General features: G+C 43.4%; 2 protein-coding genes and 1 non-coding gene across 14 annotated transcripts; 2 read left to right on the forward strand and 1 right to left on the reverse strand.

Moving 5' to 3' along the window:
• Nucleotides 1-40,256: 40,256 nt before the first annotated feature.
• Nucleotides 40,257-92,538, reverse strand: SFXN1 (sideroflexin 1). 11 transcript variants are annotated; one of them, XM_033180130.1, is made up of 12 exons: nt 92,402-92,509; nt 86,644-86,829; nt 79,130-79,302; nt 60,789-60,959; nt 59,711-59,809; nt 58,398-58,473; nt 57,740-57,825; nt 56,370-56,497; nt 53,250-53,299; nt 47,994-48,043; nt 47,543-47,590; nt 42,324-43,051 (listed from the first exon to the last, which is right to left on the reverse strand). In XM_033180130.1, exons 2-12 carry the CDS (start codon nt 86,689-86,691, stop codon nt 42,955-42,957), a joined length of 1,026 nt encoding a protein of 341 aa, XP_033036021.1. In that variant the 5' UTR covers nt 86,692-86,829; nt 92,402-92,509; the 3' UTR covers nt 42,324-42,954. The 11 variants fall into 11 exon arrangements, with proteins under 11 accessions (XP_033036022.1, XP_033036029.1, XP_033036023.1 ...); XM_033180137.1 differs by lacking the exon at nt 86,644-86,829 and adding an exon at nt 85,488-85,587 and having other exon boundaries at nt 92,402-92,508; XM_033180131.1 differs by lacking the exon at nt 92,402-92,509 and having other exon boundaries at nt 40,257-43,051.
• Nucleotides 92,539-120,759: 28,221 nt separating this feature from the next.
• Nucleotides 120,760-120,862, forward strand: LOC117066283. The gene has a single exon (XR_004430261.1). It is a non-coding gene; the product is annotated as a small nucleolar RNA U13 (small nucleolar RNA).
• A 6,372-nt stretch (nt 120,863-127,234) lies between these two features.
• Nucleotides 127,235-131,954, forward strand: DRD1 (dopamine receptor D1). Of its 2 annotated transcripts, none has more exons than XM_033180144.1 (2): nt 127,235-127,368; nt 128,429-131,954. In XM_033180144.1, exon 2 carries the CDS (start codon nt 128,901-128,903, stop codon nt 130,239-130,241), a length of 1,341 nt encoding a protein of 446 aa, XP_033036035.1. In that variant the 5' UTR covers nt 127,235-127,368; nt 128,429-128,900; the 3' UTR covers nt 130,242-131,954. The 2 variants fall into 2 exon arrangements, with proteins under 2 accessions (XP_033036035.1, XP_033036033.1); XM_033180142.1 differs by lacking the exon at nt 127,235-127,368 and adding an exon at nt 127,392-128,312.
• Nucleotides 131,955-144,179: the final 12,225 nt, after the last annotated feature.

Below are 144,179 nucleotides of genomic sequence, written 5' to 3' on the forward strand. Positions count from 1 at the left end.
ACACCTAGCAGGCTGTAGACATCTTGGAGAATCAGCAGGAGAACAGGCTGGCCTGGAGATGGGAACTTGGGAGTCAACAGCAGAGCAATGGTAACACAAGTCACAGGACTCTGTCCCTGGATGAGAAGAAACGGGGGCCAAGCCCAGAACAGTGGGGACCCTGTCTATCCTGTGTGGACTAGGGGGAAGAAGAGGAGTGAGGAATGAAGACCGAGGCAGAGCACTGGGGGGAGGAGGAGGAGGAGGAGGAGCGCCAAGGAGGCCTAGTGGTCAGTGGCAGGGGACATGGAAACACTGAGGAAGAGGAGGCCTGAGCAATGGCTCTGCTTTGAGGCACAACTAGAAAATGTGCCCTGGAGGATGGGCGCAGTGGCTCACGTCTATAATCCCAGCACATTAGGAGGCCAAGGCGGGTGGATCACCTGAGGTTGGGAGTTCAAGACCAGCCTGACCAACATGGAGAAACCCCCATCTCTACTAAAAATACAAAATTAGCCAGGCATAGTGGCACATGCCTGCAATCCCAGCCACTCAGGAGGCTGAGGCAGGAGAATCGCTTGAACCCAGGAGGCGGAGGTTGTGGTGAGCAGAGATCGCACCACTACACTCCCGCCTGGGCAACAAGAGTGAAACTACGTATCCAAAAAAACAAACAAACAAACAAAAACAATGGACTGGATATAGCTTTCTAAAATCAATCATTGTTTCAGGAATCCTTGGGAAAATAAACTAGCATTTAAAAAATAACCACAGGGTTTAAAGTAAATGCAGACAAGTTATTTCCAGAGGATGAAAGGGTATTTTTGGCTGGAGGAATGGTGTTTGGCATTTTTCCAAGGTCCTAGACTGAGGACCTCTAATTCCCACAAGGCGTTTACTAACCACCCTCTTTATTTTATGTCCGTCTTAGAATGTTTTGGTTGAGCAAATAATAAAAAACTTTTTATTGTGAAAAATATTAGACATATAAAGATGTAGAGATGAGAATACCCTCATCCAGCTGTACCACCATCCAGCTTGCCTTAACAGTTATTCATCTTCTGCCTTTCTTGCTTCCTCAATCCCCATCCCAAGCATTTTTGGAAGATATTAAAATATTTTAAGTCAAATTCAAGACATTATATGATTCCACCCATAAATGCAACAGAATGAATTTCTGAGAGAAAAAGACTTTTAAAAATCAAAACCTTAATGCCATCATCACACTCAACAAAATTGTTGTTGTGTTCAGCAATTCCTTGATATAACATTTAAACCACATTCAATACAACCCACACATTCGTTTGGTTGATGTGTCTTCTAAATTTCTTCTAATCTATTACAGTTTCTTCTCCTTTTCCTCCTACTTCTTCTTCTTCTTTTTAAATGCTTTTTATTTGTTGAGTAAACTGGGTCATTTATCCTGTAGAACTTTGTGTATTCTGGGTTTAACTGATTGTTTTCTTTTGCTGTTTTTAACTTGCTAGTTTATCCTTGCATTTCTTCTAAATTGATTAGAGCTGCAAACTTGATTAGTTTCAAGTTCATTGTTTTTTGTTTTGCAAATCTGCCTACTAGGTGGTGCTGTTTACTTCCTATTGCCTTTTATCTAGAAGGTCATAGGGTCTGTTCCACAATTTTAAGAAGGATGGGTGAGTTCAGATGGTGTCAGTAGATCTCAACATGCCAATGTTCACCATCAAATCACTGATGAGTGTTGTCTGGAGTTTGGATTCTCAGCTGGGGCAATAATGCCTCTCAGGAGCAGAAGTCGGTTCTTGGAGGGGAGTAAAAAAGAATTATTTTCGTCTAATTGAGACACATAGATACACACAGAATGCATAAACAAATACACAGTACATCTGCGGTGTTAAAAATTCACGAGGGAGGGTGATTAGGGGAGAAAAGTTTCCCCTCCTTAGAGGAAAACAATGAGAAGAAGGTTGAGAAACACTGGCATGTTTTGGGATCTATCCTCATTGTTAAAGCTTCAGTTTTACAATTTCCCTGCTTTCTCTCTCTCTCTCTCTTTTTTTTTTTTTTTTTTTTTTGAGACAGTCTTGCTCTGTCGCCCAGGCTGGAGTGTAGTAGCATGATCTCGGCTTACTGCAAGCCCCGCCTCCTGGGTTCACGCCATTCTCCTGCCTCAGCCTCCCGCGTAGCTAGGACTACAGGTGCCTGCCACCACGCCCGGCTAACTTTTTTTGTATTTTTAGTAGAGATGGGGTTTCACCATGTTAGCCAGGATGGTCTTGATCTCCTGACCTCGTGATCCACCCGCCTTGGCCTCCCTAAGTGCTTGGATTTCAGCTTTGAGCCACCGTGCCTGGCCTCCCACTTGTTCTTACTCCATGTCCCAGTCATGGGACACTAGGCAATAGCATAGCTACCTACTAGCTGAACAGGGAGGAGTCTGTGAAGTTTCTGACACTTCTTGTTGACATGGATAAATACATCAGGTTTTGTAGAGACTCCATTGCAAAAATTAACCCACAGGTTACTTAGTTAAAATGTAACTCCGTCTTGGGGAAAAAAAAAAAAAAAAGAACAGGTGGGTCTGGAAATCTAACCCTATAAAAGATACCGCTAGTTTAATTTGAACCAACAGGTTCATTGGGAATGTTGCTAAAGTTAGCCACTGGGTGAACTAAAGGATTTCTTAGGTCAAGTAAAGATTTAGGTTTGATGTGACAGGTCCAATACTCTGCCAAGTTACCCTCAGAGGCTACTTATTGTGAAACTCTAATTATATCATTATCCTTCCAAGTGAAAGAGGTATGTACAAGCAAGGAAAAAATAAGAGTCTCATTATAATGGGGAGTCTAGTTCCAACATCTTGGGAAGAGCTGTCCACAGCAAGAAATCATCAACTTTTTATCATGGTTTGCAGTTGGAATGTTTCTGCTTATGGCACTGGGCATTTTGGTGAATGAACTTTCTGTGCAGCCCACATATCAGGCACAGGGCTAGCCTCTAAATTTACCTTGAATTGTCCCACTTCAGCTTCGAGGGCTTCAAGAACAGAGCAGTTCTTGCTGTTAGTGATTTCATGAGATTGGACTGAAGGAACTTCAAGGAAGGAAAATTGGATTGAAGGAACTTAGAAGAATTCAGGATCCAGTCCAGTTCTCCACCTGGAGAACTGGAGAATTAAATACTTGAAAACAACATATAGGGCTATAATCTAATGATAGGTATACTGTAGTTTTTCTTCCGAAACATAATTTTTCTCTCTACAGTCATCTCCATTTCCAAAGATAACCAAAGTATGATCAATTTATTTGCAAAATACGTTTAGCCTCATCAAACTTGGCCTAATTATCTGCATAGGGACAACACAAATATTTATTGGCCACGTAGGCTGTTTTTAAGTTTTCTTTGCAGAGATTTTTGATAAAGAATCTCAGATTGGACTTTCTAAAACTTCTTAAAGCTAGGAAGCCAAACTAAGGCAGACTTCAGACTTTGCCTATAGAAACTGTAGATTCATCCTATGCACACCCTCAAATATGACATCCTAGTCAAAATCTTGCTAATATAACCAATATTTCCAATTGTGTCATGCTCTAAAGGGAGCAGATTCTTATGGAACTTATCCAGATAACTACATTGACATTAAAATAAGAATACTCATAATTAGCTTCCAAATTCTGGAAGAATCAGGTGGGGAGAAAAAGTCAGTATTTCAATTCTATTCACAAAGGTATACTTTACCAATGTGGTATAAGTTATAAGTAGCTTCAGAAAAAGTTTCCTTAAATCTGCAACACGAAATATCAAAAGAAGCAGTAATGTCTCAAATAAAACAAACAAGCAAACAAAAACCCATAATTCCTCTTTATCCGTTTATTCAGTCTCATGTAATTAATTTGAGATCTAAAAAGACTTCTTAGAGGGGCAACAATGAAATGAAGGTTGAGGAACACTGGCATGTTTTGGGATCTATCTGCATGTTTAAAGTTTGGGTTTGATTGTGTGGTATTTAGCATATGACTCCATTTTAGTTTGGTCTGGTCTATTTGATCTTGGTTAGCACTTCCATAAACCCACCACTTTCTTCATTAGATTTCTGGAAATTCTTACTCAGTTTAATGATATGATCTAAAAGTTAGCAGAAACTTGTACTTATCAGAATTGAAGCCACACACTTCAGGATTATAGTTGCTTACAAAAAGCTTTCAGAAAAGAATTAGAATAAAGAAATTAACTGTGAACAACAGGACTTAAAATGACCTTTGTTGAAGATTTGATGAGCATTCATTATAATAATGACACAACTTACAAGAAAATGTTATTTCTGTGGCATGTATTTTAACATAATAACTAAAATTATGACTAATAGCAAATTGCTAGAAATTTTGTACAATTCGGGGAACATATACTAATAACATAGCCATGCAAATATAACTTACTATTTGACAATATTTTCCATATAATTAACATATTAAATAAGTCTACTAGTTTAATATATATCTTAGAAGACGTAATTTAGAATTTGATTTTGGGAAGTTTGTCAAAAATTTCAAGGATTTAAAGCACTTGAAGCTGGGCACGGTGGCTCACACCTGTAATCCCAGCACGTGGGAGACTGAGGTGGGCAGATCACCTGAGGGGAGTTTGAGACCAGCCTGACCAACATATGAAATTAAATATAAAATTAGCCGGGTGTGGTGGTGTGTGCCTGTAATCCCAGCTACTTGGGAAGCTGAGGCAGGAGAATTGATTGAACCTGGGAGGTGGAGGTTGCAGTGAGCTGAGATCGTGACATTGCACTCCAGCCTGGGCAACAAGAGCGAAACTCCATCTCAAATAAATAAATAAATAAATAAATAACAAAAATAAAAAAGGTCTGGGGACAGTGGCTCACGCCTGTAATCCCAGCACTTTGGGAGGCCACAAGGTCAGGAGATCGAGACCAGCCTGGCTAACATGGTGAAACCCTGTCTCCACTAAGAATACAAAAATTAGCTGGGCGTGGTGGTGGGCACCTGTAGTCCCAGCTGCTCTGGAGGCTGAGGCAGGAGAATTGCTTGAACCCGGGAGGCAGAGGTTGCAGTGAGCTGAGATCGTGCCACTGCACTCCAGCCTGGGTGACAGTGCAAGACTCCATCTCAAAAAAAAAAAAAAAAAACAAAAACACTTGCTCAAAATAGGATCACAGGTAGCTATGAAATATTAGTTATTTACTTACCCAGGGTGATAATTAAAAGACTCAAAGGCAAATACAGAAAGTTAAATAGTTGTAGACAAAACCTTAGCTCTTTAATAGAGAGATATGAGGATGTCTAGTGGACACATTCTTCTTCTTCTTTTTTTTTTTTGAGAGGGAGTCTTGCTCTGTTGCCCAGGCTGGAGTACAATGGCACACGATCTCGGCTCACTGCAACCTCCGCCTCCTGGGTCCAAGCAATTCTCCTGCCTCAGCCTCCCTAGTAGCTGGGATTAATGGCATCCACCACCACACCCTGGCCACATTATTCTTTGTGTAGGAACACCTATTCCATGTAAATTTCCTTCAAAACCACCCTTGTTGTGGCAGAAATCATAGGCTATGACATCTGTAGCCACTTACACATTCCTTCCGGAGCACACATGCTTTTTCTCCAAGATACCCGAGTCTGGGGGATTGTGGTATGGAGATCTACTTGTCTCACAGCTGCCCAAAACCACACTTCTGTCTGTAAGTTCCCCCCATAAATCACCCCAAACTGACAAACTGGATTTGTCTGTCTCTTTTGGTTTATTGGCTCTTTTGGCATTGGGGCTTCTTTGCATATATGACCCTTTCCTGGAATTAGATAACTCAGTTTTCTTAAGTGACCAAGATGTAATAAAGCCAACATGAAGCACAGGGAATTTTGATAAAACACAAAATCTTTGCCTCCTAGAATAATTACTTAAAAATATAAAGAAAAACTTCTTACGATTTCCTATTAAGAGCAGAAAAACTCCAGGAAAATTTTGTTGTTAGAACAGAGAGAACCAAATTGTAGTTTTGCATCAGTGTACTTTTGATACTAATGCTCAGTTTTTAGAAAAACTTATAACTAATTCCCTTCTAATTTTACCCAATTTGATCACACATAAGATTCTTTTCCCAAGATTCATCTTCCACAAACCTTCTACAATCTTCTTATATCTCTTCAGTTATTTGCCCTATACTTTTATTCTTTCTTATGTTGGGACAACCAGTCATTCTACTTTAGGACAAAACTTACTCCTTTTCCCTTAATATAAACACACCTTTCATGTAAGTTTCACTTATTACTTTCTTTGCATAAGGAATTGTTTTCCATACTATTTTTAGTTATAATTACAATATATTAGATTTTTTCACTTGTAGTGACCTTAATTTCTAGTAAAAATCTAGGAAGTAAGCAATTTTGAACAATTTGTGTCAGCATTTTGTAGATGAGCACCATCTCATAGTTTTTAGAAACATACGTTTCATCAACTTCTATGTTTATTAATAGCTCCAAATATATTTAGCTTCTCCATACCATATAAAAACAAGATACCAAAGTATGTATACTTTAAACTGATGTTCAGCAATTAACGTTTCAACATTTTAACTTCTATAGAAATGACTCAGACATTTCATAAATATCTTATCACTTAATATAACTGTAAGGTTTCAAGTTTCTGAAAAAATGTGAAACCATAAAAAGTTTATTTATAAACATTTATCCCGTTTGCATTTATCCAATTTACTTGTTCTTAACATTTCTGTTTGAATTGCTCATGGAAAACACGGCTAGCCATCATCTTATTTCTTGACATAGTATCAAAAATATCACAGAAGCAACGAAACGAAAAAGTTAAATATAGTTTTTCTCTTATTTTTACTTCCATGACTGACATGCATCAAGCAATTAATTTTCTTTCTTCCTTTTCTTTTTTTTTTTTTTGAGACATGGTCTCACTCCGTCGCTTAGAATAGAGTGCAGTGGCATGATCATGGCCCACTGCAGCCTTGACCTCCTGGGCCCCAAGGGATCCTCCCACTTAAGCTTCCTGAGTAGCTGGGACCTTATGTGTGCACCACCATGCCTGGCTGATTTATTTTTTAACATTTTGTAGAGATGAGGTTATTACTGGTGGAAGGCGTCCGAGTTACCATAGGGATCTGCAGCAACCTCAATCCTTGCCTTCTCAGAAGAAAGACTTTGACTGAGGAGCACAAGGCAGAAAAAAAGACCAAGGCAAGTTTCGGAGCAGGAGTGGAAGTTTATTTTAAAAGGCTTAGAACAGCAAAGAAAGGAAAGTATGCTTCGAAGAGTCCCAGGTGGGCATTGAGGTCAACTGTGATGTTGAACCTTGATCCTAGGACTTTACAGGCTGGTCCCTTTCCCGTGATCATTCCCTTAGGGTGGCCTGCCGCGTGCACAGCGCCCTCCTTATTCTTGGGATGTGAGGAAGTGCAGTGTGTTTAGGAGGTTGTACGCATGCCCATCTGAGGCTTTCTTCCCTTTTCTGGTGGAGTGTCCCCAGAAGGTCAAACTCTGCCATTTTGTCTCTTAATAGGCATACCCCGTCAGTTGCTTCTTCCTAGCATCTGCATTCATTAACATTTTAGTGCCACAGGTATGGACCATCAGGAAATAGTCTCTCCCTTGCATCAGCTTTCAACTGGCCACTTTTAGAAAGGCAATGTGGGCCGGGCGCGGTGGCTCAAGCCTGTAATCCCAGCACTTTGGGAGGCCGAGACGGGCGGATCACGAGGTCAGGAGATCGAGACTATCCTGGCTAATACGGTGAAACCCCATCTCTACTAAAAAATACAAAAAAAAAACTAGCCGGGCGACGAGGCGGGCGCCTGTAGTCCCAGCTACTCGGGAGGCTGAGACAGGAGAATGGCCTGAACCCAGGAGGCGGAGCTTGCAGTGAGCTGAGAGCCGGCCACTGCACTCCAGCCTGGGCGGCAGAGCAAGACTCCGTCTCAAAAAAAAAAAAAAAAAAAGAAAGGCAATGTGATGACTGCTGAACCATCACCTGACATTCCTAGTGGGTGGGGGGAGAGCCCTCTCTGGTCCTGCTCATGCCTGTCTAACTACCTGCAACAGGGTCTCCCTATAGTGCCCAGGCTGGTCTTCAACTCCTGGACTCAAGTGATCCTCCCACCTTGACCTCCCCAAGTATTTGGATTATAGGCATGAGCCACTGAGTTCAGCCAAGCAATTTATTTTTATTGTGCATTCTGCTCTTGGGTTGAAACTTTCAACATAACAACGTTAGTGTTAGAGGCTTAAACATCCAGGAGATAACATGCTTGTTTGAGAAGTAAATCTAGGTTTTAAAAAGTATGTTTGCATTATTACTAATGCTGACTATTTTTTTTCTTTCTTTTTTTTTGAGACGGAGTTTCACTCTTCTTGCGCAGACTGGAGTTCAATGGCCCGATCTCAGCTCACTGCAACCTCTGCCTCCTGGGTTTAAGCGATTCTCCCGTCTCAACCTCTTGAGTAGCTGGGATTACAGGCACCCACCACTATGCCTAATTTTTGGTATTTTCAGTAGAGATGGGGTTTCACCATGTTGTCCAGGCTGGTCTTGAACTCCTGACCTCAGGTGATCCGCCTGCCTCGGCCTCCCAAAGTGCTGGGATTACAGGCGTGAGCCACCGTGCCCGGCCTTACTAATGCTGACAATTTTAAAGATATTCCTATTTTTATTTTACCAACAATTTAAAAACTCGATTTGTTTACCAAAGATTATCTCAGATTACATGAACTAAAACTGAATTGAGTTAGTTTCTATTTTTCTGAGAGAATACTTACCTAAGTGTTTATTTTTTTCTTTATACCAATTAAATAGAGCTCTTTATAAATTTTGGCAAGATTGAAACCGCCATTGCAAAATTATAACAGAGAAAATGCTTATGGTGAAAGGGATGTGACCTGACTAACAACTCCATCTTGCTTCCAACCTTTAAGCTGCCCTTGTTCATTCCTGGGTGCAGGCCAAACTAACTTTGGGAGGAACTTTTAGTTTAACTTTGAAACAAAGACAGTAACAGCATTTCCTCAAAACAAACTCCCTTCCTGCCCCCGAAACTAGACTGCTTTATAGGACTAACAAATTAGCCACAAGATTAGAAATTGTTTAGAAGTCATGCCCCTGGAGGCTGTCAGATTCTGACCCTCCCACATTGCTCTTGGGGATAACATCACTGTTGTAAAACCTAAGACCAGTACTTGAGATATTTTGCAGTCCTTGCACTTGATGGATCAGCTGGCACCATCATGATTGATAAATTGGCTCATCTGGTCTTGTGAATCCCACCCAAACTGGCTCAGCGCAAGAGGACAACTTCAACTCCCTATGATTTCACCTCTGACCCAGTCAGTGAGCACTCGTGACTCACTGGCCCCTACCCACCAAATTATCCTTAAAAACCCCAGTCCCCAGATTCTCAGAGAGACTGATTTGAGTAATAATAAAATGCCGGTTTTCCATACAGCAGGCTCTGCCTAAATTAAACTCTTTCTCTATTGCAATTCCGTCTTGACAAATTGGCTCTGTCTAGGCAGCAGGCAAGGATAATCTGCTGGGTGGTTACAATGTCATTCAAGGTAAAAAATATTACATATACAGGCTGGGCGCGGTGGCTCGCGCCTGTAATCCCAGCACTTTGGGAGGCCAAGGCGGGTGGATCACGAGGTCAAGAGATGGAGACCATCCTGGACAACATAGTGAAACTCTACTTCTACTAAAAATACAAAAATTAGCCAGTTGTGGTGGCGGGTGCCTGTAGTCCCAGCTACTCGGGAGGCTGAGGCAGGGGAATCGCTGGAACCCGGGAGGCGGAGGTTGCTGTGAGCCGAGAATTGCACCACTGCACTCTAGCCTGGTGACAGAGTGAGACTCCATCTCAAAAAACATAAAAGAAAGAAAAAAGAAAAAAATATTGCATATACATAACACACATACATATATAGACATACATAAACATGCAGATAGAAGCAGCTCTTAGAGCGTTCATTAAGAATGTTTCATTTGCCAGTTTCCAAATTGTTTCTCTCCCCCTTTAAGACTTTTAATTAATTAATTTTTTGAGACAAGGTCTCACTATGTTGCCCAGACTGGAGTACAGTGGCACCATCTCAGCTCACTGCAACCTCCTCTTCCTGGGCTCAAGCCATCCTTTTACCTTAGCCTCCCAAGTAGCTGGAACTACAGGTGCATACCACCACACGCCAGGCTAATTTTTTGTAGAGATAGGGTCTTGCTATGTTGCCCAGCCTGGCCTCTCCTGTTCCTGGTGGTAACCTGGGATTCAGTTGGTGAGGTGGAGAGCCTGTTAGCAGGACCTCATCTCACTTTGCTGTCTTGTTTTTTCCTTTTCACCCAATAAATTCCATTCCCCCTCACCCTTCAAAATGTCTGTCATGTGACAAGAACCTATTTTTTTGCTGAGCTAAGGAAAAAGTCCTGCAACAGATGCACAGAGAAACAATTCAAGTGTTTTGTTTTCTTTCCCTTTATCTTTCTTTCTTTCTTTCTTTCTTTCTTTCTTTCTTTTCTTTCTTTCTTTCTTTCTCTCTCTCTCTCTCTCTCTCTTTTCTCTCTCTCTCTCTCTTTCTTCCTTCCTTCCTTTCTTTCTTTCTCTCTTTCTTTCTTTTCTTTCTTTCTTGACAGAGTCTTGCTCTGTCCCCCAGGCTGGAGTGCAGTGGCGCAATCTCGGCTCACTGCAACCTCTGCCTCCCAGGTTCAAGCAATTCTCCTGCCTAGCCTCCCGAGTAGCTGGGACTACACGCGTGTGCCACCATGCCTGGCTAATTTTTTGTATCTTTAGTAGAGACGGGGTTTCACCCTGTTAGCCAGGTTGGTCTCTATTCCTGACCTCGTGATCCGCCCACCTGGGCCTCCCAAAGTGCTGGGATTGCAGGCGTGAGCCACTGCACCCTGCCTCAAGTTTTTTTTTTTTTTTTTTTTTCCTGAGAAAGAACTTAGGGCATGCTGCCTATTATTAGAGGTCAGTTTGATAGAGACGGTGGACTACATTTTAGATCTGAATGACTCCAAAGCTCATCTGGGTGGGCAAAACATCCATTTCTGCTAAAACTGAATTTGATGCATTTTTCCTTTAATGTGGTCTTGATGCTGTCTCTGGAGAGTGGCTTTGATTTCTAGCCCTGCTGTGATCAGATCCAGGGGAACGGACTGGATGCTTCTGGTGTGCCTCTTACAGGATACTTCTGTGTCCTGGTGGGCAGCTTAATGCAAAAATGCCTGACCTGTGGCCAGTGTCCCTCCCACAGGAAACTTGTTTGTACTGGCCGATGCCCCTGTGGCTCTGTCTGACCTGTGTCCAGTTTATTCCTATCCAATGAGTCACTCTCTAGGGGAGCCCTGACTGGGAGGAGCTTTAGATTTCGGTGTGCCAGTCAGGCAGGAAACAAGAAGACTTAAAACGGATGCAGAGGCAATAAAAAAATCACAGAAAGTCACTACAGCCTTTTACAAGGATGTACACAGAGGAGCCTAGGAGAAAATTCAGAAGCCCGTTCAAAGTAACCAGCAGAATACCAGAAAGGCATATATTGGAGACATGTTTAGTTAGATAGGTGGCTTTTCAATTTAGCTTTGTTTCTTAACTGGATTACTGAGTTCAGGGTGGGGCCCATTAATGAATTGGGCAGATAAAGCATTTTCTATGTCTGGATTCAGCATGGATGACTGCTTGACCAGAGGGCCTAGCTTTTATAGACATTTTATCCAGCTTTCTTTTTTTTTTTTTTTTGAGGCAGAGTCTCATTCTGTCACCAGGCTGAAATGCGGTGGTGTAATCTCGGCTCACTGCAACCTCTGCCTCCTGGGTTCAAGAGATTCTCCTGCCTAAGCCTCCCGAGTAGCTGGGATGACAAGCGCCCGCCACCATGCCCAGCTAATTGTTTTGTATATTTAGTAGAGATGGGGTTTCACCATGTTGGCCAGGGTGGTCTTGATCTCTTTTTTTTTTTTTTTGAGACGGAGTCTCGCTCTGCTGCCCAGGCTGGAGTGCAGTGGCCGGATCTCAGCTCACTGCAAGCTCCACCTCCCGGGTTCACGTCATTCTCCTGCCTCAGCCTCCCAAGTAGCTGGGACTACAGGCGCCCGCCACCTCGCCCGGCTAGTTTTTTGTATTTTTTAGTAAAGACGGGGTTTCACCGTGTTAGCCAGGATGGTCTCGAGCTGCTGACCTCGTGATCTGCCCGTCTCGGCCTCCCAAAGTGCTGGGATTACAGGCTTGAGCCACTGCGCCCGGCCGGTCTTGATCTCTTGACCTCGTGATCCACCCACCTTGGCCTTCCAAAGTGGGAGGATTACAGGTGTGAGCCACCATGCCTGGCCTATCTAGCTTTCTTTTTACTTTCAGAGCAGGACAGTAATGAAGCAAAAAGAAAAATATCGAAAAGGTTAGTAGATTTAATTTTCTTATCAGTCCTTTAAGCTTTTTCTTTGTCTTTTGTAAACAGTCTCTTAAAAGAGGCAAAAATATTTTCTTTGACATTTTTTAGAAGCTTCTGTAGGCGTCCCTGGGTGAGACTAATTTTGGGAGCCCTCATTTTAAAATGCACGGCTTAAAGTGCAGTGTTGTTCATCTGGAATGTCCCGTGTAATGGCCATTGTAATTCTGAAATATCTATAGTAAGATTTTGGCCACTTGTCAATATTTGCGGTTTTGGGGCCTAATACTTATACATGTAAAGGCAAGTGTAGTCGGAAAGTGGATTACTCAGTTATTGAGAAATTAAGGATCCCATTTTTATGTTGAATCATGGGCCTCTCAGGGCCAAGAAAAATGCTTAAAAGGGAAACGCCACAGGGCTGGGTCGTGTGATGCTTTAGCTGTGCTCCTTCATTGCATCAAAGTTTTCTTGAGGCTGGTGGGTGACCTGGTGTCAACTGCCGCATCCCAAGACCAGCTTACCTCTGACGGAAGCCTTAGGTTTTGGCAGTGAGGGCTCTGATAACTCTTAAGTGCCTAATCCATGCCCACCAGTCGAGTGGCGGCTTTGGGGATGAGATCCCCCTGGCCAACTTAGCCAATGATTTCCCACTACGCAGGCATGCAAGAAAAAGAAAGGAAGAGGATAGAAGTCAAATTCCTGTGAATTCCTAAAGCTGAAGTTCGTGGCCCTGCAGTAATGACCATGTACTGCACTGGTGTCAGTGACATTTAAAACCGCAGCTCTGCCAGCGACTTTCAGCCACTGTAAACCCCAAGAGATTTTACACGGGTTCACAGCATAAGCTAAACCCTGGATTTGAAAGCCAAAAAGATCAGGTGGTCCAGTGCAAAAAGAGTAGTGTCTGACCCGAAAGGCACTGACTTACTATGCTCAGGGCTCTGTGAGGAACAGAGAGAACCTCGAGAGGGTCAGCAGGACCTCTCCTGAACTCCTCAAGGGGTCCTGGGAGCCATCAGCTGGGTCCTTTGGGTCCCTTTGTGGTTGCCAATGATACAGACAAGTAAAAAGGGCTCCCTTAGAGCCTCTGACCGGCCGGTGCACTGGGAGGAGTGCGGTTTGGTGTGGATCTTCAGAAAATTTGTGACGTTTGCAGGGGACAGGAGCTTAGCTGCTTCTGTTCCGGGGGGCAAACTGGGATTCAATCTGTTAACAGGAACCTCTCTGGCTTTGCTGAGTTTTTTTCCTTTTCACCCAATACATTCCACTTTCCTCACTCTTCTATGTGTTCATGAGCCTAATCTTTCCTGGTCGTGTGACAAGGAACCCGTTTTTAGCTGAACTAAGGAAAAAGTCCTACAATGCCAGAATCATCAAAAGACAAAATTACAACAAATTTAGTTATAGATCTGATTGGCTTTTATTTGCAATTCATGAATCAGGGTAGCCTCCACTCAGTAAACTAGGCTGAGAGCTCTCACTGGGTAGTAACAGAACAGTGGGTTTTATGAGGTGGGAACAAGGAACAGAACAATAGGAAAAAAAAAAGGTTGGCCAACATCCGGTAACTTCAGCTTACTTTTTTTTAAGGGTTAAAGCAGAAGGGACTTCCTTATGATGATGACTCAGACTGGAATCTTCTGATTTCAGGAAGAACTGGTCTCTTTTGAGATCTGTTGCCTTAATGTTTTGCTTTGACTCTGTGGCACTTAGCATGAGTGTCTCTGTTTTGATCTGATCTGTTGGAGCCTAGTGTATTGAAGCTTAATCCAAAATAGTGGCCCCTCATAATTTCTGTATAATACTATTTATTCTCTTGTGTTGCATTCCAACCCCCATCTTTGGGAACTGTTATACACATGTTGGGTATTCTAATCTATTAAGAATACGTTCTGTATCTATCATTTCTCTCAAATCTTTTCTTTTTACTTCTTCATTTGTATTCTATTTCATTTTTTTCTCCTTTCACTCTGTGCTTCTCTAACAGTAATTTTGTATGGCATCTATTCACTTTTGTGTTTATTTTAAGTTAGTCTTCATTTCTTTTTATATCTCTGTTTTTTTGTTTTTGTTTTGTGCTTTTTGTTTTTTGAGACAGGTCTTGCACTGTCTGGAGTACAATGACACAAACACATCTGACTGCAGCCTCGACCTCCGGAGCTCAATAGATCCTCCCAAAGTGCTGAGATTGGTGTGAGCCACTGCACCTGGCCAGTCTTCATTTCTTTTTTTTTTTTTTTTGGAGACGGAATCTTGCTCTGTTGCCCAGGCTGGAGTGCAATGGCATGATCTTGGTTCACTGCAACCTCTGCCTCCAAGATTCAAGCAATTCTCCTGCCTCAGCCTCCTGAGTAGCTGGGGTTTCAGGCATGTGCCACCATGCCTGGCTAATTTTTTTTTTTTTTTATTTTTAGTAGAGACGGGGTTTCAACATATTGGCCAGGCTTGTCTCGAACTCCTGACCTTGTGATCCACCTGCCTTTGCCTCCCAAAGTGCTGGGATTACAGGCATGAGCCACCGTGCCCAGCCTCAGTCTCCATTTCTAAATTTAAAAATGTTATTTGTCATTTGTTCCTGAGAACTTTCAGTGCTTTTGTCCTACGTCCTCCTACGTTTAGCCATCTCATTTCTGGGCTTTTGTAATTCTGTTGCAGATTGTTGTTTCATATCATTTTTTAAAATTCCCTAGCTCATTTTGAAATATTAGGTTATGATTCTTTTCTTCTTGGAGTCATATGTTTCTGATGTGTTTTTATTTTCATAGATATATTACCATGATTATTATCCTATTCTCTCTTATTCTTTGACCACCATCTTCTCCTGTTTTCTTATAGTTAAGTGGGATGGGTTTCCCTGTAATTTTAAGAGGATGTTCTGTTGTTAAAAGATAATTTTCATAAAAAATAAAATCAGGACTCTCATACAGATACAAAAATAAACGAATGTTCAACGTTACTTGTTAATCAATGAGAGAACCAGGCAGGCAGATGTTATAAGTGGTTCAAAGAAAATGTCAGAAAAGCACAAATTTATGTGGAGTTAAGGAATGTGGAAATGAATTGCAAATGAAGACAAACCTGTGTGTGTGTGTGTGTGTGTGTGTGTGTGTGTGTGTGTGTGTGTAGGGGTGAAGGAAATCAATGAAATCTCTATGAAATAGGGCAGAATCTGCATATCTACCATTTACATACTACTTTCAGAGTTATAAAATAGCTCCCATAGAATTAGAATCTAATAAAGCATAAGGGGTGCACCTAGATAATGCATAGTTTTCTTTTCTCTTTTTTTCTGAGACGGAGTCTCACTGTTTTGCCCAGGCTGGAGTGCAGTGGCGTGATCTTGGCTCACTGAAACCTCTCCCTCCTGGGTTTAAGCGATTCTCCTGCCTCAGCCTCTTGAGTAGCTGGGATTATAGGCATGCACCACCACGCCCAGCTAATTTTTGTATTTTTAGTAAAGACAGGGTTTCACCATGTTGGCCAGGCTGGTCTCGAATTCCTGACCTCAAGTGATCCACCTGCCTCGGCCTCCCAAAGTGCTGGGATTACAGGCATGAGCCACAGCACCTGGCTGATAATGCATAGTTTTCTACTGAAGAATATGATTTTTTTTCTACACTGTGCATGAGGTAGGAGTGGACCAGCATTCCTAGCCGCTGTGAACTGTGCACCTTCATGCAGCGGAAAGGACTTGCCCAAACATTGTGCTAAGGAACTTGACCAAACTTTAGCCTGGCTTCCACCTGCACTAGACCATGACCCTAAAGGTAACCCCATCCCCTATGCTGAGGCTTTGGTCAAGAAAACTCAATGCAGCCAAACTGCAAAGTGTTCACAGTTCCAACTCACATTGCCAAACCATTTTCAGTAATTCTTCACTTACATCCCTCTGTAATATTCCCTTTCACCATAACTCCTTCTTATTTCCTCTTTGTTTTCCCTTTAAAAACCTCAGTCACCTTTGTTTTAGTTGGAGTCGGGCTCTGTTTATGCTGGAGTCTCTCTTCCCTGTTGCAATAGTCAGGGTAAAATCTGTCTTGCCACCATTGATAAGGGTCCAGTGCTACTCCTCTTTGATATCTCACAGTCTATGGCTCTTCTGTTGCTTTCACAAAACATTAAAAAATAGGACCTTTCGGCTGGGTGCAGTGGCTCACACCTGTAATCCCAGCACTTTGGGGGGCCGAGGCGGGCCGATCACCTGAGGTCGGGAGTTCAAGATCAGCCTGACCAACATGGAGAAACCCCATCTCTACTAAAAACACAAAAAATTAGCCAGGCATAGTGGTACATGCCTGTAATTCCAGCTATTCAGGAGGCTGAGGCAGGAGAATCACTTGAACTTGGGAGGCCGAGGTTGTGGTGAGCTGAGATCATGCCATTGTCCTCCAGCCTGGGCAACAAGAGCGAAACTCTGTTTCCAAGAAAGAAAAAAAAAAATTGGACCTTTCAGTTCAGAAAGCTCCCCAGTACTTGGAGAGATCTCTCTCCTCCACTCACCACCCCACCCCCTTTCAAGTATCCTACAGATTTACAACAAAATCGAGTTTAAAGATCTTTATTGACTTTTATTTGTGATTGTAGAATTGGATAACACCTCATTCTGTAAAACAGAATAAGTGTTCCAATGAGCTGAGCAGATTTTGTAAGCAGAAAAAGGCTGAGAAAAGTAGAACTAAAAACACAAAAACACAAAAATGACCTTCAAAAAAGGTCATTTTGAAGTTACTTTTCTTATAAAGGTGAAAGCAGAGGGAATTTCTGTATCGTGCTGGCTAAGACTGGCTGTTTGGAGATTTGGCTATTATCTTTCTCTCTCTTTCTTCTGATTTCTTGGAAGGTTAGATCAACAATTTTGTTTCAACTTGGTAGTGTGGAACGTTAGCATGAGTGACTCCCTCTGGTTTGTTCTCTTGGGCCTAATTGAGGAGCTCCGTTCGAACCAATTGCTTTACTTAGCAATTCCCACCTTTGGCCAGGCGTGATTCACCCAGATGACGGTGTGACCAAAACTTAAGGCATCAACTCTACTCTCAGTCAACATCATCTTTGTTTTTTGGTGTCAAAATGTCATTTATAGGTTACACTGTCCTTGTTATCATTAATTTCTTGACATTTTCCTCATTCCAACCAGAGACCAGTCAATATTCAGCAAATGGCTGCATGGAGGCATTTAAGGCTTTTTGAGAGGATACCACACACCAAGGAGACTACTATTATGACTCCCAGGAGTATAATATCAAGAGTTTGGTGAATGCTCCTTAGCCAGGGGCATAGTCCATGACCCAAACCAATGAAAATGAAATCGATCAAAGAATGAGCAATGAAATGCAAAATCAAATAGATCAAAGAATGAGCCAGATGAGAAGTCTTTCCATTTTAACCAAGTAGCCCATTTGTTAATTTTTTCATTGAGCCTCTACAATACCCAATTTATTCATCCATATGTAACAAGAAGCATCAGCAACTGCATAGACTCCTCCCTGTTCAGCTAGCAGGAAAGTCTATTAACCAGTATCCCATGACCGGGTTAAATTAAAGCAGAGAGTGAGAACAGGTGGGGCTAGAAGTTTGACTCCATAAAAGCACAGTTTGAACAACAGTTGCATTAGGGAAGCTGCTGAAGTTATTCATTGGGTGGACTAACAGATCCTTTAGGTCATGTAAAGGTTTGGGTTAGGCATGACAGATGCAATATTTTGTCAAGTGAACCACAGAAATTCCAACTATAGCATTATCCTGCCAAATGAAAAAGGTAGGCATAAAAGCAAAGAAAAATTAAGAGGGGTAAGAGTCTCGTTATGACAGAGAGTTTTGTTCTATCCATAGCGTGAAGCTATCAGCTTCTCACCTCAGTTTGCAATTTGAATGTCATTGGTTATGGCTTTGGGCATTTTGGTGAACTCTCTGTGTGGCCCGCACATAAGGCATCAGGCATGAGACTTCTCCCTTAAAGTTTATATCCGGTTTCTGTTCACAGGACTTCAAGAGAGCAGTTTTTGTTCTTAGTTTGAATTGTAGCCAGTCCAAAACCATGGCTTCCTATAAATTTTATTTAACAAACCTTTTCCCACCTTTACCTGCAAATGTCCTACCCTGGTCATCTTGTATTCTGTTCTTATCAGTGTCCCCTGTGTGGCTCTTTTTTCTTTGCATTTTGGAGACCCCGGAAAGGCCACAGAGCTGCACTCCAGGTGACCCTTACCACCGTCGGTGCCCCATTCCAGCTTCCGGTATTCTAGGATACTCAGTCACCTCACTGTGTTCAATATGGTGCCTGAGGCTTTTTTCTTTTGCTATCCTAGTTATTCTGTTTGTGATTGTGAGAGGACTTGGGGAGATAAACTACATTGCCACTGTCTTCATTGTCTTTAACTTGACCTTTTAGAAGGGACACATACTATTTACAGGGTCCCTACCAGGCAACTTCATCTTTTTTTTTTTTTTTTTTGAGACAGAGTCTGGCTCTATCGCCCAGGCTGGAACGCAGTGGCATGATCTTGGCTCACTGCAACCTCCACCTCTTGGGCTCAGGTGATCCCCTTGTCTCAGCCACCTGAGAAGCTGGGACTGCAGGCATACAACACGCCCGGCTAATTTTTGTACTTTTATTAGAGACAGGGTTTCACCATGTTGCCCGGGCTGGTCTTGAACACCTGACCTCAAGCGATTTCCCCCTCAACTCCCCCTACCTCTGCTTCGACCTCCCAAAGTGCTGGGATTTCAGGCATGAGCCACCACGCCCGGCTGGGCTTCACTTTATTACTCATGCACCCACAGGAGGTTTATTTCTGTGACTGCAGGACCAGCCCAAACTGAGCCTACTGTTAAGAAAGCGTCCTGTTAACTTTGTAGGTAGAAGATAGACAAAACTTCAAGTCGCTTAGTGTGGGCATACGCAGTAGGATAAAGCTCTCACTTAACATCACCTAGAACCAATGATCCCTCCCCACAGGACCAGGAAGCCTGGGACTTGGTCAGAACCTGACCGTTGGAACCTCACCACTGGCACTCCACCCCCGGAACTCCACCACTGGAACTCTTTCCGAAGCAAGGGGTCCATTGGTTCAAAAGGTACAGGACTAACATCCACTTCAGTATACCTTACCATAAATGGTCAAATTTGAAACCTTCCAACCAGACTCTGACAAGCCAACATTCCTAAATCCATTCCCTTGCCCTCTGATCCCTAAAACTTGCTGCAGACGCCAAACTTGAGACCCTGCTTTCCTTGCTGGCTGGCTTTGGAATAAAGCCTTTTTTTCTCTCAAGCGCTGGTGCCATGGTATTGGCTTCCATGCACATCCGGCAGCAAGCCCATTTGCTGGATAACATTTCCACACAGCCTTTATTTTTCGGTATCTATTTCTGATACTCAGCTCTGGCTCAGTGTGTGTCTCAGAATCTATCTGCTTGTATTTTTCACTTTATAATACCAAATAAGATGCCCCTTCCTTCCTTCCTTCCTTCTTTCCTTTTCTTTTTCTCTCTCCTTCCTTCCTTTTCTTCTTTTGTCTTTTTCTAAATTTATTTCTAGTAAAAAGAATGGAATTCAATGCCTCCTTCATTCGATTTCTAGGACTTTCTTGAACTGTCTGAACCTCAATTTCCTCATCTGCAAAATAGAAATAATATGAACACACTAACTTTGAGGAGATGAAGTGTAACCCTCAGTCAGTGCCTTTCTGCCCCTCTAATTGGTCATAAGATTGAAACTTAAGTAGATTTTCAAGTGTTTTGTTTGCATTTAATGAATAACTTTAGTTTGTTTTGCTTTGTTTTTAAAAACAGACATGTACAGATGTTTAAAAATTACTCTTTGAAGAAATACCACCCTCCCCTGCCCCCCAGTGCATTGGGTGGAGAAAAAAGAAAGAAAAGGAAACCAGGAATTCAGTTGCTTTTTTCTTCAGTGGCTGCCAGTCACAGCTCCCTCTCTCTGGGTCTGAGTCCCTCACAGGAAAAGGGAAAAAAGAAGAAAAAAGTCTTTCTGCCCACAATTCGAATTAACCCCTTTATGACCATATTTCTTTTCCCTCTTGTATTGATATCTTCCTGTGCCACATTTTAGCCTTTTACAAAAACTGCCAGGAATGATTAGAAGGGAGAACAAAAGGACTGGGGACTCTGAAAGGTAAAGACTCCACACATTTGAATTCAATTACCTCTTTTATGATGCAAATATGCCCCCTTTGATTCTGCCTTCCTTGTATGATTAAACGGGAACTCTCCTCTTAGGATAAATGGAGCATAGATGCAGAAATCAAGGCTCAACATTTCCCAAGTCCCTTTACCTCACCCCACACCCCCAATTGTTTTCTTTAAAACATGGCCCGTGTTCCCTGGGGGAGAAAAAATATTTTCAATTATTGTTCCTGGCTAAGAGCTAAAAACAAAAAGCAAAATCCCAATCCTCTGGTTTCCTAAAGCTCACTCCATCCCCTGGGTTAGATCTGGGTGGTGTTTCCCGCCTGATGAATGAAATAGTGGCTTGCATTTTGCTGAGTGCTTTGTGTGTACAGGGCGTGGTGCCAGGCTGTCCCCATGCTTTATCTCATTTCTCCTCCCAGCAGCTCACGAGGTGGGCACTTGTTCTGATTATCTTATTTTGCAGATGTAGAATCTGAGATTTGCCCAGGTAGGGTCACTTAGCTAGGGCCAAAACCAGGATTTAAACCTAGAGAAAGGTTCAAAGAGCTGTGACCACACTGTAGTATGTGAAGAATCCCAAGGGCTTTGAGACAAGGACTCAAGCCTGCTTTTTCTTCTTTTAATTTTAAAATATTACATTGAGACATGAAGACTGAATATATTCAAGATGTACAAAGTGGTAATTTTGTTACAATAGGTAGTCAGGCAGACATAAACAGGAGAGGAGAGGGGCCCCCTTCCCTCCCACCAGGAATGGGAGGTGACCATCAGGTGATGATTAGGCAGTTGTGATCTCTAAAATAATAACTGTGTCTCTAAAATAATAATTGGGTGCAGCCGGCTCTAGGGAAAGGCCGTCTCCCAATAGATATAAACACCTGAGGCCTGGCGCAGTGGCTCACACCTGTAATCCCAGCACTTTGGGAGGCTGAGGCGGGCGGATCACGAGGTCAGGAGATTGCGGCCATCCTGGCTAACACGGTGAAACTCCGTCTCTACTAAAAATACAAAAAATTAGCCGGGCATGGTGGCGGGCACCTGTAGTCCCAGCTACTCGGGAGGCTGAGGCAGGAGAACGGTGGGAACCTGGGAGGCGGAGCTTGCAGTGAGCCGAGATGGGGCCACAGCATTCTAGCCTGGGCGACAGAGCAAGACTCCGCGTCTAAAAAAACAAACAAACCTGCAATTGGTGATCAGCAGCTTCCCAAAAAGACAGCAGAAGTTGGGCGAATGGGTTCAAGCATGCGCACTAAGAGGCAACATGGCAGGGTTTAAACACTTGGCTGGTAATGGAAGAACGCCTCAAACGAACATGCGTACAACTCCAGTAAACACACTGAGCTTGCAGCCCCTCCCAAGTGCTAGCAGGCCACTGTGCATGCAGACAGCCCACCCCAAGGAGGAATCAGGGAAGTAATACAACCCTGGAAGCGTGCCAACTTGTAAAACCCGAAGTCAAAGGTCAAACAGCACAGTTGAATCTCTTGTCACCTGCTTGGCCCTCTTTCAGTCTACTTCTTTTCATTCCTGCTTTAAACTTTTTTTTTTTTGAGACAGAGTTTCTCTTTGTCGCCCACGCTGGAGTGCAGTGGCACGATCTTAGCTCACTGCAACCTTCACCTTCTGGGTTCAAGCGATTCTCCTGCCTCAGCCTCCTGAGTAGCTGGGATTACAGGCATGCGCCACCATGCCTGGCTAATTTTTTGTATTTTTAGTGGAGACGGGTTTCACCATATTGGTTAGGTTGGTCTCCAACTCCTGACCTCGTGATCCGCCCACCTCAGTCTCCCAAAGTGCTGGGATTACAGGTGTGAGCCACTGCACCCAGCTGCTCTAAACTTTTCAATAAATTTTCGCTCCTGCTCTAAAACTTGCCTCTGTCTCTGACTCTGCTTTCTGTCCCTTACTCTGCTTTCTCTCCCTCAGTTGAATTCTTTCTTCTGAGCAGGCAAGAATTGAGATTGCTGCAGGCCCATACAAATTCAGCATTGTTAACAATTTCATATACATAGATGTTATGTTTTAGGGGAGGAATCATGACTCCCCTCCATCCTTCTAGGTTCATTGGCTAGGCTATGCATCAAATCGACATAGGACAGACTAACAGGAGAAAAGCTAATTACATATGTATGCACAGGAGTTCCACAGAACATGACACTGAAGAAATGATCAGATGATTGAAGCTTAGATAACATCCTGAGCTACAGAAACGGATAGGGACTTGGGGTTTCCGGAGGGTGGTAGAGATAATTGTTAAGGGAGGGTGAGGGAGGAAATGCATGGGGATAAACACTGTCCTGTTTACAGAAAAAAGTCTCTCAGGTAATGAAAGTTCTCTGGAGCAGTTCTTATAAGAACAGGTGATAATCTGTGTGGGCTGGTGTCAACCTCCGGTTGCCTCTCCTGTGCTCCCAATTTATCCTTCCTGGTTGATAAAATCTCCAGGGAGATGCATAACAATTGAGTTTCTTTCTCTTCTTTTTCTTTTTTTGAGACAGGGTCTCCTTTGTCACCCAGGCTGGAGTGCAGTGGTGTGAAGATGGCTCACTGCTCTCAAGCCTCGTTTTTGCTTCATTCTGTACCCTGAGCTTCTGGAAGCAGAGAGAAACATAAAAACTGGCACAGTGCGCTCTAAAGAAAAATAAAGAATGAATGAGTGAAAGATGAATAAATAAAGGACCGAATCAATGTAAGAACAATGCATGAAGATCAAGCAGAAAGACCCTGGGCTTTGGAATCAGAAGAGATGTCTGGGTTCCAGTCTCGGCCAGGGCCTCGCAGGGCAGCCCCTCTGGGTCTTGATTTGCTCCTCCATCAAATGGTGTCATAAACAGCTCCCTCTTGAGGTTGTGGGGAGAATAAAATAAAATAACCTGTGCGGAAGCTCTTTGTTAATTTAATAGCATTTTGCATAGGGAGACATGCAACGTCTTGTCCAAACCAGGACCGTTGAGAATGAAAGGGAGCACTACTAACAACGAATGAAGTCCATCTGAAGGCCAAACATTCTCATTCTACATATGCAAATTGTCCCTTTGGCTTCTGTCATGAGCAGTGCCAGGTTAGAAATAGCCCGGTCCACACATGCTTGTGTCTTTCCACAATGTCAGGCTTGTATTGATTGTGATCCAATCGCAAAAGCTACGAGGTCTGTGGAGTTCCCAAGGAGGGAGTTCTCCTGAATACTTTCCATTTACTCCGTAGTCAGAGCTGCGGGCACTCCGTAAGTTAGTCAATACCGCAAACCATGCATGATGCTGTACTTGAAGTGTTACAGATTAAACATTCCACAACAATGGAGCATTTAACATGAAGGGGAAAAAGAGATAGGAGAAAGGGTTAATAAACCAGTCCAGGGGGGGCAAAGAAGACACAAGGTACCCTGTTCTGGGCTGGGCAGTCTCTTGGTCTTGCAAGGAAGAGTCTTTGAGGTGGCAGAGCCTTTGGCAGCAGATGCCAAGTTCTTATCATGAGTGACAGCCAGATGTCAGTTAAGATGACCATTTGAGCTGCCGAGGGCCTAATCTTTTATGGTCACAGAGTCCTCTGGTGAGAACTGATAGTGGAAGAAGGGCTTGTTTGTGTCCTTGTCTGGTTGGATGCAGTCTTTACTTTTTACATTTGTTTATTAAACAAAACATCTTATCCTTGTTGGCAGAGTGCCCTGTGAATTATCAAGTGGAGACTTTTCCTAAGATGGAGTTAGTTATGTCAAGGGTACTCCATACAGCTTCCCTAATAACAGAAGAGACATCATTCTGGTCTAGAGGAATGCCCTTGGGAGGTGTCTAATAAAGTTACAAACTCAGCCTTCCTTTTTTTTTTTGAGACAGAGTCTCACTCTGTTGCCCAGGCTGGAGTGCAATGGTGAAATCTCAGTTCACTGCAACCTCCGCCTCCCGGGTTCAAGCTGTTCTCATGTCTCAGCCCCCCAAGTAGCTGGGATTACAGGTGCCTGCCACCACGCCTGGCTAATTTTTGTGTTTTTAGTAGAGATGGGGTTTCGCCATGCTGGTCAGGTTGGTCTCAAACTCCTGACCTCAGGGGATCCATCCACCTCTCTCTCCCAAAGTGCTGAGATTACAGGTGTGAGCCACTGTGGCTGGCCTTTGAACTCAGTCTTCTTGGTGCCTGACTTTAAGTGCTGGCCTGCCCCACCCACTCAGCAGGCTTCCAAACCACTTCATAGAATCATGCCATTTTCAGTTCAATTCCACAAAGGTTTAGATGATTGACAGTGGAGTCTTATTTTGTGTATTTGCATTCCATTTCTGCCTCTTACAGGATGTAGGATTTTGTGCGAGATATATAACCTCTCTTTGCCTCAGTTTTGTTCTCTTCAAAATGGGGATATTCATATCCAAGTTCATGAGTTGTGTGAGGATTACATGCTTAGCAGCCCCTGGCCACGAAACTCCTTAATAAAATAACTGGTCATTCCCCTTCTTTCCTTTGCAGTGAACCATGAAGCCCATGAGGGTATTTATTGAAATTTGAGCATCACAGAAGACAATGAAGATTGGACTGAGTTGTCGTGGTCTACATATTTATGTGAGTAACACAAGATAATATACCCTGTTACCCATGTTTGTCATTACAGTAACAATAATGGGAACTGGAGCAGAAGGAATGCCCCCGACACCCTCCTGGCCCTCCTGAGTTGGCCTGCAAGCTGACCGCGCTCCTGCTCGAACCCTGGGCTCTCTTCACTGGGCTGAGGGTTTCCCTCTTCACACAGGTGCATCCAGATGTGCTGTGGGGCTTGTTACGGCCTCCCAGGGCATCCCTTACATATGAGGCTTGGGAGTCCGGGGACAGGCGCTCCAGCTTCCTGGCAGTTCTCATGCCTATTCCACACTGTTTCTTAGAGGGCCTGAGCCCTAGGTGCCCACAGTAGGAAGCCACTGGGGATGACAACTTTTAGTGGCTTTTCTCCTTTCACTCTTCCAACTGTGCTTCCTGAGATTACCTCATAAGTCAACCTTGAAGTAGGTTCAAGAAGTCCTACTCTTCAAGGGACCCAAAATGAGATGGTAACTAAAATCTATTAAGAGCTGGCTTTGTGGCAGGTGCTGAGCTGAGCCTACTGCCTGCGATCCTCGTGAAATCCTCATTAGGCAGGTACTATTATTATCCCCATTTGCGGATGAGAAAACAGGCTCAAAGAGGTACGTGGTTGTCCCAAATTCACACAGTGACTTATTTTCCAGGACATAGTGCCTGGGCTGGAAGCCAGGTTTGTGCTGGTTGATTCCATTTTGATTTCATTTCAAAATCAAATTCCTGCTCTGGTCTATTTCATTCATTGGATCTGCTGAATCTCCTACACAGAGAAGACTTTGGAGACCAGCTCCTCGGCGGGGACAGTGGGTAGAGAATATCTAGACCATGGAGGTCTACAGTTGAAAGTCTGTGGCTGTGAGGTATAGACGAAATTGAGATTCTGACAGAAGAGCTAAGCAGAGCCTCTGGGGCAAGAGGGGTGACTAACCCTGTGTGACTCGGAGAGGCAGGCACCCTGCTGGGAACTTCCCCATGCTGTTCTCAGAAGCACATTTCTGATGTGAAAGGCAGAGATGCCCCACTCTTCCTCTAATGGGCAACACCTTCCAAACCCAGGTCTTTGCCTTTCAGGGCCTGCTGATCCTGAGCTATCTGCACAGTAAGTGCTTTCCTTTACTTGGTCAGTCAAGTCCCCAAGGCAGGACTTTGAGGGACACCCTACTGAGGGGAAACCCTTAATTTTAGCTCTTGCTGATGAATTTGTGACTAGACCAGGGAACTTCATTCCAAAATTGGACAAATTCCAAGAAGGAAAGTTCATTTTTCTAAGCTAGAGGAAATTAGAGCCTGGAAAACATCCAGGGGAAAGGACAGAGCAGTGAGAAGCGTGTCTTCCCCTGTGGAGGGTGCAGATCCCATCCCCAAACCCAATCTTGATTCCACCTCTTCCTGGCTGTGCTTCCCCTCTCCCCACACACAAGGTGAGCCACATCATCCTTCTGTTCCTGTTTCCTCACCAATAACGTGGGGTGCTATTGGTTCCTATCTGATAGGATTGCTGTAGAGACTAAATGGCAAGGCACATAGATCCCTTAGCACAGTGCCTGATGCATAATACATATTCAGTAAATGTTAGCCAAGCAAAAGGCGTATTGGGCACAGCAGCTATGAAGGGTAAAAGAGGGAGGAATTAGGGAAAACCTTCAGACTATGATGCCGATCTGACATTCCGTCAATGCAGCACAAAGTCCTGGAGCAAAGATGGGTCTTGGAAGAATCCCACATTTGACAGAAATGGCCAAGTCTGAGAACCCCCACCATGCTCAGTCACTGGCTGAGGGGGCTTCCTGGGAAGAGTATGGCCTTGGCTAGAACTTGCATGCAGAGATGGACCCTAAAAGCTGTAGCAGCAGGAGCAGCCAGTTGCATGTCTCGTAGCTGAAACGCACGCTCTTCCTGAAGGGAGATTGGAGCATGCACCTTTGTGGCTGCCACCGGGAGTCCCCTCTGAAGCACACCCAGTTCTTGGCCTTGTTCGGGCCTGCAACCTCCTTAGAGAGATCATTTTTCTTCTGGTTTTCGTGCAGCTTTTGGAAAATTCTCTCCCTACTGGCAGGACTGGTCTTTCCCTAGCATTTCCTTCCATTCCTCCAGCAACACATGTCCTCAGTTCCTCCTCTGTGTAAGGTAAAGCCTCAGATAGCAGGGTCCTGTGGGACAGCGAGGGGAGGCCTGTGGCTCCAGCTCTTCCAGCGCAATCTCAGGTGGTTGTCCTCCAAATCCACTCTTTTTTTTTTTTTAAACCAAACCAAACCAAACCAAACCAAAACAAAAAAAACGAAGTTTCGCTCTGTAACCCAGGCTTTAGTGCAATGGTGCAATCTTGGCTCACTGCAACCTCAGCCTCCTGGATTCAAGCGATTCTCATGTCTCAGCCTTTCCAGTAGCTGGGATTACAAGCATGTGCCAATGCACCTGGCTAATTTTTGTATTTTTAGTGGAGATGGGGTTACGCCATGCTGTCCAGGCAGTTCTCGATCTCCTGGCCTCAAGCAATCCACCCACCTGGCCTCCCAAAGTGCTGGGATTATAGGCGTGGACACCATGCCCAGCCCAAATCCACTCTTTGACATCTCCCCACCTCTGTGCCATGGATACATCATTCTGTCTTCTCAGTTGTGCAGCCACTAGGTGAGGATCAGGTTCTGCTTCCTTCCGTCTCTGACTCTCATACATGTTGTGGTGAATTGAAATTGGCCACACATTCCTTATTACTGCTCCCATTAAGAGGTGAGCTCCAAGCCTCCTGCCTGACTGGCTGACTCTGGGTTTTTCCATGTGGCTTGACCAGTGGGACATCAGCAAACATGACCCAAGCAGAGCCTTGTGTATTAGTGTCTCTTAGGATGCTGTCCTGAGGCCACTGTGCAAGAAAGCCAGTTTGGCTTTTTGCAGGAGGAGAGGCCATGTGGAGGAGCACCGAGGTATCCCAGCCAACAGCCAGCACCTACTACCAAGCCTGTGGCTGAGGCCATCTCGCAACTGCCAGCAACTGAATGCAGCTACATGAGTGAGCCCAGGTGAGACCAGTCAGAGAATGGCCCAACCAACCCACAGAATCAGAATAAATACTAAAGGCCTTGTTGTTTTAAGGCACTATGTTTGGAGGGGTTTATTACTCAGTAATAGTTAATACACATGTACCCATAAAACACTTTCCAAGGAGAAAAGATAATTCTCTGAAACCTTACAATGAAGTCCACCAGGGGGAAAAGACACATTTCCTGGTTGCTGTGTATTTGCAAGGCTGCCCTCCCACAGAGAGGTCAAAGGAGTCAGAATTTCACATCATGCAGCAGAGCAGAGTCTGTCTCCTCCACCCCTCTGCTCTCATACAGTACCTGCAGCGTTTGGGAATGAGACACAGGCCCTCACACAGCCCGAAGTGTAACATATGCTCTCACAGCTACCAAAGGCTAACAGGATCCTGGAATTACCACATGGAAGCAATTGCTTCAGGGTCCTGCCCATCCCTAGTCCCTGTGGACGAGGAGATGAGGGAGAAATCTTCTTTTGGATGCACGAGGAGCTTAAGCTTTAGAAGTTAGCCAAATTGTGTGTGTGCTTGACTTCTTTGTTAATTAATGCATTCAGCAACCCCTTATTGAGGGTCAGCTATACGCCAGGCATCCTGGATATTTTCTCAGAGGAAAAGGATGCCTACTTGGACTCTAATACAAACCAGGAGGCAAGCAAATATTCCTCTCAGAGAGTAGTTTAGCATTCTCTAGGTCAGGGACATGGGGCACCTGGCCAGTGGGACAAGCTGTGACTCCAGCTCTTCCAGCAGTCTCAGGTGCTTGTCCTCCAAATCCACTCTTTTTTTTTTTTTTAAACAAAGTTTCTCTCTGTCACCCAGGCTTTAGTGCAATGGTGCAATCTTGGCTCACTGTAACCTTTGCCTCCCAGATTCAAGCGATTCTCATGTCTCAGCCTTCCCAGTAGCTGGGATTACAAGTGTGTCCAAGTATGCTTTATGACTACTTCATAAAGCACAGACTAAGAAATTTCAAAGGAAAAGTTGCTAAAAAATTAAAGGTATTTTATTTTTTCTCATTATGAAAGTAACAGCTACTCATTGTAAAACATTTAAAAAGCACAAAAAGTATAACACAGAATAACTATCACTTGCAAGTTCGCTATCACTGAGTTTGGTGTTCTCCTTGGTTTCATCCTGGCTTCAAGAGAGGCCATTTAAACTGGGCTTTGAAAGATGGGTAAGAGTTTGCCAGGAAAATCAAAGATGGAAAGGCCTTCCAGAAAGAAGAAATGGCGTGTGCACAGGCTCTGAGATGTGAACGTGCAGGGTCATGGTTTGGAAAAGCTGACAGGAAAAGGACAGAAGGGCCAGAGAAAGGATAGTGACTTTGACAGGCTGGCAGGGATGTGGTCATGGAGGACCTCAAATAGTAGACCAAGGAGCCAGCAGTTTATCCTGGTGGCAATGAGAGACCAAAGGGCTTTAGGAGAGACTGTGGGTGTTCTGATAGTGTGGAGGATGGACCAGAAGGGGGAAGTCTGGGAGCAGGAGCTGCTCCCATGGAGGTTCTGGTCCAACAGGGAGAGAAAATGGTCTGAAACAGGGTGGTGATCATGGAAGCCACAGATGTTCACCTCAAGGGGTGAGAAAGCAAACCAAAAAAGAGGGACCTTTAGATTTTTGTTCTCACAAAGACAATGATATCCTGTTGGGGAAATGGCCCAGTGGCTAGAGTGAAAATTGGTACTGCCTTTTTGACAGACAGTCCACTTATTAGCTGTGTTATTTGAAGCAAGAACCCAACTTCTCTAGGCCTTAATGCTATTGCATGAAAATGAAGGTAATAATAATATCTATCTTACAGGGGTGTTGGAAGGACTAAATAAGATAATGAATATAATGTTCTTATAACGCCTGGCACACTGAAGTAAGTGCTAAATACAGTTAGCAAGATGATTATCATCATTATTATCGTTACAAATGTACATGCTCAGGCCGGGCGTGGTGGCTCACACCTGAAATCCCAGCACTCTGGGAGGCTGAGGAGGGTAGATCACCTGAGGTCAGGAATTCGAAGTCAACCTGACCAACAAGGTGAAACCCCGTCTCTACTAAAAATACAAAAAATTAGCCAGGCGTGGTGGCGGGCGCCTGTAGTCCCAGCACTCTGGAGGCTGAGACGGGAGAATTGCATGAACCTGGGAGGTGGAGGTTGCAGTGAGCTGAGATCATGTCACTGCACTCCAGCCTGGGTGATGAAGGGAGACTCCATCTCAAAAAAAAAAAAAAAAAGAAATGTATATGCTCACATGCTATGAACTAGCAGCTAATCTCACTTCTAGGAACCTCTTTTACAGAAACAATAGCATAAGAATATAAAGCTACGCACAAGGGGACTCACGACAGCATTTTGTGTGTGTGTGTATAGTGGCAAAATTGTGGAAATAAATATTTATCAATAGGGGAATGATACATAAATTATAGGAATTAGTATATCAGATTTCTATGAAGCTCTTAAAAATGAGAAAGATTAATATATTTTGTCTTGAAAAAGGTTCATTGCATATTTTTAAGGATAAAAAATAAGGTTGTAGTATAATTTGAATAACAGGATTTAATTTTTACAGACAATTCAAAAGCAAAAACATTTACAGATGAGCATAATGTTTATGCGAGCCTATGCTGGGTCTGGGGTAACACACAGGAAATTGTACCCAGCATGAGACGGTGGCATGCAGGGTTGAGATATACTTCTGTGCTATCTTATTCTTCTGAGAAAGTATTATTTTAATTTTAATTTAATTTTTATTGTTTGGAGACAGGGTCTGTCTCTGTCACCCAGGCTGGAGTGCAGTGGCACAATCATAGCTCACTATAGCCTCAAACTCCTTGGCTTAAGTGATCCTCCTGCCCCAGTCTCCCAAGTAGCTGGGACCATAGGCGCATGCCACCACACCTGGCTAATTTTTAATTTTTTTGTAGAGACAGGGTCTTGCTATGCCCCATCTCGAACTCCTATGCTCAAACTATCCTCTGCCTCAGCCTCCCAAAGTGCTAGGATGTGAACCACTGCGTGTGGCCTATTATTTTTATAGTAAAAATAAAGAGAGTTTTTTTTAGGTCAGAGAGGTTGTGGCGTGAAGGAGGGCAGGGGGAGGAAGAGGAATTTGAGGTGGAACCAGGATGGGAGCGGGGATGGGAATGAATGGAGGAGGCAGGTGCATGCCAGAATAGAGCATGCCGCAGGGCTCCAGACATATCATCTTTCAAATTGCAAACTCCATTCACACTGGAGTCTTTGCCGAGCCATGTTCCCAGTAGCAAATGAATTGCTGTGTGGGGACATCTGCTGCTTGCATTCAGCCTCATTTAGGTTCCTCCTCCCACGCCAGTCTGAATGGAGTTTTGGTTGTGGTTACCTTGGGATCAGAGGCTGGCCTGCCCCTCCCTCTGATGAAAGGCAAGCGAAGGGCGAACCTGGGCAGATGTTGGTGTATTGCCCAGGGGGCCCTAGAGCCAGATGCACAGGCTCAGTTCTGCCTCTGCCGTTTATTAACTGGCTGATCTTGGGCAAGTTACCTAAATGCTCTATGCCATAATTTCATCTGTGTAGTGAGGGATAAAAACTAGTTATTTCACAGGGTGTTGTGAGATTAAATGAGGTGTTGTCTAAGGCAAAATAACTGTTCAATGAATGTTAGCCACCACTATCTGTAAACAGGGGCTCACTGGATTTAAATGAGATAACAAATGCCAATATTCTTAGCTCAGGGCTGGACATTCGCATCAGTATAATGCATTTAAAAACACCATCCATCAACCCCCAAAGTGACTAAAGTACATCAAAGTACAATTCTATCTCTAGAACAGCAATTCTCAATCCTGACTGCACCTCAGACCGGCCTGGGGAGCTCAAAATTCCAATTCCCAGGCTTCCCCTGGGTATGGAGATATAATAGGTTCGGATGGGGCCTGAGCAACAGATACTTTGAAAGGCTTGGCAGGTGATTTTGGAATGAAGCCAGGGATGAGAAGCCTTGCTCCACACCGAAATGGGCATGTCCTGTCCATGCTCAGCCAACTTTTAAGAATGGCATCTTCCATCGCTGCCTTTCTCTGCACCCTCTCTCTCCGAAACTATCTCTTGCCCACTCACCACTCTCAGTGGCTGTGGACCCTCTCCATCTGCCCCCTCTTCTTACTCTCTCTGCTTTTTATTGTGAGGCTCAACTTAGCTGCTTAGGATCTTTTTTTTTTTTTTTTTTTTTTTTTGAGGCGGAGTCTCGCTCTGTCTCCCGGACTGGAGTGCAGTGGCCGGATCTCAGCTCACTGCAAGCTCCGCCTCCCGGGTTTACGCCATTCTCCTGCCTCAGCCTCCCGAGTAGCTGGGACTACAGGCGCCCGCCACCTCGCCCAGCTAGTTTTTGTATTTTTAGTAGAGACGGGGTTTCACCGTGTTAGCCAGGATGGTCTCGATCTCCTGACCTCGTGATCCGCCCGTCTCGGCCTCCCAAAGTGCTGGGATTACAGGCTTGAGCCACCGCGCCCGGCTGCTTAGGATTCTTTTGTTAATTCCCCATGACCCAGATTTTGTCTTGCAAAGCAGTGCAGGTAGCTGAGCTACCCAGGAAAGCTGAATACAGCTTTCTCTATCAGTTATGGTATCTTCTTCCTCCTCATCGGATCTTGATCTGTCACTGGACTTCCTGTTCTGACTCACCCCTCAGTGAGGGAACCAGATCAGAGGAAAATGTTCTTGGTTCCTGTCCGCCTCGCACGTGTCTGCACCCTCATGTCCTACCCAGCGCCCAGCCCTTCTCTCACTTACCTGATGCTGCTCCACTCCAGAAGTGGGTCCCAGAATCCCCCCTCCTACATTCTGGATGAAAATGATTATTTAGAGTTTGTATCATGAGGTCGGGTCTTTTGCATTCAATGGAGTTGGCATTTTCTTCTCTATTTTTAATTTTTTAAATTGTTCTCTCAGCTACCATCTTTCCTGGAGATAGTATTTTTATAATCAGAATAAGATGCATTTTTAAAGATACATTTTTATTATTAACGGGAATAAGAGGGCAGAACTTGTTCTTGATTGCAATCAAACATGATGAAAATGATCTCCTGGCCCCTGGAAACCAGCTGAGATGACTCCCCTGGACTTCTAATTTTTGCCAGGCTGGCACTGTGGCCGTGCTGGAGACGGCCCGCTTATCTGTCTTTTTCATCTGAATGTTATTGCAGAGAAATAAAAGGACAAATAAAAAAGGATGAGTTCATGTCCTTTGCAGGGACATGGATGAAGCTGGAAACCATCATTCTCAGCAAACTATCGCAAGAACAGAAAACCAAGCACTGCATGTTCTCACTCATAGGTGGGAATTGAACAATGAGAACACTTGGACACAGGAAGGGGAACATCATACACCCGGGCCTGTTGGCGGGTGGGGGCTGGGGAAGGGATAGCATTAGGCGAAATACCTAATGTAAATGATAAGTTGATGGGAGCAGCAAACCAACATGGCACATGTATACCTGTGTATCAAACCTGCACGTTGTGCACATGTACCCTGGAACTTAAAGTATAAAATAAAAAAAGAAATAAAAGGACAAGGGGAGGTAAGTCACACATATTGGGCATTGACTCGGCATTCTCTGTTTACCCCTTTTAATCTTCACAAGAAGACTGCAAGGTGGCTTTTATTGTACTCATTTTACAGAGGAGGCAACTGAGGGCCAGAGAAGGCAAGTGGCTTGCCTCATATCACAGAAACAGCGGCAGAGCTAAGATTTAACTACTGCTCCTTCCCTGCACAAAACTGTTCCGAAGGAGCCCCAACTTTTGTTTTTTTTTTTTTTTTTTTGAGGCGGAGTCTCGCTCTGTCGCCCGGGCTGGAGTGCAGTGGCCGGATCTCAGCTCACTGCAAGCTCCGCCTCCCGGATTTACGCCATTCTCCTGCCTCAGCCTCCTGAGTAGCTGGGACTACAGGCGCCCGCCACGTCGCCCGGCTAGTATTTTTGTATTTTTAGTAGAGACGAGGTTTCACCGTGTTAGCCAGGATGGTCTCGATCTCCTGACCTCGTGATCCACCCGTCTCGGCCTCCCAAAGTGCTGGGATTACAGGCTTGAGCCACCGCGCCCGGCCTAAAAGCCCCAACTTTTAGGATGAAATTCATGCTGCCTCTGTGGGCACTGCAGGGCCCTCATGACTTAGCATCCTGGTGAGATCTTCCTGCACACTACACTCAGCCACACTTTCCCTGGTCTCTAGGTCTTTGTATGCACTGTCTCCCTTACCTAGTAGCCCTGGTTTTTTTTCTGCCATTTTCTGCTCCCAGTGAGGAAGTCCTGCACATCCTTCTGGTGTGGCTGAGGTTTCATCCCCTAAGGCCCTCCCCTTTCCCTGCGCCCTTCCCACCGCCAAGGTTCAGGGCTCAGCCTCCGTGCTCCTGCAGCACCTGGTGTTATTGACCTGTGTCACAGTGCTGACGATGCTGAGGGCAAGGACGGCGGCTGGTCCACCCTGGTTTTGTGTCCTCCCCTCTCACCCCCAACCAGGTGCCAGGTACAATGTACCCCAAATAAATGCATCCGGAATCGATTAATCCATTCCTATCTGTGGGACGCCAAGCCAGGGCATCTGTCCAGCTTGCCGCAGCTGGAGAGACCATGTCTTTCTTGTAGCTTCCTCTACCTCTTTCCTGACTTCGCTTGGGAGATGCACGTCCGCGGGCGGCAATGAGTTGCCCTGGGCCACCTGCAGGCAGCTGCGGGGAGCGCCCGGCTCCGTCCGCGCGATCTTGCAGGCAATGCTGCACCCTGGCGTCGCTTCGCAGCGCTGCGCCGCTCTCTTGGCTCGGAAATCAGAACCCGATTCAGGCCTGACAAGGCTCCTGAGGTCCACGCTGTTTCCATCTTTTCCAGTAGGGAGCTGGAATCTAGGGAAGGGTCCACGATTGGCTCAGTATCCCCTGGGCTTTCGAGCTGGGAGAGCCGAGAGTTGGCCCCAGGGCTGCCAGCGTGGGTGCCTGGTCTGGGATCACTGCTCACCCTGTGAGAAGGCCTGGAGACTCGGGTGTTGCTTCAAGCTATTACATTACTCAAAGGCCTGAACTGGATGGTTTTCCGTTTATAATATGAATACAGTTGCATTTCAGAAAATTTGGGAATCAGAAAAGTGTAAATAAGATAAAGATTACCTGCAAACTCAGAGACACCAACTGTTAACCATTTTGGTGTATATTATTTTTATATGTCTTTTTGTTTGTTTGTTTGTTTTTTGAGACGGAGTCTCGCTCTGTCGCCCAGGCTGGAGTGCAGTGGCGCGATCTCGGCTCACTGCAAGCTCCACCTCCCGGGTTCACGCCATTCTCCTGCCTCAGCCTCCCGAGTAGCTCGGACTACAGGAGCCTGTCCACTCGCCCGGCTAGTTTTTTGTATTCTTTTGAGTAGAGACGGGGTTTCACCATGTTAGCCAGGATGGTCTCGATCTCCTGACCTCGTGATCCGCCCGTCTCGGCCTCCCAAAGTGCTGGGATTACAGGTTTGAGCCACCGCGCCCGGCCTATATGTCTTTTATGTGTATCAATGTATTTATTACAAAATTGAGATTAGAATGTACATAGAATTTTAAAAATAGCATTTCATATGTCCTGAGTTCAGAAGCAGAAAAAAATCTGGGAAAATAGAAAAGCATAAAGAAGAAAATTTAAAAATGACTTTTAGTTTCATTGCATAAAGATAGCTTTCCTTCCCAATTTAGTTTATATTTGTGACAATCATTATATATATATATATATGTATATAGATATAATCTACTTAGCAAGAATTCAAATCAGAAATTTAAAAAAATTCCCAAGATAAAAATTTATTTATTTATTTTTTTGAGACAGAGTCTTGCTCTGTTGCCCAGGCAGGAGTGCAGTGGTGCAATCTTGGCTCACTGCAACCTCTGCCTCCCAGGTTCCAGCGATTCTCCTGCGTCAGCCTCCCAAGTAGCTGAGACTATAGGCACATGCCACCACGCCCGGCTAATTTTTTGTATTTTTAGTAGAGATGGGGTTTCACCGTGTTAGTCAGGATGGTCTTGATTTCCTGACCTCGTGATCCACCCACCTTGGCCTCCCAAAGTGCTGGGATGACAGGCGTGAGCCACCGCACCCGGAGAAAAATTTATTTTTATTCGTTTTTCTGCCTGAAAATTTCTCACCATCTTTGGAAAACATCCTCCAACTTCCCCTTCCTCCAAATCCACCCAGTAGGCTCCATTCATATGGCTTCCATAGGAGTGGCCATGGTCTTCTGTGAACATGAGTGTATACATCTGTGGGATTAGGTTTCAGGAGTGAAACTGCTTAAAAGAGAGTTATGCTTTTATACCTTTTGATATATACTGCCAAACTCTTGTAGAGATATTTTTTTTTTTTTTTGAGACGGAGTCTCGCTCTGTCACCCAGGCTGGAGTGCAGTGGCGCGATCTCGGCTCACTGCAAGCTCCGTCTCCTGGGTTTACGCCACTCTCCTGCCTCAGCCTCCCGAGTAGCTGGGACTACAGGCGCTCGCCACTTCGCCCGGCTAGTTTTTTGTATTTTTTAGTAGAGACGGCGTTTCACCGTGTTAGCCAGGATGGTCTCGATCTCCTGACCTCGTGATCCGCCCGCCTCGGCCTCCCAAAGTGCTGGGATTACAGGCTTGAGCCACCGCGCCCGGCCTCTTGTAGAGATATTGTAGCAGTTTGCACTCTTATCGGCAGTCATGACAGTACCTGTTTCCCAATAGGGCCACCAGCAAAATGTCAGCCTTTTGTCCCAGGGATCACATATCCATCTTAAGTTTAACTAAAATGTATTGGATGTGCATGCACTGTGCCAGGTGCCAGGTTAAGGGCTGCCTATTTGCTAATCCTCACTGCATCCTCACAATAACTCAGTGAGGGAAGTATTACTATCTTCATTTTACAGATGAGAAAACTGAGGTTTGGAGAGGTTAGCCTACCTCAATTTGAAGAACTGAGCCGAATCCAAGCCTGAGAGGTCCACCTCCAAGCATTCATCCTCCTAACCAGTGGTTCTCAAGTTTGAATGTCCATCAGAATCATTGAGAAGGCTTGTTAAAAGTTGGCTGGGCCCCAGCTTAAGTTTCTGATTTGGTGTGAGATAGGCCTGAGAATGGGAATTTCTAAGGTCCCAGTGATGCTAATGCTCTGGTCCAGGGATCACACTTTCAGAACCATTGCTTCTATGACTCTAATATGAGGCCCCATCTGGAAATTACCTTTGACCTTGGCTGGGTGCTCACTGGAACTCTACATGTTCTACATACCTTGTATGTGTGTGTATGTGAATGTGAATAGAATCCTTCATGGTCTTTTGAATGTCTTGGGTAAGGTTTGTGGCAAACGATTTCACTTCTTCAAGACTTTCCCCACCTTTTGAATGGAGATGATGCTCAGAGGAACCCTTGTGGGAATTACAAGGAAGAATGTATGTAAAGAACACTTTGGAGATTGTGAAATGTTGTTCTAAAGCTGGGTATAATTATTCCTGTTGATGGGGAAGCTATGAGAATTTGTAAGGTATAAATTAAGATGGTGGTTCTGGGCCAGGCGTGGTGGCTCATGCCTGTAATCCCAGCACTTTGGGAGGCCGAGGTGGGTAGATCACGAGGTCAAGAGATCAAGACCATCCTGGCTAACATGGTGAAACCCCATCTCTACTAAAAATATAAAAAATTAGCTGGGCGTAGTGGCATGCGCCTGTAGTCCCAGCTACTCGGGAGGCTGAGGCAGGAGAATCGCTTGAACTTGGGAGGCGGAGGTTGCAGTGAGCCGAGATTGGGCCACTGCACTATAGCCTGGGCAACAGAGTGAGGCTCCATCTCAAAAAAAAAAAAAAAAAAAAGATCGTGGTTCCACCATGGTGTGACACTGGGCAAGTCGGTCCACTTCCCTGAGCATCAAACCTCTTTTCTTTGAAAGTGGGGATATGATGGATTCCATGAGGATTAAACAAGCCCCTACGTGCATCAGTCCTGGTTTCCTTCTGTTGCAGAAACTCAGAGGCACTCTGTCATCTGTGAGGAAAGGGTTCATTCCACAACCCACTTACAACGTGGTTGCTCAGTCATTTCCCCTCTAGCTCTCTTCTCAGAAAGTCTCATATTCCCTGTTCTTTCCACATGCTGGTGATGCCCTCTTTGAAACACAAAATGGATTATTTTCCACATTTGGGTAGGTGAGGACACGTTGCAGATTCCTAGAAATAGCCCAGGTTGAACCCAATGACCACATGGCCCCTGGCTAGTGTCAACTGTTCTAGGTGCTGGGGATATGGCAATGGACAAAAGAAAAACAAATCCTTGTCCTCATAAGCTTGTTGTTACTGTGCCCCCAAGTAGGTCAACGAGGACCCCTTCCCATGGTTTCTTGGAATCTGATGAGGGGTAAATACTAAAAATTCATAGAAAACCACAAGTTGTCCTCAAATTGACCCAATGAAGCTCACTGGCCCCTGGGAACACCAGAAATGTGGCTGCAGCCAGAACTTCTCAAGCTGCGATGTGTTCAGGGATCACCTGGGGCTCTTGGCATCTGTCAGATCCTGGCTCTGCAGGCCGGGGGTCTGGTCTAAGAATCTGCATTTCTAACAAGTTTGGATGTCTCTGGTCTACGGACCACACTTTGACTATCTAGGGTTTAAGTGATGCCTTATCTCATCCCACCAAATGTAATCTTATTTTCCTGCAGCTTTTACACAGATTCTCTGAATACACAGAAGAAAAATTAATTTTATTAGCATATTCCAGTTGTCTACATTTTTGGACAAGGCTGTAGGTATGGATGTCAGATCTGGTTTTCAAGTGACCAGGAGTAGCCTGAAGCATGCATTTCACTAATGCAAGCCCGTTTGCTCAAAAAGTGAGTGGAGACTCTTCCAGCTTCTGTCTCATTTATGCAAAACCTTAATTGTTGGACATTTTTAAGGGATAGATTTAAAGTCTCCACTTGGCCATTTTAATCTGATATTTTTAGTTAAGTTGTGTGCCATCTCTGGCAAAGTTGCCAGGGTTCTGAAATCTTACCTTTAGCAATGACATACTGGCATTTTGAATGCACACCCACTGTCTCTAGAGCAAATATACAAGAGGCAACCATTCGTTTAATGTTTACTAAGTGCCAGGCAATATGGTGTCTGCTGTGCAGGGATTAGCTCATTTAATCTTTATAACAACTCTATGATTCAATGATTTTTCCAAACAGTCAAAACAAAAACCACAAAACTGAAGGTCACAGAGAATGTCATTGGCCTAAATGCGTATCTTTTATAAAAGGGTGCAATGAAGATTGGACCTGGCTCTGATTTCTAGACCCACGCTCTTGAATATATTTAAATAATTTCAGTGGCAACAGAGTTACTGTAGCAAAACAAATGCAGAAACATGGCCAAGGAAGTTAAAATGCTCAGCTCTGTATCAAGTCTTTTATTTTATTTTATTTTTTTGAGATGGAGTCTTGCTCTGTCGCCCAGGCTGGAGTGTAGTGGTGCGATCTTAGCTCACTGCAAGCTCCGCCTCCCGGGTTCACACCATTCTCCTGCCTGGGCCTCCCAAGTAGCTGGGACTACAGGCGCCTGCCACAGCACCGGGCTAATTTTTTGCATTTTCAGTAGAGACGGGATTTCACCATGGTCTCGATCTCCTGACCTTGTGATCTGCCTGCCTCAGCCTCCCAAAGTGCTGGGATTACAGGCCTGAGCCACTGCGCCCGGCCCGTCTCAAGTCTTTTATTAAGGCACTCCCCACTCTTAGGTTAATTTAGACTTTGTCAGTAAATGCAGTTCCAGGTTAGAATCAGATCAACAATATAAAAGCGCATTTACATCACCGTCATGTGCAGTGGTGTTGGCCATCAGAGTTTAAAGCCAAAATCCATCCCCCATGCCCATCATTAATATTCCTGGAATCACACTGTCAGTGGGGTTTGGGGTGGTGGGTGTGCCTCTATGTATATGAGGTTCAAAAAGGTGGAAGACTGGTAGCTCAAAATAGAAATATGTTCCTTGTCAAAGGCAAAATACAAAGATATCTTTTCATTAGGAGTTGCTGATGGTACTGCAGATATTAAGTTTGAATGGAAAGCACCATCAATCGTAACATACAAACTGCTTTATCCTTTATGTACAAATAAAAGAGAGAATTTATTTTCATTCTGAGTTTATTTAACATTTCATCCAGTTGAACTGAAATAATACATGGCCTCCAACACTGGCAAGACACTGTGCTAATACTGAAATAGAAACTGCCAGTCAGTAAACACTTACAATCATAATCCTTTATATCATGTTAATAGAAATACTAATTTTAACTTTACAAGCTTATTGCACTTCATGTGGATTTTTTTCTCCAGAAAGGGTATTTCTAAAAGATCGGCAAGGATTGCCAATCTTGGTTTATTTGTTCCTTGTTATAAACTGTGATTAACATACACAGTTGATAGCTTTATATAAAAGCATTAAGAGTCTGAAGCATCAAAAAACAACGTTTAAAAAGACGCAGCTCCATGTTCATCATCCCTTTTATAATCTTTTTTTTTTTGAGATGGAGTTTTGCTCTGTCGCCCAGGTTGGAGTGCAATGGTGCGATCTCGGTTCACCGCAACCTCTGCCTCCCGGGTTCAAGCGATTCTCCTACCTCAGCCTCCCGAGTCGCTGGGATTACAGGTGTGCGCCACCACGCCTGGCTAATTTTTTGCATTTTTAGAGACAGGGTTCCTCCATGTTGGCCAGGCTGGTCTCAAACTCCTGGCTTCAGGTGATCCATCCGCCTTGGCCTCCCAAAGTGCTGGGATTACAGGGGTGAGCCACTGCGCCTGGCCATTCCTTTTATAACTTTTAACACACATAACTGGAGTGTGTAAAATTTTGGTTAGTTTGTCAGTCTTCTAACCAGTCATGAGCTCTTTACTGGAGGTTAACACTCTGACACGGAGCTACAGATTACCTGGTGCCGGGAGGACTCTTGAGAGGAGCAGGACACCTGGGGCAGGTAGCAGTGCCTTAGCTTCTTACGAAAAGAGTCCCTTCAGCACCTTATGGAGATCTGCCCTGAATTTCAGGCTTTTACCACTTTTTAAAGAGACGTGTCGAGGACAACAGAACCTGTCCAAGACCAGAGTGTCAAGGGAAAGCCGTTTTGCTTCCAATGGTTTAAGACAAAAAATCTAAATGAGAAGATTCTGGCAGCATCAAGGAAGGCTCCAAGTGGCCCAAAGCTTCAGATCTATTAATCCTTTCAGAGAAAAGAGAAACACAGACACAAGGCACACCATGTTTTCTTTATGAGGAAATTCAGTCTGGTCACATTGTCAGAAAAAAAATCTGCCAAAACTAAATCGTTTCTATATATTTTTTCACTTACAATCTCTGAATACAATGATCTGCACTTCATGAAACATCGCCCCTCAGTATCCGTGGGTAGTTGGTTCCAGGACCGCCCTCTGATACCAATATCCGCGGATGCTCAAGTTCCTGATACAAAATGGTGCAGTATTTGCATATAACCTAGGCACATCCTCCTGTATACTTGATAAATCATCTCTAGATTGCTTATAACACCTAATACAATGTAAGCACTATATAAATAGTTGTTATACTGTATTGGTTTTTAAATTTGTATTATTTTTCATTGTTATGTATATTTTGTACCTTTTTAAAAAATATTTCCCATCCAAACTTGATTGAATTCACAGATGTAGAGCTCATGGATACAGAGGGCCGACTGTCTATGACGCTGGACATCTACAGACTTGAAACATAATCTGTTATATTAAATATATTATCTGTGAAATCACTACAGATGATGTAAACAGTGGTACATTTCATTATCTTCAAATGAAGTGGAATGCAACATACAATATTCAAGTAAAATTCACCGTGACTGATTCATACACATTATCACTGTATCTTTCTGAAAGCCAAAGAGATCTATAAGGATGACAAGAAAAGACATGTAGGTAGCTGGAACTGTAGTCTCACTTCTTACCAAAAAAAAAACCAATGAACTAGATTCAGCCCACTCACACAGCATTGGTATTGAATATACTTCCAAAATTTGACATTTGTACATTTCAGTAATTTCATTATTTGATGTAAATAACTGAATATGAAGTCAATAACTGCAAGGTAAGATTAACATCTTTATAAGAACATAAAACAATAAATTAAAAGTCAACCAAGGCAATCCACCCACAATCTGAATGTACAGAATGGTCCAGCAGGGAAGGCATGTTGCAGTGGTCCGTGACTGACTTTTGGAAGGGGTGTGAAGGAGCTTCCACCCTCCAAAGCCAAAAACTTGGTCACCTTCATTGGGCCAGCACAGTCCCCACACTAGAAGCAAACTGCCCTTAATATTTCGGGGTAAGTTTTCATAGATTAGCCCAGAGCTTTTGTATTTTCCCAGTTCACTGCTGAGATCTCCTTGATTTGGAATGGGAGTGAGATGAAAATTCAGTATTTTAAATAGATTTTCTTTTCATTGACTGATAATCAATAGAACATTTACTGACTATACACTGAGCACCTATTCTATGTCTATTAGTACTTTTTTAAAACCCTGGGTGAGGGCTGGTATACTGTCTTTGAAAAACAATGACTATAAAAGCTAAAGGAAGAGTATTTCTATAAATCATAACATGATTCAATGTAAGGGAGTATCAGGCACTTGGCCCATGCCAGATGCTCTGTTAAAGTAGCAGCTTTATTCTAAAAGGCGAATGTGGATCTTTAAAAGGTTTCTGTAACTGGGAGAACCCAGGTTGAACAGGATTTTTCTCACCAGCATGGCTACACCAGCTTTGCAGTGGCAGAATGAGCTGCAGAGGTTTCCTCCTTGCTTTACAATCCCTTATTAAAGTACACGCGTCGCAATTCAGGATGGCTCTCTTGGATCTTAGCTTGCAACTCGGCCTCCAAGCTTGTCACGGACATGGAACTGGGATAAGGGAGAAATGACAGGGTTATTACACAGGCAGAGGTGAGAATCAGGACCTAGAAAGAGCGTGGAGAAGGCACAGGTGTGGAGATCCCAGGACTGGTACAGTGGGTCTTGTTGGAGAAATGCTTCATGCGGCTAGCAAACGAGATCATGTTCCTTTCAGAAAATTGTCACTCATAATGGAAGAAATGCATCTTAAGAACCCAACACCCAACTTTTCCCTCTCATATTATTAAAAGGTGAAATCTCTTATTGCTGGCAAGAGTGTATGGTGATGACACTCTCAGACCCTGCTGGTGCTGGAAAAACCATTTGTAGCAATGCCACTTCCTAAGAAAAACAGTATCAATCATTTGCAATGTTCACCATTGATAAAAAAAGATATATGCAGTCAGTGAAATGTATAACATTAATAATTTGCCTACATTAATGTGCTTTTGTTTACTGTATATAATACACGCTTATTGAAAAAATTTCAGAAAATACTAAAATGTACAAAAAAACCCCAAAACATTTATAATACCACTGAGAGATAACTACTGTTAGTCTTTAAGTGCTTAAGAATGTATTTGGGCCGGGCGCGGTGGCTCAAGCCTGTAATCCCAGCACTTTGGGAGGCCGAGACGGGCGGATCACGAGGTCAGGAGATCGAGACCATCCTGGCTAACACAGTGAAACCCCATCTCTACTAAAAATACAAAAAACTAGCCGGGCGAGGTGGCGGGCGCCTGTAGTCCCAGCTACTCGGGAGGCTGAGGCAGGAGAATGGCGTAAACCCGGGAGGCGGAGCTTGTAGTGAGCTGAGATCCGGCCACTGCACTCCAGTCCGGGCGACAGAGCGAGACTCCGCCTCAAAAAAAAAAAAAAAAAAAAAAAAAGAATGTATTTGAAGGTATTATGGGTATATATATTAAAGCTTATTCTTTGAGAGAAACGCATACTCGTTAAAGTATAAAGAAAATTGTCCAGAATATCTACCAGAAAAACTGCTAATATTTTGATATGTAATTAGTTTAAAAAAAAATTTGAGGCTGGGCGCAGTGGCTCACACCTGTAATCTCAGAGCTCTGGGAGGCTGAAGCAGGAGGATGTCTTGAGGCCAGGAGTTTGAGACCAGCCTGGGGAACCTAGTGAGACCCAAATTTTTGTATCTATAAAAATAAAAAATAAGACAGGTGTGTTGGTGTATGCCTGTGGCCCCAGCTACTCAGGATGCTGAGATAGGAGGATTGCTTGAGCCCAGAAGTTCAAGGCTGTAGTAAGCTACAGACTGTGCCACTGTACACCAACCTGGGCAAGAGAATGAGACCCTATCTCTAAAAAACAATAAAAAAAATTGGCATTTAATATAGTTGACATGTGATAGACTGTAAGGTTAAAAAAAAAAGTCAGGATACAAGTTTATATTTCAAATATGCAAAACAAATTTTAAAAATTACAAATATAGAAAAAAGGTAGGAAAAAAAATCCCACGATGGCTATTGCTTATGTAGTGGGTCTTTGAGTAATTTTACTCAGTGATGACGTTGATGATGGTAATGATAATGGCTATGACTTATTGCTCATTTGCTGGGCCAGACATTATGCATTTTAATCCTTATGAAAACTCTAGAAGTCCAGTATTATCATAATTGCACAGGTAAGGAAACCTGAGGTGCAACTGAGATGTTGACGGCAGATCTTTCTTGATCCCAAAGCCCTGCTATGCCGCCTCTTGGTCCTTCTGTTTTGCCATTGATCTCTAAGTATCTGTAATTACTACGAATGTATGTTAAAGGCCCAAGTCTGATCTTGGAATTAAAGTTATTCAAACCTTGGTGGATGATGGGGAGTATTCTCTTTTTTATCTTCCAGGAGAGTTTGTTTAAAATTGGAATAATCTGTTTCTTGACAGCTGGAAAAACTTACCTGTAAAACTACCTGTTTCTTGTGTTTTCTTTGTAGGAGGAAGATTAAATGCTGCTTCAGCTTCCTTAATGATTATCTTGCTTATTCTGACTTTCTAATTTTTCAGCTTTGCTAATAAGTTTTCCAGAAATTTGTCTATTTTGCCTGTTTTCAAATCTATTGGTATAATGTTGATATTATTTTTAATCACTGCTGAATCTACAGTTATGCCTCTTTTTCATTTATATTATTTGTGCTTTTCTCTTTCTTTTTGTTTTGATCTCACCAGACAATTGTCTATTTTGTTTCTATTTTCAAAGAACCAAGTTTTCACTTTGTTGATCCTCTACTCTTTCTGTTATTTATTTCTGATCTTAATCTCCTTCCTTCCTTCTTTTCTGATGTTTATTCTTTTGTGCTTTTTTTTAAGTTGGACATTTAGTGCATTGATTTTTATCTATTATTCAAAATATAAACATTTAAAGCTATAAATATCTCTCAAAGCAACACGTTTGCTGCTTCTCAAAAATGTTAATAAAGAATGTTTTCATTATCACTTGTTCACATGGGAGATGGGCAACTGTGGTGCATTCATACAATGCACTATGATACAACAATAGCAACGAATGGACTACAGGTACACACAATAATGTAGATGAATCTTAGTTCTGATACTGAATAAAAAGAACAAGTACTAGAAGACTACATATCTTATGATAGTGTGACACCCTTGTCTAACAAGTTCCTAAGAAGACAAACTAAAGATACACACACAAATATAAAATGCAAGAGCATGAAATTCAGCATAGTGGTTAAATCTGCAGGGGAGGCAGGGACACAGGTTGGGAGGAGTCTATAAGATGTAACTTATTGGAGATATATATACATATATATATATATATATTTGAGATGGAATCTCGCACTGTTGCCCAGGCTGGAATGCAGTTGCATGATCTTGGCTCACCACAGCCTCCACCTCCTGGGTTCAAGTGATTCTCCTGCCTCATTGGGCCCTGAATTTGTGGATGTTCATTATATTACTAGTATAAATAAAATAAAAATAAGGAAAACAGGGTCATGCTTGGATCAATGAGGATACTGTGTTACGAGCCAAGGAATATTATTAATCCTACTCTATGAAACTGAGGAGCCAGAGACCTAAAGAAGCCAAACATACAAACAATGTATAAACAACAAAACAGAGTAAGAAGTTATTTTAAAACACAGTAAAACAAAAGACCATTGGTTTCACAAATGTAAAACCACACACTTTCTGAGGGCCTTGACCTGAGGACACCAGTAGTTACAGAAAGCTTTTCATTTCTACACCTAGAGTTTAAATGAATCTTAAAAAATAAATGTTAGACTATATATATATTTTTTTCTCGCAGCACTCAAAAAAAATCAAGGCCAAACTCTATGGGTTTTCAAATCTAAAATCTTTTCAACCTGAAAATAATTACAGCTACATTTCTTAGGCGTTTCCTTGGTATCAGGCACACCCCTTGGCATTTTACGTGCTCGAAGTCTAAATTGCTAAATCAAGGTCAGCTGCTGAACACCAGTGTTCATAAGCCCACATACTACAGACATGGACATTCTCAGGTTGAGCCCCAAGACTCTGGGGTTTGTGCAGTTAAACAGGTATCATTATCCCACTGTAGAGATGAGGAAATTCATCTGAATCAGGCTCCCAGAGCAAGTTTTGAAGGTCCTGCCCTCTTCACGGGGGGCTCCTCAGCAGGCCCAAGGTGATGAAGGGCTCCTGTCCGGGAGGTTTAAATGTCTATTCAAAAACAGCGGGGTCGGAGACAGAGTGGGGGAGCAGATACAAGGTGGAGTTCTCCATCACGTAGAGGGATGTGACCGCATTAGTTCTAGAACAGGCACTTCATCCAAAACCGACTCCACAAGGCTAGGGGATTAAAGACCGTATGTTCGGGACCTACTGGCCCACGAAGGAAAGGGTATTACCATGGCAAGGAGTCTGATAACACTTACAGAAAACAACAGACAACAAAATGCCGCCGCTTTGCGTGCTGGTGTCAGGTCAAGTGCAGGCTGGAGACCTGATGCCGAAAATGCTGATTTAATGCCAGTTAGTCCTGTTCTCACATCGAAGGCAGGATTCAAGGGCAGCTTGTGATGAAAGGCATGCACAAGAAAGCTTTTAAGGCAAAAAACTAAGTGGGAAGAAGGGAAGCAAATATACCAACCACCTAAGCTAAGTGCATATAATTGCTGTCCCTGGGGGCGGAACTTACATCCTATCATATCTGTATTACAGATGCATTTGCCAATGGATTGGACCATATTTAAAATTTTCATAAAAGCAAATTTGCACCAGAGTTAATCTGATTCTTATAAAAGAATAAAGCGTTTTCAAATTTAATGGAAGGGGTAGAAAAGAACTGGGTACATCTGAAATCAGACAGATGTGGGTTTGATTTCTGCCTCCATCCCTTCCTTTTAGAGACCCTGGCTTCAGTGGCTTTTGAGTCTCAACTTCCCTGCCAATGAAATGGAATAATGGCACCTGCGTCTTCCATTGGTTTTTAGGATTAAAACTCATGATTATTCTGAAGAATAACAAATACATACCTTTTCTGAGGAAACAGGGCACAACACAGGGGTGTAGCAAACACCAAACTTAAAAAAAAACACAAAAAAAGGTCAGACCATTTTAAATGGTTAACTTTTCAGATTATTTTTCTATTTTACAACAATCCCTTCTTTCTTCAGAGCATTATGCTCTGTGTTGTCTAACAAAAATCAGTCCTGTTTGTGTAAGTTTTATTACCGAGGATTGCCAAAATAATGGAAAGTCACAGAGATAAAATGATTTAAAAAAGATTCACACGAATAGCCCCCATGTTGTAGGTGTCTCTAAAGACAGTTTACTTCTATTTAATTATCTGGGGCCATGCATTCCAGACGTTCTGAGATGGCCTCATTTTCAAAATTTGTATCCCATATTACCCAGTCACCTTTCATACGCTGTGTATTTATATTTTAAAAAGAAATTAATTATGTAAAAGTAATTTCTACTCACCAGAAGCCAACTAACCCAACCTGAATGGGTGCGTTCATCCACGGGAACCTCTGCGTTGAGAAATAAATGACTTTGAATACTTTTCATACAGGGTCTTAGAGACAATTTCTTGTGATTAACTGGAAGGAACCTCACCACATTTCAAGATCCAGATAGAACGTGGTTAGTGAAATTTGGGGGAAACTCTGCAACAAGGGTGTTAGCCTAACTTCCTGTAGCCTTCTTTGATCTGTAAATCAGCACACACGCAAAGATCAAGTGGCTTCTGTTTTTTCCCACATCCCCCCATTTAATCTGAGCACTGCTTGGGTATATAGCGGAGGTGGGGAAATAGCTGTCATTTAATTGTAATGTATCCCCTGGCTGAGGAGGTAGGATAGCCTGGTGCCAAGGTCTCAAGTCTCCGCCCTTCCGGTTGGTTCCCGACTAGGGAAACACAGGCAGAGTCTAGCCTCTCCAAGCTTCCGTTTCCTTGTTATGGTGCAAAATGAACATCATTAACAGCTTCCTAAAAGTGTGTGGAGGAAAATGCCAGATCACATTCATGAAGCACCTAGTATGGTGGCTGGAATATACCAGAAACCCAACAAATGCTCACCATCCCTCACCCCACTTTGCACCTCATCTTTTTGGTTTTAGTTGCTGTCAGTATGGTTAAAACTATTTCTAGCATAAAACATTTTTGCTAGTCACACTTTTTTTTTTTTAATGGAAATGAACAAGTTGGTTGGTCTTTTGGAGAATAAATGCTGTTAGATTTTTAGTTTTAAAAAGGAGTGGTACTTCAAAACACAATATAAAGAGTGATGAGATATATGGTTATATAAATAAGGCCACAGAAATCACTGCAACCAAGGTGTGAGATGGTTGTAATGAAATCAGCCAGCTTAGTTAGGAGTCAACACAAGCTGTTAGAAGACAATGTGCATGGGAGGCGTACCCTGGTCCCCGAAGAGACTCCTCTGGAGAAAAGGTTCATCAGGGTTGGCGTAAGGGGGGAAAGGGATGGATTAAAGAGGAAGGGAGAAACATCGGCAAGGAAACTGATCCCCACAGGTTACAAAGAGGGGTCTCTCTCCTCAAAAGACAGAATGAAAAGGAAAACACTGTATCTTTGGCAACTGTCTCTGTTTGATGGTGAAGGATTGTCATAAGGAGATGCTAAATACTCCCCTAGCACTTCCTATCCAGGTGACATCTGGACTGGGACAGGCTTGGTGATGGGAGGGTAGGCATAGTACTGAGCGAGAGCCTGTTCATGGATGAACGTGAACCTGTGAGAGCAGCCACCTCATTTTAAGTAAACTCTGGTCTGCAGCAAACTGGGCTAACCTGTTAGCCAAAAGAGAGCAGCTGTGTGCCACCTTGGAGGTGGGCATGTGCAAGCTACATGCTGACTGTGGCTCATGCAGAGGGTTTTGATGGAAAGGCTCCTCGCACAGACAAGGCTCCTAGACTATTATAGTATCCTGCCAAAACCCAACCTGATACCATGTCTTCTTCCAGCTCCTACCCCAGCATCCCATCCTGCCTTATTCATCCCTTCCTCTCAATTAGAAAGTCAGATACAACATTCGTCAGCTGGGATGTTGGTGTTTCACTAGATATTCACAAAATGTCTCAAGGTAGAAACATCGTACCTAACAGAACTGTGCAAACAGAGGATGTTTACATGAAAAGTCCAAATGAGTTAAAGAGAGGAATTATATGTTATATATATATATATATTTTTTTTTTTCAATGAAGTAAAAAGCTCAAAGTTAGGCTGGGCACGTAATCCCTGTAATCCCAGCTCTTTGGGAGGCCGAGGCGGGCAGATCATGAGGTCCAGAGATCGAGACCATCCTGGCTAACGTGGTGAAACCCCGTCTCTACTAAAAATGCAAAAAATTAGCCAGGTGCAGTGGTGGGTGCCTGTAATCCCAGCTACTTGGGAGGCTGAGGCAGGAGAATCTCTTGAACCCGGGAGGCGGAGGTTGCAGTGAGCCGAGATCGTGCCACCGCACTCCAGCCCGGTGACAAAGCAAGACTCGGTCACACACACACACACACACAAGGCAAAAAAAGAAAAACGCTCAAAAGTTAACGACTCTAAATTCTCTCTCCCCCCACGATCTTTTTCTAATAGCTTTATTGACATACAACTGCACATATTTGAAGTGTGTAAGTTCTGACATCTATATGTAGCTGTGAAGCCATAAGCACAATCAAAATAATGAAAATATTCACCACCCCGAATGTTTTTCTTGCTTCTGTACCCTTTGCAGTTCCTCCCTCTTCCATAAACCCTGCACCCCATTATATGGCAACCTCTCATCTTTCTGTCACTAGATTTAGTTTACATTTTCTAGGACTCGATATACAGTATCTATTCTTTTGTGTAATTACTTTGAGACTCCTTCATATTGTGTGTAGCACTAGTTTGTTACTTTTTATTGCTGAGTTAAGTGTTCCCTTGTATTCACAAGGTGGTTATCTATTTTCCTTTTGTTGAGCAATTTCTAGTTTTTGGCTATCACAAATAAAGTTGCTATGAACATTTGTCTTTCATGGACATGTGCTTCTATTTTTCCTAGGTAAAGAACTAGGAAGGAAATGGCTGGATCACAGGTCAGCATCTGTTTAACTTTGTAAGAAACTGCCTCAGTATTTTCTCACATGACTGTACTGCATTAATTCTCACCAGCAGTGGGGGGGGGGGGGGGGTTCAGTTCTTCCATTTCCTCACCAACACTTGTTATGATTAATCTTTTAGTTTTTGACATTCTAATAAGCGTTAGTGGCAGCTCATGTGGTTTTAATTTAGATTTCCCAATGACTAAAGATACTAAGCATTTTTTAGCTGCTTGAGAACTATATGTATTTGGTAGGGCGTCTGTTCAAACCTTCTGCCCAGCTTAAGTGCTGAGGGCCCTTTATGTATTCTGGACACAAGTCCTTTATCACATACATGCCTTGTAAACATTTTTTCCCATGCCGTTTCTTCTCTTTTCATTTTCTGTGTAGTTTTAAGAACAGAATTTAACAAATCTGATGAAGTCTAATTTATCAATTTTTCTTTCATGGGCTGTGCTTTTTGTGTTGAGTCTAATAAGTCTTTGCCTAGCCCTAGTGTTCTATTGTATTTTCTTCTAGAAGTTTTATAGTTGTAGACTTTTACATTTAGATTCTATGAACCACTGAGAGTTAATTTTTATATATGATATAGTCAATTCCTTACACACTGCCTACATCCCAGCCAACCTCACCATCCACAAATCTCCAACAATTCCTGCTCTGTGTACTCGCTGAGCTTCTGTGGAGCATGTGGCCCTCACCCCATCCTCTTCAAAGAAGTCTCTGCTCACCTACACCAGTTGGGTAAGATACCTCCTATGTGCTCCCTCTGTGCCCCAAACTTTAAACACTGCATATTTTCACAATTTGTCTTACGCCTCTTCCCTATACCATGCTACATGCTCCCTGAGAGCAGGAGTCACATCCTCTTTCTGGGACTCTAGGGTCTACCACATTGCTTGGCATAAACAAGCATTCAGCAAAGGGCTGCCGAAAAGAAAGCATGAATGAACAAATAAATGTTACATTCCCATTCAATTAGCAGTCCTGAAAGCCTACTGAGTAGACACCGCACTCCACGTTTATAAATGGGAATATAAAAGAATTAGAACTTAAGGAATAAGAACTAGCATAGGACCCAAACCATATCAGTTTCGCCCCCAATGAACGTGCCATTAAGAATGACCCAAGTTTAAAGAGATAACAGAAGCACTGTTCACAGAAGCACCAGATTTTAGGCAGCGAACTTTTTGGTTTACTGCAAAAATTTCCGTGAGTCACCTGCCTACAGCTGATGCCTTTTTTCCCAGCGCTCCACTTGGGGAGAGATAAGGCGTGGGGGGATGGATGAGTCATACTGAATGCTCCCCAAGCATCATCGTTTAAAAAAGCCCAGAATGTTCAATTAGTTTCTTGTTTGCGGAGGAGTCTGGTCATTTCTAAGGTAAAAGCCCAGATAAGTACATCCTTGCAGAGGAGGCACACCTGGCCCTGGGGCAGTGGGAACAAGCGGAAGGCCAACCAAGGTGAACACCACCGCATGGGTATCATGAGCTGCCAAGGAAGTGATCTCTTCAGCCTTTGCGGACAGGGCATGGTGAAGCTTGCCTTCACAATAGAATCTGAAAGTGTTTTGAACATGGAAAAGTTGGGCTTTTAATATAAGCTGCCTCTGTGTCATAAGCAATGACTGTACTATCATTTCTGTCCTATGGTCCTCCCTGCATGGGTGAAATGCAACACTGACGTATACCAGCAACCGTGAACTTGGGGAGTGGTATGTATGCATGGGTACCTTAACAGTATTTAGTCATTAGTTTTTCATTAGTCATTGAGGTCTGAAGGAATAGAGCTACAACCAGGCCCCCTTGTAGCCACTGAGGTGCCAGGACTGAGCCACGAGCTGTCCTGATCATCTCTCTGGACCTTCACGCTGGGGTTCTGAAACCAATGGGCCCTTCCATGTGGGGAGTGGGGCAGGTAGGGGGCTTCGGTGGGAAGAGTAGGCGAGGCGACAGACTTCCAAATGATGATCAAAGGGTACAACATCAAGCAAAGCTAAAAAAACCACAATTTAAGATGAAAGTGGGGAGAACACAATAGTTTTTCATCTTATCATTGTGTAACAGCCTGGAACAATGCAGCAATGGTGGGCTAAGATGGGGCTAACTGCTTTTATCATTTGCCAGCTCCTTCGCATGAGAAAATGCCAGGAAAATATCTACAGAAATTTCCATCTGTCACAGCAAGAAACTTATGCAACATGCCCAACTGTCTTCTGTTCAGTGTTTGTCACTGAGATGAGAGGAACTGTGGTAACTGTTCCCAAACTGAGACCCCATGAAGCTGCTACTCTGAATGATTTTTTCATTCCTGATGGGATGACTACTGACTTGTACACATATCATTCCAAATTCACATCATCCCTTCATTTTTACCCAGCCAGGCATCCAATAGATGACTGTGTGTGTAACTGAGTTAAAACCTCTCAAAAGTAGCAATCTTTATTTACAAAAAGCTTTTTCAAATATCTGAGATTAGAAATCAAATCTTCCTGGGAACATCTTTTTATTTACATAAGTGCCCAGGAGAAAGTGGCCTTCAAATTCTATACTGTTTAGGTAGGAAATACTCTGTACAGTTTGAAATCTAAAAAGAAATAAAAAGGGTTGAGAAAATGGCAAAAGAACTACAGCTTACCTTCAAAAAGGCTTTCTTTTCCAACGTGTTCATAATGAATGGAGGGATGGCTGCAAATAAAGACAGATCCACTTAAATCTTTATTTAATGTCAATTTTCAGCTTACATTTTTTTTTCAACCATTTAACAGAAAACTTCTGTCACTTTTAGGCTGTTTCCACTGTCACAGTAAAAACAGTTTGTAGTAATTCTTTAAATTATTACATTTGAATTCATTAAATTAAAAACTGTTCCTGTTTTCTAAATTTTTGAAAAGTAATATCACATCCTCTGCAAGCCAGATCATTTTATAATCTTGAAAATAACTTTACTTTTAAGTTTAAATAGGCAAAAATGAAAATATCAAGAACTTTTTCTTCCTGTATTAATGAAACAAAGTGCACAAGGCAGGGAGGATGGTGTAAAGAATCCTGCCTTGGAGTCAGGCGGAAACTGCTTCCGTACAGACTAGACCAGGGGTCCCCAGTCCCTGGGCCATGGACTGGTTTGGATCTGTGGCCTGTTAGGAACTGGGCCGCACAGCAGGAGGAGGGCAGCGGGCAACTGAATGAAGCTTTAGCTATATTTATAGCCGCTCGCCATTGCTTGCATTATGCTTGCGCTCTGCCTCCTGTCAGATCAGCGACCGCATTCCATTCTCACAGGAGAACAGGAGTTCTCCACTGAGAACTGCACATCCAAGGGATCTAGGTTGCCCGCTCCTTATGAGAATCCAGTGCCTGATGACCTGTCACTGTCTCCCACCACCCCCAGATGGGACTGTCTAGCTGCAGGAAAACAGGCTCAGGGCTCCCACTGATTCGACATGATGGGCAGTTGTGTCACTATTTCATTGTATATTACAATGTAATAATAATGGAATTAAAGTGCACAATCAATTTCATGTGCTTGAATCATCCTGAAACCATCCCCCTGACCCCTGGTCCATGAAAAAATTGTCTTCCCATGAAATGGGTCCCTGGTGCTAAAAAGGTTTGGGACCGCTGGGCTAGACCACTTGCTAGCTGGGTGACCCTGGAGAAGTTACCTAACTTCTCTGAACTTCAGTTTTCTGTTTTCTTTTTCTATGAAATGGGGAAATTGGATACAATAATGCACGTAAAGCACTGGGTATGTGGTGGACAGCATTCGTTCGTTTGCTGACAACTTGTATCAGACTAAACTGTCATATCCACTACTTCAGTACATCAATTATTCTTATAAACTGCATTGGGACAGAAAGATTGTATTTCTTCTCTGGGGACTAAATAGTGTTTAAAATAGTCAAATCACTAGAAATGGATTTGATGGGCTGGGCTGGCTGAAGTCTAAGAGGAGTGAGGCGATTCAAAACAGAAAAGACCACAATCAAAAGCAAACCCAGGGCCGGACACAGTGGTTCACAGCTGTAAACCCAGAATTTTGGGAGGCCAGGGTGGGTGGATCATTTGAGCCCAGGAGTTCTAGACCAGTTGGGCAATATGACAAAACCCTGTTTCTACAAAATGTATAAAAATGAAGGTGGGTGTGGTGGCACATGCCTGTAGTCCCAGCTACTTGGGAGGCTGAGGTAGGAGGATCACCTGAGCCCAGGGAAGTTGAGGCTGCAGTGAGCCATGATCACAGCACTGCACTCCAGCCTGAGGGACACGGCAATGCCCTGTCTCAACAACAACAACAACAACAACAACAACAACAACAACAACAAAACAAAACAAACCCAGGGCAGAAGCTGGAGCTGCAACCTCGATTTCAGCAAATCTGTAAATCAGGGCTCAGCAGGCACACTGGTGGGGGGGGGTTCCATAGCCTCCTCTTAGGTTAGTGACAAGCGTGCTGGTCCCTGGACTCAGGGGATGCTTTGCCCATGTGTCAGGACTGTGGCTATGCAGCCACCCCTACAGAACACACTAGCTTCAGACAGGGCACCAAGGCACTCCTGTGTGAAATTAGCTAATAGCAGTTTTCCCCCAATTTGCTGGAATGTGAATATAATGTTCCTCAAAGTTTTCCTTCGTGCACTTTTCTTCAACTTTTGTTGCTTGCTCTTCCTGCCTGCTAACGAGCAGTCACAGTGACAAAAGGAATTTAAAAACCTCCAGAAAGTATTAATGGATGACCTGACAGCAGCTGATGAAGTATACTTCATTGGCGAACTTCATTTTAATTGCCAAGTGTTGTTTGCATTCAGTTTAGATGATGAAAATTAAACATACTAATTTCTGTTTGTTTTCTGTGAAGAGCACTCTAACTCCCAGGCCTTCTGATTTCTCAGTCTGAGAACTTTCTTTAGGCCCCCAGTCTGAAGGTAGCTCTAAGCAGCCTTAGGGTGGACTAGAGATTCTCAGCAGAACTAAATACAATATAGAGTTTCTGTTTCTGGTCATGCTGATCCCAGCCCCTATAGGGAAAACTGACTAGTTGCTTGGCACACAATTTATCAATAGCTGCTCTAACCATTCCAATTTGCTCCATCAATTCTTTCTGGTCAAATTCCCACTGTATGGCCCTGGTCCAGCCCATCACTGCCTCTTGCTTGGATTACCGAGGCAGCCTCCTGGACAGCCTTCACTGAACATTGTCGTTCCCCTTCAGCCTATTCTCAATCCACCACCCAGAGTCACACAAATAAAACCTAAGTCAGACTGTGCTGCTCCCGTATTCAAAACCCTGCCTGGCTTCTTAACTCTCAGACTAAAACCCAAGTGTGAAATGCCAGGGCCGCCATCCGTGCTCTGTCGTCTGTGGCCTCCTGACTCCCTTCCTACTGCTCCCCACCCCTCCCACTGTGCCCTAGCTGCACCTGCACCCGTAATGCCTGCAACACACCAGGCAAACTCCTGCCTGTGGTTCCCTCTGCCAGAATATTCATCCCTGATACCCACTTGGCTCACTCCCACACCTCCACCTCGTGCTCTTCCCGGCTGCCCTACCTCCACCCCCACATGCCCTAGCCCCCTACCCCCTTAGCCCTCATCACCACTGCACACACTATAACTTTATTTACTTGTTTATTTTCTGCCACCCCCACGGGAAGGCAATTTCCGCTAAGAGGCACGATATTTGTGTTTGTTTTCTGGTTCACAGATCTGTGAACGCTTGTTCAACCTGTATTGGAATAAATGACAAAGTCCTGCTAACCCATGCCAGGGGCTGCCATGAGAATCCTGGACACGACGACTTGTGTGATGGCTTGTTTCGCAGCGTTCGCTGACTCCCCCAAGCGGTTCCCATTTTCATCTGTGACAGGAATGCCAACTTTGAGCTCCCTGTAGAGCAAAACACATACAGAGAGCTCCACCAATGCCTTCAAGAAATGTCCCGAAACAGTACTATGTTGGGAAAGATCAAGCCTCTACTTAATTAAAATACCCACTCAAGTGTCATTTTTTGGTACTGACACATCTTTTTTTTTTTTTTTGAGACAGAGTCTCACACTGTTGCCCAGGCTGGAGTGTAGTGGTGCTATCTCTGCTCACTGCAACCTCCGCCTCCCAGGTTCAAAGCGATTCTCCTGCCTCCTCCCGAGTAGCTAGAATTATAGGTGTGTGCCAGTGTGCTGGCTAATTTTTGTATTTTTAGTAGAGATGGGGTTTTGCCACGTTGGCCGGGCTGGTCTTGAATTCCTGACCTCAGGTGATCCACTTGCCTCGGCCTCCCAAAATGCTGAGATTACAGGCGTGAGCCACTGCGCCCAGCAGACACATTTATTTTTAAATACCATGGACAAGTTTAATCCTCCTTTGATAGAAATAAAAGTAAAACAACCTAGTAAACTTTTAAAACCTTTTTCAGTAACAATACGATTCGAAGGGTGGATACGCTAACTTCAGTCTATGCTCACGTGCAAATTTGAGCAACTTTCCAAATGCGAAACAGATATAACACACATTATTAAGTCAACAAACTTAGTATGCTGACATGGAAACAGTCACTCGCACATGGCCCTATTGTGTATTTATTAACTACATTTACTAACACTAAGTATAACTTCTGCGGTTACCCCTGTTTTTTATTATCCATTCCAAAACACTTTTGTTGTTCTTTCTTCTCCTTTAATTTTTGTCAGTTCTAAAACAATACTTCCAAAGACACAGAATAATGTTACTTTAAGCTCCAAAAGAAAATTCTGGAGGGAAAAAAAGGAATCTATTTTAGAGAATAAACTTTCTTTGGATAGACTTTGTCTAACCCAAGCACAACTCAATGTAAGCTTGAGATATATCTTTTAAACTTTTTATTATACAGACACAGAAAGACTATTCCAGCATCAGCCCCCTCTCTGCACTCCTCAGTCTGCTTCAATAATCAGTAACTCATGGCTAAGCTTGTTTTATCAACACACCCATCCTCATCCCCAACCCCAGATTATTTTGAAGGAAATCCAAGATCTCACATAATTTCACCTATACGTATTAAAACAAATATTTGAAAGTTTCAACAAAGCTAATTATTAAAAGAGACTCTCCCGTCAAGAGAGAGTCCCTACTGAGAGTGCATATTCGTCTTACCTTTGCCTCATTAATGGAATATTGATGCAATTAGCGGCAGCTACGGCAGCAAAGGGAACAAAACGTCCTATCAGTGGTGAGACATGCTGCAGAGGAGAAAATTTCAAAAGTTTTATCTTATTTTTCCTGTACTAGTGCGTGGAAGTAACTTATTTCTTCTTGAAAACTCTGAAAAATGCAGAGTCGATTTGCAGAGAAACTCAGGCCAAGAATACTTTCAAAATTTTCCTGGCAGTATTTGTATGTTTCCCACATGGCTGTGCTGGGACCATGCAAGCTTCTAAGTCATTGTAGCTAAGTGTGGTTGCAGGAGGATGGGCTTTGGAGTGCCGAGAGAGAGAGATGCTCTTGCCTCTCTTCAGAGCTGTGGCCTGAGGCACACTGCCCACTGCAATGCCTCTGGAGGGCTGTCAGGATGGGTGAACATTTAGCACTTTGTACACAGAGCCAGGCACAGACCACAGTCCTGGTAGGTGTTATTGGTGACAACTCTTCCCAAAGTTATTGGAAAATATAACTAAAATACGCAGTTGAAGATAAGGACTATAACAAGAAAGCCATATGACTTGAACTATTTTAATAAATAATAGAGGGATTTAGAGCCAGACAGATGATAACAAATTAAGCAGCTTTATTATGGAAATAAAAATCTGAGTACCTTGGTCAATGCGTTGAGTCCTAGAGCTGTTGCTACAGCACCAGTTGTTGCAGAAACGTAAGCTGTTCCCAACTCACTGAAAAGAAAAAAGGATATCGTGTAGACAACGAGGGCATGTCAGGAAACTGGTGCAACATTATTTGAAGAAATAAAAGGGAAATATAAAAGAGAATGATTCAGAATGAAGAGTCTACAAAACAACATTATCACTCCACAAATAGGGGAATCTAGAGAAAAAGCAAGCAGATCCGTAAAAAATGGGATTCTTCACACGTATCTTGACTGTAACTCCAAAAGCAGACACGTATTCTTTGAGGTGAGTTGGTTAAAATATACAAATAAATAAACATACAGACTTTGTATTCGTGGAAAGGAGGGGAGCTGTGTGCTGCATGTAGGAAGCTATGAATACAGGGGAATGCATATTGGGCTAAATGTTTGGAGCATATTTGTTTAAAATACTTCTCAAAATATTAATATACACACTGAAAGCAAAAACGAAGTGCTGCCATTTAAAACATGAGATCTTAACTGTATAAAAATACTAAGTCTTATCGTCCAAAAACTATAAAGCCCAAGCAATTCTCTCTTAAAAGAAATTTTAATTGCGATAAACACCACTGGGTTACAGAGTTCAAGATCCTTTGTTCCATATGACAACAGTAGAAGAATATGGGTTGTCAAAAGCAATTTTAAGTGATAAAAAAGAGAAGCACTTTTCTTTCAAGTATAATACAATTATGCTAACTAACATTTGTGGTTAACTAATCTTGTTGGCCTATTTTTCTTTTCAACAGGTGACAAAAAATTAAACTCATTGCTTTCTTTTGGGCTCCAGAGATGAGCTATTTTAAAAACACATCAGATACAAAGGTCACACCGCCATGATCTCCCCTTGATTTCTGCAGAGACCACACTTTGTCTCCCCTACTTTTAACATTGGTGTCTGTCGACTCAGGTAGGGTAGATGGGGGAACAGCCTGTCACTTATCAGAGGTCAGACTGGTGCTGCCCGCTGTGTGTTCTATAGGGCCACGAGCTCCAGGGTGAGAAGGAGGTATCATCCTACCAGTACCTCCAAAACCATGAGTAACGTCTGAGAAGGCAGGCTAGAAGAAGACCGTTTTCTTGATAGAGAGAGAGAAAAAGAAACACTTTACTTTTTTAAAAAAAAGCTACAAAAAAGATGCTACATAATATTCTGAACAATATAAAAATGTGTACACATACGCTTTTTTAAATAGGAGAGTATCACCACTTAATAAAATGAAGGTTGGAGAACTGCAGAGAGCGGTGAAATCTCATAGCCTTACTTGACAGTGAGGGGTGCGTCTCCACTTCTGTTGGTGTAATTGACGACAGCATTGAAGGACTGGTTAATCCACTGCCAGAAGAGCACAGCCGGCGTAGTCCTAAAACAGAGCCATCCGTCACATACCCACCATCACCGGGACCACTGCCAGAACAGCACAGCCGGCGTAGTCCTAAAACAGAGCCATCCGTCACATACCCACCATCACCGGGACCCAGCCGCGGCACAGAACAGAAAATGTGGACACCAGTAACCACAGAGGAGACGTACTGGGGGAGGGAGAAAGCCACAAGGCCACAGGCTTAGGACCTGTGTGCTGGGCAAGTTTTTATCCTCTGGGATCATCCATGTCCTTGTTCCATAGATATAGACAACACCAAGCTCAGAGGGTTACCATGAGGATGAAGTAAGATAAAAGTTGTAGAGAGCCTGGTACAGAATAGACATTCAATAAATGCCAGATCCCTTCTTTTGGGGATAAAAGACAAAATTTGTAGGCTAAGCAGTCCTGGGCCCTCCTAACAGCATGAGGAGTGCTATATGTCTATGTCTACACATACACCTTTAGTGTGCCTCTATCTACACTCATATCTATACTTATATCTATATGAATGGAGTCAAAGGAGAATCTGCTTGCAGACTCTTTATTTTCTTTCTCCATTTCATTTTGTTTTGGGGCTAAGATTTAGAAAAAAAATTCGACCTCCTTTTGAACAACTAAGAAGATGCTATTTAGCAGAGGGGAAAGGTTAAAAAAAAAAAAAGAGTCCCAGAGTAACAACATTCAAACACAATGGAACTAAAAGCCAAATGACTTTATTCTTTTTACATCAATAATGCTCCGTTTTTTGTTTTTTATTGTCTTCAATTTTATTTTTTATTGTATAAACTAAAGGAGTTCAACATGATGTTTTGATTCATAAGTACATGACGGAACGAGTCAAGCAAGCTAATTACCTTGTTTGCCACTTCATATACTTATGAAATAACACTAATTTCAACAAAATTATTTACATACAAAAATAGATTTTGGGCTTCTGTAATGGTAAACAAACTGTTGCTACATATTCATAACGTACCTGTAAAACGTCATCATGCAACCTGTGATGGTCATGTTCATGGGAACCTGGGCTGACATTCTTCCTATCAAAATCATCTTCTCCCCAGTGTCAGGATGAAAAGCCGAATCATAGATGTACTTTGCTCTCCATAATTCATTTTCTGTAAGACCAGGAGGAACAATTCCTTGCCTAAGAAAATAACAAATAATATGGCAATTGCTCATTTCAAATATCTCCCCAGTACCCTAGAGACAAGTGGCTACAAGATTTTAAAAGTTTATGCTCTGGCCAGGCATGGAGGCTCACGCCTGTAATCCCAGCACTCTGGGAGGCTGAGGCAGGCAGATCACGAGGTCAAGAGATTGAGACCATCCTGGCCAACATGGTGAAACCCTGTCTCTACTATAAATACAAAAATTAGTGGGGTGTGGTGGTACCTGCCTGTAATCCCAGCTACTCGGGAGGCTGAGGCAGGAGAACTGCTTGAATCTGGGAGGCAGATGTTGCAGTAAGCTGAGATCGCACCATTGCACTCCAGACTGGTGACAGAGTGAGACTCTGACTCAAAAAAAAAAAAAAAAAAAAAGTTTATGCTCACCTAAAACACTTGTGCCTAGATGGAGTGATAAATTTGTTACATATAGTCAGCAAAAATTTCAAAACATGCAGGACAATAAGCACTTAAAATGAACATTTCAGGCTGGGCATGGTGGCTTATGCCTGTAATCTCAGCACTTTGGGAGGCTGAGGGAGGAGGATTGCTTGAGCCCAGGAATTCAAAACCAGCCTGAGCAACATGGTGAGACTCTGTCTCTACAAAAAAATAAAAATCATACCACTGTATTCCAGCCTAGGCAGAGTAAGATCCTCTCAAAAAAAAAAAATTCAAACCTGTTCATCTCAAATTACCTGTAGTTTGGAAAAGCCAGAAAAGAAATTATATATAGGGAACAGGGGAGCATTCAACTTTGAAATACTCTTTAAGTGACATATTTTATAATGTATTTTGAATTTGTAAACTCTAAAATATTTTAACCAATTAGACAAAAGTTATGGTAATCAAGGATATTCATTTTTATACCTATAGAATGAAAAGCTAGTTCACGAAGAATTTTTTTTTTTTTTTCTAAGACGGAGTCTCGCTCTGTCGCCCAGGCTGGAGTGCAGTGGCCGGATCTCAGCTCACTGCAAGCTCTGCCTCCTGATTTTACGCCATTCTCCTGCCTCAGCCTCCCGAGTAGCTGGGACTACAAGCGCCTGCCACCTCGCCTGGCTAGGTTTTTGTATTTTTTAGTAGAGACGGGGTTTCACCGTGTTAGCCAGGATGGTCTCGATCTCCTGACCTCGTGATCCACCAGTCTCAGCCTCCCAAAGTGCTGGGATTATAGGCGTGAGCCACCGCACCCGGTCTTTTTTTTTTTTTTTTTTTTTTTTAAAGACAGGGTCTCACTCTGTTACCCAGGCTGAAGTGCAATGGCATGATCTCGGCTCACCATAGCCTTGAACTCCTGGGCTCAAATGATCCTCCCACCTCAGTTTCCTGAGTAGCTGGGACCATAGGCATGCACCACCATGCCTGCCTAATTTTTTTGCATTTTTCATAGACACAGGATTTCACCATGTTGCCCAGGCTGATTTTGAACTCTTGGGTTTAAGCGATCTGCCTGCCATGGCCTCCAAAGTGCTGGATTACAGGCGTAAGCCACCATGTCCAGCCTCAGAAGACTCTTGACGAAAAAAAAAAACGAACTGTTAGGTACATCATTCTTTATTTCCTTCCCTTTATCAAAAAAACACATATTCATTGCCAAAAATTTAGAAAATACAGGAATCTATTAGAGCACTTAAAATCACTGAAGTCTTTACCTACTCATCTCCAGTGGTAATGTTTTGATGCGTATATTTTCAGTCTCTCTTCTGGAATCTAAATGTGATGTGTTTACTTAAAGGCCTCACAGCGGATCTGCTGCTTTATAACCGCCTTCTTTAATCAGTAATACATTGTAAACATGTCTCTGTGTCTTCAGATATTCTTCTATATAATCTATACTGGGTTGAACCGTGTCTCCCCCAAATTCATGTTCACCTGCAACCTCAGAATGTGACCGGATTTGGAAATGGGGTCTCTGCAGATGCCGTTAGTTCAGATGAAGGCATACTGGATTAGAGTGGTCCCTAAATCCAATGAATGGTGTCCTTATAGGAAGGCCACGTGCAATCAGACGTAGAAGAAGGCCAAGTGATGAAGGAGGCAGAAATGACAGCGATGTACCCATATACCAAGGCATATCAAAACATTCCTAGAGCTTCTAGAACCTTGGAAACCCCAAGGAAGGATTCTCAGAGGGAGCACGGCACTGTTGACACCCTGATATCAGACCTCGAGCCTCCATAACTGTGAGGCTCAAGTTGGTGGCAATTTGTTATGGCAGCCTTAATAAATTAATAGGCCAGGCGTGGTGGCTCACACCTGTAATCCCAGCACTTCAGAGGCCAAGGTGGGTGGATCACGAGGTCAGGAGTTCAAGACCAGCCTGGCCAACATGGTGAAAACCCGTCTCTACTAAAAATACAAAAATTAGCCAGGTGTAGTGGCAGGCGCCTGTAATCCCAGCTGCCCAGGAGGCTGAGGCAGGAAAATCACTTGAACCTGTGGGGCAGTGGTTGCAGTGAGCCAAGATTGTACTACTGCACTCCAGCCTGGGCAACAGAGTGAGACTTTGTCTCAAAAAAAAAAAAAAGAATACACCATCTTTTTAAGTGCTTCACAGTATTCTATTATACACGATTATAAGATACTGTAATATATACCAGTCTCCTAGTGTTGGGCATATAAATTGCTTCTAATTTTACTCCATTTGTAAAGGATAAGGAAGTAAATAAACTCTCATACATAAATCTATCCCCACATCCAAGATTATTCTGAAAGAAATGAGTAAATTTGCTGGAACAAAAGCTATGTACAACATTAAAACTTTTAGCTTTTTTCTCTACTTGACTATGTCTTTTAGCTTTTTCTCTACTTGACTATGTCTTTTTTAAAAAAATCACCAACCACAGCAGCATCATTGTTATTTATATAATTTGTATGCATACTTTGTACACTATAGTTAACCCCAATTTTAATTTTTTTGGTTGTGTTATCTGCTGTCCTGAAAATTATTATTTTTATGTAATTAGGTAGGAACAAATAAAATTTTTATCTAGAAAGATTATACAAATGTTCACCCATATTTCTAGCATTCTCAGAACAGTTGTTTTCTTCTTGTCATTTGAGGTTTTAATGTATTTGGAATTTATCTTAATATGAAAATGTGGACTAAGCATGGTGGTTCATGCCTGTAATCCCAGCACTTTGGGAGGCCAAGGCAGGCAGATCACCTGAGGTCAGGAGTTTGACACCAGCCTGGTCAACATGGCGAAACCCCCCTATAAAACTTAGCTGGGCATGGCGGCAGGTGCCTGTAATCCCAGCTACTTGGAAGGCTGAGGCAGAATTGCTTGAACCTGGGAGGCAGAGAGTGCATTGAGCCAAGACAGTGCCGCTGCACTCCAGACTGGGCAACAAGAATGAAACTAAGTCTCAAAAGAAAAAAAAAGAAAATGTGAAATTTTCTTAAGTTTCTCTTTTGGCTGGCCTGCATCAATGGAGAGTTCGTGAGTACTAGCCTTGATTTCTAGACTTTCTATTGTGTTTCCACTTATCTACACATTCTGACGCCAACACCCACCATTTTAACTTGACAGTCAATTTTTATATTGGGTAGAGCAATCATCCCACAATCTATTTTTCTTTTTCTTGTTCTAAAATGCCTTATACTAACTTATTGTCCCAGATAAACCTTAGAATTATTATTATTATTTTTGAGACGGAGTTTTGCTCTTGTTGCCCAGATTGGAGTGCAATGGCACGATCTCGGCTCACTGTAACCTCCTCCTCTTGGGTTCAAGCGATTCTCCTGCCCCAGCCTGCTCCTGTAACTGGGATGACAGGCACCCGCCACCACATCCAGCTAATGTTTTTTGTATTTTTAGTAGAGATGGGGTTTCACTATGTTGGCCAGGCTGGTCTTGAACTCTTGACCTCAGGTGATGCCCCTGCCTCGGCCTCCCAAAGTGCTGGCATAACAGGCGTGAGCCACTGCACCAGGCAAGAATTATTTTATCAGTTTTACAGGTGATCACAATTGTAATTTGACTGAAACTGTATTAATCTGGAGAAAACTGACACCTCTACAGTCTCCAGCCTTTCTACCCAGGCCTACTGCACATCTCTCCATTTACTCAAACTTAATATGATTCCAAATGTTTTCGTCATTGACGCAAATTTCTGGGTACGTTTCTTCCCACGTAATTTACATTTTAAAAAAATTGTTCTGGCTGGGTGCAGTGGCTCTCATCTGTAATCCCAGCACTTTGGGAGGCCGAGGCAGGCGGATCATGAGGTCAGGAGATTGAGACCATCCTGGCTAACATGGTGAAACCCTGTCTCTATCAAAAATACAAAAAATTAGCTGGGCGTGGTGGCACACGCCTATAGTCCCAGTTACTCGGGAGTCTGAGGCAGGAGAATGGCATGAACCAGGGAGGCGGGGCTTGCAGTGAGCCGAGATTGTGCCACTGCACTCCAGCCCGGGCGACAGAGCAAGACTCCGTCTCAAAAAAAAAAAAAAAGATAATTGTTCTTATGAAGTGAAGTAAAAACACTGTGTAATTGCTTGTGGCTGGTACATAGGAAACTACTATTGTTTTGTGTTTATTATAAGTAGCCCCCTCATTGTATTTTTATTTGTTCTATGGTTTTTCAGTTGTTATGGTCTCTTCTTTTTTTTTTTTGAGATAGAGTTTTGCTCTGTCGTCCCAGCGAGTGCAGTCGTGTAATATTGGCTCACCGCAACCTCTGCCTCCCAGGTTCATGTGATTCTCCTGCCTCAGCCTCTGGAGTACCTGGGATTACAGGTGTGCGCCACCACGCCCGGCTAGTTTTTGTATTTGTAGTACAGACGGGGTTTCACTATGTTGGCCAGGCTGGTGTTGAACTCCTGACCTCAGGTGATTTGCCCACCTTGGCCTCCCAAAGTGCTGGGATTACAGGCATGAGTCACCTTGCCTGGCTGAGTATTCTCATACATATTACATACATTATGGAAAAAAAAGAAAGGGCTCATGTCCAAGTTTGGGAAAAATGATTAAGCAGCTTTATTTTTACTCCCGGACTTTTTGGAAACTTTGAACAGTTAATGGAATGTGACATTCTCAAAAGTGGAATGTAAACTTTCTCAAATTTGACTACCAAAACCCTTTCCCTTTCTCTCTCTCTGCCTCCCTTGATTCCTCTCTCCTTTCCCCTGCCCCGCTCTTTTCTTTCTCTAAGTATTTCATAGGATTTCTTTATTTTTTTTCTTTTATTTGTTTTGAGATGGAGTGTCATTCTTGTTGCCCAAGCTGGAGTGCAATGGCATAATCTTGGCCCACTGCAACCTCTACCTCCCGGGTTCAAGCAATTCTCCTGCCTCAGCCTCCCGAGTAGGTGAGATTACAGGTATGTGCCACTATGCCTGGATAATTTTTTGTATTTTTAGTAGAAACGGGGTTTCACCATGTTAACCAGGCTGGTCTTGAACTCCTGACCTCAGGTGATCCACCCGCCTCTGTCTCCGAAAGTGCTGGGATTACAGGCGTGAGCCGACGCGCCCGGCCAGGGTTCCTTTTCTTTAGAGGTCTTTTTGGGAAGTTCAGCTCTAGTGTTCCATTATTTTGTGCACTGGTCACTACTGATGTGGGATATGCATTCTTTTTTTTTTTTTTTTTTTTTTTTGAGACAGAGTCTCGCTCTGCCGCCCAGGCTGGAGTGCAGTGGCCAGATCTTGGCTCACTGCAAGCTCCGCCTCCCGGGTTCACGCCATTCTCCTGCCTCAGCCTCCTGAGTAGCTGGGACTACCGGCGCCCGCCACCTCGCCCGGCTAGTTTTTTGTATTTCTTAGTAGAGACGGGGTTTCACCGTGTTAGCCAGGATGGTTTCGATCTCCTGACCTCGTGATCCGCCCGCCTCGGCCTCCCAAAGTGCTGGGATTACAGGCTTGAGCCACCGCGCCTGGCCCGATATGCATTCTTAATAATTAAAGAAGTACTATGCATTATTCCTGATTAATTATTTTATGGGAAATATATAATTTTACCTTCTTTTGGGCATCTATCAAGATGTGGCTTTTTTGCTCTGACATACTGATGTGATAAATTACATTAATAAATGTCCTAAATATAAATCACCTTTTCATTCTTGGAATAAATTCTACCAGTTCATGTTTTAACACAAGGGTGGATGTTATGGGTTGGTGTTTTATTTTGGATTTTTGCATTATCAATTTGTAAGACAGGCCATTGTTTCTTTTTGTATTTTTTTTTTAAATCATTTATTGTATCAGGGTTGCAATGAATTGGGAAGCATTTCCTTTTTTTCCTATGATGTCGTAACATTTTAAAATTAAATCAGCTTTATTGAGATATAATTTAAATACCATAAAAGTCACCCACTTTAAGTGTCCAATTTGATAAGTTTTGAAAAAATGTATTCAGTGGTGTAACCACCCCAGAATTGTGGTACAGCATATTTCCATGTCTTCAACAGTTCCCTTGGGCCCCTCTGGAGTTATTTCCTCACTTCCTGTCAACCAATGGATCTATTTTCTAACACTATATTGCCTTTTCAAGAATTTCATACAAATGGAATCATAGAGTGAGTAGATATATGTTTTGTGTATTTTGTATTTGACCTCTTTCACTTTGCATAATGCTTTTGAGATGCACCTTGTTGTTTATATGAGTTGGTTAATCCATTCGATGGATGGATGTACCAGTTATTTATTTATTTATTATTATTTTGAGATGGTGTTTCACTCTTGTTGCCCAGGCTGGAGTGCAATGGCATGATCTTGGCTCATCGCAACCTCTGCCTCCTGGGTTCAAGCGATTCTCCTGCCTCAGCCTCCCAAGTAGCTGGGATTACAGGCATGTACCACCATGCCTGGCAAATTTTTTATATTTTTAGTACAGACAGGGTTTCTCCATGTTGTCCAGGCTGGTCTTGAACTCCTGAGCTCAGGCAATCCTCCCGCCTCTGCCTCCCAAAGTGCTGGGATTACTTTGGGAGGCATGAGCCACTGCACCCGGCCAGTACCAGCTGTTTATCAATTCTCTTTTTAGTTATTCTGAAACTGCTTTTGCAAAATTATAACTAAGGAAATTATGACAGTGAAAGAAATCAGAACTAACCGACTCTATCTTGCTTGTAATCCTTAAGCGGTCCTTGTTCATTCCTGGGCATAGGATGAACTAACCTTGGGAAGGAATTCAGTTCATGGTTTGACTCTGAAACAAAATGACTCCCTTCTTGCCTGGGGTCCAGTCTGTCTTTGCAGGACTACCAAATTAGCTACAAGATTAGAAATTGCAGTTTAAGGGTCATGCAGTCTCTGGCTCCAAGAACCTGAACCTCTCCAAATTGCTCCTGGGGCTAACGTCACTGTATTGTAAAACCTAAGATCAGAGCTTGAGATATTTTGCACTTTGGATCAGCTGACACCATCCAGACCAGTAATCTGGCCCAACCAGTTCTGCCATCACACCCAGGAAGATAAGACATTAAAAAACCTCACTTCGACCCTCTATGATTCCATATCCAACCTGACCAATCAACACTCCCCACTTCCCAAGCCTCTACCCACCAAATTATCTTTAAAAACTCTCATCACCCACGGGGAGACTGATTTGAATAATAACAAAACTCCAGTCTCCCTCACAGCCAGCTCTGTGTGAATTACTCTTTCTCCATTGTGATTCCTGTCTTGATAAATCGGTTCTGTCTGGGCAGCAGGCAAGGTGAATCCAACGGGTGGTTACAAAGTCTAGTAGGTGAAGTAGGTGGCAAGTAGTATCTTCTTGTGGATTTGCATTTCCCTAGTAACTAAAAATGCCGAGCATAGTTCCATATGCTTACTTGCTATTCCTGTATTTTCAATGGTGAAGTGTCCTCAGTCTACTCAAATCTTTTGTCCACTTAAAAAAATTGGGTTGGGTAATTACTGGTTGGATATAGTTCAAGTGATATAGTTCAGTATTGATAGAGTTCTCTATATCTTCTGGATACAAATCCTTTATGAGATATAAGTTTTGCAAATATTTTCCTTCAGTCTGTGAATTGCATTTTTATTTTCTAAACAGTGTCTTCTGTCATGAAAAGACTTTACTTTTGATGAAGTCCAATTTATCAGTGTTTTTCTCTTTCCATTTCAATTGATAATTGTTCACTCTTATGTCTTATCTAAGAACTTTTTGCCCATATTGCCAGGCACGGTGGCTCACGCCTGTAATCCCAGCACTTTGTGGGGCCGAGGCGGGTGGAGCACGAGGTCAAGAGATCGAGACCATCCTGACTAACAGGGTGAAACTCCATCTCTATTAAAAATACAAAAAATTAGCTGGGTGTGGTGGCACAGGTCTGTAGTCCCAGCTACTCGGGAGGCTGAGTCAGGAAATGGTGTGAACCTGGGAGGTGGAGGTTACGGTGAGCCGAGATTGTGCCACTGCACTCCAGCCTAGGCGACAGAGTGAGACTCTGTCTAAAAAAAAAAAAAAAAAAAACTTTGTCCATATCAAAGTCATAAAGATTTTCTTCTGTTTTCTCTAGAAGTTGAATAGTGTTAGCTAGTATATTTAGGTCTATTATCCATTTCAAGTTAAATTTTGTTTACAGGATGAGTTAAGGATCAAGATCCATTTTTTTATTTCCAGAACTATTCATCGAACAGAGTATCCTTTCCTCACTGAATTATCTTGGCTCCTTTATGTAAAATCAGTTAACTATATATATTTGTGCCTATTTCAGGATTCTCTTCTGTTACATGGATCTAAATGTGTCTCCTTACAACAATGCTAAACTGTCGTTACTGTGAGAGCTTTATAGTCAGTTTTAAGACCAGGTAGTGTAAGTTTCTCAGCTTCATTCTTTTTAAAAATTGTTTCCAATATTCTAGGCTCCCTGTACTTCGATATAAACATTAGAAGTAGCTCGTCAGTGTCTAAAAAGAGCCTGCTGGGGTTTTGATGATTACAATGAATCTTACATAAATTTGGGAAGACATGACATCTTAACAATATTGAGTCTTCCAATACAGGAACACTGCATATCTCCCCATTTTTAAAAAAAACTGAAGCTCTGTTTTTTTTCTCTGTAATGTGTGTGTGTGTGTGTGTGTATTGGTGTACAGGCATTTTATGTATTTTGTTAAAGTGGTCTCCAAGTACTTAATATTTTTGTTGCTACTGAAAATGGTATTATTTTTAAAATTTCAAAATTACAGTTGTTAATTGCTACTAGATAGAAATGAAATCGATTTTTGTATATTGATCTTGTATCTTGTAACTTTACTAAATCCATTTATCCTAGTTGGTTTTTTTGTAAATTCTTTTTTTTTTTGAGACGGAGTTTTGTTCTTGTCACCCAGGCTGCAGTACAAAGGTGCAATCTCAGCTCACTGCAACCTTCACCTCCCAGGTTCAAGTGATTCTCTTGCCTCAGCATCCCAAGTAGCTGGGATTACAGGCATGCGTCACTAGGCCTGGCTAATTTTGTATTTTTAGTAGACACAAGGTTTCACCATGTTGGCCAGGCTGGTCTTGAACTCCTGACCTCAGGTGATCCACCCGCCTTGGCCTCCCAGAGTGCTGGGATTACAGGCATGATCCACTGCGCCTGGCCTGGTAAATTCTTTCTATATAGATGATCACAATTTCTGTGAAAAGGAAAGTTTTACTTTTTCATGTCCTATCTTTGCCTTTTTTGAAAAAAAAAGTTGAAATTTTCTCTTAATGCCCTAGTTAGAACCTCAAGCACAATGCTGAAGAAAAGTAATGAGAGCAGAAATGCTTGCCTTGCTCCCCAGTCTCAGAAGGAACGTGTTCATACTGTCACCATTAGGTCTGATGTTAGTGGTAGGGCTTTTGTAGTTGTACCTTCCCCTTCTATTCCTAGTTTGCTGACAGCTGTATCAGGAATGGATGTTGGATTTTGTCTGCTTTTTCTGCATCTATTGATATGGTAATACGGTTTTCTGTTTTAGTCTACTGATACAGTGATTTTTTTTTTTTTTATACGGAGCCTTGCTCTGTCGCCCAGGCTGGAGGGCAGTGGCACAATCTCGGCTCACTACAAGCTCCGCCTCCTGGGTTCACGCCATTCTCCTGCCTCAGCCTCCCGAGTAGCTGGGACGACAGGCGCCCGCCACCACGCCCGGCTAATTTTTTTTGTATTTTTAGTAGAGATGGGGGTTTCACCGTGTTAGCCAGGTTGGTCTCGATCTCCTGACCTTGTGATCCTCCTGCCTCGGCCTCCCAAAGTGCTGGGATTACAGGCGTGAGCCACTGTGCCCAACCTGATACAGTGATTTTTAAATGTTAAACCAATCTTGCATTCTTGTCATAACTCCACTTGAGTTCTGCTTATTTTGGTATTGCCCTTTCTGGGTAGATTTGTTAAATTCCGTTAAGAATTTCTGTGTCTATGTTTACCAGGGGTATTAGTCATTTTTCCTCTTATCCCCTTTTCTGGTTTTGCATCAGGGTATTTGTAGCTTCAGGAAATGCATGATGAAGTGTTTCTTGACTCTTCTGCTTTCTGCTGGAGTTTGTGGTTTGGTATCTTTTTTTTTTTTTTTTTTTTTTTTGAGACAGAGTCTCATTCTGTTGCCCAGGCTGGAGTGCAGCAGTGCCATCTCGGCTCACTGCAACCTCTGCCTCCTGGGTACAAGCAATTCTCCTGCCTCAGCCTCCGGAGTAGCTGGGATAACAGGCACGAGTCACCACACTTGGCTAATTTTTCTATTTTTAGTAGAGACAGAGTTTCACCATGTTGGCCAGGATGGTCTCGAACTCCTGGCCTCAGGTGATTCACCTGCCTCAACCTTCCAAAGTGCTGGGAAGGTTGGGATTACAGGAGTGAGCCACTGTGCCTGGCTGGTTTGATATTCTTCCTGTGAAAAAATTCTTTCTTTACCTGTGTAAAGCCATCTGGCCTTTGAGATTTTTGTGGGAAAGATTTTTGTTTTATTATCATCTTGCTGTTTGTTTTCTGTTTGTCTCTTCTCCTCCTCATTCCCTTTTTCCCCCTTTCCCTGCCTTCTTTTGGATTGAGTCAGTTTTGGTAATCTATATACTGTATTCATAGAATGTTATATATTTCACTAAGATTTTTAAAATCTTTAGCAAAAAAGCTATATAGTAGGCTTTATTTTTATATTCTATTTCTCTTTCAGGTGGCTTTCTTACTCCTTTTGTTATGTATTTTGAGTTTTTTTTGTTTCCTTTAGATTGGTTAGACTTACCAGAGGCTTATCCTTTTCTGGATTTCTCAAAGGACAATTTCTTACATTTATTTTTTAATCCTATTAATTAATTTCTGATTTTTAAAATTAACTCCTCTCTGTTTTGAAAAGCAGTGTATGTAGGCCAGGTGCAGTGGCTCATGCCTGTAATCCCAGCACTTTGGGAAGCTGAGGCGGGCAGATCACAAGGTCAGGAGATCGAGACCATCCTGGCTAACATGGTGAAACCCCATATCTACCAAAAAAATATATATATATACAAAAAATTAGCCAGGCGTAGTGGTGGGCACCTGTAGTCCCATCTACTCAGGAGGCTGAGGCAGGAGAATGGCGTGAACTCGGGAGGCGGAGCTTGCAGTGAGCGAAGATCACGCCACTGCACTCTAGCCTGGGCGACTGAGTGAGACTCCGTCTCAAAAAAAAAAAAGAAAAGCAGTGTATGTGGTAGTTAACAGTTAACAGCATGAACTCTGTGGTCAGATTGTCTGGGTTTCAGTCCTGGCTCTACCGCCTACTGCAGCAGGATTCTGTGAATGCCTCCGTTTCTCAATCTGAAAAATGGAAATAACATTACCTGCCTTCCAAGGTTGTGAGGGTTAAATTAGTAAATGTGAAATGATTAAAGCAGTATCCAGCACTCAGGAAGTACCCTGCAGGGTTTGCTGTTTTCTTATTATTCTGTTCTCTAATTTCTTAGGCTGGATTCTCAGTTCATTCATTGTCGGCTTTTATTGTTTAATCACCGAGATATGTAAAGCTACAATCTTTCCCCTGAGTACAATTTCTTAAGGTTTCTTATTAATTTTCTCAATGTTTTTACTTTGTAATTTTATTTCTTTTTGTTTTGATCAAAGAATTAAAAGAGCATAAAAATTCTAATGTGATTAGATGATCTATCAAAGATGATAAAAGGTATGTTAGAATTTCCTACTACAATTGTGGGTTGTTTTTTTTTTTTTTGAGACAGAGTTTTGCTCTTGTTACCCGGGCTGGAGTGCAGTGGCGCGATCTCAGCTCACTACAACGTCTGCCTCCTGGGTTCAAGCAATTCTCCTGCCTCAGCCTCCCAAGTCGCTGGGATTCCAGGTGCCCGCCACCGCACCCGGCTAACATTTTGTGTTAGTACAGACAGGGTTTCACCATGTTGGCCAGGCTGGTCTCAAACTCCTAACCTGAGGTGATCTACCTGCCTCGGCCTCCCAAAGTGCTGGGATTACAGGCATGAGCCACTGCGCCCAGCCCTACGATTGTGTTTTAATCAAGTTCTATTTGTATTGCTAACCACCCTTTCTTTGTATATTTTGATGGAACACCACCGGCTCATGAATACTGTCTGTTCGGCATTCACTGTATCTTTATCAATATCAAGATATTTGGATCTATTTGCCCAGAGTTGCGATTTCTTGCTTTTCATTTGTAATTACCTTTGTCCTGCTTTTTAATGTTAGCCATTTTTATTACTTCCTTTTCGGTTCATTTTAAAATAGCATTGTTGGTATCCCACCAGAACTGTATATTGGCAGTCATACTTAAAACATGCTATCTCTTTAACCCTAACTAGCCCTTGAGCTAATCTTCCCAGAAGGCTCATGGCTGATTTATCTCTTGAGGGGAGGTAAGAAACTCGATGAGTTATTTCTTAAATACTGATTCAACAACTGGCTTACCAATTAATAAATATAAAAGTATATAGGTGAGGCTTGGTGGCTCATGTCTGTAATTCCAGCACTTAGGGAGGCCGAGGTGGGCAGATCACTTGAGTCCAGGAGTTCAAAACCAGCCTGGCCAACATGCTGAAACCCCATCTCTACTAAAAACATAAAAATTAGCCAGGCATGGTGGCAGGCGCGTGTATTTCCAGCTACTTGGGAGGCTGAGGCAGGAAGAATTGCTTGAAACCGGGAGGCAGAGGTTGCAGTGAGCTGGAGCACCACTGCACTCCATCCTGGGCGACAGAACAAGACTCTATCTCAAAAAAAAAAGAAGAGTATATATCAGCACAGAACCTAACAAATACCCCAAAGCTCATTTGGACCAGGCCTAGTCAATTTATCACCCAAACTTTAAGGGTCTATATGCTTTAAAAAGGTGAAGAGAAAAAAGAAAAGGGGAGACATTTAGGGATTCTTGGAAAAATGTATTGTAATTTCGTAAGTACAATTACATCACGCAAGCTTCAGGTATTCTAAGTGGGGTGTCATGTCATCACTGAGCTTTTTAAGTGTTTCCACCCAATTTTAAAGTCTTTGATTTGATTTAAAAATGTTTTAATTTGTTGGTATGTTAGTAAATTATTAAGGCTTACAATTTTCTGTTCATGCATATTCTACAAACTTTAAAATAAAACATGTTAATGCATTTCTTGAATACAGTAAGGAGCAAAATCATGTATATTTTTGAGTTTTGTTCCTATTTGAGACAAGGTGTTTTAATTCTTCCATTTCCTTTTTGTTTTTTGACACTACAGTCTAGGGCTTTAGATTCAGATACCTATTACTTTTTTTTTTTTTTTTTTTTGAGATGGAGTCTTGCTCTGTTGCCCAGGCTGGAGTGCAGCAGAGCGATCTCGGCTCACTGCAACCCCCGCCTCCCAGGTTCAAGTGATTCTCCTGCCGCAGCCTCCCAAGCTGGGATTACAGGTGCGCACCACCATGCCCAGTTATCTATTACAATTTTTTATAAAACACTTTTAAGGCCAGGCGTGGTAGCTCACGCCTGTAGCCCCACCACTTTGGGAGGCTGAGGTGGGCGGATCACTTGAGGTTGGGAGTTTGAGACCAGCCTGACCAACATGGAGAAAGCCCGTCTCTACTAAAAATACAAAATTAGCCAGGTGTGGTGGCACATGCCTGTAATCCCAGCTACTCGGGAGGTTGAGGCAGAAGAATTGCTTGAACCCGGGAGGCAGAGGTTGCGGTGAGCTGAGATCGCGCCATTGCTCTCCGGCGTAGGCAACAAGAGAAAAACTCCGTCTCAAAAAAAACCAAACCAAAACAAAACAAAAAAAACAACCACTTTTAATTTCTTTTATTCTATATACACTCTTTCATACTAGAGGTACAACTGTTTCTATTTTAATGTGTTTCAACATTCATCACTTGTCTATTTATATGATGACTTTCTTATATTTCTCTTTTTTTATTGTAGTAAAAGATTCATAACATAAAATTTACCATTTTAACCCCCCTCCCCCTTTTTTTTCTTTTGAGATGAAGTCTCGCTCTGTTGCCCAGGCTGGATGGAGTGCAGTGGTGCGATCTCAACTCACTGCAACCTCCGCCTCATGGGTTCCAGCGATTCTCCTGCCTCAGCCTCCCGAATAGCTGGGATTATAGGTGTGCATCACCATGCTCAGCTAATTTTTGTATTTTTAGTAGAGACGGGGTTTCACCATGTTGGTCAGGCTGGTCTCGAACACCTGACCTCAAGTGATCCTCCTGCCTTGGCCTCCCAAAGTGCTGGGATTACAGGTATGAGCCACCACTCCCAGCCATTTTAATCATTTTTAAGTATACAATTCTGTGGCATTAAGTACATTCACATTATTGTGTGGTCATCACCACTATCAAACCACCACATCTAGAACATTTTCATCTTCCCCAACTAAAACTATGTGCCCATTAAACACTAACTCCCCATTCCCTCTTCCCCCAGCTCCTGGCAACTTCCCCTTTACTTTCTGTCTCTGTGAATTTGACTACTCTAGGTATCTCATATAAGTGAAATCAGCAATATTTGTTCTTTTGTGACTAGCTTATTTGACTCATCATAATGTCTTCATGGATCAACCATGTAGTAGCATGCATCAGAATCTCCCTCCTTTTGAAGGCTGAATAATATTTCATGGTATGGGATTCCATTGTATGGCGGGACTACATTTGCTCATCCACTCTTCTGCTGATGCACACTTGGGTTGCTTCCAGCTTTTGGCTACCGTGAATACTGCTGCTATGTACATGGGTGTACAAGCATCTGTTCGAGTTCCTGCTTTCATTTCTTTCAGGTATATACCCAAAAGTGGGATTGCTGGGTCACATGGTGATTCATGTTTCACTGTTTGAGGAATCTCCTTATATTATGGCTTATTTTTTTAACTCTATTTTGTGTTATCTTTTGACCACCCAAGAAGGTTTTATGAAGAGTTTATGTTTGATGCACTTGCATATTTTACATATTTTCTTTTTCTTTTCTTTTTTTTTTTTTTTGAGATGGAGTTTCGTGCTTGTTGCCCAGGCTGGAGTGCAGTGGCATGATCTCGGCTCACTGCAACCTCTGCCTCCTGGGTTCAAGTGATTCTCTTGCCTCTGCCACTCAAGTAGCTGGGATTACAGACATGTACCACGATGCCCAGCTAATTTTTTTTACTTTTCTTAGTAGAGACGGGATTTTACCACGTTGGCCAGGCTGGTCTCGAATTCCTGACCTCAGGCGATCCACCCACCTTGGCCTCCCAAAGTGCTGGGATTACAGGCATGAGTCACTGTGCCTGGCCGCACTTGCATATTTTCTGTTGCTGTTGGAAATAGACGATCTGCTCTAAAATTCCCAAGTGACAATGCCTTCTCTTGAGAACTTTGCACACACTGTTTACTATCTTCTGGCATTCAGTATAAAGATGAAAAGATTGAGCCCTTTCTGACATGTTCTTTTTTAATAGCTTTTTTTGTTTTGTTTCCCTGTTCATGGATTCTTTTGGAAGTTTTAAAAGTTTATAGAAAAAACAAAAGGGAAAAAATTGCCATGTGTGGGTGTCTCTGCTTGAAATAGGGCATATCTCTTTAATTAGAGAAATGGTTTTCCTCACCTGAGGAAAATTCCATTTTACTTTCTGTTGCTATGAACTACATTTAATATTGCTTATTTGCAATTTTTCTAGTTTCTCTTTTAGGAGCACCAATTAATTTCATCTTCAGTCTCTATTCTCTTTTCCTCTTATAAAGTCTTTTTCATACCTTTCTTTTCCATCTATATCAGGGACTGGCAAACACCAGTCCATGGCCTGGCCTGTTTGTCTCTGTCTGTGAACTCAGAATAGCTTTTACATTTTTAGCGGGTTGTAAAAACAAATAAGAATATGTGACAAAGAATGCGTGGCCTGTAAAGCCTAAAATACTTTTCGCCCGGCCCTTTACGGAAAGTTTGCCGACCTCTGGTCTTCACCCAGGAAGCTTCTCAGGTTCATTCTCTCCATCAGTAATTCTACTTTTTCTTTTCTTTTTTTTTTTGAGACAGAGTCTCGCTCTGTCGCCCAGGCTGGAGTGCAGTGGCGCGATCTTGGCTCACTGCAAGCTCCGCCTCCTGGATTCACGCCATTCTCCTGCCTCTGCCTCCTGAGTAGCTGGGACTACAGGTGCCCACCACTACACCCGGCTAATTTTTTTGTATTTTTAGTAGAGCCAGATGGTCTCAATCTCCTGACCTTGTGATCTGCCCGCCTAGGCCTCCCAAAGTGCTGGGATTACAGCGTGAGGCACCATGCCAGGCCGGTAATTCTTTTTCTTACTGTGTGATTTCTGATGTTGGTTCTTTACCACTGCCTCCAGTAAACCTTTCAATTTCAATCACATTTTTAGGTTCTTGGCAATGTTCCTTATGCCATCTTCTTTTCAACCACATAGTTGTCTTTTCATCTCAACCTCTCTGCTTTCTATGGCTTTTGCCTATCTTCACTATTTTCTCATAAGGCTCCAGGATGTTCTGCTGTTTGTGTATCTGCTGTTTGTGTATTCCCTCTTTTTTTTTTTTTTTTTTTTTTTTTGAGACGGAGTCTTGCTCTGCCGCCCAGGCTGGAGTGCAGTGGCCGGCTCTCAGCTCACTGCAAGCTCCGCCTCCCGGGTTCACGCCATTCTCCTGTCTCAGCCTCCCGAGTAGCTGGGACTACAGGCGCCCGCCTCGTCGCCCGGCTAGTTTTTTGTATTTTTTAGTAGAAACGGGGTTTCACCGTATTAGCCAGGATGGTCTCGATCTCCTGACCTCGTGATCCGCCCGTCTCGGCCTCCCAAAGTGCTGGGATTACAGGCTTGAGCCACCGCGCCCGGCCCCGTGTATTCCCTCTTTACGCACATTGGCACATGGCAGTACTTGGCCAGACTCAGTGTTTATTGACTGTCGTTGGTTCTCTCTCTACCTAGATGATGGTTAAGGACCTGCTTCTGATGTATCACTTCTGGGCACGTTTAGGCACAAAGCTTCTCACAATCCAATCCCCAGCTTTGGACTGACTTTTCCCTAGCGCAGGAGTCAGCAAACTACCGGTCGTGGCCTGTGTGCCCTGCTAGGTAAGATTGGTTTTTACATTTTTTTTTAAAGGATTGTCAAAACAAATAAAAATTTAAGAGTAATATGTGACAGTGACCCACAAAGCTTGAAATAGTTCCTATGTGATCTTTTACAGAAAAAGTGGCCCACTGCTGCCTTGGAATATCTCTACACTGGTAGCATCTTCTCTTCCCTCCGGTTTGCTTCTCTCAGCTGATGGCGTGCATCCCACATCTGCAATCCCTGTAGGCATTGCCAGAAGCACCCTTGCCATCTGAGCTCCTACCTACGGGATTTTACTTACTGGGCCTATAATTCAGAAGGAACCAAACTACCCCTGATTCTTGGCAATTTGTTTTTGCATAATGCTGTTTCTGTCCAGAGAGAGAAAAATGCATGGAGGGGTTGTGGATGTCACAGTGGAGGTGGTGGTGCTATTGGAGAACAGAAGGCAAGCTGCCAGGAAAAAGGGATTTGTATCCACAACAAAGAGGAGTGACTCTCATTGTCAGGTTAATATGAACCCTAGATATTTGTGTTAAGGGCGAGCAATGAGGGAAACAACAAGTCTTTTTACTCTTCCTTTTTTTTTTTTTTTGGTCAAAAGAATTCCATTGCAAAAAAAAAAAAAAGTTGTAAAATCACTAAGTGAAGGTTTAAAGATAACAGCCTAACATGATGATCTATTTATACATTAAACCAAAAAACAATAATTAATGTTACCTGTAATCATGTACTATTTTTCTTGCACTCTCTAGTTGTTCGTTTGTTAACAGAATGTTCCTGGGGTCAGTTACAGTGAAGAAATGATTGGCTCGTCCAATGAAAGTGCTTTGATCCCATCGAGGTTCCTTGATGTTAATGTTTGGTGGCAGTTCTCCAGACATGGTGCCGGACTGCAAAGAGTCAAAAAGGCAAGTTCATGTAAGGCTTACAATGTCACTACATATTTAGAAACTTTATAGTCACTTTTAATTTTCAGGTAAAGGTTTACGTACTCTTCCTATTTATAAAGATAATTTTGCTATAAATGGCAAAAAGGCCATCTAAATTCAAAGCTAACTTTGTCTATAAATCTCAATTGATTTTAACTAAATTTCAATAGTTTCCTACATATTTCTCTTTATAAGTACATAGTATTTTAATATTTACTTATTGAATACCTAGAATTACTCTGCAGAAAATAAAGGTATGAAAAGTTTTAGGATAGGTGCGGCGGTTCACACCTATGTTCCCAGCACTTTGGGAGGTCGAGCAGGGAAGATCCCTTGAGCCCAGGAGTTTGAGACCAGCCTGGACAATAAAGCAAGACCCCACCTCTACAAAAAATTTTAAAAAACTATCCAGGCATGGTGGTGCATGCCTATAGTTCCAGCTATTCAGGAGGCTGAGGTGGCAGTGGGGTGTGAGGATTGCTCAAGCCCAAGAGTTGGAGGCTGTAGTGAGCTGTCATCATGCCACTGCACCCCAGCCTGGGTGACAAAGCAAGACCATGTCTCTAAAAAAAAAAAAAAAGTTTAAAAATAATAACAGTAACAAGGCCTGAAGTTTGAACCCATTTTTCTGAGTGAAACAACCAACGTCAAACTACTAAAGTTGTTTAAAGCCTACTAAAGTTGTTATTCCTACTAGGAGAGATGACTAATGATTTTAAAAAGGTTTAAATGCTAAAAATTACACAACTAAAAAAGATGCAGATTCATTCAGTCTTGTTTAGCACATAAACCACCAATCAAAAATTAAAAATTATGTTCTTCAAGCTACCAGGAACATAGTGGGAAAAACACATTTGCACAGCCCCATGAATAGGAATAACTCTGTAGCATATAATTATCCTCATAAAATTTTTATTTTCTGGCTAAAGAGCATTACTTTTTTTCCAAAAGTAATTAATTTCTTTCTCTGAGTAATACATGTTTATTTTAGAACTGCCTTGTATTGTTGTAATAGATGCTTACTGTGGTATTCCGAAAAACACAAGCTTATTATAGAAAATAAAGAATAAAGAAACAAAATCTCCCATAGTCCAGGCACTCTGAAATCATCGTTAATGTTTTGGTACCTTTCCTTATAGATATTTTCTATACATGTTATTATACAATTAAAAAAATAGTTGATATCACACTGTGTATTTTAAGATCCCGATTTTTTTGCACTTATTTCATGAGCACCATTGTGGCTGCTGTTCATTTTGGATATATAACTACACCTTTAATGTTTAAGTGGTTTTTGGTTTTTCACCATGACATATAATTGCTTATCCCTGTCTATGCATCTTTGTCCTTACAGCTAGTGATTTCCTCAGACTAGCTCTCTCTGCGTGATATTAGTAGTCCAAAGGATTTTAACGACTATGAAGGTTTCAAACCGTGGCTTACTTATACCTGCTTCCCTTCCCTACATTTCTAATACCAGTTTTAATTTTAATTCACTTTTCAGGTCACTTTTCCTTAAGTTACTTTCTTAGTGCTTTACAGGTTCGGAGGTATATTAAGATGTCAGATGCAAATGCTGGGCATTCCTGTAAGTCATATTTTCTCAAAATCTCCAATTAACACATATCATGGACTACAGGATCAAAACTGAGCATGTGAGGTCCGCGGATGTGAGGAGTCTAGTGTATGGAAAACAGTAGGGCGGTGAGAGTGAGAAGGTAAGAATCAGCCCTGCTATTCCTAGAGCAGGCTGGGGTAACAAACACAGAGAAGGCCAGCTACAAAGCTAATGGGAAGCCTATTTTCCCCAAGGTCAGAATGCAGCTATGTGGTGTCATAATAGTTCTCTTTCTTTTGTGACCACTGCTTTCTTATCTCAAGGAGAAATCTTGTTATCTATCATCACAGAGGGTCAGAAACTTTGCTACTTGAAATCCTAACGCACAGAATGAAACATCCCACTCTTGACACAGAAAGCCGGCCGGATTTACAGCCAAGGTGCAGACTTTCAGATTAGGAAACTTTTGGACACAAGGCTGCAAGTCCATCTTAACTTTGTAGCTTCTAAGGAAACAGGGATGTGGCAGTGATAGTGAGACTTACAGTTAAAAGGGAAGAGAGAATACTTTGTATTCAATTTTCTGAGAAAAATCTGTATCAGATCTCCACCGGGAACATCACAGTCCACCTGGGCCTGAGTGCAGGCACAGGAGGGTAGAGAAGGGTGCGGGGAAGGAAATGGCTCATGGCCTCATGTACAGCCATAGCCTGGTGCCCATCAGCATGAGGTCCACACCCAGAGTGCAGGCTGAATCCCATGCCCAGCCTTGTGCTGGACCTCCTGGATCAGAATCTCTAGGAGGATAACATTTGTCTGTTTAAAAAGCTCTCCAGATGATTTTGATGTGTTCCACTGGTTCAGAACCATGGATCTGCGCCAGCAGCTTTGCAGGAATAAACAGTTCCCCAGGGAGGGGAGTTGAATGTGTTGTGCAGTGTCTTCCTTCTTGCTACCACCATCATGGGGATACAAGAAATGTATGTCATTGTATGCAGACACGACTACATTTTGAATTAGAATATATCAAGTGTATTACAAAAAGCAGAGTCCAGTTCATATTCTGAAAAGCAGCACTTTTCAGACTTGTCTACAGAGGCTTGGGCTCTGCTGAGGCATCTTAGCAACCTGTAGGGCGTGCAGGGGAATTCAAGCAGGTGGGTTCACATGCTGGCCCCTGTCCATGAGCCACATTTTGAAGCTACAATTACGTGTATTACACAGCACTTGTTTCTAGCCTTAGAGGTCATCAAATAAATGCCATACGCAATCATACAACTGAATAAGACAGAAAATCTGGCCTAATTTCTTTCCCTTTCTGAATGAGCCAATAAAAGACATAATTCCTACTCTCAAGTAGACCATAGTTTAAATGCATAACAGAATAAATACTTAGGAGAAAAAAAATCTGCTAGCTTTGTTTTTTCTATAAGGCCTTAAAAAATGCTGCTATCTTTAATATCTATTTATTGAGCACCTACTACATGACAGACTCTTGGGCTGTATCAGGGAACAAAGAAGACAAAAATTCCTGCCCTATTGGAGCTGACGCTGGGATGGCAGAGGTGAAAGGAAAACAGGCAATAAACAAAAACCACAAAAGATAAATAAACTGTTCATTATATTAGAAGACAGTAAATGGTTTGGGGAAAACAAACAAACAAACCAACCCCAGAATAGGATAAGAAGGATCATGAGCAGCGCTTGCATTTTTAAATAAGGTAGTCAGGGCATGTCTCATTGAGAAAGTAATACTGCAGCAAGACCAGAGGACAGTGAAGAATGGAATCGTGTGGATATCTAGACGAAGAGCATTCCAGGCAGAGGGAAAAGGTATTGCCAAGGCCTTAAGGCAAAAATGCATCTGGTGACTTCAGAGAACAGCAAGAAGGCATGAGCTGGAGTGGAGTGAGGAAGCAGGAGATGGGAGATGAGCAGGTAAGAGATGTAATGGCTTATGTTGGAGTCAGATGATGTAGGTCGTGTAGCCTCTGTAAGGCCTTTGCATTTCACTCTGCAAAAAATGGGAGTCATCGGAGGGTTCTGATCAGAGGACTGAAATGAACAGACTCACAATTTGAAAGGATCTCTCTGGCTGCTGTGTGGAGAACAGACAATGGGGAGATAAGAGTGGACACAGGAGGAGCAGCTGCAAGGTTCCTGCAGAGATCCAGACAGAGCCGGGGGCAGCACAGGTGGCAAGAGGTACTTGAATCCTTGGTATTTCTTCAATTGAAATGAAAACTTCAATGAAATTGGTGCCAGCAGGATTTCTTGACACCTTAGACGTGGGATGTGAGAGAAAGAAAAAGCAAGGTTCCTAAGGTATTTGGTTGGAAAAACTGGAGGAGGAGAGGGCCAATGGAGAAGACAGGAAGTTCAGATTTGTCCGGAGTAAGTCTGAGGCACCTAGGAGGCATCAAGTGGCGATGTCCAGTGGGCAACAGAATGAGCAGGTCTAGGTTCAGGGGAGAAGTCTAATCTGGAGATTATCCGTGGGAGTTGTCAGACAGAGATTATATTTAAAGTCATGAGATGTGATGAGATCACCAGTGAAGTGAAGGTAAATAGAGAAGAGATCCAAGGACTCTGGTGTGAAGAGGTCAGAAAGCACCGAAGGCATGCAAAGTGGGCTGGGAAGTGACTGGTGGGTGGCAAACCAGGAGAGAGTGGCATCCTGGAAGATGAGAGGTAAATCTATTGGTAGCCTGACTGGCCAAAAGGAAGACACCTTGGTAGCCCGTCACTTCTATTTTTGGATAGTGAAGGGGGAGGAGGTGGATTTAACAGCAATGATGGTGGTAGCAAGACGGAACAACACATTAAACCTCCCCTCCTCAGGAAACTGTTTATTCCTGCAAAGTTGCTGGTGCAGATTGATGGTTCTGAACCAATGGAACATATCAAAATCACCTAGAGAGCTTCTTATAAACACAAATACTATCCTCCTTCTAGAGGTTCTGATCCAGCAGGTTCAACATAAGGCTGGGTGTGGGATTCAGCATGTGCTCTGGGTGTGGACCTCATGCTGGATGGACCCCAGGCTGTGGCTGTACATGAGGCTGGGAGCCATTTCCTTCCCTGCACCGTTCTCTACCCTCCGGTGCCTGCCCTCAGGCCTAGGTCATCTGTGATGTTTCCTAGTGGAGATCTGATAGGGGTTGTTCTCAGAAAACTGAATACCAAGTAATCTCTTCTTCCTTTTAACTATAATTCTCACTGTCAGTATTTTTCCTTTACGCTTAACATAAATAATGAAAACAAAAATTAATATGTAGCCTTTATATAATTCTAGTTCCTAATAACTATCTCTAATTTGTTAAATATAAGGACAACCTTTAGGGCAAGTTGCTGCCATCATGGTCTTATTTTAGAATTGGTTACTATATTATTTATTTATTTTTCTTGAGACAGGGTCTTCTCTCTCACCCAGGCTGGAGTGCAGTGGTACAATCACAGCCCACTGCAGCCTTGATGTCCTGGGCTCAGGTGATCCTCCCCCCTCAGCCTCCCCAGTAGCTGGGACCACAGGCATCTGCCACCATGTCCAGCTAGTTTTTGTATTCTTAAAATTTGTATATCGTTTGTAGAGCCAGGGTTTCACTGTATTGCCCAGGCTGGTGTCGAACTCCTGGGCTCAAGTGATCTGCCCGCCCTGGCTTCCCAAAATGCTGGGATTACAGGTGTGAGTCACTGCACCCAGCCAAAAATATGGTTACTCTATAAAATTTAAGTATTCTCATGTATAAGAGCTGGATAGTCTTAAAAATGATTTCTCCAATGTGCTTATTATGTGGAAGCTGAGGTCCAGTGGGGAAATAACTTGCCCAGGTTGCATGGCAGATGCTGGTGGCAGAACCAAGTCTGGAGAGCTCAAAGAAGGACCAGCCTCCAGGGCACTGGCCAGCTTTCCACTCACCACTCTCTTCTGGCCATTTTTCTTGAAGTATGACACCAATTAATGTCTGCAGAGAAATGATATCTTGGAGACCCCTCCCTTTTTTCCTTTAAATAAAAACTTGACCTTCACACTATGAAGTTCTATACTACAATAACCTTAAGGTTACTCTACAGTACAAGTGATCAAGAATGCTGTGGAGGCCTCACAAAAAATGTCTTCCTTAGAAGGCAAGGAAAAAGGAGAGAGATGGAGAGGGGAACGCTAACATCTTAAGAATTTCCATTACATACAAGGAATTGGGCTAGATGCTGGCCTAAGCTTGCAACATTAGAGAATATTCTATCTAGAACTTCTCACAACAGTGTGATTCAGACATCCTACGCACATTTTGCAGACGGAAGAATCAAGATTCTGGGATATCACTCAAAGCCACCGCATCAGGCATCTTTCCAGCAAGGGAAGAAGCAGGAGTGCTTGACTCCAACTGCTTATCTGCAGACTCCAGTCAAACCCACCGAAATCCCGGCAGTGGAAGCATCTACCGCATGTACCTGTGATGGGCAGAATAATGGCCACCAAAGATGTCTCATTCTAATCCCCGGAAGCTGTGAGAAGGTCTAATAAAAAATGCTGCTATCTTTAATATCTATTTATTGAACATCTACTACTATGAATATGTTACCTTACATGGTGCAGGGACTTTGCTGATATGATTAAATGAAGGATCTTGAGAGACGCGGAGACGATCCTGGATTATTTGGTGGGCCCAATGTCATCACAAGGGTCCCTATAGGAGAAAGAAGGAGGCAGGAGAGGCAGAGGCAAAGAAACAGATGTAGAAACAAGCAGAGGTTGGAGTGATGCTGGGCTGTGAGCTGCACCCCCTAATAGCTGGAAAGGGCAGGGAAAGGGGCTCTGCCCTAGAGCTTCCAGAAGGAAGGTCCACTTGTTCTAGACTTCTGACCTCCAGAACTCTAAGATAATATATCTGTGTTGTTTTAAGCTACTTAAATATGTAGTAATTTGTTATAACAGCAATAGGAAATGAATACAACACTGTTTCCTCTACTTAAAAAGGATTTCAAGTTGTACTATAGTGGCATAAGAACTACCAACTGGATTTGATGATCTGTGTTCCTCTGCCTCCAGAATTTAAAAAAACCCAAAAAACATGCAGACTCATCAGGAATTCTCACAAAAACAGCTGATCTCAGATCAGATCACATTTTAGTATTAACCGTGATGCTGTGTTTCAATTAGACAAGACTTCTTTCACGCATGAGCTTACTTCCACCTTCAAGCACAGGAGTAGCTTGCACCCCAGATAAACGGATCCATTTTTAAAAAACAGGAGTCCCACTTAAAAAAAAACCAAAAACAAACACCAAAACTTATTTCCTATTCACATTAAAGTCAATAGCACTGAGCGTGGTGGCGCGTGCCTGTAATCCCAGTGACTTGGGAGACGGAGGTGGAAGGACTGCTTGGACCTAGGAGGTTGGAGACCAAACTGGGCAACATAGTAAAACCCCTCTCTAAAAATCAATGGGGCCCACCAAGCATGCTGACATGGAGCACTCCTTATTGCATGGGGCCTGGGCTGGGGAGGGTGCGCCTAGGCGTGCCCTGGGCTGGCTCCACTTTGTGCCTGGAGTCTATTCAGGGAGCGAGATGCTGGTATCCCTAAGGCCTTGGCCATCACGTGAGGATCCCCAGGGTGCACCCCGTTCCCCTCGCCGGGATCAGGGCTGGCCAGGCGACTTGGTTGGTCCGTAGCATTCCAGTGCACACCTGCTGGCCCCAGGCAAGGCAGAGATGCGCTGAGGGCATGTGCTTCACACACCTGGTATTGACAGGTCAGCAGGGCTGGGTGGTGGGGCGGGGCTGCCATGGGCACTGTTGTGGGGAGGGAACGAGGTCCTGGGGTTGGGGTGATGGTGCAGGAATGGCCTTCGTTTTTCCGTGGTCTGGTTTATGCAGCCATCCATCTGGCAAATTATGGCCCCTAGGCTTGCCTGAAAGGTTGAAACTGGGTAAAGATCAGACATCTTGTTACAGAGGTATCTTGAACATCACTCACAGTCTTTCATGACCTAGGATAGGGGCAGTGCTAGGACAGAGGCTTCTCGACTCTGGATTTCTGCAGACTGTGCTGGAGGAAGTCATACTGCACAGCCTTGCGTTGACACTGGGAACAGTGTGAATAATCATGAAACCACAGAGGCTTCGAAAGAAAGTTTTGGAGAATAAGATATTTGCATTCCCATTGCAGATGCCGCAAGGATTATGAAGAATGTCCCTCAGAGGGCCAGACGGCACAGGACGCCAAAGAATGTGTTCCAGAGTGTGTGGGTTCATCACCTTCATGGCACCTAAAGCAAGTGAGAGATGCCAGGGAGAGTGAGGAGACAGTCAGTGGGGGGGTGCTCTCTCTGCCCTGTCCACCTGAGGCTTTGAGAGTTATGCAGAAGCGCTGGGGTGGTGCCTTCAGGCACTCAGAGAGGCTAGGAGACAGGGGAGCAGGCCCCAGCCCACCACAGACACAGAGGGGCCCAGGGAAGCTGTAGAAGAGACGCTTACTGAGCAGTTACTCGCTGGCTTCAGGACTGCAGAAAGGCAGCAGCAAAATGTTATGGTTTACACAGCGGCACACTGGCAGGTTTCTCATGTCCAGCAAGCTCAGTTTTCATGAGCTGAAGAAATGATGCAATGGGGTGTGGAGGGAAGAGAAAGGGCCTAGGACAGATGTGCTAGAAGGAAATGATTGGTGACAGACGGTCTCTGTGTATTGCAATAGCTGTAATGTGGCTTCCTGGTGCTTGGCCAATTGAGGTGTTAATTCTAAGAATCTTTTTCATGAATGATTTTAAAGAAATATTTGCATTTTAATAGTATTAAGAAATTTTGGTGGGGTATGAGAAAAAAGTGGGACTTAAAAAATTCTGTGGTTGGCTGATGCCACTTACGCTAAGAAGAAAAATGACTTTAAGGTTTGATCACATAAAGACATTCTCACAATGATGTTGGCTATCTGGAACTGTTAACAATTATGACATGATACTGCATTTAAATGAACAGATTATTTTACAGATGATATATGTTTAAAAATTATTTCACCCTTTAAAAGGGACAGAAATAATCTCATAGAGAAATTAAAAACTGTTTAAATTCAATCTCTTAACTAAGGTTTTGAGTAAATATAGTTTCATGGAGCCTCATCCCAATAGATTTCTGAAAGTCTTTTTATTTATTCATTCACAAACAAAATTAACTTATGCCTTCTGTATCCACTGAAGGCCTCTTATGTAGTCAACACTGGCTTGGTCCTGGGTTTAGAAAGACCCAACACACAGCTGTTTTTTTCTGGCTGGTCCCTGCTGATGGAGGCCCCCTGCCCTGTGGCGTAATCTCCCTGATAACCTATGGAATGAGAACTGGACTTAAGCAAATACAATCTAGATTTCACTCTTGATTCTGTTATTTCCTTTCTAGACATGTGACTGGGTGAATTACTTTACATCTCCGAGCCTCAATTTTGTCATCTATAAAACACAGATAAGAGTTGGCTCATAGAGTTGGTAGGATTAGCAAACTGAAGAGTATAAGAGTCCTTTATTAATCTTTATTAAGGTGCCAAACAAAAGTGCAATCATTATTAATAAGCTGGCTTTCCACGAGTGGAAGCTCCTGTCCTTACTGGCCACAGTCCTGTGCATAAATGCAGCTCCTGGTGCCAGGAATGGCTGCTTGAGCTTCCTGAAGATGATCAGAAACATGTAAGAAAAAGAATTTATCTCCAAGATAAACTTAATTTCAAATTTTTAGCTGCATGCTAAGAAAATGCTTAACTACTCGAGAAAAAAGAATTTTCTAAACTATTGTAGAAAACAAGTTAGCAGGGAATGTGCTTTATCAGGAATTAGTAATAAAGACCTTTAATCTTGGCTAAAGATTAACAATGATAACTACGTTATTAAGCTGGAAGCCTGTTGGTTAAAACTACTGTATTTTGAGAGTTATGACAGGGTATGATTACCCAGTTTGTTTAGGTAGGGCCAGGCAGGTGTGAGACAGCTCATCAATCACTCCTGTCCACTGTCCAGGGGACATGACGGAGCACCCAGACACTAAGCTTTCCATGCATTGTTAGATTGCTAAATCTTTATGACAGCCCTCTAAGTTATCTTCCCCTGTTTTCTAGAGCCACTCGGAGAAATTTAGTGCCATGTCCAAGATGACACAGCCTTCACAGTTCTGTCTGACTTTGAAACTCAATTCTGAGTCTTTGGAGGCCAGAGAACATGTGTCTGACAAGGACAATCACACTAACTCAAGGAGCCTAAAAAGCAAATTCCCTGATTTCTGTTTGGGCTGGTCATCTGCATACAGTATCCCTTTCTTATGGGCGTGGTCACACAGGAGATCGAATTATAGATCAGAGAGTTGAATTCTGTGCAAAGCATTAGATTCATTCCAAGGGTATTTCCATTCAGCAATGGATTTGTGTTGCATATGCTTCCCTATTCCAGGATAGCTCTGCATGGAGATGTGGGGCCTGCCTAGACTCAGGAATACACGGAAAATCAAGGCCTCCTGCCCTTCCCACTGCCATGTCCTCCCCTCCCATGCAGATCCCACTATTCTATTAACTTTAAAACACCCATGTACTGGGCGCGGTGGTTCACGCCTATAATCCCAGCACCTTGGGAGGCTGAGGTGAGTGGATCATGAGGTCAGAAGATCGAGACCATCTTGGCTAACATGGTGAAAAAATACAAAAAAATTAGCCAGCCATAGTGGTGGGCCCCTGTAATACCAGCTACTCTGGAGGCTGAGGCAGGAGAATCACTTAAACCCAGGAGGCAGAGGTTGCAGTGAGCCGAGATCGCACCACCGCACTCCAGCCTGGGCAACAGAGCGAGGCTCCGTCTCAAAATACAAACAAACAAACAAACAACAACAAAAACACCAAAAACACTGATGTAACATTACAACCACTGCTCATATTCCGGTCCTCAAGATCAACTATGGGTGTGGATTTCTTAAGCAGTATGTTAGGATGGGTGATGCTATTACCAGTTAAAACAAATTCTATTGATTTCTATTTGAGATGGTGGTATCAGCTTGCAAAAAAATGACAAACACTACCCAACTGTAATATTTTAAACATATTTGGATGAAGTTTTACCATCCATTTTTAAGAATCAACTCAGGGATGCCATATACCAAAGTCTATAAAACTACTTTACAAATTAACAGCTGCTAAAGAAAAACTTAGTAACTTTGAACTTTGTGTAATTAAGTGCAGGTTTGATACATGGTCTAACTTAATGATTTTTTACTTTCTGGACAACAGCCCTTTGTTCCCCCCTTTTTAAAACAATGGATTCACTACTTCTGATTTCTTACCTTTAACCACAAAGGAAAAATTGGTCACACTCATGTTTCTACTCTAACCGAATGCAGCTCACCACTGCTACACAACAGGATACAGATGCCTGACTTCAATGTAAGGCTTCCAGAACAACAAAGTTCGATGATGGGTCTGCTCTTACGGCCTTTGTGCCATGGCTGTCCTCTCAGCTTTCTTTGCAGAAAGTGAGGAGCAGGAAGGGATATCCCTGCCAGTTGGTGCCTTTCTGTAGCCATCCCCATGGGATTTCATAAAACTTTTACAGAAAATTAAGAACATGCTAAACATTTCACTGATCCTGAATTATGACACCCCTTGTCACATAGGTTTCTCTCTGACAACTGTAACCACAGATATCATCCCTCTTCTTAACATCCATGTGGCCTGAAAGCCTCAATCTAACCTTTGAACACGTACTGAGCTGAGATGGGAGCTGATAGCTCCTCACTGCCAAACACTGTATTTTTTTTTTTTTTTTTTGAGACCGAGTCTTGCTCTGTCGCCCAGGCTGGAGTGCAGTGGTGCCATCTCGGCTCGCCACAAGCTCTGCCTACCGGGTTCATGCCAGTCTCCCGCCTCAGTCTCCCGAGTCCTGGGTCTACAGGCACCCGCCACCACGCCTGGATAATTTTTTGTATTTTTAGTAGAGACGGGGTTTCACCATGTTAGCCAGGATGGTCTCCATCTCCTGACCTCGTGATCCGCCAGCCTCAGCCTCCCAAAGCGCTGGGATTACAGGCGTGAGCCACCGCGCCTGGTCCAAACGCTGTATTTTTGAAAGTGAGACACCTGCTCAGTGCTGAGGAGAGAAAGAACCTGCTTGAGATTCCAGAACTTCTTGGTAGCCACCCCATTCACCCTCCCAAACAGTTCCCTCTAATCTTTTATATCAAGTCTGAAGCCGTAGGAGCTGCAAAGCCCCCTCATTTACCTGCATCCTCCTTGGGCACCTATAACAATGCCGGGAACATTGAAGCAGATCAAACGGGGGATGGACAAAGAAGGGAGAATCCAGAGGCACCCAAGTCAAAATCTAGAAGTCAAGGCAGAAGAGGGACTAGGACTGTGAGAAATGCACAAGGAAAAAGCTATGGGGACTCAGAAAAGAGTTGCCTACGGAGCAGCTAAGTGCCCAAGCTCTGGAGTCAAGCAGCGCTAGGCTTTTTCATTCAGGCAGCCAACAAATAATCACTGAGGGCCTTCCTGGTGCAGGCAATTGTTATGTGCAGGGGACAGAAAGGCTGAGCAAGACAAAATAGGCCCTGTTCACAGGAGGAGAAGGAAACAAGTAAATACCTTTAATTTCAACTAGTGACAAAAGACACTAAAGAAAAAATTCAGAGTTTGTGTTACAAACAGTGTGTGTAGGAATGGGGGTGCAATTTTCGGCAGTATAGCCAAGGAAAAGCATCTTTGAGAACGCAGCATTTACGACTGAGACTCAGATGGCCTTGGACTATGGATGGCCAGCTGTGTGACCTTGGGCACTCAAACTCTCTAAGCCCCAGTTTTCTCACCTGGAACCCAGTACCTCTCAGGGCTGGAAGAGTGTAAAACTACATGGACCTAAGTCACCTGGCACGCACTTAGTAGACTGTTTATTGTCATTCTGGGCAGGTTAGAGACCTGTGACAGATGTGAAAGTTCAGGGGAAAAGCAACTACTATTCCAAGAATCTACTTCCTTGCACATCACCTCCCTATTGGATTGCGAGTTCCAGAACAGGAACCAGGTGGTCTCCCCTCCGACCCCAGCACCAGGAGGCAAAGCTGAGAGGGCGGAGCGCGGGGTCAGGCACCGGGCCACCTGGCTGCCGCTGTCCCCGACGCAGCCATCTTGGTGTCCCCGCGGCGAGTTCGCCACGCAGGCGCCGAAGACAGCTCCGCCAGGCGCGCGGGGACGCGGCGGAGGGCTCTCTCCACCGGAGAGGAGGCCCACGGGATGCTGGGCCTCGGGATGCTGGAAGCGGGGTGCTGTCCGGCAGCAGGATGGCAGGGATCCCCAGGTGCAGGGACCCCCTGGCCCGAGGCATCCCCGGCCCGCGAAGGGGCTTCCGACCTCCCAGCGCGGGGTCTCCCGGCAGCCGGCCCGCAGGTGCACGGCCCAAGCCTGCCCGAGCCTGCGCGCCTCCGCCGGGCCCCCTGCGCGTTTCCCACCCACCTGGCTCTGCCTGTCTTCCGCGACTCACCGCTTCCCCCGGGCCGCAGCGTGCGCAGCTCGCAAGTCCCGCTCAGTGCAGCCTTTGCCGCCACCGGAAACGCTTCTCCCGCCACGGTGTCCTCGCGCGTCCCCGGGGCGCGTCCTCGTGCGGGCCTGCGAGCGCGCGTCCGCGCCCGGGAGCTACGAGGCTCAGGGACCCGCCCTCCCGGTCCAGGCCCCGCCCCGCGCGCGCGACTCCGCTTCTGGCTTAGCAACCGCGCCCCGGCTCCGGGAGAACTCCAAGCCCATCCTCACCGTGGTGTGGGGCTCTGCGCGGGCCAGGGCCACTGTTTTCCATTTGGGTTTCCTTTAAGGGACTGATTCTTTATCATTTCTTTATTCCCGGGGCCTGGCATAGCCAGCATCCATTCACGCACTCATTTACCCAATTAAAGTGTGGAGCTTGGCAAGACTGGCGCTACAAGGCGATTTTAGGACTTGAGTGCCACGACCTGATTTACGTCTTAAAAAACTCCGCCACCACCGCCACCACCCCGTCTGCTTTATGGAAAACAGACTGTGTGGGAGGGGATGTGCGGCAGAGAGGCTGTTTAGCGAGATGCTGAGGTTATCCAGGAGAGGAATCATGGTGTTTTGGGCCAGGTGGGTAACCTGGGCATATTTAAAGGGCAAATGAAATCTAATAAATGGTGAATTACATCATAAATTTCATAGGAAGATTCCATTTTTAAAGATGTAAATTCTTTCCCAAATGACCTATGACAATTCCAAAAATTTTTTTGACAACACTAGTGTGCATGGTGGTGTGTGTGTTATAACTGCACAAGCGGACCGCAAAATGTATATGAAAAAAATAAAGAGCCAGAAATAGCCAAGCAAGCTTTGAAGAAAAGAGTAAGGCCGAGTGACTTGTCCTACAGCTACAAAACTTGTTATAAAACAATGGTAAATAAGAAAGGTAGTGTGTTTGCTCCGGGGTCAACAAAGCTTCATGGAGCCAAACAGAGTTGCCAGCCATGTAGAAACCTGCACATGTAGAAACCTGCTGTGATTTGGCATCACAGGTCAGGGGAAAAAGGTTAGCTATTCCTTAAACACTACTGGGATAGCCAAATCCCTACTTGTATAATGCATGGAACTAAACTCCAGGTGGATTAATGATCCAAATGTGAAAAACAAAACTTCTAAAACTTAAGCAATATGTCACAGATATTTTGAGTGGTATTCCTCATCCTCCAAATTCCTTTTCCTTTCTTGCTTTTGTTTGTTTGTTTGTTTGTTTGTTTGCAGTTCTCTACCAAAGTTCTTTTCTCCATTGCAGCTCCTGGGGCTCAGACACTGGGTCTTTTCGTGTTTCAATTCCTGGCCTCTAGCGTAGTACTGAACCGATTATAGGTGGTCGTTGTTAAGTCAGTATTTTTACAGGCTAAATATTTAACTAGCTTTTTCTCTGTACCATACCCTGTGCCAAGTGTGGGCTCAAAAAGATACAAAAGATCACCCCTTCTTGACTGGGCACTGTGGCTCCTGCCTATAATCTTAGCACTTTGGGAGGCCGAAGTGGGTGGATCACCTAACCTCAGAAGTTTAAGCCTGGACAACATGGTAAAACCCCATCTCTACTAGAAATACAAAAAATTAGCTGAGCATGGTGGCACATGGTCCTAGCTACTCAGGAGGCTAAGGTTGGAGGATTGCTGGAGCCTGGGATGTGGAGGTTGCAGTAAGCTGCGATTGTGCCACTGCACTCCAACCTAGGTGATAGAGTGAGTGAGACCCTGTCTCTCTCAGACACAAAAGAAAACTAACAATTATTTACAAATTTACAAAAGAAAAAACCAAAACCAGTTTCTCCAAAGAGCTTATGAGCAAGGAGATAGACATGTAAATACTTGCTTAAAATAAATGGTAACAATTCAATAGGAAACTTGCAACAGTAGAATGTGGAGTATATTGTATAACTAAGTGTCCTGAGAACACAGAGAAGGGATTGATCAGTTGCCCAGAATGGGCATGTGGAAGAGGTTTAGTAGATACAAATGTATCAGTTGTCTGTTGCCACAGTAATGCTATATGACAACCACAAAACCTTGGGACTAGGCAACAGTAAACATTTAGTTTTGTTCCTGAGTGTATGGGTTGGCTGGGAGGTTCTACTGACCTGAGCTGGGCTCTACAGCGCTTGCTCATGTGTCTGTGGTCACCTTTGGGCCATCAGTGGCACTGCCAATCTTGGCAGAGCTCTCTCATATGTGTCTGGGGCCTCAGCCAGGATTACTGGGTCAGGATGGCTCTGCTCCATGTCTCATTCCTCCAGCAGGCTGGCCTGGACATGTTCACGTAGCAAAGGCAGAGAAAGGTGAGAATAGATGAACTCAAGGCCTCTTGAGGCCAAGGCTTGAAAATGGCAAACCTTCATTTCCAAGGCATCCTATTGGTCAAAGCAGGTCAACAAGGCCAGTCCCTATTCACGGTGAAATAGACTTTATCTTTTGATGAGAGAAACTGCCAAGCAACATGGTAAGCAGGTGTAGATATATAGACTGGTGGAGAATTGTGGATTTTTTTTTATTCAAAAATTCTGTCATGTGTAGTTTTTGTCTTTCCAGCATCTCAATTTCTCTTGGGGAATTCCCCTCCCACATTTCATTGGATCTTGTCCAATTATCAATCATGGTACTTGATCTTCTCCTGTGTGCCACAGTCATGGGTACATGGCCCAAGCTGGGCCAAACAGAATTCCACCCTGAATTTATATGTAGGTGCTGGGGAAGAGAAGTAACCTCTCCTCCCTGCCTCCCTTCCCCACCACACACATATATTGGGACAACTGATCTAAGAGAATGTGGATTGAGGGCTGCTGGAGCTGTGGAAGGGAAGCCAGGCTAAAAGATGTGAGAGAGAAAGAGGTCAGATGGCATCATGTCAGGCCTCAGACTCAGCCAAGCCTGAGGCTAGATCTGCCTCCTGGTCTGTCTCCTGGGCTTCCAGCTATGGGAGTCAATAAACCCTATCCCCCACGCCAACTCTTTCCTTTTCCCTTGCTTGTCTTTTTTCCTTCTTTTTAAAATCTTAAGCTTTTGTGAGTTGGATTTCCATCCCTGACTAACTGGAGTGAGGAGATGTTCATAGAGGTGGTGACATCCGAGCTAGTGCAACTAAATTTGAAAAAGCGGGAATAGCAGATGGATGAAGGAAGAAAAATGAGAGGGAATTAAAAGTGGGAAGCAGGCATTTATATGATTTCCAGTCATTGTTTCAAATACAGCCCTTTCAGAAACAGCTTCCATAAAGCTAAAATGACATTTCTGTTTAATTCAGAAAACGAATGCTTGGAAATTCTTGCTAAGCTTGCATCAACGAAAGTTGCAAAACCCTTGCATTTTAATATGGACTTTGACCATTCAGGGAACAGCAAAAACAAAACAATGCTTAAATCAGCAAAGGTGGGGGGCATTTCTGAGCATAGCAAAAGTTCAGGGAGCTGAGGAAAGATCTTGCTGAATGTATCACAAAGGGAAGTTTTCATCAGGGCAGGACAGATAATCCAATGAGAACCATATTTGTTGTTGGTTTGTTTAAATTAACTCTTTAATTAAAACTTTAAGTTCCAGATGATATTAGCCATGTTTTTTTCTCTCTCTCACTCTCTTTTTTTTTTCTCAGAGCCTCACTCCGTAGCCAGGCTGGAGTGCAGCGGCGCTATCTTGGCTCACTGCAACCTCTGACTCCTGGTTCAAGCGATTCTCCTGCCTCAGCCTCCCGAGTAGCTGGGACTACAGGCACATGCCTCCAAGCCCAGCTAATTTTTGTAGTTTCAGTAGAGACAGGTTTAGTAGAGACCATGTTAGCCAGGATGGTCTCCATCTCTTGACCTCGTGATCCGCCCGCCTCAGCCTCCCAGAGTGCTGGGATTACAGGCGTGAGCCACCTCGCCTGACCCCCATGTTATTTTTGGTGATAAAAGAAATATATTATCAAATGAATTTGAAAAGTACAGAAAAGTATAAGTGTATACTCAATGCTACTCCCCAGAAATCTCCCTGCTAGATTTTTAGTGTATTCACTTTGAATATTGTAATTCCTTTGCTGACCCATCGAACTTCGGTTCATCCCGTGCTTGAGTTTCAGCTCTCTGTATGCACAAGCCCAGGAGCACACGGCACAGTGCTTAAGCACACAGGCTCTGCAGGCGGGTCCACCTGGGTTCTGATTCCACCTCTGCCTGGATCGGGTGTGAGACCCTACACAAATTAGTTCCTTGACCTTGCTGTGCCTTGGCTTATATCTAAATGGGGTAAGACTAACACTTACCTGGGGCCATTGTGACTATTACCTGAGATGACATATGTGCAGAGATGAGCAGGGCGCCTGGTCAGTGGTGAGCCTTGTTAATTGAGAGCTGCTTTTCTTAGAGTTCCAGCTTCATGGGTCCTGCGGCACTTCATAAACTCTCTCTGCATAGTTTTACAGTCTTATCTTCTCTCTAGACCATGAACTCTTTCAAACAAGAAACTCAGTGTCATTCAACTTTCTATCCCCAGTGTCCAGCAGGACATCCAGTGAATGCTGTATTTGTTTGCTAAATATGTGGTGAGAATCCTGGTACATGTGTTTTATGTTTTGCTTTCTTCACTCAAAGTTATATATTATAAACATGTTCTCAGGTCACATCATAATCTTCATTATGCATTCTTTCATGCTTTTTATTCAGTAAATGCTTATAGAACACTGACTGATTCTACATTAGTCGTTATTCTAAGTGCTAAGGAGTCTACAGTGAATGGAACACATGTAGCTCCTTGCTCTCACACAGCTGATTGTGTAGGAAATGAAGACAGACAATAAACACAATGAATAAGTAGAATATATAAGGCCAGGCATGGTGGATCATGCCTGTAATCCCAGCACTTTGGGAGGCCAAGGTGGGCAGATCTCATGAAGTCGGGAGTTTGAGACTAGCCTTACCAAAATGGAGAAACCCGGTCTCTACTAAAAATACAGTATTAACCAGGTGTGGTGGCATGTGCCTGTAATCCCAGCTACTTGGGAGGCTGAGGCAGGAGAATCGCTTGAACCCGGGAGGCGGAGGTTGTGGTGAGCTGAGATCGCACCATTGCACTCTGGCCTGGGAAACAAGAGCAAAACTCTGTCTCAAAAAAAAAAAAAACCCAGTAGGATATATAGCATGTTAGAAGGTAGTAAGTCCTGTAAGTTAACAAAGGAGGGGGTGTGGAGGCGACAGGGAGCTGGGTCAGGGAAGACCTAGGGGAAGGTGCCCTTTCTTGCTTGAATGGCTGTAGAACATTTCATGGAGCAGCTGCGTCAGCGTCCACCCGACCTGTCAAAGAAAGTCTTTTTGTACTACCCACTCACGCACATTGGATTCAGTGTGTTTTTTTCTCAGGTGAGGGAAGACCTGGAGATTCTGGGTCCAGAAACTCAGCAGAGCCTTACAGAAGGGAGGGAGAGGAATGCCGGCAACTGAGCATCCACTGTGAGCGGGGCAGGCAACCCATACCCTAACCACTTGCACAAACATCTTCTCTAGTCTTCACTGCATCCCTGAGGGGTTAATTACTTATATCAGTCAGGCTTCTCTAGAGAAATTGACCAATAAACTATATATCTATATCCCTCTCTATATACTATATCTCCATCATCTCTCTCTCTCCATCTATTTGTCTAGAATGATTTAAGAAATTGGCTCACATGATTGTGGTGATTGGCAAGTCTGAAATCTCTAGGGCAGGTCAGCAGGCTGGAAACTCAGGCAAGAGTTGATGCTATAGTCTTGAGGCTGAACTTCACTGGGAAAATTAGGTTTTCCTCTTAGGGCCTTCAACCAATTGAATGAGGTCCACCCACATTACTGAGGGTAATCTTTTTTGTTTAAAGTCAATTCATTGTAGATGTCAACCATATCCACAAAACTCCTTCACAGCAACACCTAGATTGGTGTTTGATTAATTCACTCTATAGACTAGCCAGGTTGGCACATAAAAGCAACCATCACACTACTCTGCCCCTGATTTTACATCTCCATTTCCGCTCTTGCCTCTAACTGTTCAGTCCCTGATCTCTTGGAAAGGTAAATAAAATCATGTGCCCTCTGCTTTTAAATCATCAACAGCTTCCAGTTATACTTATGATAAAATTTGAACTCTTTACTGTGGCCTATGGATCCTCATGATCTGTCCTGTTCCAGTTCTTCAGTTTTACCATATACCACTGCTCCCTATGCTCATGGGAATGCTGGCTCAACAGGGCAACTTTACCTACCACAGGGCCTTTGCATATGCTGTTCCCGCTGCCTGGAATGCTCTCAGGTCAAATGTCACTTCCTCAGAGGTGCCTTCCCTGATCACCTGTCTGGAGTAGTCCCTCTCACTCACACTGGAGCTCATTGCTTGTTTATTTCTTTTGTCGTACTGTCACTTTTCAGAATTACCTCATTTAGGCCAGGCATGGTGGCTCATGTCTGTAATCCCAGCACTTTGGGAGGCTGAGGTGGGAGGATCACTTGAACCCAGGAGTTCAAGAGCAGCCTGGGCAACATAGTAAAACCCTTTCTCCACAAAAAATTAAAAAATTAGCTGAGCATGGTGTGGCACACTTGTAGTCCCAGCTAGTTGGGAGGCTGAGGTGGGAGGATCACTTGAGCCTGGGCGGTTGAGGCTGCAGTGTGCTGAGATCATGCTACTATACTCCACCCTGGACAATAGAGCAAGATTCTTTCTCAAAACAAAACCAAAAACAAACTAAACAAAAAATTACCTTGTTTACTTGTTTTTGATTTGTTTCTTCTCTATGTTTTCAGCTAGAATTTTCTACCATAAGGGAATCCTGTCTTCTTTATCCCCTGCTATATTCTCAGCTCCTTGAAAAGTCCCTGCAGTTGCTGTCACAGCCCAGATTATGCCACGGAAGCACTGTGGTGAGGACTCTGTGGCCTGCACCCCTGAACGCTGGATGAACGCCACTCCTCTCTTGAAACTAGTTGTTGCAGCCACTGCCAGAATGGAGTCTCCACTGTCTGGGCAGGAGCATCTGACTGGCTGAGCTGAGGTCACATGCCAGGCAACATCAGGCCTTTCCTGTAGAGGCCAATGACACCTGCCTCCCACTCAGACACAGAAGTCCCCTCCTGCCCTTTCTCAGTCAGGACACCTCCACTCCCGACATCACATCATCCTGTTTTCTGTCACCTACTTTCCATAATTTCTGACACTAATTTTCAGTTATTAGTGTCACCTTCCTCAGAGGTGCCTTCCCTAACCACTTGTCTGGAGTAGCTAAGAGTAATTGCGTTGTTTGTTATTACTTTCAGTGGCAAAAACCACAATTATGTTTGCACCAAGCTAATATTCTGGGACTCATTCATGCTCTGAAATATTTATTATTAGTGTAAATGGAATCATACGGCTACACTTGTGTGTGTATATGTCTGACTTCTTTCACGCAGCGTGTTTTTGAGATTTATCCATGGTGTTGGATTTTTCCCCATTGGGGCATAGGATTCTGTTATATATCACATTTGTTTTTGTATTCAGTTTTCAACTGATGGACATTTACAATATTTCCGGTTTTGGGCTATTATGAATAAAGCAGCCAAGAACATTCAAGCACAAACTTTTTAAAAAGATTTATTTATTTATTTAAGTTCTAGGATACATGTGCACAACGTGCAGGTTTGTTACATATGTATACATGTGCCATGTTGGTTTGCTGCACCCATTAGCTCATCATTTACATTAGGTATTTCTCCTAATATTATCCCTCTCCCATTCCCCTGGCCAGCATTTCTTGTTTGAGAGTGAAAGCCCAGTAAACCTCACATACAAAGCCTCTGAAGAACGCATCATGAATTGGCTCTTTGTTTAAAAATAAAGAATGCTAAGCATCGCTTAGAAGCCAATTATGTCTTTGAAATAGTTTCTGGAGGCTAAAGACAATGTTTATTATTCTGAGAAAACTGAGCCACTCCATTATGGGGTTTAAGGGACTGGTTCTTAGTCAAATTAATCTTATTATATATAATAGGCCAGAATTAAGGAAGAAGTAACACTTCACATTTCTTTTTGCCCTGGTTCAGCACTTGCTGTTCTATTTCCTGTACTCTTTGGAGAGGAATACCATAACACCATACTCTGCTTGCTGTTTAAATTCAATCCATGCATTCATCCAACATGTATTTGCTGAGCACCTGCTCTGTGCCAGCGCAGGAGAGGCACCAATTAGTGAGTGAGACTGAGTCTCTCCCTTTGAGAAGCTTGCAATAAACGAATACATACACATTCCGTGGGTGATAAGCAGGATGAAGAATTGTGGGATGAGAGGTGAGAGCAAGACAGAGTGGGGGCCTATTTTAGAGGAGATGCGGAGGGAAGACCTCTCTGTGGAGGTGATGTTGGAGCAGAGGCCTGAGTGAAGGAGCAGAGTGAGCAATGTGGCTGTCTGGGGAAGACCATTCCAGGCAGAGGGAAGAACAAGTGAAATTTGCCTCAGGACTGTCCTAAAAGCAGATTGTAACGGAAGCTAGAGTGAATTTCTGATAAGGATATTGACCAGATTGAGACATGGGGAGGCTGAAGGTAAACTAAGTCAGGGCTCCAGCAAGTACATACGGCACCATTGTAGGAATTTTGCAAGGTTACCCTCTCTGGAAGACAAGTTACAGCCAACCTCCTGAGGCTCCTCTCTATGATTGAAAGAGCCTCAGGCAGGCCCAGCTCGTAAACAGAGTCCCTGGTGAATTCCAGCTTCTTCCCGCTTCCCTGGGCAGGAGCATCTTTGTGCAGTGCACAGACTGCACAACTGAATGTGGCAGTCGTCACGGAGGGTCATTTGGAACAGACTTACCCAAGTCATAGGCAAATTGCAACATAAAGTAGACATTCTTTTTCTGGTTATTTTGTTATGGATTTGAAAACTCTCACCAAGAGCCCTGAAACATTTGTGGTGGGATAATATATCGAGATTTTGGCAGTTAGCTAATTAACTGATCCAACCCCCAACTCCCTTTACTATTCCCCTCCGTCCCCGTCAAATGACTGAGCTGTTCTGGGCGAATTTTCTCAATGATAAGCTGCATCAAGGCAGAAAGAAAGGCTCTAGACTCGGGACTCTAGGGTCAATAAATCTGAATCTTTAGGGGAACGGAGAAAGTCTGAATGGAGACAAGATGTTTGAAAGAAATCATTCACTTTATCCCTGCCTTCCATTTCTGTTTTCCTGTCCTCTGTAGGCAACAGCTGTAACACATTACAAAATGTCTTTGCAGAATATGTAATGTTTTGGGCATATGGTTTTAAGTTATAAAAATGGTATTCTTTTGGAGATCCCATTTGCTTTCTCACTTGTCACTCACTACTGAGTACTTGGGGTCTGTTTATGTTGTTTTATATAGATCTAGTTTGTTCTTTCTAACTCCTGATAAAATTCCCTGGTGTAGAGCCATCACATTTTACTTATCTACTACCTAGGATGCATTTTTACTTATCTACTACGTAGGATGTGTTATGATACTTCTCAGTACCATAAACCCTGCAAAAACATGTTAACATATATCCAGTTATGGTCTTGTTTAATAAGGACTCCAGAAACATATCTGAGGGTGAAATTTCTGTAGATACATGCATGTCTAATTTAGATAGCACTGCCAGAGGACTTTCCAGAATGATGGCGTTGTATAACTCATTACCAGTGTGCAAAAATGCTCCTGTTTTTTTCATGTCTCACCAAGACTTGGTGTTATACTTCTTTCTAAGTTTTGCCAATCTGATGGGAATAAAGTGCTATATTGTCATTTCAATTTGTATTTCTTTGGTTATTAAAAAATTTGAGAATCTTCTCATCTACTTACTAGCACTTCTTTATGTTTGTTGCTTTTTTCCCTTTTCTTTATCGCTTAGTAAGTGTTCCAAGTCTGCCAAAAACATTGCGAATATCTTCCCCCAACCTGTCATCCTCCTGTTAGTTTTGTCTACAGTATACTTTTGTTGAACAGATTATCTTGAACATCAGTGTAATTAAATCCATCAGTTTGTTTTTCTTTTGTTTTGGCCTTTTGATGTCTTAATAGAGAAGATCTCCCTCAACACTGGGCTTAAAAGGTTTGCTCTAATGTTTAACGCTTTAGTTGTATAGTTTACACCTCACATTCGGGTCTTTTATTCATCTAGAAGGTAAAATGTAATCTAAAATCTGTCTAGAGTTTGTATGCAGTATGAGAGGTGGGAATTCAGTTTTATTTTTCTTCAAAGAGTGAGCCGGTTTCCCTTGCACTCTCAGATAAACTGTGCATCAGGGCATTTAAGGCATGTAGGGATTTACTCTCCCACAGAATGGGAATGGTTTCATCAGGCTGAATGAAGAGGAGAGCAGAGGGAAAATGTGGAAAACTCAGACATTAATGTGTTCCAGGGAGAAGGAATCTGCATCCTGCTTCCCTGGCAGAGCATGGTGATGAGTCTTGGGAGACGGGGACTTCACTTCATGGAGATTCTTGGGCTCTCAGTGTGGGATATGGAAACAGAGGTAGCAGATCCAAAGTATCTCATGGATGGGAATGAGGGATATGCAAACATAAGTACTGACAGATGGATGTGCAACTATGTAAACAGTGAGCTCTTTGAACTGATGCAAGATCACATGGGCCCTCCCAGCATGTCCTGGAAATTGGATGTAATTCCAAGAAAATGAGGAGATAGGTAAACTTTGAATTAGCTAAGATAAACATTCAATCACCCTGGTGGAAGCAGTGCTCCAGATAGAGTTTGTTTTTTTTTTAAAGCTCAATTATGGGATATGCTCATGTTTTTGGCTAATGAGTGAAGTTCACACATACATCTTTATGGTTTCAGTTTGATTTTCTATATCAAACAAGGTCATGCCTGAACTAAACTTCATCAGTTGCAAACATAGGTTGGCTGAGAATCCAAGAGTTTGGCAAAAATCAATGAAAGCATCCTGTGAGAACCAGTTGCCTATATGAAACTTGTAATAAGGAGTATCGTATAATTTATTATCATTTGTAAATTTTGCTCTACACATCCTTTATGTCAGTATATTTGTAATAAATTTGCTTGACAGGTGCAGCAAACCACCATGGCACACATTTACCTATGTAACAAACCTGCACATCCTGCACGTATACCCCAGAACTAAAAATAAAAATTAAAAAATAGGCCGGGCGCAGTGGCTCAAGCCTGTAATCCCAGCACTTTGGGAGGCCGAGACGGGTGGATCACGAGGTCAGGAGATCGAGACCACCCTGGCTAACACGGTGAAACCCCGTCTCTACTAAAAATACAAAAAAAAAAAACTAGCCGGGCGAGGTGGCGGCGCCTGTAGTCCCAGCTACTCAGGAGGCTGAGGCAGGAGAATGGCGTGAACCCAGGAGGCAGAGCTTGCAGTGAGCTGAGATCTGGCCACTGCACTCCAGCCTGGGTGACAGAGCGAGACTCCGTCTCAAAAAAAAAAAGAAAAATTAAAAAATAAAATAAATTTCCTCTCTCTCTATACACACATATATATATTCAGCATGTATATACACATATAGTATATATGTATATGCATGACAGCAAACCTCCTGAGGCACCTATATGCATATGCACATATGTGATATATCCACACACATATCCATAGTGTGGACCCCAGCACTCCCTGTTAGTGTTCTGGGTTCTAGAACCAAGAAGCGTCTCCTTCAAGATGGAAAGAACCTTGGCCTTAACATCAATGTTGAACAGTTGAATTATAAGCAAATCTGGAGTAGCTCCTCCTGGGGAAGAAAATGTTCTCATTGCTTAAGCTAATTAAGTTGGAGTTTCTACTTCTTGCAGCAAAAATGTCCTTATTGATACCCTGATTGTGGAATAGTTTGGGGGCTAGTTGTTAAGTAATTGTCTCTCTGCTCCAAACCCAATGTTCTGCATGATGCTTTGTGATTCTATGACTCTGAAAGCCAAATTTGTGCTTTGCCAGCTGGCTCGCATGCAGACCCAGGGAGGGAGGAAAGACTAAAAGCGGATGGAGAGACATGTCCCTTCCTGTTTGCATCTTATTCTTGTTGGCATCACTCCAGTCTTACTTCTTCATCGAAGAGCTAGGTTTTTCCCACACACCCTGATTCAGCCGTATTACACCCCTTCAGAGATCCCAGCACGTCTCCTCAGGGTTCTGGGTCCTGGAACCGAAGGGCCTCTCCTCTAACCTCTGGGCCAGGAGCACCAGCCAAAGAGTGCTCTCTTTTCCCCAGGTCTCTCCCATTTCATATCCCAGCCTCTCCTCTTCATTCCCCTGGTATTAGGAATGGTAGCTGATTCCTGCAGTTGCTACATTGTGATGACTTCAGTGTTCTGTCACCTGTTTAAACAATTCTTTGGATTAAATCCTCTGTTAAAATAACTTCTGTATTTTCTGTTTCCTGATGAATTCTCAGACAGACAGAATATGTTTGATGGACATTTGTTGATTATCTTCCCATATAATTACTCTCTTTCTTCTGCTGAGAGAAGCAGTCACTTGTGCCCCATTTTGTAGCAGTCACTTTTTTGGGGGATGTTGAACCCAGATTGCAGCTCCAGGATGATTTGCTTAATCCTACTAGCATGTTATGTGCCCGTAGTTGCAGTTCTTGGCTAAGACAAAGGGCGTGTGTCCCAACTGGGGACAGAGAGAGGGCCTCCAGGATGGCATGGGAGACAAAGCGTTCTAGAGGCCCAAAGGGAGAGGTGGGTGCTGCTGGGAGGGAGTGCATTGCATGGGGCCAGAGGATTATGCTGACGTGCCCAAGTGCATGGCCGAGAGAGGGAGAGAAATCCAGTGCCTGGCCTCGATGCTGACCTTCTGGAGTCAGTACAAGCTCTGGGCTCTTCTGTCGTTAGTCTCACCTCTGGATAAATCGGGCCAGATGTTCTGTTATATGCAATCTAAAGAGCCCTAACTGATGCATGAAGACAGGAAACCAGGGTTTATTGAGCACACAGCACATGCCCAGCTCTGGGCTCGGTTCTCTTGTGTAAGCTGTGTTGTTGGACCCTCTTTGTACTGCTGTTTCCATAGTACACATGAGGGAACCGAGTCATAGACAGGTGAAGTATTATGCTCAAAGTCACACAGAAAGTAAGTGCAGAGCCTACATATTTTTCTCAGACAACGTTTTGTGATGAGGATAACTATAATTCAGGTTTAACTGGCAGCAAAACTATCTATGCTCTCAGAGAGAGCAAGGGGGCAGGTATTTAAAGAGGAACACATAGAAAAGGGGTTTTCACACGGAAAGTCTTAGTCATCCTGATAGGATTATTCTTGTTGACTTTATTGAGGCACAGTTTATTTAACACACACTGCACAATTCATGGTAAGTTGTATAGTTCACTGAGTTTTGACCAAGGTATATACATTTGTGTATCTACTATCACAATAGAAATTTAGAATATATTCAGTGTCCAAAAAAGTTTCCCTTGTGTCCCTTTGCAGTCAAGCCCCCATCCCCAAAACCATTAGTCTGCTTTCTGTAACTCTAAATTAGCCTAGCCTTTTCTAGCATGCCCAATCAATGGAATCCCTATAGCATGTTGTCTTTTGTCTCTGTCTTGTTTTCTTTATCACAATGGCTGTGAAATTCCTCCACATTGCTGCGAGCATCTGTGCATTGTTCCTTTTCATTGTCATGTAGTCTTCCATTGTATAAGGATGCTGGATTTTTTATCCATTGAACAGATAGGATTTTTGAAACCAGCTTCTTGGGAGCCACTGGAGTGGGGCTTTTGGTCAAGAGGCTTTACCAGGCATAGTGGCTCATGCCTGTAATCCCAGCACTTTGGGAAGTCAAGGTGGGAGGATCACTTGAGGTCAGGGGTTTGAGATCATTCTGGGCAACATAGCCAGACCTTGTCTCTGTGGAAAAAAAAAAAAAAAAAAGACAGAAATTCGCCAGGTATAGTGGTGAGAGCCTGTAGCCTTAGCTACTTAGGAAGCTGAAGTGGGAGGATGGCTTGAGCCCAGGAGTTCAAGGCTGCAGTGAGCCATAATCATGCCACTGCACTCCAGCCTGAGTAATAAAGCAAAACTCTGTCTCTAAAGAGAAAACAAAACAACAGAAAAAGGCGGCTCTGGGGACTGGATGACTTGGGGAGATGTGGTCCGAGGTGGTGGTGCACTGGACGGTTCTGCTTGTGGCTTCTCTAAGCAGAGGTGGCCTCTGAAATTTTGTTTACCTCAATTCAGTGCCTCTGTAGACCATGTCAGCTTCCTGCTCTGTGAGATTTTCAGTGAAATCTTGAAAATGACTGCATAGGCAGGGTTGCAGAGGAGAACAGAGAGGCTCAGGGAAGGGACCAGCTTGCACACTCAGTCAGTGTTGTTTTGCAGGGCTATGAGGAGGGTCAAGGTTTTTGTTTCCAGGTGCATGACTCTCCCCCTTACTAATCTCACTGTCGCCTTCAGTAGCCCCGCTTGCACAGGAAGAAGTCCCTAATGTAACTGAGCTCAGCCTGCAAGTCAGCTCTTGACATTCGTGGCTATACATAGGGTGGCAACTTCCTTGAGGAAAAAGGCCTTTGATTTGCTTTTGGTGGACAGGTAGGGAGGAAAAAATCAAACCTATTCTTCGAATTACATCACAGATAAAAATGGGACTTTTTAAGAGGGCCTTCTATTAAAAATCTGTGAACACCTATTCTGTGTTGTAGCTAAGACACTCGAATTTTTCAGCTAGTATTTTGCTTGGTTTAAAGATGCTGATAGTTAATTTGCATACAGCTGGAAAAAAAAGTCTGGTTTTCGCAAGGCAATTTCTTGCAGATCTGAGACCCTTCTAACCAACACACTGCCTTCCAGGTGTGTACTTGATTTTTTTAGATATGTTTGCATGCTGCTAAGACCAAAATGTGTTCAATTCATCTAGGAGAAATGCTCCAGTGAAGTACGCCAGAACTCGAAAAAAGCATTTGGATTTCAATTCAATTTCCTTGCTCATTAGTGCATTTGTGTCTGTATGGCTCAGTGTACTCTAGCCAGTATCGCGTCTCTCAAGGCTCTCTATTGCAGACAACAGAGGTCCTTCTTCCTAGTGTAAATAGAGGGGAATTTGTTAAAGGATACTGGATGGTTTGCAAGCCTCCAGAGTGTTTAAAGAACCAGGCACAACATAGTTGGGAGAATCAGTCAGTCATATCAAGGGCTGTTCTAGTAAAAACGATGCAGCTGTTACCACCTGCCACTCGGTACCTGTGGGTCTGGGGACTCAGCCACAGAGCTCTCCAGGTGAGCCTCTTATCTGCCACAGTCCTACCTTTCACTTCTGACAGTCATCAGCAAGTCTAGTGATACATCAGACAGGCCAAAACCAGGTCACACACCTGTACCCACACTGCAGAGGTATCTGAGACTTTGCTTTTTAGCTCTTCATCCCCTATCGTGCTGTGAGGCAAGCTTCGAGGGCACCGGAATGGAATGAGCGCTGAGGGGGCCAGCTTTCCGCCTCTGCCACAAATGCCATAATTTGGCAGAGACCATGACGTTAGAGGAGCAGAGCCAGAGTCTATGTTGTCCCATTCAAGGCAATGTTTCAAAGTATGATTTTTGAACCTCTGTTTCCTAATTTGAGAAATATGGTTGGAAATTATACCTTACAGAGCATGGTGAGTGGCTTGATCTTCCTTCAAATAAGAGCTTGCTGTTTCACTGTTGGGAGCAAATTTAGCTGACAGCTTCTCGCCGTCAGAGCCTTCAGGATCCACCTTCACTTTTTTTTTTTTTTTTTTTTTGAGACGGAGTCTCGCTGTGTCGTCCAGGCTGGAGTGCAGTGGTGCGATCTCGGCTCACTGCAAGCTCCGCCTCCCGGGTTCCCGCCATTCTCCCGCCTCAGCCTCCGAGTAGCTGGGACTACAGGCGCCCGCCACCGCGCCCGGCTAGTTTTTTGTATTTTTAGTAGAGACGGGGTTTCACCGTGTTAGCCAGGAGGGTCTCGATCTCCTGACCTCGTGATCCGCCCGCCTCGGCCTCCCAAAGTGCTGGGATTACAGGCTTGAGCCACCGCGCCCGGCCCACCTTCACTTTTAAGCAGAGGCCACACTGTTTCCAGTTCCTGCCAGCCAATGGCCAAGCGTGGTGGGAACACTAGGGCCTATTTCTGTCAATGCAAGATGCCGTGATGGGAAATCTTTGCTCTGAAGGTCCCTATTGGGTTGGGGTGCCTGAATCTTCTGCCACATCTGCATCGCAAAAAGATTGGTCTTTTCCCTGCCCAATCCTGCTTCCTCTCCTTTTTATCATCCACAGACATTACCCCAATAAACTTCATGCATTCCTAATTCCATCTCAGTGTCTGCATCCCAGGGGACCCAACTGACACATGGGCCTTTGGTGAAGATGAAATGAGGCAATAATCCGTGAAAGCATTGAACAGAGTGCACGATACACAATTTTGAGAATTTCCTCTTTAATTCCTCCCTTTCCATTTTAATCTATGTCTAATCCAATAGGAACTTCCATTATTTCCACCTTCGAAACTGTACCTTGAGGCCAGGTGTGGTGGCTCATGCCTGTAATCTCAGCACTTTGGGAGGCCAAGGTGGGTGGATCACCTGAGGTTAGGAGTTCAAGACCAGCCTGGCCAATATGGTGAAACCCCATCTCTACTAAAAACACAAAGAATTAGCCAGGCATGATGGCGTGCACTTGTAATCTCAGCTACTCAGGAGGCTGAGGCAGGAGAATTTCTTGAACCTGGTAGGTGGAGGTTACAGTGAGCTGAGATAGTGCCACTGCACTCCAGCTTGGGCAACAGAGCAAAACTCTGTCTCAAAAAAAAAAAAAATGTACCTTGAATTCATCTGCTTTTTGACTACCTCCAGTGCTATGACCCCAGTCCAAGGCACCATTGTTTCCAACCTTGTGTTAATTTACTAGGGCGACATAACAAAGTACCATGAACTGAGTGGATTAAGCAACAGAAATGTGTTGTCTCACAGTTCTGGAGGCTGAAACTCCAAGTTCAGAGCATCAGTAGGGGTGGTTCTTTCTCGGGGCTGTGAGAGAGGATCTGTTCCATGCCTTTGGCTCCGCTGCTGGTGGTTTGTTGATAATTGTTGATATGCTGTAGCTTGCACGAGCAACACCCCAATGTCTGCCTTCATCACATGGCATTCTCCCTGTGTGTCTGTGTGCACTCACATTTCCTCTTTTTATCAGGACACCAGTTATGTGGATTAAGGACCGACCTTCCTCCAGTGTGACCTCATCTAAACTTAATGAATTCTACATGCAACCATCCTATTTCCATAGAAGGCCACATTCTGAGCTACTGGGGGTTAGTACTTCAGCATGTGATTTACTGGGGAACACCATTCGGCCCTTAACAGGCCTGAACAAAGCCTCTTAATTGGTTTCCCTGCTTCTTCTACTACACAACATTGAGGACAATCTTACATGCTTGAATCTGACCACGTCGTTCCACCGCTTGGCTCCTTCGGTGTCCTCCTGTCACACATGGAATACCGCCCAACCTCCTCACGTGGCTGGTGAGGCCCTTGTGTTCAAGCTTGGACACATCTCTGGCTTCATCCCTCACCGCTCTTGTCAGCTCAGTAACTCGGGCTTTCTTTCATCAAGTGTGCTGAGTTCTTTCCCACCCTGGGGCGTGCACACTCGCTGTTTTGCCTTGTCTGGAAATCTCTCCCCTCCTGGTTCTTTCACAGATAGAATCCTTCTCTTTATTCAGGTCTCAGCTCAAACGTCACTTCTTCCAAGGGGTCTTCACTGACCCCCTTAAGAAGGTTCCTCCATCAGGATAGGTCAAACTATGCTGTGCTAGCAAATGATCCTCCAATCGCAGTGACTTACAACAATAACAATTCTTTTTGTTTTGTTTTGTCTTTGAGACAGAGTCTTGCTCAGTCACCGAGACTGGAGTGCAGTGGCACGATCTCAGCCACTCCCGGATTTAAGCAATTCTCATGCCCCAGCTTCCCAAGTAGCTGGAATTACAGTCGTGTGCCACCATGCCCAGCTAACTTTTATATTTTAGTAGAGATGGGATTTTGCCATGATCAAGTGATCCGCCCGCCTGGGCCTCCCAAAGTGCTGGAATTACAGGTGTGAGCCACCGTGCCTGGTTCAACAATGATAATTCTATCGAGGGCCAGCTGCAGCTCCTGTTCACAAAGACTTCACTCTGGGACACAGGCTGATGAACTGCCTTCACTGGGACATTGCTGGACTTAGGGCAGAGTGAAGAGAGATGGTGAGCCATAAGGGTAAAAACCAGGCTTCCTCCTGGCAATAATACACATCTCTCCAGCCTCATTTTATGGGCTAAATGAAGTCACATGGACACTCCCAAGTTCCCCAGGGTGGGGACCTATATAGTCCCATAGAGCATCAAGCATATGTTCCTTAGGGATGTGTAAAGTCTCATGGCTAAGCCTGAAGTCAATGAGCTGGGCAAGTAGAATATTCTCCCAAGGAAAGGCAGCAAATACTATGAACAATAATTTACCAAAAAGGCCACCCCCAGTCTGTATTTTCTCTTAATACTTCCTATTGTTTGCTTTCTTTCATAGCAATTATTACAATTATAAATTGTAAATAAATCTACGGTGATTTAGGAGCAGTGTGTGTATTGTGTGTGCATAAATACATCATCGGATAAATGAATACGTAAACTTGAAAGATCGTGGAACGAGGCCAGGCTTTGTAATCAGATAGAATCAAGTATGAATCTCAGCTTTGCCTCTTATTAGTATATGACCTCAGGCTAGTTAACAAGTATTTCAGTGCTGTAGTTTCTTCATATTCAAAACAAGGATGATAAAACTTTCATCAGAGCTGGCCCATAGAGGGCACCAACAAAACATTAGTTTCCTTCTCACTGTGTTGGTTTTGTAGTCATCATTATTTGTGTGTGTGTGTATGTTCACTGTAATATAGATGAGCAATAACATGACATTGATTATGTTGCAGCAAATACAGAAGAACATTTTCTAAAAAAAAATTTACTAAGTTCTGGGATACATATGCTGAACATGCAGGTTTGTTACATAGGTATACATGTGCCATGGTGGTTTGCTGCACCTATCAACCCGTCTTCTAGGCTTTAAGCCCCACGTACATTAGGAATTTGTTCTAATGCTCTCCCTCCGCTAACCTGACAGGTCTGTGCGTGTGATGTTCCCCTCCCTGTGTCCATGTGTTCTCATCAGAACAACATTTTTATACTGGCTTTGATGCAGAAACCCCTCCATTTGAGATTGGCTGTGTTTTGCAGTAATTTAACCCAATTAATTACATTTTAAATTTATACATTAATTAAATTTAATTTCGTGATCTCTTGCTCTGCCACTGAGTCTCATATGCTCTAATGAATGTGTTAAATTTGGCTTTAAAAAATGACATCTGTTGCTATATTGACTGCCTTGTTTCAATTTGCGAATTTGTTTTTCATGCCATAAGTAGTTTAAAAAAATCTATTTTTTAAGTAATAATAATGAGTCTTAGTCTCAAATCAATCTATATGATTTGGAGCGTTCTCTCTGGCTCCTTAGCATTTGATCCAAGAGCTAGTTCGATATATAGAACATCAGCCACGCTTTCTCCAGTGGATGGGGATTATGGTCTTTGAAGTTGGATAGGCCTGGGTGAGACACTGGTTCCATCATCTTATTCATTCTGAGACTTTGGGCAAATCCCCTCCTGTCTTGGAGCCTCCGTTTTCTCTTGGGTAAGATGGAAATGATGTCTGCATAAGCTCCTCACCCAGACAGGATGAGTACAGACTATCACATCATGCCCAGGAATCAGGACTGGTGCAATTGGTGGCTTTTACTGGCCCATGAGCTGTGGTACATGTCACCTACAGGAATGAAAATAGGAAAGAATATTAGAGAGAAACCAAAAGAAAAACATGAATGTACTGTCAAATAAATGTCCATTCTGGAGGGCTTGGACAGACAGGGTGACCCTGGGACGAGGTGGCAGCAGAGTGTGTAAGGGGTGGCAAGCAAACGGCAGGCATTCTTTGTTCCATGGAACAATTTGGGGATGGCTCTCTGGTAGGCAGATAGCTGCAGCCACTTTACGTAGAATGCTGGCATTTCAGGGGATGTTCTTTGGCAAAAAGAAGCCTATCCTGGGTGACGTCATTCGAAAGAGGACTTAATGGTGAACACAACGGGGCACTCGTGAGCTAGAAAGGGGTGCCGATCCTTCAGGCCTGCCATGGAAGGGTCAGGGAAGCACCAGGGTCTTCAACAGCACACAAGGACAGACCATCACTCTGAAGGCTGTTGCCTGATGGTTCGGCTCTGACCTCCTTCTCTTTTTATTGTGATAAAGTAATATAAAATTGACCATTTTCACTCTGTTTAAGGGTACAGATCAGTGGCATTAACTACCATCACACGGTTGTGAAACCATCACCACCATCCATCCACAGAACTCTTCATATTTTGCAAAACTGAAACTCTGTAATTGTTAAAATAAAGACTTCAGATACATTAAATTTAACAGAGTTTAAATAAACAGAAAGATTTGCGAATTGGGCAGTCTCCTAAACCAGAATAGGTTCAGAGAGACCCTGTTGCTGCAGTGTGGTCAAAGACTGCTGGACAGAAAAAGGAAAGTAATCTACAGAAAGTGGAAGTGAGGTTCAGAAACTACTGTATTGGCTACAGCTCAATGTTTGCATTATTTAAACAGGGTCTGGCCACCTTTGATTTGCAGAAATTCAGTGACTGGTGCAAGAGTAGGTTACAGTCTGTTCATACATCCAGTTAGAGGACAGTTCACCATGTATGGAGGGATCTTTAGGCTGAACTTAAAATAGGTAAGCAGGCAGCTTTAGGTTAAGCTTAATTTAACATTACAAATTACTGCTTGTACCTGGGAGGCAGAGATTGCAGTGAGCCGAGATAGCGCCGTTGCACTCCAGCCTGGGCAACAAGAGCAAAACTCCATCTCATAAAACAAACAAGCAAACAAACAAACAAACACAAAACAAAACAAAACAAAAAAAAACCACGGCAAATTAGACAATGATTCCCCTCTACCCAGCCCCTGAAACCATTATTCTGTTTCTATGAATTTGACTACGGACCCCATATGAGGAGAATCACACAGAGTTTGTTATTTTTGTGACTGGCTTGTCTTACTTAGCATAATGTCTTCAAAGTTCATCCTTATTGTAGCATGGTTCAGAATTTGCTTCCTTTTTAAAGCTGAATAATATTTTATTGTATGTATATACCACATTTTGTTTACACATTCATTGACGAGTAAACAAATTCATTGACTCATTCCATCGATGGACATTTGAGTTGATTTAACCTTTTGGCTATTATTAAAAAAAAAAATAATTTGGAGTCCATTTGGCTGAGAACCCATCACCTTGGGTTCCTACATAAGCAAACTGAAACCTCATTCAGTGTGAGTGACCATAGCCTAGGAAAATGAAACCCCAGCTGAACCATTCAGAAACTGCTAAGTAACCTCTCACTGGAGACTTTACCAATCAAAAACCTCCAACTAACCTCTAACTGGAGACTTCCTGCCTTAGCCAATCAAATATTTTCTTTGTCTTATTTTCATGGAGACCTTTTAACAATTTTCCCCTCACATCCTCTTGGTGGAGCTCAAACTACTCGCAGTTTGGTGCTACCCAATTCGTGAATCACTGTCTGCTCAAATAAACGCTTTAACATGTTAACATGCCCACGATGATCTTTTCACACTATTGTAAATGATGCTGTTACAAACGTAGGTGTACAAATAACTCTTTGAGTTCCCGCTTTCAATTCCTTTGGTTATGCACCTAGAAACAAAATTGCTGGATCATATGGTAATTCTATTTTTAAGTTTTTGAGGAACTTCTGTGCTATTTTCCATAGTAGCTTCACCATTTTGCATTTCCACCAGCAATGTGCAAGAGTTCCTTCCAATCTCTCTACATCCCCACCAACACCTGCTATTCTCTGCTTGTTTGATAGTAGTCATCCTAATGGGTGTGAGGATCCCATCATAATGGGATCTCACTGTGGTTTTGGTTTCCACTTCCCTAATGATTAGTGATGCTGATCTTCTCTTCCTGTGCTCATTGGCCATTTGTATAACTTCTTTGGAGAAATGTCTGTTGAAGTCCTTTGCCTAGTTTTTAATTGCTGTTGTTGAGTTATAGGAGTTCTTTATAGATTCTGGATATTAATTTTTTATTAGGAATTTGATTTACAAACATTTTCTCTCATTGTATAGGTTGTCTTTTTTTTTTTTTTTTTTTCTGTTTTTTGAGACGGAGTCTCGCTCTATCACCCAGGTTGGAGTGTAGTGGTGTGATCTCAGCTCACTGAAAGCTCTGCCTCCCGGGTTCTCGCCATTCTCCTGCCTCAGCCTCCTGAGTAGCTGGGACTACAGGCGCCCGCCACCACACCCAGCGAATTTTTTGTATTTTTAGTAGAGATGGGGTTTCACCATGTTAGCCAGGATGGTCTAGATCTCTTGACTTCGTGATCTGCCTGCCTCGGCCTCCCAAAATGCTGGGATTACAGGTGTGAGCCACCGCACCCAGCCTATAGGTTGTCTTTTTACTCTGTTTGTAGTACCTTTTGATGTGCAAAAGTTCTTTATTTTGAAGTCCAATTTCCATCTTTATTCTTTTGTCGCCTGTGCTTTTAGTGTCATAAAGAAGAAATCACTGCCAAATCCAATACCGTGAAGCTTTCTCCTTATATTTTATAATTTTAACTTTTCTGTTTAGCTCTTTAGTCTATTTTAAGCTAGTTTTTGTAGATACTGTGAGATGAGGGTATGACTTCATTCTTCGGCAAGTAGATATCCAGTTCTCCAGGCATCATTTGTTGAAAAGACAGCTCTGTCCTTCTTTTGTCCCTGTGTCGCCATGGAAATTTCAGATGCCCGAGAGAGAGTCTGAACAGAGTGTTGTGGGTCTTGTGCCTGTCCCACGTGGTCAGGGGAGTTGAGGCCCATGATAGGCAGCCCGCCAGGACCACATGGCCTGGGAGAGAAAGGGGTCAGGTGAACAGAAAAAGAGGTGCCCTCTGCAGCCAGGGACAGAGTGTCAGTGCGAACCATCATTGTTTGAAGGTGGAGAATCTGCCAGGTCCATCAGTTCATTTGCCTCTGTAACACGAGAGAAGACACTAACAAGGTTGGATTCTGAGTCTCCTATTTCTGGCAAAGTAAAATGTCAGTTTATAAACCTTTCAAAAATGATAGATGCTGATTTGAATGTCATTTCCTGTGATGGTCAGTGAGCATGAAAGACCTTGAGAGATTCAAGGTATACATTCCCCAGGGCAGACCCTGAGCCCAGGTATCTCCAAAGAGACACGTACAGACAACCTCTTAAGGTCCCTTTTGTGGTTTCTAATCAGGGAATGGAGTTGTTGTTTTGTTTTTTTAATTTTTAGTTCAATCGTTTTTGGGGAACAGCTGGTGTTGGTTACATGGATAAATTCTTTAGTGGTGATTTCTGAGAGTTTGGTGCATCCATCACCTCAGCAGTATACGTTGTACCCAATGTGTAGTCTTTTATCCCTCAGCCCCGTTCTAAACTTCCCCCCAGGAGTTTTATTCTTGAAATGTTTCCTACTTCCAATTTCATCATTTTCTTTTCCCTAAAAGGCTGTACTGTTCAGGATTTCATCTCCAGGTGGAACCACACCAGCTTTTTTTCCTTCCTTTACCTACATTTAGGAGGACCTTCTTCAGCAAGATTGCACACAGAATTTCTTCCAGTACAGCAAGGTCTAAAGAAATCTAAGACCTAGTAAAAGTTTATATAAGGAAGCAATTGATTTTAAAGAAACGGGCAAATAGTGTATAATATTTGTTACCATATCCAGTTGCCTCAGGTAGAAACAGAACAGTCAATTATAGGTGCTGCTCATCTTACTTTACAGAGTTGCTGTGAAAGCTAGAGACACATAGCCCATGACCTAACAACTCAGGTCCATGGTGTATGCCCTTGGGGAGGCTGAGATGATGATGGGGAGGCTGGCCGAGGTAACCCATGTAAGAGACATTGAGACCTGGATTAGAACACTAGGTGTTAAAATCAGGTGAAAGGAGCAGATGTTTCCCTGAATCCCAGAAGAATGAGCAAGCGTGTATGACTTTGAATGTGGTGTAGGCAGGGGAAGCATTACATAATGCTTATATGTAATGTATTTTTAGTAGAGATGGGGTTTCACCGTGTTAGCCAGGATGGTCTTGATCTCCTGACCTCATGATCTACCTGCCTAAATCCCCCAAAGTGCTGGGATTACAGGCATGAGCCACCGCACCCGGCCTATAGGTTGTGCTTTTACTCTGTTTACAGTGCCCTTTGATGTGCAAAAGTTCTTCATTTTGAAGTCCGATTGTTGTTGTGTATGGAGAAGACAGTGTTTTTCACCAATGGAGGAATCACAAGAGGAGCAGCGAGTTTTGGAGGAAGATGATAAGTTTGATAAAAAACACAGGTAAAATCTGGGGGAGATGTTGAGTGGACAGATGATATAATAGAAAAATCCCAGAGAGGTGGAGGGCTGGCGACTGGGGCCACAGTGTCTTGTGGGTGGCATGGAGAGGAAACTTTTACCCAAGGTACCCCAGGATTCTGTCCGTGAGGTTGCTGGCCATTCTCTGGGACCTCCTCAAAGTTTTCCATCTCTTCCAAATTAGTGTTGTCAGAGGTGTTGAACCAGAGCAACTCCATCTTGAAAAGGAACTGGGTAAAATGAGTCTGAGACCTATTGGGCTGCATTCCAAGACGGTTAGGGCACTCTAAGTCACAGGGTAAGCTAGGAGGTTAGCACAAGATATAGGTCATAAAGACCTTGCTGATAAAACAGGCTGCAGTAAAAAAGCCAGCCAAAACCCACCAAAACCAAGATGGCGATGAGAGTGACCTCTGGTCGTCCTCACTGCTACACTCCCACCAGTGCCATGACAGTTTACGAATGCCATGGCAATGTCAGGAAGTTGCCTTATATGGTCTAAAGAGGGGAGGCATGAATAATCCACCCCTTGTTTAGCATATAATCAATAAATAGCCATAAAAATGGGCAACCAGCTGCCCTCGGGGCTGCTCTGTCTGCAGAGTAGCCGTTATTTATTCCTTTACTCTCCTAATAAATTTGCTTTCACTTTACTCTATGGACTTGCCCTGAATTCTTTCTTGCACAAGATCCAAGAACCTTCTCTTGGGGTCTAGACTGAGACCCCTTTCCAGTAACGAAACCATTAAAATATGTGGACTTCTTCCAGTTTCTCTACTTCATGAGCATAACAAGGTCTCTCAGGTATCCTTGAGAGTCTAGAAATCTCTGGATAAAAGTACACTGACCTCAAAAGTGCTCTGATTTTAAAAGGACCCTCTTTATATTTCTTTCCCAATCCTGTAACCATATCTCTCCCTATCCCTGCTTTTCTCCCCTCCCCACACGCTCCCACCTGAGTCTTTGCATTCCTTCTGCGAACATGCTTTTCCTTCCTTCTTCATCTAAGCTTGTCCTCTGATATCTTCCTTTAAGATCAGATTCAGTGTTGCATCCTCCGTAAAGTCTCTTTTGGTGCCCTCTATCCACCCTCCCAAAGCTGGGATGGGCATCTCCATTAGCTGTGTTTCTAGAGGTACAGCTAATCAGGCCAATCTCAGTGTCCAAAATTGGGAGATTTGGTGCCTGCTAGCTCCAATGATTCCAGGTAAGATAGCAGGGGATTGCCCACTGGAAGCAGGTAATACACATCATTTATTTAATCTATTAAATATGTTTATTATAGGGAATGAAGTTTGTAAATGAAATAAATTATTGGGAGAAGATCCATCATTATATAGATTATGTAGGGTCATCAGTCATCTGTTAATTAGGAAAAAACCTGAGGTTCCTTGTGTTTAATTCTTCTCTTTGCTGGCCAGCCAAGCAAAAATTGTGGCTCCGGTTGTATCAAATCCAAACAAAATATAAAATGTGTTTCCTTCCCTATTCCTTCCCCTCTCCTTTCTCCCTCTGTCCTTTTCCTTCCTCCTCTTTCCCTCTTCCCCCCTCTCTCTTTCTCCTCTCCCTCCTCCTCCTCTTCCTCTTCTTCTTCAGCTGATCAGATAGAGATCTCTGACTGTAAGTCACATAAATGTACTATGGCTAACCTAATCAAATGGAAATTCACTGGAAAGGCAACACTGAGTGGAGGGGAGGCTGTAGAGCCAGGCTTGAGAAAGGACAGGGAACAAAGCACCCAGGGCTTCTGGAAGCATGAGTTCCATGCATAGTCTCACAGCAGAAGCAGTCTGGTCAGAGGGATGCTGAGGAGGCTGATGCTATTTCATTCACATGGGTTCAATTTATCTGTCCTTCTGCTGAAGATACAAATCTCAGGGAGGAAGCATCTGGTCAACCTGTCTCAGGTCACGTGTCTATTCCCTTAGCTAGGGAGGGGCAGGCCCTATCAGACCACCAGAACAGGTAATTCCCCCAAAGTAATCTGGAATGTTTTCTTCAGAGAAGGTGAAATGGATGCTGGGCTGGCAAAGACCAATGAATGTACACTTTACAAACAGCCTTTGCCAAGACAAAATGCAATGCAAGGGAAGATTTCCTGATCTGTGCCTACCTGCTTGATACTTCGGACGGGATTTCATGTAAGCTTCTTAGCAGCTGTATTTGCAGTTTCAGGGGTGGGAGATAAGGAGGGCATCTAGGTGAAGAAACTTGAACAAGGCCCCACAGCTTGACAGTCATGGGGCCAAGATTCAAACCCAGGTCTGTCTGACCCACTGTTCCTTCCACTGCAGCCCCAGGCTCATCTCCTGAATTGGGATACCTGAAGCTGGGGGTGAGAGTGACCAGTGCTTATGTTCTAGGGAGGGGAAGTAATTAAATCAACACAGAGGCAGGCTGAGAGGAAAGCCCTCTGTGAATTGAAGGATACTCACTGGACTCCTCCAGTGATATACAATCTCATGGGCCCAGCAGACAAATTAGCAGCTTCTGTTTCTTCACAAAGCATTGATTTTCAGCCTCAAGAGCCACTTCAGCATTTTCCGCTGCAGAGACTCTCCCCTGGGCTTCATTCATGTCTTCTAACAATGGCCTAAAGAAGACTCTCTAAGGTGACTTAAATAGATTCTACGTTTACACAGGGTAAACAATTTTTGTGGATTAGCCTGTCTTTCATCTCAGCTTAGGTTATGATTTTGCTAGCAAGCACATTTTTCTTTTTGAACAAAATCAAAGCTTATAGCAATTCTATATTGTGTTGTGCTAAAAGTATTTATCATTTATCACTGTGATAAAAAATCTATGAGGACAGGGCGGTTTGTTTTGTTCCCAGCGCCTAGAACAGTACCTGGCCAATAATAGGCACTCAAAAAATACTTAGGGAAGGCATGGTGGTGTTCATAACCATTCCATCGCTTCTCAAAGCATTGGCACTCCCCATACTCCCCAAAGACCAGGCTGAGCCAGGTGGACCCTCTTTGTCTCCTAAGAATGAAGGATTTAGATGGGGGAAGATGAGAATGCTGGAACCGTAATGACAGGTGGGGCCGGGGCCAGATTTGATTCTATGGCAGGCCAGAGTCATGAACCAGGAGTGGTTTTGCGGTATTAAAGTATCACTGGACTAGCCTCCATTTCCAACCTCAGTTTTTCCTGCCTGATTAGATTCCTTTGCCTTTTTAGACTTAAAATCTCAAAAGTTGAGATGTAAATCTGGAAGTTGTGACTTTTCTTGATCTCTGCTTCCAGACAAGATGAAACAACAGGGATGGGATTTGCCCTCCCACCAGAAACAACCAATAAAATGAACAAAATACATGAAATGATGTTTCTCCAGATACTGGACATCAGGACACAAAGGACAGCAATCCCTGAAAGATGGGGAAAAATGAGGTGAGCCTTATTGTCACCCAGCTTGTTGCCTCAAAAGACGTTCCAAGCCGTAGTGCAGGGAGGGGGACACAGGAGGAGTCGGGCAGACTCCCTGAGTTGAGTGAATACAACTAAGGGTCCAGGGAGATCAAGATGACCAGAGGTCACAGAACAGAGTACTGCAAAGGAGAGACCTGCCACGAAAGAGACAGAGAGAGAGAGACAGAGAGAGAGGGAGGAGGGAGGGAGGGAGAGAAAGGACTCCAGGGATCTTCAGAGAGTCCCCTTTGAGTGTTCAGCAGAGGACTAACCAGTACATGAATGTGCAGAAATATAAGCATGGAAATTACAAGGAACAGTATCTCAGTGCCCGGCACTGACACAGGGCCATGAACAGGGTTTGCCACCACCAGCCAGATACACTGAAAAAGAATCTTGCTTCAGTCACACAAAATAAATAACCCCAGATTAAACTCTGCTCTGGTTCTACCTACTACCTCTTAAAAGCAATACCCGAATCCTTTTGTGGTTCATAAGCATAATGATTGGGTTTTCATGCTCATGTGTGAGATGTGCTGCCTCAAGCCTTGTTACAGTGTCAGCACGTCACTCATCTGATGTGAGGACAGAAAGGAACAAAAGAAAAAAGAGGGGAAAAAAAAAGAAAAAGAAAAAGGAAAAAAGCAAGAACTGAAGGATTAAACTGTTTCCAAATAACTGTAATATCTTCTAGAGCAAAACTCAAGACTATTTTTAAGAATATAAAAAGGCTAGCACCAACTAGATAAAATTTACAATGTATGACATCCAAAAAAATGAGCAGGCATGAAAAGAATTAGACAAGTATGACCCATGATGAAGAGAAAAATCAATTGAATGGAAGCAGAGGTTAGAATTAGCAAAGAAGGACATTAAAATAGTTATTATAACCTTATTTCACATATTCAGAAAGTTAAGTGGATACACAGGAAACGTAAAAAAGACATAAAATGGCCGGGCGCGGTGGCTCAAGCCTGTAATCCCAGCACTTTGGGAGGCCGAGATGGGCAGATCACGAGGTCAGGAGATCGAGACCATCCTGGCTAACACGGTGAAACCACGTCTCTACTAAAAAATACAAAAAACTAGCCGGGCGAGGTGGTGGGCGCCTGTAGTCCCAGCTACTCGGGAGGCTGAGGCAGGAGAATGGCGTAAACCCGGGAGGCGGAGCTTGCAGTGAGCTGAGATCGGGCCACTGCACTCCAGCCTGGGCGACACAGTGAGACTCTGTCTCAAAAAAAAAAAAAAATAAAAGACATAAAATGAAATTTCAGAGAAGAAAACTAGAAAATGTGAGATGAAAAATACACAGAATGAGATCTGACAACACGTTAGTCCTTGCAGAAGAAAAATGTTAGTTGACTCAAAGATATAACAATAGAAACTATCCAGAATGAAATACAGAGGGAAAAGAGAGTAAAGAGAAGAGAACCTGCATCAGTGAGTTGGAGGCCAACTGCAAGCAGTCCATGCATTTAAAGAACCCAAAGAAGAGAATGAAAGGGGAAAGATAAAAAAAAAAAAAAAGAAAAGAAATATTTAGGCCAGGTGCAGTGGCTCACGCCAGTAATCCCAACACTTTGGGAGGCCAAGGTGGGCAGATCACTTGAGGTGAGGAGTTTGAGACCGGCCTGGCCAACCTGCTGAAACCCCATCTTTACTAAAAATACAAAAATTAGCTGGGCGTGGTGGTGTGCACCTGTAATCCCAGCTACTCAGGAGGCTGGGGCAGAAGAATCACTTGAGCCCGGGAGGCCAACATTGCAGTGAGCAGAGATTGTGCCACTGCACTCTAGCCTGAATGACAGAGTGAGACTCTGTCTCAGGAAAAAAAAAAAAAAAAATTAAGGAATAATGACCACAGTTTTCCGAATTGACAAAAACTGTAAGCCTATAGACTAGAAAAACACGCTAAAGATTTGAAGAAAACTACTCTTAGGTAGATCTTGATCAAATTGCTTAAAACCAGTGATAAAGAAAAAACAATCTTAATAGCCAGAGGAAAGAAAGATACGTTATGTAGAGAGGGACAAAGATAAAGTTGATAGCAGATATTTTGTTGGAAACAATATAAATTAGAAGATAGCAGATCAACATCTGAAACCATTAAAATGAAAAATCTCTCCATCTAGAATTCTATACCTAGCAAAAATATCTTTCAAGAATGAAAGCAAAATGGATACTTTTTAGAGATATAAAAGCTGAAGAAAATCAACCACCAGCAGCCCTGCACTTCAGGGAATGTTAAAGGTTGTCCTTCTAGCAGAAAGATGATCCCAGATGGCAATATGGATCTACATAAAAAGGAAGAACATCAGAAATGGCACATGGGAAATATACAGTATTTATTTCTTATTACTTAGAGTTTTTAAAAAGATAATTGACCATTTAAGAAGACTTGGAAGAATACTATTGTAATGTTCTTAATGATACATGGAATGATATAATATCACTTGAATGCAGGCTTTGAAAAATATTACATATGTGTGTTATAAAATATATATGTGTATATGTGTGTGTATAAATATATATAGACAGAGAAATGATATAAACTCTAAAGCAACCATGAAAATAACAAAAATTATAGAAAATTAGCCAATAAAAAAGATAAAATGGAATTATAAAAACTACTCAGTTAAGCCTATAAAAGGCAGAAAAGAGGGGGAAAAGGGAACAAAGAGCAGGTGCAACAATAGGAAACACATTATGCGTGTTCCACTACCTATCAACCACTGAAGAAACTGATATATATTGATTTTGAAATTTGAAGTGCTGATTTTTGAATTGTGTAACTATAGGAGAGGAAAATACAACAGGGGATTAAGAATTTCAGAGAAGTTACATTCATTGTCAGAAACAAGCATTCTAGTTACCTAGTCAAGGTCAGCCAAACTTTTCTCTTTTCACTAACATCATAAGCTAATCACTTTGTGTATAAAGTCAGCTTTAACAATCCTAAAGACTCTTAAATATATCATTTGATATACTTGACAGTTCCGTTTTTTATTTATTCTTTTATGAGGTTAAGCTCCCCTTTGATAGTGTGCCTTTTGTATTCACCGACTTTTATATACTCCAAATAAAGATTTGTTGAAAAGCATCATTTTGACTTCCCCCTCTTCTCTGTGCGTAAATCACACAGAGTAGAGCTTAAAAGACATACTAATTTGTTAAACAAAGGTGCTTTTGTGTTGGGTTCACATTCTCAGCATGATCTAATACCTGATTGCATTTATACTTGTGTTCTTGATGTTTGTGGGGGAGATTTTTATAGAACAAAATGGAAGGCTTTGTTTCACCTTAGCTTCAAGTAAGAAAATAGGAAAAACTCCAAACCTCTAGCAAAACTGTAAGTTCCTCTGAAATTCACACTCTGTGCGAAGTGAAACACTGAAATTTAAGCTCCATTTTACTCTTTCCTGTTCTCTCAGCAATGATGTTCAAAAGCCAGTGACCTACGTCTGTTAGGAAGGCACCTCAGGCATTGAGTTATAGAATGATAGAGAAACTGGTCCAACACTCTGGTTTTCCTGGTGATCTGAAACAAAATCACCTCTTTGGTTATTCTCAGGTTCTCTCCTTCTCTGCCTATTTAGCAGTTTTTGCTTTGCTGGCTGGATTTCTGAGCCTTTTTTTTTTTTTATATGTTATGATGTCTAGTCTGTTTGCTGCTGCTGTAACAGAATACCACCAACTGGGTAAACTATAAACAATGTAAGTTTATTTGGCTTATAGTTCCTGGAGGCTGGGAAGTCCCAGATCATGGGGTGGCATCATAACTTGGCAGAAGAAGGGAGTACACAAGAGGCAGGGAGGGAATGGAGGCTGAACTTATCCTTTTATCAGGAGCTCTCTCCAGCAGTAACTAACCCACTCCAGAGATAACGAGATAATGGCATTAGTCCATTCAGGAGGGCAGAACCATTTGGCCTAATCACAGAGCAAGACTCTGCCTCTAAATCAATCAATCAATCAATCACGTCTGAAAGGCCCCAACTCTTAATCTTATCACAATGGCAATTGAATTTCAACACGAGTTTTGGCAGAGACATTCAAACCACAGCATATGGGTAGGGAGGAGATTTAATATCTGACCTTGAAAATGACAGAAATTTACTTGTGGTGGAGAAATATAGCTCTCAACCACTACCAAAATGCTGTGTGTTGATTTGATCACCTGGACTTGTCAGATAAATGGGTGGAGAGAAAAAGTTAAAGGTCAGTATGGGCTAGTTTGGAATACTTTAGGTGATTTTTCAAGCAAAACAAAAAAGTTTTTTTGAGCAGCTGGTGGGCTTGAGAGAAATGAGAATATGAAGTATGTTGTGAATGTTCCTTTGAACAAAATTTTGATTAATATTTAAATGTCGTGTCAAATATTTTTCCACTGTTAAACTGATGTTTTCTTGAGTGTGATACCACCTGAAGCCCAGGTGTTGTGATGTGTTTGTCATCCTTGTTTTAATTACAAGAGCTGTGGCATTGTCGTTGGCTCTGAGAAGACTCGGTAACTGGGGGCACTTCTGAAAGGTAGTCATTAGACAGAAATTTTACCCCTCAAATTGGCCTCATCCTCACCTCCAGTGTGTGCTACCTCGATTTTGGGGTGGCAGGGCAGTTAGTGTGTTCTTTCGAGGTTACTTCCTGAAGTACATTTTCTTGCCATATGGAATATTCCTACAGAGTCCTGCCTCCCCCAGTCCAATCCCGCTGGCTCGTTATCCTGCAGATCAGGACCCCACCCTTTCCTGCTTTCCAAGGTTAATGCTGAATTTCCCCTACCTGTTTTATTTCTGGGTAATTTCAGTGGAAAATTACAGATGCCAGGGTAGAATGTCAGGAGTTAAATGCTCAGGCTTACATGACGGTCTCGAACCAGAAACATATCTTTAATTTGTGTTTATTAGTAAAAGGGAAAGAAAGAAAATGAAACAAAGTCAAGAAGTTTGGAGAATGATGGCCTTGGGGAAAGTGATCCGAAAGTGTTATGTTAAGCATGACTTTGAGCTCTACAGAAATGCGGTTCTTGGGGAATGTGTGTGGCAACAACTGTGTCTCTGACCCCCAGTCTGTTGGACACTGTGTGTGAGGGCAAGGGCGTGGGTGGGAGGACAGAGCTGTGAGCACAGGCACAGGAGGGTCTGTGCCAGCAATATGGTCGTTTCATCTAAAGCCAAGGTGCAAAAGGCCTGGCGCGGTGGCTGGCGCCTGTAATCCCAGTGCTTTGGGAGGCCAAGGCGGGTGGATCACCTGAGGTCAGGAGTTTAAGACCAGCCTGGTCAACATGGTGAAACCCCATCTCTACTAAAAATACAAAAAATTACCCGGGCATTGTGGCAGACACCTGTAATTCCAGCTACTTGGACAGCTGAGTCAGGAGAAGCGCTGGAACCCGGGAGGCGGAGGTTGCAGTGAGCTAAGACAGCATCATTACACTCCAGCCTGGGCGGCAGAGCAAGACTCTGCCTCTAAATAAATAAATAAATAACCAAGGTACACTTTGTACTGGCGAACTAAATGGAATTATTACTTGGTTTAGGGTTTTTTTTCCCCCCAGAGAAAATGTTTGCTTCTGATATGTTGCATGGCTCTTGTGGAGATTGGACTGTTGGTTTTTTTTTTTTTGAGAAGGAGTCTGGCTCTGTCGCCCAGGCTGGAGTGCAGTGGCGCGATCTCGGCTCACTGCAAGCTCCGCCTCCCGGATTCACGCCATTCTCCTGCCTCAGCCTCACGAGTAGCTGGGACTACAGGCACCTGCCCACCACGCCTGGCTAATTTTTTTTATTTTTAATACAGACGGGGTTTCACCGTGTTAGTCAGGATGGTCTCGATCTCCTGACCTCATGATCCGCCTGCCTCGGTCTCCCAAAGTGCTGGGATTACAGGCGTGAGCCACTGTGCCTGGCCTGGGCTGTTGGTTTTTTAATGCGTCCCAAGGGTTCCTGCCCAGGGAGGGCTGACAGGTTTGGTGCCAAGCCCTCTGGAAACACCGTCTCAGTTAATACTTAGGACAATCCGGTTAAGTCCTCGCCGTTTCATAGAGGAAGAACCCGAGCTCAGAGAGGAGAGAGTGCACATTGCAGCCGACAGCGGCAGGGCAGGACCAGGCGGTCAGGCAGTGTGACCTGGGGGCTCAATGCTTATTCTCCTCACACCTTTCGAGAAGGCACAGGAAGGCACCACAATGTCGCAATTTCTGCACAATTAATGCAAAGTCTCACCTGTGAGCTTGCCTGGGGCAACCAGGAGACGCTGGGGGCTCCTTCTCCACCAGGCCCTGCTGCCTCCATATGCCTCTTCCTTGTATTTTAGCCCTGTAGCTAAGTTTCCAGTTTGTGGGTTCCTATACCACATGTGCTGAGTTAAAAGAACAGGTGGGCAGCGGCGCAGTTCCCGCGTTAGCTGCGTGACTTTGAGCAGGCCCCGCTACCTTTCTGAGCCGCATTTCCACTTGGGCGAAGCGGGATGAGCCGGCCCCGGAGGGGGGTGGGGGAAGGATTATTTTAACGGGGGAGCAACGTAAAGAGTGCACCGGCAACACGGATGCTGCTGAGTCAATGCCCGCTCTGCCTTTCTCTTTGAGAGTAAGGCTTGCGTCTCGGCTGCTCTAGCGCCCCAGGTTTGAACGCAGTGGGCGCACAGGAGGAAACATTGGTTCACGAATACAATGCCAGCAAAGTAAAATTTTTCACCCGTGTCCTTTTTTCGGCGTATTTCAAGCGGAGGAGCCCTGAGTGAAGAAGATTCCGCTTTCCTGAGTTCAGGTTCTGGCAGTCATGGACGGGGAAAAACGAGCCGCGGCGCGGGCCCCTGGCGGTCGCTGGAACGCTTGTGAGTGAGGTTGGTACCTGCGAGGGCACAGCGGGACCTCGGGAAGTCGCAGCCGCCGGCAGAGGGCGCCCCGGGCACACGGAGCGCGCGGCGCTCGGGTTGGGGCGCTGGGTAGGTGCGGGGCACCGGCTGCAGTCCAGCGTTGACCGCAGCCGGGACGCGCCCGCCACTTGGGCGGAGAAGGAGTGTGTCCCCTCGTGGCGCAGCGGCGCGCGCTGGCCCTGATCGCCGCTGCGCCGCGCCCTCCCTGAGAGCGGTGAGTACAGGCGCCCACGGGCATCTCTCACCCTACTTAGGGGGCACTTGGAGACAACGCAGGTCGGACGTCGGCTGGCAGTTGTAGGAGTTGGTGTGCAGAGAATGGGGGGCTCCTGCTTGCTTATGGCTTTGGGTCGGGCTAGGGGTTGACCCCAAGAGGCGCTGGATGTCGGGGCCGAGCTTTGCTTTCAGGGGATTCAAGCTTACTTGAGGTTCTGACGTCGGATTTGTCTCGCCGGCCCTGAGCGTGCTGCGCTGAGCTCCGGAGACTGGCGAGATAACCAGGGAGGGCAAGCACTCACCCGGGCGTCCTCCGCCCACCTCGCCCGCAGAACCATCCAGGGGGACCACGTGCAGCTGTCGCCCGCAACTCTGACTGTCAAGCGAGGACCGCCCCCAGGGCAGGGGAGGGACGCGCGGGCGGGGTGGGCTGTGCCCCGCGGGAACCCCGCCGGCCCGTGCGCCTGCTGGTGCCAGCTCGGCTCGCTGCCTCGCATTGCCACAGGCTCCTGAGAGGTCGCGGGCAGTTCCTGCGGGGAGGCGCAGGGCCCAGCCCTGTAGAGCTGAAGGCCGCCCAAGGTTCACCAAGGCTCTGGGCTCCCGAAAGGAAGCCAAGAAAAGAAGCTGCCCAGGGGACCAGTCCTGGGAATGCTCTCTCCCAAGGAAGCTCCGAGCGCCCAGGAGCCCTTAGCCTGGGTACAGTGCCCCTTGAATAATCCCTAGCTGTTCAAGGCAGTGGGGCGGCGCCTCCTCTCTAGGTACCTGGCCGGGGATCCTTTCCCCAAACGCACCCCGGCGATTTTTGCGGACCGGGAGCCGAACCCCTGCTGCTCGCAGCTGACTGGGCTCAGGCACGCTTCCTCAGCGTTTCAGAGCCCTTGCGCCTGGCGAAGCCCACATTCCAAGCTCCAGGGGCTTTGAGAGAGACGACCCCAAGGCAAGGTAGGTGGCTGGGACGGGCTTGCCCTGGGGATTATTAGGTTGGGCTTGACGTGAGTAAAGATGCGATCTGCTTAAGTCTTGGAAAAAGACCGTGTGTTTTCTCTTTGCTTTTTAAGGCGTTTGGAGAGCTGCTGAGGAGCCAGCGGCTTGGAGGAGCGAGAAGACATGTATTTTCAGCTGTGTCTCGGAAGGGGAGAATTTCCTGTCATCACCAGAGAAGCAAGAGCCCGGAAATGTGATTGCAACTGACTAACAGAGCAGAGGCCCAGGAGTCACTGGATTGATGATTTAGAACATGCTAAAAAGCCAACGCTTTATTTGGGGGAATTCAGGGGCTTTCTGGTGTCCAGGACAGTGACCTGCAGCAAGGCAGTCAGAAGACAAATGTAGAAATCAAGAGTGACAGTCCTCAGGATTGACTTGGGTTGCCACTCCAGCAGTCCTCTGATGGAGTGTTGGTGAGGTCCTCTGCCAGGGAAGCAATAGGGCTGCCTGCTGGGGAGGACTCCTGGAAATCTGACTGACCCCTATTCCCTGCTTAGGAACTTGAGGGGTGTCAGAGCCCCTGATGTGCTTTCCCTTAGGAAGATGAGGACTCTGAACACCTCTGCCATGGACGGGACTGGGCTGGTGGTGGAGAGGGACTTCTCTGTTCGTATCCTCACTGCCTGTTTCCTGTCGCTTCTCATCCTGTCCACGCTCCTGGGGAACACGCTGGTCTGTGCTGCTGTTATCAGGTTCCGACACCTGCGGTCCAAGGTGACCAACTTCTTTGTCATCTCCTTGGCTGTGTCAGATCTCTTGGTGGCCGTCTTGGTCATGCCCTGGAAAGCAGTGGCTGAGATTGCTGGCTTCTGGCCCTTTGGGTCCTTCTGTAACATCTGGGTGGCCTTTGACATCATGTGCTCCACCGCATCCATCCTCAACCTCTGTGTGATCAGCGTGGACAGGTACTGGGCTATCTCCAGCCCTTTCCGGTATGAGAGAAAGATGACCCCCAAGGCAGCCTTCATCCTGATCAGTGTGGCATGGACCTTGTCTGTACTCATCTCCTTCATCCCAGTGCAGCTCAGCTGGCACAAGGCAAAACCCACCAGCCCCTCTGATGGGAATGCCACTTCCCTGGCTGAGACCATAGACAACTGTGATTCCAGCCTCAGCAGGACATATGCCATCTCATCCTCTGTAATAAGTTTTTACATCCCTGTGGCCATCATGATTGTCACCTACACCAGGATCTACAGGATTGCTCAGAAACAAATACGGCGCATTGCGACCTTGGAGAGGGCAGCAGTCCATGCCAAGAATTGCCAGACCACCACAGGTAATGGAAAGCCTGTCGAATGTTCTCAACCGGAAAGTTCTTTTAAGATGTCCTTCAAAAGAGAAACTAAAGTCCTGAAGACGCTGTCGGTGATCATGGGCGTGTTTGTGTGCTGCTGGCTGCCTTTCTTCGTCTTGAACTGCATTTTGCCCTTCTGTGGGTCTGGGGAGACACAGCCTTTCTGCATTGATTCCATCACCTTTGACGTGTTTGTGTGGTTTGGGTGGGCGAATTCATCCTTGAACCCCATCATTTATGCCTTTAATGCTGATTTTCGGAAGGCATTTTCAACCCTCTTAGGATGCTACAGACTTTGCCCTGCGACAAATAATGCCATAGAGACGGTGAGTATCAATAACAACGGGGCCGCGATGTTTTCCAGCCATCACGAGCCACGAGGTTCTATCTCCAAGGAGTGCAATCTGGTTTACCTGATCCCACATGCTGTGGGCTCCTCTGAGGACCTGAAAAAGGAGGAGGCAGCTGGAATTGCCAGACCCTTGGAGAAGCTGTCCCCAGCCCTATCGGTCATATTGGACTATGACACTGACGTCTCTCTGGAGAAGATCCAACCCATCACACAAAACGGACAGCACCCAACTTGAACTCCCAGATGAATCCTGCCACACATGCTCATCCCAAAAGCTAGAGGAACTTGCTCTGGGGCTTGCTGTTAAGAAACTAAGGTATGGTGAGACTCTGAGGTGTCAGGAGAGCCCTCTGCTGCTTTCCAACACACAACTAACTCTATTTTCAAATACATTCCAGTGTATTTTCTGTGTTGTTCATAGTCAATCAAACAGGGACACAACAAACATGGGGAGCCACAAGGGACATGTCTTTGGCTTCAGAATTGTTTTTAGAAATTTATTCTTATCTTAGGACTTACAAAATAGGGCAAAGAATCAACAGTGAACAGCTTCACTTAAAATCAAATCTTTCTGGGAAGAAAATGAGATGGGTTGAGTTTGCTGTATACAAACAGGTGCTAATACTGTTCCAAGCAAAGTTTTCAGATTGTAAAGGTAGGTGCATGCCTTCATACATTATTTCTAAAACATTAATTGAGCCTCACAGTAGGAATGAACATTTTTTCCAGAATTGAGAGATGTTTTGTTGATATTGGTTCTATTTATTTATTGTATATATGGATATTTTAAATTTATTATATAATAAATCTATATTTATCATATTTAATAGGATAAATTAATGAGCTTTATCCAAGACCTTACAACCACATTTCTGGCCATTTAACTAGCACTTTATAAGCCAATGAAACAAACACAGATTCTGTGACGTTCTAAATGTTCATGTAACTTCTAGAAACAGAGCAGAAACTGATAGATAAGAGAATAAAGTTGAAATGATTCCTTAAAATTCATGGATACAAATAAATGCAAGGTGAGAATTGACAAATGCTATAAATGCTTTTTTTTCTGAAAAGATTTTGAAAAATTTAAAAAGTACAGCTACTACTGTGTTCAAAATGTTTTAAATGACAAAAGACTTTCCCAGGGGAATTTGCAATTCTGTAAATATCTTAAATAAAAGCCAGCTTCAGAGGAACCCAGCATTAAATTTATGGTCTTCGTTGGTAATGAAAAGTATACGCTGCTTTGTATTTATGTGAAATAATTGGCCCTCTCCATCTTTTCTCATTTCACGTGTCAGGTAGTTTTTCTGAACCAGACAAATGGCTTTCCTGGAGAGAGATGCATAGCCAGGACAGTGGGTTACAGCAGTCCCACTAAGGGACCAGACTCAAACCCTGCATTTCCAACTTACCAGGTCAAACCAAGCCACTCAGTGGGGCTACTTTTTGTAGTGCTTCCATCTGAATTTAGAGCTGAGTTTTAAAGAAGTCTTTAAATGTTAATGGTACACTGACCAACGAATAGTGCCTCATTATCATCCTTGAGTCAGATACTTCTGTTGGTGGGAGAAACAGAAGAATGCTTCCTTTTGGGTGTATTGAGCCCCCTAAAGCCATCAGCATCTCTTTTGACAAATGCTAACCCTTTCTCTGTGCTTTGCAATCAAGTTCCTGCATCATCACCCAGACTGTAAAAAGTATCATAAGCCTCCCTTGCCAGATGCCAACTCGTGAGGCATTTCAACAGAGTTTCTTTGAAATGTTTACAAAGTATTCTTCTTGATAAGCAATGAACTTAACATTTAGATGCAATCTGTGAAAAGAAAAAAAATCTGAAAAATATCTCCTGCATCAGGTCCGTGTTATTTATGTATTGTGAATGTTTTCTTAATTTTATTGGCTGTATGCTTTCTTACACATAATAAAAATATTTTGTGAACTCAAATCAACCCTGAATGAGCTGTGTTGCGTTTGCTAAACATGTTTTTAAAACTAGAACATTTCAGATCTACAAGGAAGGAAACACAGGCATTTTCAAGTATATATATATTTTTTCTTTAATGGGAGTTTCTTCTGTTACATATGGCACGTGTTGCCTTTGAATATTTCGAGTGAAAATGTTTTCTGATTTGGGCTATATACTCTTTTGTCTTCTGTCTTAATCATTTTTTTGAAAAGAGGAATTACTTGAGGAATTATTTTACTTTTCATTTCACAGATTTTAAAACTTTCTAAAATCTCTGCTTTTTTTCTTTCAAAAAGCCTATTTTAAAGAAAATAAAAATTTCAGAAAAGACCATGGCTTGCTGCTGGGTTGTTGTAGCCTCTCAGCTGATGGCAACCATTGTACATGTGATGGTTGTTTTAAAAGTAAAATATAACAATTTTTTTTTTCTGGAGAGAATATACAGGTTGTGATGCTGAGCTCACCAAAATGTCTTATGAGGCACATCCATAGGTCCTGACAAAACTACTCAGTTAATATGCTAAGCCATTTTTTTTTTCCTGTACTGAGGAAAGAGAATAGCTAAACGGCAGGTGATATAGAAATTAAGGGTTAGGTTTGTAATTTGGAATATCACATAACAGATGGTGTCTTTTTAAATTCCGAATTTGCCTTCTCTGGGCTTTGGCATATAATGAACATATCTAGAATGAGCACCCATAAAGCACGATGCCTTTTCTCTCTGTTTCATAACTTTATGGGTATCTTTATTCTTTGAAGCCTAATTTTGTTCTTAAATTGGAAGCTCAGCAACACAAGCTACAATGCTCAGGCAGAATTGTCAAACCAATGAAATAGGAGACTTTACAGTTGTATCTCCTTGGCAAAAGAGTGAAAATGAGTGATATGTCTAGAAATTATGTTCAATAATTATAACATTCAATACACCTTCAGTGAGACTATACTTTGGATTCCTGGCATATTGGATTGATAAAGGGCATCTTAGAAAATGTTACTTTTACTCAAAGAAGCTTTCAGAGAACTTGATTTATAATTACAAAAGTGAAATTACAAGATGACATTCACTTCATTTTTAACTGTATTTATGAGCCTTAATAATGCTAAATATATGTGAAACACTTTACCAAGATTAAGACAGCCTGAAAGAGATGCTTTTTTTCCCTCTCCATCCAAGAAGGCATCTTTCCTAATCAACTAGCTACACAGGTCTTATTGGTCACTGACACAGCAGGAAGTTTTGTGGAAGTGAGGATTGAACACTGGGATTCAATGCGTAGGGTAGGTGTCATTCAGGAAAGTTACTGGTTTCTCTTGGCATCTAAGCAAGTCATGCTTTCTGAGCCTCAGTTATCCTGAGCCATTAAATGGGAAGAGCAAAACCTCTGCATTAACTTTCTCAGTGGGGGTGTTGCCCCCCAAAGCAAATTGATATGTAGTCTAACTTCAGTGACTTTCTGAACGCCCCACTCTCTGGGGACTCCACCATGATTTATCTCCAGGCCCGCACCAGCAGCATGTCAGCCACTCTTTCCCCCAGAGCCAGCCCATAGCTGAGGGCCTGGAATGTGAAAAAGCTCAGGGTTTGCTTCAGGCAGGGGAGGGCTGACATTTCAGATAGGAATTGCAGCTACCTGTGTGAGCATAGCCCTATGCCTTTGCCTCTCAGCCTGTTCGCCCATTTATGAAATTGAAATAAATATGCAGGTTCTTGGGAGGGTTAAAATGAAGTTAATGCCTATGAGAGCTCTGAGCACTGAGACGTGCTCACTGATTCTTTGCAAGATCTCTATTTTGAAGGGGTTAATCACAATATTTGTTACATTAGTAATAATGGATTTGCTATATACTTGACTTGTTGTATGTTTGCTTAAAGCAAGTGGAAATGACTTGCAGAGTACAGGTGGTTTGGGATTTTCCCAGACACTATTGTCTTTTGCTGTGGTTATCTGGTATTCCAAAAGCAAGTGGCTTTTTATATCTGTGTGGTTAAGAAAATTGCTTTCAGTTGCCGCTAGATACTGATGGAATAAATCTATCCACAACATGTTCTTCTTAAAATGTCTTTATCTTGTAGAATTTGTTTCAGGAGTAATAAATGAGTTGATGGCCTGCCGGCTGTTAAATTTAGGACTTACTGCTTTGCATGATCTGGTTACTTTGGTCATGAGAAGGATTGAGCCCTCTGGGCTGTGAAATTGTGGTACTATATAGATTAGATGCATCTCTATGGATATGTTTGAGACTTCCTGGATAGAAATGATGACAAATCAACCTGTTTATTTTATGGAGGATTGAGAGGATGGTGAGCATTCTAGCACAGACAAAACCGCTAAGATTTTGTTACCAGGCCAATCTATGTTGCCTTCTGTCATGTTAAGTAACTTCTGTGTGATGCACAGAATTTAAAAAGCAGCATTTGGACTTTAGTCTGTTACATCATTCAAGATTTGGGAGTTGTAATTTAAATAGTATTAGCAGCTCAAGAATAATCTCTGATTTAAAAGGGTTTAACTTTCTAATCACTATGAGAAAATATACAAAGCCAGTTGGAATTTTTCTCATGCTCGTAGAATACAGACTCTACCAGCTTTCAAAATGGGTAAATGTTTTCAGCCATTGAAAAGGATCTGCCCTGAGCTGTGTACTCAGAAGTGATACTACTTCTCATGCTTCCACTGGCAGAAATGCTAGCAAAATGGCAGTGGTGGTGGGACCTAGGAAGGCTGAATTGTAGGGCGAGATGTTTCATTTCATTTAAAAAAAAAATGGACAGGCTGCTATACATTCCTTGAAAGTAAGGTGGGGGGTTGGTCTCTACAATACGGGGGTTAGATAAGATGTTTCTAAGATATTTTCTGGCTTAGAAATAGGAGACATATGGCTAACACAGTGAAACCCCATCTCTACCAAAAATACAAAAAATTAGCCAGACGTGGTGGTGCACGCCTGTAGTCCCAGCTACTTGGGAGGCTGAGGCAGGAGAATCATTTGAACCTGGGAAGCGGAGATTGCAGTAAGCTGAGATTGGCCACTGCACTCCAACCTGGGCGACAGAGCAAGATTCCGTCTCAAAAAAAAAAAAAAAAAAGAAAGAAAGAAATAGGAGATATAAAATTCATTATAGGCAAAATATGACTCTGATAGGTTCCCCTGATGAGTTTCTCAAGTCCCCATTCTCTTTGCTTTCAGAAAGCTAACAGAGGGATATTTATAAAATGCAAATTTGATGGCTATGCCATTGCTTAACATTGTTTGATGGCTCCCAATTACTTTTAGTAAAAAAATAAAGTTCATTCAGAGCCTTTCATGATCCTGCCTCTGGTGGCCTCTGCAGCCTCATCTATTGCTGTGACCGCAGCAGCACCACTCTGCAGGCATTGTGAGCTTCGTCCAGTTTTTGGAGTCCTTTCTTGCTTTTAGGCCTCTGTGCCTGCTGTTCCCTGACCTGGGTTGCCCTTCCCTGTTGCCTGTCCGTCCACTCCGACTCACCGGAGTTCCTCCTTGGCATCTTCTTCCCACCTCTACTCCCTAATTTCTTCCCAAAGGCCCACCACGTTGTCGTGAAATGATCTCCTTACTTCCTTATCATTTTCCCTATATCATGTGCATATGAGAGCCAAAGCTATTTCATTTCTTTCCCTCCTCTCTTTGTATATTCCTAAGCCGCTGACACACTCCTTGTCTTATAGGAGTTGCTTATTAAATCTTTGTTAAATGAATGTAAGAATGGACAAGTCAAAATAAGGAATGCTGGAGTCACAATTTCAGCGAAGTTTATTTCTGGGTGCTTGATGTATTTGTGTAAGTCTACTAGGCTTTCTCTAAAGTCTTTGGGTACAACTTTCACATGATTTCTGAGGCTTGCAGTTCCCTAGAGTGACATGGTTGTATAGAGGTAATTGCATACACACACACACACACACACGCACACGTACTTAGAGACATATACATATGTATACGTACATATATGCATATACATACATATGTGTGTATATGTATATATATGATTCAATATGATTTGAAGTTAGTAACCTTTTAGGAGCACTTTTTATGATTCAGATCCTGTGCTGGATGCTAGGGACACAGAAATGGATGAGACACTATTCTAGTCTTAGAGGAGAAAGATATATATGCAAATAAACCATCATCAAAAAATGTTTTGAAAGTATGATGTAAGGAGAAGGAGATTTTTTCCAGATAATGCCAATAATTCAATTTTATTGAGCCTTGATAACCATGTACCCTGCGTTGTGTCAAGCGCTATGCATATTCCTCATCTCACTCCATTCTCATACTCATCCTATGAGGTGGGCACACTTATCATCACTGCTATCTTACAGATCATAATTAATATTGAGAGAGGGCATGTAATGTGTTCAAGGTCACATAGCTGGTAAATGATGGGGCCAGCTTTGAATTTAGGCTGTCTGGCTTCAAAGCCTATTCTTTTAATCAAGAATCTGTTTACCAGGAAATAGTCCTAACCAAACAAGGACTTCCTAAGAGGGTTCCAAATATCTCAAATACTGTGCGTTAAAAAGTTCTTCTTATTATTGACATTTTTCAAGGATATACAAAAAGTAGAGACAATGGTTTTATAAACTTCTGCGAAACAGCTGTGAATATTACCGGGCTGTGAACCTTAGCAACACTGAGGTTGACGGTCTTTGCAAGGGTTAAGTGAGCAATGATAACAGGAAGCTTGTATCTTTGGGTAGAGTGGAAGAAAACGTTTGAGACATTTACATTTCAAAAACATGACCTTGTGGAGTTCAAAGACAACAAAATAGGGAGATGGCTTACTCAAGGGCTGAAACATTCCTATGTTTGCAGATCAATTCAGTCAGGGTACACCTTATTTCAGTAAACATTTACCTACACTTGCCTGGTGCTTTTGGAGAGGGACATGAGAGCGTACAGGCAGGATGGGGAAGACCCGGGAGTGTTGCTGGCAGAGCATGGGAACCGAGCACAGAGCTGGGAAGGAAGTGGCATTGGAGGTGGGCTTGAAGGACGGACAGAGCTTTGACAGGTGGAAAGAGACAGGGAATGAGGAGAGCTGGGGTGGGAGCTCCAGTGCCTGAAAACATGGGACTGGGAAGTGGGTGCTAGATGGATTTTCTGGCTATAGGATGTGAAGTGGAGATTACTTTAAATGTATGACGTTTGGTCCAAATGGGGACTTACAGGCTGCCAAATTAGTGGCTTTGGAGTGATCTCTACCCTCTGCAGAAGCCCCTTCTCGGTCACCTGAATAATTAACCAGATTATCTCCTGGGAGCCCCTGGGTGTGAGCATGACCTTCCCTTCTGCACACCCTCTCCAGCTGTGCTCACCTGCCTACTGCTCTCAAAGGCACGCTGGTGGCACATCTTTGCTTTTCTTCCAGCTGGGACACCCTTCCTCCCTGTCATCCTCATCTGTTTGAGACTCATTTCAAGTGTGGGCATCAGAGCTGGAATCCTTCCCTCCAGACTTCAGCCCCCTTGCAGGACATCCATTTTGTCCTGTGTGCTGTTTGGTTCCCGTTCTCTCCAGTGAGTGAGGAAGCCCTTGGAGAGCTCGGTGCGTCCTTTTCAACACTGTATTCCCAGAACCCACATGGCCTGGCATGCAATAGGCACCCAAGTTAATATTTTAGTCCATTAGATGAATAAGTGAATTGATAACTTTATAAAAAGTTTATACACACACCTTACTTTTTGCTGTGGGATTGACTTTGCTGAGTTTATAAGGGCTGATCTTTTCTGTTAAATTAGGTTTCTCCATCACTGACACAATCACAGGAAAAATAAGTGACATAGTGTTTAAATGGCTCTCTCTCATGGGGATGTGCCTGGATAGCAGTCAACCCTTTTATCCAGGAGAGAGAGGAAATGTCAACCAAATGTCACAAATGTGCTCCCAGATTATCTAGCCCCACGCACGCTGTTTTGAAATTGAGTTTTTAGGACAGATGTATTTAGCATTATAAACATGTTGACTGTAATTAAGATAATGGTCAGCCCCATTTGTAAGAGCTTCTTTAATGCACTCTGCTGTTCACTATTAAATGGTTGAGGGGGGGTGTCAGGGGAGATGGGTGCTCCACGCTAATTCTGCCAAAACAGCTGTGGGTTTTTACTTACTGTAAAACAGTATGTTCCTGACTGGCAAATGAGAGGATTAAAGAGGATCCAATCCGGGGGCAATAAGGTGAGGGTTCTAGTTTGTTTAAAAAGACTGGTCATAATATCTTCAAGGCAAGAGCAAATTGGCATGCCATTTTTAGAAAGCTTTCGTTGGTACTAATAAGATTGCTTGCTCCTAGGGCCATGACATTTAGAATGTCACAGTTGGATGAGGTTCCACTGAATAGCAGAACTTCTGGGTTGGGGCAAGAAACGGACACTTTCCTGTCCTATTCGTAGCAGTGTAAATGGATACGGACAAGTGGAAGGGGGATTTGGCTAGGACAACCAAACTTGAAAGCATGCACACAATCTGGCCCAGCAATCCCACTTCCACGAATCTCTTTTACATGCCTCCTCACCTGTGTGCTCAGAGATGTGTGTGTAAGGGATGCACGCTGCAGCCTTGCTTGTAAAAGCCAGCCGAAGACAACCCAGGAGTCCAGCAGGAGGGGAATGAATTACTAAAATGTACATTGCTGCTAGTACGTGGTAGTTTAAAAGAAAGGTAGATCCATAAGCACAGTTAAGAAAGAACGTTCAGAGCATATTACTAAGTGAAAAAACAAGTTGTCAAACAATACAGTTCCTTTTATTTCAAAAAGTGTAAGAAGTATGTATTTCTTAATGTAAATACATAGAAAAAGATGTAGAAAAGTGCCTACCCACCTGAATAATGGAAACAAATAAATAAATAAATGTGCGTTCATAGACAGATCTCCCATGCGGAAGAACTGCAAATAATTTAGGTAGGTAAGTCCAGTCCTCAAGTGTAAGCTCCACCCTCGTGACCGGGCACCTCTGCCGTATCTCTCTCGGGAGAAGAGTGAGCTTTGGGGAGAACCGAGGACGGGAGGCCTTAACGTTTAACTTTGTATATTTCTTGCTTTTTACAAGAATCTTGTGTTTATGTATATCGTAGGTTTAATTAAAATAAAATTATTTGGAGAAGCATGCTGGACTGGGTGTTAGGTCGGAAGAGCTCCAGCTGTGGTTGCTTTGCTGGCGGGGTTGGGCCAAGGGTGCTGAGACCTTGAAAGAAGGTACAGTCTTGAGCACCGTATGTGTTTCTGAGCTCACCTGTGCACATCTCTGGCTAGATCATCTGCGCCTAGTTTGGCTGAGGCTGGCTGGGGCTGGGGCCTGGGTTGCAGAGGTTCAGGGGACCAGTGCAGATCACAGGGTTACAGGGCCTGCCCTGCTCCCAGCCCTTGCCCTTTCCCCCAGGACATGACTTTCACCACTACGTGGGGGTCTTATACAAAGGGACCCTTTTACTGAGCTTCCTCAGAGTCCATATTTGGAATAATGCTGATGACATGCATCTCATTTAGAAAATGATGCATTGTGTGCCCTTCTTCTAGGTTAAATCATTTTCTCTGTTCAGCTTTTGGGAAATGCTGAAACACACACACAAGGGGGCCTGGGGGACTCCAGGTTGGGGGTCATTAGTGAGAACAGGTCTGAAGTCCTACAAGTTGACACAAAGTGGCCCTTCTCAGGGGACTGCCTTGTTTTATGACCTTCACAGACCTCATCTACTCTTACTTTTGGTGCTCCAATGCAAATCAGATCAAACATATTAAAATGCTCCCACCTCCTTCTTAAATATATACATATATATATATATATATATTTGCTGCAGAAAAGAAGGATTTTTAGATGTCGTTTGTGAAATTGTTCTTAATTTTAATTTTGCAGTCCCTTTGTCATATTTGGGAGCCAATGCATTTCCCCTCAGGTCAGTTTTGGATATTTTATTAATAGTAAAAACTCAGAGCCCTGGAGACTTCTAGTACTCTGGCTCTGAACAAACCACAGCAAGAATTTTCTCCAAGTTTTGAGAGCAAAGATGTCAGGTGCTGTTGGGCACAGCAGGAATGACCACTCCCATTTTCCCTGTTGAATCCTCTCTGTTTTCTGGCTCGGTTGCTGTTGCTCAAATGTTTAAGAGCCTCTTCTAAAAAGCAGTCTACGTCGTGACATCAACCACTTCTGATTCTTCTGAAACTGAAAAACACTCCAGTGTTTGTTCTTAGGTTTAACCTTTTGGGAGGTTTTCAAATTCTATTTTTCTCATCATTGACACAGATATGAAATATTTTAGTGATACTTTTATGTTAAATGTTCCCACAGGCTCCTAATTATAGATGTTTCCAGAGAAGAGCAATGAAGGCTTCAAGTTCTAAATCCAAGGTTTGAGGATCAAACCATTTAGGGCAGTATTGAGGGAAAAGACAGATTCCCTCATCTGATCTTTCATTCTAAAAGGAGGAAGAAATGTACGTGTGAAGCATCAGATTGTATAACCTGTAAAAGATTAGAAGAATGAGTCAAATGCAGAGGGGTCTCAGAGGCGAGATACTCAATCAGGGAGCATTGCTAATATGTAGTCAGTTGTAGACAGAGATTGGTAAATGAGGTTAAGTCATTTCAAACACAAGTTTGTATAGGAGAAGGTCTTTGGGGACCTCTTTTAGAGCATCGGTTCACAAGTGGCTGACTGCTTTGGCCAGAATAAGGTTGCATGTCATGAGGCCTCTGCTCACACTCACTCTACGTTCACAGGAACGAGCAGTCAAGACTCAACAGTCAGCTTTCTTGTTTTTCTCCCTGACCATTATTAAACTACTGATGTGCATTTAATAGAGATTCCAAATGCAACAGAGAAGGAGGTGGGTGTGGAGGGAGGGAGAGAGGGCACGGAGGAGGAGAGGAGAGCTGGCAGAGGAGAGAGCTTGGGGTTTGTCAAGAAATAGGGGCTACCAGTTCACATTTTTTAAATGCAAGTTTTGGCTGGGCATGGTGACTCACGCCTGTAATCCCAACACAACGGGAAGCCAAGACAGGCAGGTCACCTAAGGCCAGGAGTTTGAGACTAGCCTGGTAAATATGGCGAAACCCTGTCTTTACAAAAATTTGAAAGACAAAAGTTTGCTGGACATGATGGCAGGTGCCTGTAATCCCAGCTACTTGGGAGGCTGAGGCAGGAAAATTGCTTGAACCCGAGAAGTGGAGGTTGAGCTGGAGTTTAGCCTGGGCAACAAAGTTAGACTCTGTCTCAAAAAATAAAAAATAAAAACAAAAAACAGACAAAAAATAAAAGCAAGTTTTTATTATAGGATAGATTTAGATTTACAGAAAAGCTGCAAGTGTAGTATAGGGAGTTCCCATATACACCACACTCAGGTTCCCTTATTGGTAACACCTGATGCCAATATGGTCTCAGTTAGTGAACTCATGTTGATATAATCTATATCTTGTTTGAATTTCTTTAGTTTTCCCCTAAAGGCTCTTTTCCATTCCAGGACCCCATTCAGCACAGCACATTACATTTAGTCATCAAACATTCTCAGGGTCCTCTTGGCTGGGACAGTTTCTCAGATTTTTCTTATTTGGATGACTTTGACAGTTTTGAGGAGTAGTGGTCATTTGTAGATTGTCCCTCAATCAGGATTTGTTTGCTTTTCTCATAATTAGACTGAGGTTATGGGGTTTTGGAAGGAAGACTGCCGAGCCTTTTTTTTTTTTTTTAAGATCGAGTCTCACTCTGTCACCTTTGCCGGAGTGCGGTGGCAAGATCTCTGCTCACTACAAGCTCTGCCTCCTGGGTTCAGGCCATTCTCCTGCCTCAGCCTCCCAAGTAGCTGGGATTACAGGTGCCCGCCACTGCGCCTGGCCAATTTTTTGTATTTTTAATAGAGACAGGGTTTCACCGTGTTAGCCAGGATGGTCTTGATCTCCTGACCTCGTGATCTGCCTGCCTCGGCCTCACAAAGTGCTGGGATTACAGGCGTGAGCCGAGCCATTTTTATTACATCATATCAAGGATGTATACTATCAACATGACTTATTACCTTGATCTCCTGGCTGAAGTAGTGTTTATCAGGTGTCTCCACTGTAAAATTACCCATATGGAAAATATGATATCCTTTTGAATATCATTATGTGCAGTTTGCACTTAGGGGTGGGTTATCTACGTGAATTATTTGGAATTCTTCTGCATAGGAGATGTGTCTTTTCTTCCATAGTTGTTTGTTTATGTATTCAATTATTTATTTATGTTGGTATGGCTCATGTAACCTACGTTCAACTTTGAGTAATAATCCAATACTACTTTATTCTGTTGCTCAGATCTTTCCACCTTTGGCCGTTGGGAGCTCTGTCATTGGCTACTTGATCTCTTTGACATACCCCTATCATTGTGGTTTTTTTTTTTTTTTTTTTTCCTGCACTTCCTTACTTTCAGGCTCTATAAGATGTTCCAGGCTCATTTCAGATATTTCCTGCCCCAGGCCTAGAATCAACCCTCTCTCCAGGGAGCTCGGGTTCCTTTTATTGGAGGATGGTGTTAGAAACCAAGATCTGGGTACTTAGGTGTGCTCACTGCTACTGGAGTGTCATTACTTCTAGCTCTTGTTAGCTTACAGAGCAAATAAATATATGCATCTTCAAGCCCATGTACATACACATAAATATTTTTATGTGTAACCATTTGTATCTATACTAAGTTAAACTTGAGTTCTTGCTGATGTCTCCAACTTGAATCCATTACCACATGGGTCATTCTAGCCTTCTCACCTTGCTTATCTGTAACTCTCATTCTAACAGTGAGGAATCTGGCTCCTACCATCTGTCATCCATTTGCCGAATTTTATTTTATTATTATTATTTTCTATTTTCAGCTTTTATTTTAGATACAAGGGGTACATGTGTAGGATTGATACTTGGGTGTGTTGGACCCAGGTAGTGAGCATAATACCTAATGGGTAGTTTTTCAACCCATGTCCCTTTCCCTCCCTTCCCTTTCTTGTAGTCTGCAGTGTCAAACACTTACACATTGTTGGTGGGAATGAAAACTAGTTCAGCCACTGTGGAAAACCATTTGGACATTTCTCAAAGAACTTAAAACAGAGCTACCATTCAATCCAGCAACTCCATTACTGAGTATATGCCCAAAGGAATGTAGATAATTATACAAAAAAGACAAGACAAAAAGACACATGCACTCATATGTTCATCACTGCACTATTCACAATAGCAAAGACATGGAATCAAACAAGGTGCTCATTAATGGTGGTGGATTGGATAAAAAATGTGGTACATATATACCACAAAATACTATGCAGCCATGAAAAAGAAATAAAGTCATATCCTTTGCTGCAACATGGATGGAGTTGGAGGCCATAATCTGCAGCAAATTGATGCAGGAACAGAAAACCAAATACTGCATGTTCTCACTTACAAGTGGGAGCTAAACATTAAGCATGCATGGACATTTATAGAATTTTAATTGTTCAATTCCATGACACATGTATAGTGGTTTCAGAATTGTTAGCTCATATCCCTGTGGGAATCAGTTTTACCAAGTGTGTAGGTACAATGTTTATGTGCAGTTCCTTAAGGCCTTCAGTCTTACAGACTCCACCATTTCCAAAGCTACTTACGTCAGTCCTTTTTTCTTCTACCCCCTTCAGTGAGGTTGTTTCATACATTTGTAATACAGTTAGATTATTTTGTCATAGTCTACATTCCATCTTGGGATCTCCTGAACTCCCAAATGATTAAAAAATCCATACATTAAGGTACACTGCTTATGCTATAAAGTTCTGTGGTATTTGAGAAATACATAATGCCATGTATCCAGCATTTTAATATCATGTAGAGTAGTTTCACTGCCCTAAAATACCTCCTATGCTTACTGTTCAACCTTCCTTCTGCCAAGCCCCTGGCAACTGTTGATCTGTTTACCGTTTGTGTAGTTTTGCCTTTTCTAGAATGTCATATACATGAATTCATACAGTATGCACTGCCTTTAGACTGCTTCTTTCACTTAGCAATGTGCATTTAAGATTCATCCACGTCTCTCTGTAGCTTTCTCTTTCTCATTTCTTTTTATTGCTCAGTGGTATTCCATTGTATGGATGGACAGTGAATGGTATTCCATTGTATGGATGGACAGTTTATCCATTCACCTATTATATAAAGTTCACTTTGGTTGCCTCCAGTTATTGCTGATTATTTTAAAAGCTGC

This window comes from Trachypithecus francoisi, unplaced genomic scaffold (genome assembly GCF_009764315.1).
Source record: "Trachypithecus francoisi isolate TF-2019V2 unplaced genomic scaffold, Tfra_2.0 Lachesis_group2, whole genome shotgun sequence".
Classification (NCBI taxonomy): Eukaryota; Metazoa; Chordata; class Mammalia; order Primates; family Cercopithecidae; genus Trachypithecus; species Trachypithecus francoisi.

Bases quoted from the DNA above. Each gene is read 5' to 3' on its own strand.
- DRD1 (XM_033180144.1), top strand. From the start codon at position 128,901: ATGAGGACTCTGAACACCTCTGCCATGGACGGGACTGGGCTGGTGGTG.
- SFXN1 (XM_033180131.1), bottom strand. From the start codon at position 86,691: ATGGCAGCCCCGCCCCACCACCCAGCCCTGCTGACCTGTCAATACCAG. The intron at 79,303-86,643 runs GTGTGTGAAGCA...GACTCTTTGCAG, and splicing joins TGCTGACCTGTCAATACCAG to TCCGGCACCATGTCTGGAGA. The intron at 56,498-57,739 runs GTAAGACGAATA...TTTGCTCTACAG, and splicing joins ATTCCATTAATGAGGCAAAG to GGAGCTCAAAGTTGGCATTC.